General features: G+C 49.2%; 4 protein-coding genes across 9 annotated transcripts in view; 1 reads left to right on the forward strand and 3 right to left on the reverse strand.

Moving 5' to 3' along the window:
• Positions 1–14,662, reverse strand: part of DHX37 (DEAH-box helicase 37) — a 33,532-nt gene extending 18,870 nt beyond the window's left edge. The window contains exons 1-11 of one of the 5 annotated variants that reach the window (XM_032968488.2): positions 14,262–14,662; positions 10,780–10,904; positions 9,347–9,522; positions 8,581–8,690; positions 6,583–7,024; positions 6,246–6,394; positions 5,070–5,159; positions 4,451–4,547; positions 2,628–2,741; positions 2,331–2,432; positions 1–55 (exon numbers count right to left, since the gene is read on the reverse strand). The exon at positions 1–55 is cut by the window's left edge and continues 165 nt beyond it. In XM_032968488.2, the coding sequence (XP_032824379.2) occupies positions 1–55; positions 2,331–2,432; positions 2,628–2,741; positions 4,451–4,547; positions 5,070–5,159; positions 6,246–6,394; positions 6,583–7,024; positions 8,581–8,690; positions 9,347–9,522; positions 10,780–10,885 (1,441 nt within the window). In that variant the 5' untranslated portion in view covers positions 10,886–10,904; positions 14,262–14,662. Of the gene's footprint in view, positions 56–2,330; positions 2,433–2,627; positions 2,742–4,450; positions 4,548–5,069; positions 5,160–6,245; positions 6,395–6,582; positions 7,025–8,580; positions 8,691–9,346; positions 9,523–10,779; positions 10,908–14,257 lie in introns of all 5 variants that reach the window. The other 4 variants (XM_032968487.2, XM_032968489.2, XM_032968486.2 and 1 more) reach the window with 4 other exon arrangements.
• A 265-nt stretch (positions 14,663–14,927) lies between these two features.
• On the forward strand, positions 14,928–46,437 carry SAMD8 (sterile alpha motif domain containing 8). 2 transcript variants are annotated; one of them, XM_076073044.1, is made up of 10 exons: positions 14,928–18,686; positions 19,450–19,662; positions 31,037–31,095; positions 31,874–32,066; positions 36,333–36,497; positions 37,107–37,401; positions 38,657–38,752; positions 39,468–39,585; positions 43,167–43,317; positions 43,942–46,437. In XM_076073044.1, the coding sequence occupies exons 3-10, from the start codon at positions 31,054–31,056 to the stop codon at positions 44,244–44,246; spliced, it is 1,365 nt and encodes a 454-aa protein (XP_075929159.1). In that variant the 5' UTR covers positions 14,928–18,686; positions 19,450–19,662; positions 31,037–31,053; the 3' UTR covers positions 44,247–46,437. The 2 variants fall into 2 exon arrangements, with proteins under 2 accessions (XP_075929159.1, XP_075929160.1); XM_076073045.1 differs by having other exon boundaries at positions 31,040–31,095.
• Positions 46,438–64,471: 18,034 nt separating this feature from the next.
• Positions 64,472–96,769, reverse strand: LOC116950608 (lysine-specific demethylase 6A-like). The gene is made up of 14 exons (XM_032968515.2): positions 96,477–96,769; positions 91,295–92,300; positions 90,533–90,653; positions 87,744–87,849; positions 85,066–85,271; positions 84,286–84,347; positions 83,128–83,205; positions 82,450–82,598; positions 81,156–81,270; positions 76,921–77,108; positions 74,178–74,319; positions 73,415–73,541; positions 71,646–71,816; positions 64,472–70,877 (listed from the first exon to the last, which is right to left on the reverse strand). The coding sequence occupies exons 1-14, from the start codon at positions 96,490–96,492 to the stop codon at positions 70,854–70,856; spliced, it is 2,511 nt and encodes an 836-aa protein (XP_032824406.2). The 5' UTR covers positions 96,493–96,769; the 3' UTR covers positions 64,472–70,853.
• Positions 96,770–101,227: 4,458 nt separating this feature from the next.
• On the reverse strand, positions 101,228–119,289 carry LOC116950756 (arsenite methyltransferase-like). Its single transcript, XM_032968788.2, has 10 exons — positions 119,095–119,289; positions 112,969–113,099; positions 111,497–111,647; positions 111,187–111,323; positions 108,976–109,045; positions 108,310–108,391; positions 107,132–107,263; positions 105,407–105,555; positions 104,473–104,589; positions 101,228–102,846 (listed from the first exon to the last, which is right to left on the reverse strand). Exons 1-10 carry the CDS (start codon positions 119,272–119,274, stop codon positions 102,766–102,768), a joined length of 1,230 nt encoding a protein of 409 aa, XP_032824679.2. The 5' UTR covers positions 119,275–119,289; the 3' UTR covers positions 101,228–102,765.
• Between the last annotated feature and the right edge of the window lie 4,152 nt (positions 119,290–123,441).

The following is a 123,441-nucleotide window of genomic DNA, read 5'->3' on the forward strand; positions in this document are numbered from 1 at the left end:
CCGGCGGCGTGTGCTTGTTGAAGTGCACCGTCACCGGGAACTGCCGAGCGTCCACCTGCGTCGCGCGTGACGGGAGATCGACGGGAACACCAGGTACCAAACTAAAACTAAACTAAAAACGAAACTATTTTTCTTTTAACACCCAGGCTTCAGCGACCGATGTTATTCATAATAAAGGTTTTTGGGTTGGATCGCGTTTATTTATAAATGTGTCGTAACCCTCCACCACCCGACATGGGCAATCGGTAAAAAAACAATTGTCACGTTGACAAAATACAAATAGTTCACTACTTTAGCCCACCGGTGTGTTGAAGAGTGAATCAACAACATTTACAATTTTTGAGTACGACGTTTCTGTGGTAATTACATCCAGCATCATCGGGCGATTTGCCAGAATAGTGAAGCCCTCCACCTGCTCCCGGTTTTAAATAGTGCAGCAGGGTGACGTCATCATTTAACCCAATCAGGTGCAGAGATCAGAGAGTGGGGGAGTAATTATATAATAGATTAGTAATCAGTTAATTGTTATGATCAGTAATTAGTTGTAGATTAGTGATTAGTTGTAATGTGTATTATTTAATAACTGAACCCAATCACTATACCCAATCAGGTGCAGAAATCAGAGGCGGCAGAGGGGGGGGGGGGTTATTGTAATTATATACTACGTTAGTAATCAGTTAATTAGTATGTGTTTCCCCTATAAGGAAAAGTAATAAGTATTATTTAATAATTCGCTTCCAGGCCGCATTAAGCCTGTAGCTATCAGAGCGATTAAAGTTATTTCTATTTCTCTCAATTTCAATGGATTCTCTAATTAGTCTTTGCCAGTAATAATTAGTTTTACACAACATTTCAACGTTATCAAAATCAATTGAGTGGCCTTGTTGGCAAGCATCTTCTGCCACTGCCGACAGTTGTGTTTGAGATAATTTTATATTTCTTTGGTGTTCTTTTAGTTTTACGCTGATGTTACGTCCCGTCTGTCCAATATAGCGTCTGCCACATAAACAATTAATCCGAAATACACCTTCTGTTGATAATTTAGGTAATTCGTCTTTCGTACAAAATACTAGTTATTGAATTTTGTGTACTGTACCAAATCTTACTTTAATGTTTTGCAAAACACGGGCTAATTTGTCAGTTACTCCTGAGATATATGGTATTTTAATTGTTTTAATAATCTGATCATTTTCAGCAGTGTTGCTTTGCGATCGAGTTACATACGTCAGGTAAGGCCCACTGAGGTATGTAACTCGTTTTCAGGAAGCGACCTCGCCACAAAGGATAGCTCAACGAATTGACTTATCACGTGGACATTTACAGCAGCCAAAAATACTCCGTTTCTAAATGTGGAGGGAAAAACCAGAGGACCCGGAGAAAAATCTATACGACCACGGGGCGGTCTGACATGCACACTTCTAATATGCAGCAGGCGTCATGGTCGGGATCAAACCCACGACCTCCTGAATACCAGGCGAGGTAGTTAACATCTCATAGCCACCGTGATGATGATGAGAGAAACGCAGACTCCAAATATACAGCAGGCAGGCATCGTCAGGGGTCGGGATCGAACCCAGGTCCTCGTGCATACCAGGCGAGGTAGTTAACGTCAATGGAACTTGCGTGTGACCCCACTTTCCTAGCCACCGTGGCACCCTTACACACGCTTAAGGGTGAGATGCACAAGTCGCAGACACGCACCTACCCAACTTTTTCTTCCACTGGCGTATCCGAGCCGTGCCAACGCGGGGGGGGGGGGGGCCGTCACGGTACGGTTGATTTTCCCACTGGCTATATTTGGCGAGCCGAGCCGGAAGTGAACCGTTATTACTCTGGCCTCGCAAGGCTCCCACAAGTCTGTTGAGCCCTGCGAGGGACGCGAGCCACCAGGACCACGAGGCTCGTGGCGTGCGACGTCAGCGGTACATCGAAGTTTTTCGCGGCGATATAAACAACCTGGGGCCTCTGGAACCCGCGCTGAGTTGGCTCAGCACGGGTCCTGGCGGCGCTCAATTAGAGGGAGCTCTTGAGGGTCTTTGGCCTACTCGTCCAAACCGACAGGGAGACGGTGCGGATTTTGAACCAAAAAAACTTGCTTTGTTTCAACTGCCACGCAGGGGCGAACGAATCGGACCGGTGACGTCTGTGTTGCAAGTTCAACGTGCTTAGAATTAAGCCACGGCAGCATCACCCATGTAATTAGAAGTCATCTATAATTTGAAGTTGTTAGGAAGACTTAGGCGGTCCATGTTGTAAGTGCAAAATGTGAGAGCCGCCTCAGCACTCGAGTTGGTGCGAGGATTGAAGGGGAGGGGGGGGGAGGAGGTCACCTTAATCACGGGTGGAGGGGAGGGGAAGAGACGCAGGTTTTCCGTGAAGTCCTCAACGCGAAGAGTGGCCGACATGACGACCAGCTTGAGAGGGGAGCCTCGCTGAAACGCAAACCACGCACACGCTGGCTGCTCACACAGCACTGCACGCACGCGTGGCACCACATCACGCACGGCATCACACGCACGCATAAACACAGCGCCATATACACGGCAGCACATGCAGTAGTGCGCCAATTGGTGCAGCACCACCTGAAAAATCCCCCGCCCCCGCCCCGAAGACCGCGCGGCGATCACCTTGTGGCGCAGGGGCACGATGCGCGAGAGCAGCCCGATGAGCACGTCTGTGTGCACGCTGCGCTCGTGGGCCTCGTCGATGATCAGTGCGCTGTAGCGCGACAGCACAAAGTCCTGCCCCCCGCACAGCCCGCACAGCCCGCGTGACGCAAACACAACAAAGACATATACACCCCGCCCCCCCACCCACCGCATAATAACAACAATACTTTCATTTTATATAGCGTCAGTCATGCCAACAGCATCCCACGACGCTGTACATTAATTATACACGAGGACCAATATGCATATATATATACGCGGTTGTCTATGCATGGTGCGAAAGAAGCCCAACGACTGCCAAGCAAAATATATATATATTTTTAAATGGCACCAAAACAAAAAGCGCAAACAACTAAAAAGTTATCAAAACAAATAAATTAGTCCATTAGGTCACGTCCCAGCCATAACACACTTATGGGACAAGTGCTGTTCGCGAGTAGCACCTATGCTTTCGATGTATTTTCATAAACATACCGATATTCCCAGTCTGTTACCGCCAGTTTTACAAACTACCATCGCCATGGTAGTGCGTACCACAAGTTGTTTTTTTAGCTTGCACATTTCACTTTGAACTCCTTACGTTGTTAGCCTGCGCATTTCTAACTTGCCCACCCGGCAGCATAACAAAATGCGGTTTAATCCTCGCTTGCTTATCTACTTCCACCATCTACATCACAAAGCTCCAGTTTCGGCCCAAGTCGTTGCCTCCCAGCGTAGCCTCGGCTTCCCAACTTTACCTCCCAGCCCACACCCCGCCCCCACGCTCACCATGGCGCCCCCCCCCCCCTCTCCATGCCCCGCGACTGAATAAGCCCTCGTCACAGCCATCTCTGAGACACACTGAAGCGTTTGTGCTTTCGCTACGTCGTCCCCACCTGAAGAAGGACGCTTGTGTTGCGCCTGAAACGTCGAGATTTAATTTAGTTTTCATTTTTTTTTTACTTTTTTTACCTACTTGACTTTACCGAAAAAAACAAAGAGTATGAATCCTTGCAGTCACGAAAGCTTCAAATCTAGAATTAGCACCTATGGAGGCCGGCACGGTACACAAAAGGTGGGGGGGCCAACACCACGCCCGACCGCCTTTGTCTCCCCAATGGTGATATTTTTACACACCGCCACCAGGTACTCATTTGGGGCCGAGTCAACCTAGGGGATGCCCAGGACCGGTACAGTTAATCGTCACCGGTGTTAGTCGTGAGAGCGGGAATCAAATTCGGGTCGCTGGGTTTGTAGCGCGGCACGCTGCAATGGCTCGAACCTCGGCACATTTGTAACGTGCGGCGCGTTACAACGCTGACACGGTCAGCGGGCTGGGTGTGACCTTGGATTCTTAAACGAAGGAGAATCGCTGCTTTTGAAATGAAAGCCTTCTGGTAAAATCCCAATTTGTAAAACTGTTTTATGAACAGCGAGGAAAAGCAGAATCAATCCCTAGAAAGAAGAGACACAGAAACAGGACCAAGGCTAGCGAGTCAGGTCAAGTACAGGAAGCCGTGATCATCCGGGTCTGCAACCGGGATGAACGGTGACCGGCTGTGAAGGACGGTGATGGGGGAGAAGCCCAGGCAGGTGCCAGGGGAAGAGGAAAGCCCACGACCACGTGAGATGACGTCATACGGTACACGATGCGGCAAGTCGGGAGATCGCGTCACGCGCAGCAATGTCATCGCGAGGCACGCAAACACACAGAGCTAAGGCCTTGTCGCTTTCAGTATGGGTTGGAAGGGATTGCAGTCACACACACACGTATTTATATATACGCGCATACCCAGACGTACCTTCTGCACTTCCCGTAGTAAGACACCGTCCGTCATGAATTTTATTTTTGTTTCGGGCGTCACGTTCCCATCGTAGCGCACTTGGTAAGACACAATCCTGCACAGACCAAAAAAATACCTCACTTTAGTTTCACGAGCGATCAGGCAGGAAACTGCCTCGAGAGAATATTCATACGTCTGAGGGTGCTGTCGTGACCTACAAAACTCCATCTTCACCACGAGCCACGGTGGTGAGATAACTACCTCGCTTGGTATGCAGGAGGTCGTGGGTTTAATCTTGTCCCTAACACCTGTATATGTGGAATGAATTTTGCGTGTTCTCCACCTTGGTGGTGTGGATATTTCTCTGCGTCCTCCGGTTTTTCCTGCCACATTTAGAAACGTGCGTTTAGAGCATTTGGCTGCTATAAATTTCCACGTAAGCCACTCGGTTGAGCAAGCATTTGTGGCCCCAGCAATATAGCTCAGTGGGCCTTGCCTGGCAATATAAAAAACTAGTTTAGTTTTTAGCTTTAGAGTACAAACTCTTGACTTCTCAAGCCGACGAATGGGTGCGTCGTTACGCGTCTCGCAGACCCAAGTGAGAAACGGATACACGGGGGCGGAGTAAACGTCTCACCTGCTTGGTAGATTCATCTCGTGAGCAACGCGGTGAGAGAGTGAAACAGCGGCGACACGGCGAGGCTCCGTCACACCGATCAGCCCCGTCCTGCCAGCGGCGCACACACAGAGAATAAGAAACTTTAATTCAACTGGAGGAATCCGATGAGCTATGAAGCTTTCTTTATTTTTTTTTACAGAAGTCCAGAGCCACGAGCGTCGCAACTGCCCGGCGAGGTGGAGGCTCAGGGGTCAAAGTGCAGAGCCCGGTAGCCGGGCTTCAGCTGCACCGTGCTTTTATTTTATTCGTGAAAATATTTTCCCCTGGAAAATTCCTTCGGATGGAAGGTCTCGTTTGCGAGGGTGGCCAGGGTGCCCAACGACGTACCGATTGTGAATACGTACTGGCACGTACACACACACGCTCGTCAAGCGAGTACCAGCGAGTTGATGGTCTCAGCCCAGCTGCCAATAACTGTGCATATAAAAACCACCGCATTTGGGGTTTTTCTCTGAATTTGACGAAATCATGGCTGAGAATTAAAACACAAATAAGAATGTCACGCGATGAGCTGATAGAAGAGTTGCTTCCCCTGGGCTGTTGTGTCAAAATAAAAAGGCCACGTGAAAGTCTTCCAAAGAGATTCATCATCTCACTGCGCCAATCAATTCCGATTAGTTGTTGGGCATGCCCAGACATGTAAAATCATTATAAAAAAACGTCAACACACCTGCACGGACTGTTGGGGAAAGTGCTGTTAGTGAGCACCTATGAGTACCTACAGCACACGAGGGGTTTTGGTGGCCAGCACCACTCCCAGCTACCTTTGTTTCCCCAATGCTATTTGCACATCGTAGCAGGTGCTCATTTGAGGCCGAGTTGACCTAGGAGAGGCCCAGGACCAGTTTAAATAATAGTCACCGATGTTAGCCATGAGCGGGAATCGAACTCGGGCCGCCAGGTTTGATTCACAGTGCACTAACCGCTGGCACTACGACTCCCCATCACACTCCACGCAAAGATCCCCTCTATAGCCTTGGCAGACTGTTGGGGCAAGTGCTGTTAGCGAGCACCTATGAAGGCTGGCACAGCACTAGGAACTAATTTGAGGCCGAGTCGACCTAGGGGAGGCTCAGGACCGATTCAGATAATCGTCACCGGTGTTGGCCATGCGCACAGCGCACACGCACTCACCTCGCGTATCCGGCCTCGTACAGGAACTGAGGCAGCTGCGTGCTCTTGCCACTGCCCGTTTCTCCACACACCACAGTCACCGGACTTTCTCCAATTGCCTCCATGATGGCCTGCTCCTCTCCCAGGATCGGCAACGCCAGCCGTGCCTCCTGAAAGTTGGAACAAGATCACGAAGGTAAACCCAAGAGACAGTCGCGCAAGACAGTGATGCAGCATTGGTTGAGGACAAGCAAACTCAGCAGTCATTTGCATGTCGGACACCCTCCGCAACTGGAGGGGCCCTTCCCCAAATCGGTTCAGCTTCAAGCATCTTATTGGGTAACCTTGAACTGCTCACCTGCACCTTGGCCCGGCGGTTCACGTGAACAAACACGGCAGCTTGTTTGGGGAGTCCACGCGGCAGCCCCACTCCCGCACCGCCACTCTCCGCAGCGGCTTTTCCCTCTCCCACCTTCATGAGCTCGGGGGCCTTCTTCCCCGGCTCAATGGAGGTTGCAGGTTCCCCGTCCGCCGTGCCGTCTGCGCGCGGCCCGCCCATCGCCTCGCCCGTCGCCGCGCCCTCCTCCTTAAAACCGTGCCGCTGCGCGACGTCGCCCTCGTTGTCCGACGCGGAGCTCTCGTCCGACTCCTCCGAGGCCGTCGTGTCCGTCTGGGCGACCTCGTCCTCCTCGCTGTCTTCGTCGTCGTCGCCGCCGCACTTTCGCTTCCTCTTGCCGACTCCGCCTTTAATCGCATTTAATTTGGACGCCGGCAAATCCCCATCAGCAGCCTCCTTGTGCCTGGGGGAAGAAAACAAATCGTCCCACGGAGGGTTGTAACCTCTGACTGATACTCATCACCACCACCTTATGAAGAGGAGAAGCGGTGAACGCAGTGGTTAGCCGGTCACAGACGTTACAGCACGGGAGGCGCTGCAGGTGCCGCAACAGGTGTTATATTAGGCCTTGCAAACACTCGGCAGCGAGTGGTAACCATCACCACACAACCTACACCAAGCTGAGGTTTCGCCGAGATATTCCATGCAGCCAAAATCAAATAACTGCACGAGCCTTCAATTTGTTATTGGGGGGCGCTGTACCAGTGCCACCCTGGCGGGCACCCCCCCCCCCCCCCACGAAAGCTGTATTTCAAAAAGAGTTTTATACTTTTTCACCAAATTGATCCCAATTTTGCTATTGGCATCACGTCCAGAGACAAAACATCCACTCGGATCTCTCGGATCGTGGTGTGGCCCTCCGTGTTAAGAGGACGGCCCACGGAAGCAGATATCACAGGGCTACCTCGAAAGACCCCTTCAAGTGACCTTGAGAGGATGGCGATCGTAGATCCTTTTAAGTGACCGCTGTTCCACAAAAAATAGTGGCAGCACTTTCCCACCTCCCCTGCCATTGACATTCATGCTCATCACATGATAATCAAAGCCGGCATTGTAATTATGATTTGATGTTTTCTTTTGCAATCACTGGTGACCAGGCTATACATTTCCACATAACCCACTTGGTTCAGCTATCATTTGTCGCCGGGTGACTTCTGAAAAAGAAGCTCATAGCTTAGTGGAGCTTTTACCTGGTCAAATAAAATTAACATTTAATTTGTTTCCTTTTTCAGTGATTTATTTACCTTTCCTCTACTCTGCACTCCGACCATGTTTTTGTATTGTTTGTTGCTGTTATAACATTATAACATTCTACTGCACACCTGTGAAAAAGAGCTTTATACTGGTAGGAACCTCCTGGTTACACCAGCCCACAGGGATTATTGTGTCCGTCCGTCCTGCATCCAAAAATGGGAGGGGTGGGGCTGGGGGGACAGGGGAGGGTGGGGAGGGGCTGGGTGGGGAGGGAGGGGCTGGGTGGGGAGGGGCTGGGTGGGGAGGGGCTGGGTGGGGAGGGTGGGGAGGGGCTGGGTGGGGAAAGTGGGGAGGGGCTGGGTGGGAGGGGTGGGGCTGGGTGGGGAGGGGCTGGTCACCCCGTGGTGCCCTTATAAAACTCAACGTTTCACCTACTCACGCTGACTTGTGCCCGCCCTCAGTCGGGCATATTTGCGGAATACACCACGTGGTGCCGCCGTTGACCCTGGCCATTGACCGAGCAACCCAACGTTCCTACCAGCTCCCTCCGCAGGAATGTGTTAACTCATCGCATTCCTCCAGTGTAAATAATGTTCTGATTCTGATCAATTCGCTACACTTGAGAACCCGATTTAATCACAGGCGGGGCTCCATGGGTTTGAACCCAGCAACTCAGCATTGCGGGATCAGCACTCTGACTTCTTGACCACAAGGCCACCTTGGGAAAGCTGCATCGTAAATTACCTGACATGCGCACAATCTCACCTGTGCTGGTGTGCAGGGATATGCGATCCAATCTGCGATGTTGACTGCAGCTGCCTCATTACATCCTGCGAGGCCTGGCACTCGGCCAGTCGCTCCAACAGCTCCGACCGCTGGACAGCAAATACACGAACAAGAACACCAGGGACGCTTGTGTGATTCATCGCATCCTTGGCGCAGGCAAAGCAGAGCGAGTATTCTCATCGTCGTCACCTCATCTTCATGCGGTAGATCTGGAGACGCCCTGCGGCGGGGGCACCCCTGTGGCAGCTGTCCCTTTCGCGGTAGAAGGTGAACGCGACACCAGCCAGCAAGCGGACATTACATTTGGGGGGGGGGGTGTTGTTGCGATGCGAATTTCCCAATGAAGAAAAGTGCGAGTAACTGTTAACGTTTTAGCTATGATAGCGGCAAACAACGGCCTTCTCTTTTTTCGAATGATATCACGGGATCTCCATTACCTTCTGTGAAACAGATGGCACAAATTTCATGGTTAATACACCATCAGTATTCACCAGGACTGCCGCTGGGTTCGAACCGGGAACACGCGACCGCTTGGCCACGTCATTCTCGCTGCCCAAGATTAAATATATGTTGGTGCAGTGTCTACTGTGATGTCATGAGTCACCTAATTCCAATCCTCATTGCAAAAAATCAAGCGTGTGTACTGGAGAAGAGAACAACCAAAATTTTTTTAATGAAATCAGATTAAAATCCCGTGACAGATTCGTGTGGCTTGACGAGTCAAAGCCAAGCATGATGGAAGCACCTGAAGTTTCTTCTGCTTCTGCTCGAGAACTTTCTCAAGGAGTTTCCGCTGTTTGCGGCTGAGTGGGCGCTTGGGGCGGTTGCGCGGCAGCTGAGGAGCAGCGCGAGGAACCGCCGGGGTGGATGGGAGAACCAGCGGATTGCTGCTGTCCACCCCCTTCTGGCGCAGGACATCGCCTGCAACACATCGCACACACGTCGCCTGTAACGGATTGCCCATAGCGCATCGCCTGTAAGACATCGCACACACGTCGCCTGTAACGGATCGCTCAAACAAGGCAGCCACTCGCATCAACTCGAAACCAGGTTGCAGCACAGTGAGGCAGCAGGCCTCTTAGGCGGGCGGAGACTCGCGATCAAATACGAGGATAACAACTGAAGGGGTCAACACACTCGGTTCAGAACGAAAACAATCGGAGAAAACAAAACCGCGCAGGCAAATGTATAAAATACAAACCAAAGATAACACACAACGGTTTGTTTATAACTAAAACGGGTCATGCAATGAGCGAGTCATAGACAAAAAAAGATATACAGTGAAACCTTGGATTGCGAGCATAATTCGTTCCGGAAACGTGCTCGTAATCCAAAGCACTCGTATCATGGAAACTAAGATGATTCTTTCCACAACCCAAAAATACTGTTTTCATATAAAAATGATTAATACAAAATACCTTTTTCTATTCTTATTATTTAAATTTAATATAAAGTAATCACATTTATTAATTACATTTAATCGTGGTCGGTGTGAAGGAGAGGAGGGTTATTGTGTAGGACGACTTTCACTTGCAGTACAGTTACTAAAGAACAGTCACTACACTTGGACACAAAATAAAAAAATGCTTTACGCACACACACGTGGTCACAACACTATACTGTAGTAAACTGTATACACGTGGTTACTATACTGTAGTAAACAGTATACGCTCGCACGGATGTTGACTATACGAGTGAGGCACGCCGACTGAGACCGAGCATGGGAGATGATTACCCACAATCCCGCAGCGAGACAGAGAGAAGAACCATTGGCTCAGTTGTGATCACGTGACGCTCGGCAGACAAAGCGTATACTGTACGTACTGCTCATATTGCAAGACATCGCTCGTTTATCAAATAATTATTTATAAATAATTTGCTCGTCTTGCAAAACACTCGCAGACCAAGTTACTCGCAATCCAAGGTTGCGCTGTAAAGGACAAATTTAGTATCAATGTCTCTCATGTGTAAATCCAAGTAAATCTTGTAAGCTTTGTTCCATTTTACTCGTCACTGCCCATGTTTCTCATCCACATCTCGTAGCAAGCAGGTGATTATACACCGATCGAAAACGCAGTCACATCAAAACAAAAAAATCACAAATTTGAAAAAGACAAGCAACTAGAGTAGCTTGCAAGAAGATGTTAAATCAGGGGACACAGAGGAATGGTCATTTACCTTCGAGAATGATCTCCTTGGCTGCCGCCTTCTTGGAGGGCGCGAGGCTCTGCGAGGATGGCTGGAGGCGGCCACGCCAGTTGTGTCTTCGCTTTAACCGGCCCATGCTGCCAACGCTGCTGCTGCTGCTGCGGGGATGCACGTGGGGCACGCGCACGTGGGGCACGCGCACGTACACACGAAGCACATATGCGTTCTTGTCAAACACGAGCTCACGCGAATATACAGAATACATTTATATACACGTATACCCCTGTCTGCGGCCATCTGGAACGCTCTTCCTTCCTGACATTGGGAAGCCACTGGAGCTATGCACTTGAAATCCGAATTGAAAACTACTTTTTTTAGAACTGCTTTTTGTGTTTCGTTTGTTGTCCTTACCCCGCACCTCCAATGAGCGCAGTTGGCTACGCACGGTGCAAAGTCAGTTCGACATACATGCATACTCTTTGGTTTTATTCGGTAAAGTCACGTAGATAAATTAAAACAAAATAAAAGAAAACAATTAAATCACGACGTTTCGGAGGCAACACAAGCTTCCGTCTTCAGGTGGAATAGTCAACGCAGAATATCTGTGTCAGGAGCACAGTGAAGAGACCTCCTCCCCCCGACCCCACACACGCAGCATAACAAAAGGTGGGTTTTTTACCCATTCTCGTGCAGTGCGAAGTGCTTGTTACCCGCAGCAGCCTATCAAAAGGCTGCTTAACCCAGCCCTCCCACCAGGCCACGCCCACTTACTGACTCCTCCCCCCCCCTTAACCTGTATATAATCCCGGTCGTCTCTGAACTGCGCTCCTGACACAGATATTCTGCGTTGACTTTTCCACCTGAAGACGGAAGCTTGTGTTGCCTCCGAACCGTCGTGATTTATTTTTTTCTTTCATTTTGTTTTATTTCATCGACGTGACTTTACCGAATAAAACCAAAGAGTATGAATCCTTGCAGTCACGAAAGCTTCAAATCTAGAATACATGCATACGTTATGACCCTCTTAATTGAATCCAGTGTTAATTTTGTTAAAGGAATTAGTTTCATATTTGTGAACTATGTTTCTTAATTTATTTTAACCATGACTGAGCGGACACAAATCATCAATCCTAAATTTCGATTTAAAGCTTTCGTGACTGCAGGGATCCGTATTCTTGGTTCTTTCGGTAAAGTCACGTAGGTATAAAATAAAATATAGATATCCATACTAACGATCCTCCTCTCCCTGTAACTTTCCTCTCGACCTGTGTGATTGAACACAGCCCTGTGTAAGCAATGGCTCCCAGAGTTTACAAATGGGAGCCTCAAGGGCTGTCGTTGGCATACCGTGTCAACCCACACGGTTTAGCCCGCATTCTTGTGCAGGGAAATTTAGTTTTCAGGTCCATACGGTGTACAGCCGTTTCAATGCGGGCAACAAAAATGTTTGTGTCTATTTGTTTGTGTTTCTCACCCTTGTGATGGGACTTTGTAGGATCAACGTTGATATTTCTAAGGGCGTAGGGTGACCAATAAGGTCTGAATTAGTCTGTAATAAGGTAGGGCACTGATAAGGAGTTGACATGTGTGTAGTAGTGGAGTATATACTGTACTGTGTTGTGTATAGTGCCGTGGAAAGTAGTGTATAGTGTAGTGTATAGAATGAATGTTGAGATTTATAAAGGCACGGGGTGACCAATAGGGTCTGAATTGATCTGTAATAAGGTAGGGCACTGATAAGGGTTTGACAGGTTTGTGACTTTGAGTGGCAGCCAACGATTAGAATGTGTCCGAGAGGACTGTCCGCCGGGGAGATGGAGCGATGGATTCGGCTCGCGTGATCAATGGATTGTTGACAAGGGGTTGACAGGTTGGCGTTGGTGCGCGTATTGATATTTGCAGGAGACGTGTCGAGGCGTGTGGAGGCTTTGCAATATATTTTCCCTGTAATTTTTTTTATATTGTGTTGTTGTTTAACACAAGGTGGTTACCTTGTGTTAAACAGCAACAAAAACAGTGATCCGTGTCTTAAAGAGTCTTCGTGCTGAAACGATTGTTGGGCAGCGCGCTTATCTTAAGTGGTGGCTCTGAGACGGAGGTGGAAATTACATAGTACTATGGCGGGGGGCCTCAGTTCCCATAAAAAAACAAACTAAATAACCACTGTTGCCTCCACGTATAACATGTTATTATTATTAATGTACAGCAGTGTACCGTTTCACTGTGAAATTAATATCGCCACGCAATATGCCAACAGCGCTCGCTGTTGGCATATTGGTCGACTCAGCCCCCATCATCTTTCCCAAAACCACTAAAATTGGAACCACTTTGTGGGACATATTGGTCGACTCAGCCCCCATCATCTTTCCCAAAACCACTAAAATTGGAACCACTTTGTGGGACATATTGGTCGACTCAGCCCCCATCATCTTTCCCAAAACCACTAAAATTGGAACCACTTTGTGGGGCATATTGGTCGACTCAGCCCCCATCATCTTTCCCAAAACCACTAAAATTGGAACCACTTTGTGGGGCATATTGGTCGACTCAGCCCCCATCATCTTTCCCAAAACCACTAAAATTGGAACCACTTTGTGGGAAAGGCAAACAACAGTAGGAGCGGTGTAACGGATGGCTGTAGAGCTGCGTGATTCCATCACTAGGCGAGGATTGCCAACTGCTAGGAGCACCTTCCCATTGGTAATACCACACGAGAACCACTGCAATGTAGAACGTCTTAAGTATATAAAGAGGGGACTACTCCGCGTCGTTACCGTAGTTGCAGCCCCGTGTCGATACACTGCAGGGGTTGTTGTGCTGTGTGGGGTTGTTTTTTTTATTTAACCTCGCTCCGCCACCCTGGTGAGTGCGGGTCGCTTAAATGTTGAGCCGGGGGGTGGGGGTCCAGGTTCGGATATCACTGGCCACTGATGTTAGCCGGCAACTTAACCAAGTCGCTAACCACGGCCGCCACCGCTCCACCCTTGGCGCTGTTATTTCAAATCACGTACTGTAATGTATTCGAGCATTTCTGTACTGAATTAGGTCGGAATTACACAATGACCGCACGATCGTTACAGTACTACATAACCGCTATCATTGCAATTATAATTTCGATGGCGAGTAGTATCTACAAACCTACCAACCCTAATTAACGTGTGGTGAAGTATGGTCAGTAACCCGAGTATCGTAGCAATGCCGTTGTCATCGTCCACTGCGAGTCCACGTCGGGGCACGGGCAGGCGGTTCTGGCCAACGACATCGTCCGCCATTCGCCACTGCTTGACCGGCGCCCGTGCCAGGCTACGTGCACTTCGAGGCCACGTAAACTTCGCGTACTAAAACGAAGGCTCGCCGGCAGGTTAACGGAACAGAGACCCAGGTGCTATGGGTTATCCGAGACGATTGTGCCACCGTGGTTGTTTAAAAGCGCCCACGGCGTTCGAGTCACACGTGGTGGCCACGCGGCGCCGCGCGTGTCCACACCAGCGGCGCACGGAAGACTCACCCACCCGGCACGCCACCCACAGCCACGGAGCACGAGGGATAAATCCGTGGACGTCCTGGAGACACAGGCGCAGTGTGATTCTCACTGAATCGACGCCACCGTCTTCATCATCATCGCCGCCGCGAGGTATAAACTCGAAACTTTAAAGAAGCCCCCCCACCAAACCACGCGCCACCCACGTGCGTGCTTCCACGGGGCCGATTGTTTCCCGTGCCGTCCGGGTTTATTTTTTTTACGTTCCGCCCAGTCGCATTGGCGGAGGTTCCGGAAACAAACCGCCGACTGTCGAATAGCGATGAGCGTACGACATCAGCGGTGTCGGGCGCCGCACGGTGTAACAGCGATTTTCTTAAAGAACGCGCCGTAAGAATGCGGTATCCAGAACGTGTGCTTGTTGCGTGTAGCGAGGGCTTCGGTGATATCCGCGGGGCGATTTAAACTCGGGACCCGGGACCAGAGTGGCCGGGAGGAAGTGACGTGGAATAACGCCGACTTCACCGCTGACGACTTCCGCTTCCACGAAGCAGCAGGAGGCGAACGCTTTCGCGACCAAATGTCAATAAAATTATCCATAATTTATGCAATATACATAATATTAACTATTATCCGTATCATTATATCCAACATTATCCATAATATTATTCATTATTGTCCATAATCAGATTATCCAATATTTCTAGATTTTAAGCTTTCGTGACTGCAAGGATTCACACTTTGTTTCTGTCGGTAAAGTAACGTAGGTGGAAAATAAAATAGATGAAAACAACTAAATTAAATCACGACGTTTCGGAGGCAACACAAGCTTCCGTCTTCAGGTGGAAACCGTCGCAGCAAAATAGCTGTCTCGATCAGCTGTGGCTTCTTGTCTGTTTAAAACTCTATAACAGATCGGTGAAATTCCTCCCCGTTAAGAGGGCATTCATTTGATTTTATTTTATCAATTTATTATTTTATTCTCATTCTACGTGACTTTACCGAAAGAACCAAAGAAGATGAATCCTTGCAGTCACGAAAGCTTTAAATCGAAATCTAGATTTGAAGCTTTGCTGTCACCATATATGAGACTGCTCTAAAGAAAAGCTGTCTCTGGTGTGGACAATGCCACATACATTATCATAGTTTTTTTTGGTTTGTATTTTGACCGCAGGTATTGTGGTTAATGCAAACATGATCCCGTGTAAAAAAAAAGGTGTCAGTTTTGTTTGCCGGAAAAAAGGGTGAAAACCTGTTATTAGTAATTGAGTTTAAAATCTAGATGACGATTTTAAAAGTGCACATCTTCCTGCAGGACTTGTGGGGGGTTGTCTCCGTCTCAAGACGGAAGAAGTCGCCACTTTTATCTTCAATTTAAAGCTTTCGTGACTGCAGGGATCCATCTCCTTGGTTCTTTCGGTAAAGTCACCACGTAGAATGGAAATAAAATAATAAAAATAAAACAATAAAATTCTCACGACGATGTTTTATTTGTATTATTTTATTTCCATTCTACGCGGTGACTTTACCGAAAGAAACAAGAAGATGAATTCCTGCAGTCAAGAAAGCTTTCGATGTAAAGTCACGTAGAAGGGAAATAATAAAATAATAAAAATACAACAAAATAAAATGTTTTATTTTTTATTATTTCTCTTCCTTGATAAAAAGAGCACGAGACGAGAGCTGGTTTGTTCAACCCAGAGGATGAACACGAAATTTAGCAGTCTTCTGAAACACGTGGTCAACCAGGTCGGTGTCTAACTGTGTTTTAATTTTAGATTTGAAGCTTTCGTGACTGCAAGGATCCATACTCTTTGGTTCTATTCGGTAAAGTCACGTAGGTAAAAAATAAAACAACAAAAATCACGACGTTTCGGCCACAACACAAGTGACCTTTGTTGTTGTTGGCCGACCGGCTTTGCACATCGCGTTATTTTTCTTAGGTTCGTTGAGTTTCTCGTCTCTCATCTTCTTGTATTTGCCTCCCTGCAGTTTAACGTTCGCTGCGTGCTACGTGCGTGATGTCCCCCTGTGTTCCCTCGCTATTTGTTTTACACCTGATGATGATCGCTTGCGTTGCGTTCGAAACGTCGTGATTTCTTTTATTTATTTCTACATACACGTGACTTTACCGAAAACAACCAATGAGTATAGCTGAGCTCTTGTTTGACGCCCGATTATGCTGGAGGGTACATCTCCAGCGAAGCGTTCTTCATTTCAAACAAAAGCACGTGTCACAACATTCCTCGGGCGTTTCTGATTTAAAAAATACAAATCAACGGGACGCGGCAACTCGACTTGATTGGCTCTGTCTGGCGGTGGAGGGTTAGCGTTAACAAATCGGCATTTGCTTACACGAGCTAACAACGCTAACACTAAATAAAAACTACGCACGAAATGCCAAAACGCACGTAAGTCCACACGCAAGCCACAATGATCCCTTATCCTAATGTCTTGTTAAGATTAAGTCAGACGGTTGTCAATATAGTTGCTCAAGTGTGGTCACACGCACGAACACAGCTACCGGATTAGAAGACGCATGTCCACCTTAGGTGGCCGTCCATAAATGATGTCACGCGATTTTTGACGATTTTTGACCCCCCCCTCAAATATGACGTCACAAAGCTCTGCCCCCCCCCCCCAAATAAAACATGCTAACAAATCGCTTCAAACTATTGTCATTGTAGTGCGTATTTAATGTGGCGCTGCACTCTGATGTTAACATTTATAAAAAAATATATTTAATTAAATAGAACGTATTGTCTATATTTATTTAAAGTTGCGCATTTTGATGTGACGTCACATTTCTCAAACCCCTCCCCCACCCCTTGTCACACATCGTCACAAATGTCTGACCCCCCACCCCCCCAGGTGCGTGACGTCATTTATGAACGGCCCCTAAAAGTTTCGCTTTAAAAATTACGGGAGAGGAGGAGGAGGGGGGGTACAAAGTGCGTCTTGTAATGCGGGCAGTAAATACCAGGCGAGATGGCCCACGTGGCGATGTAACAAGTGGGGTCACACGCAAGTTCCATTGACGTTAACTACCTCGCCTGGTACACACGAGGTCGTGGGTTCGATCCCGACCCCTGACGATGCCTGCTTGCTGTATATTTGGAGTCTGCGGTGTCTCTCTCATCATCACGGTGGCTATGAGATGTTAACTCCCTCGCCTGGTACACAGGAGGTCGTGGGTTCGATCCTGACCCTGACATCTGCTGCTGCTGTATATTTGGAGTCTGCGGTGTCTCATCATCATCACGGTGGCTATGAGATGTTAACTCCCTCGCCTGGTACACAGGAGGTCGTGGGTGGCTATGAGATGTTAACTCCCTCGCCTGGTACACAGGAGGTCGTGGGTTCGATCCCGACCCTCACACCTGCTGCTGTATATTTGGAGTCTGCGGTGTCTCTCTCATCATCACGGTGGCTATGAGATGTTAACTACCTCGCCTGGTACGCAGGAGATCGTGGGTTCGATCCTGACCCTGACATCTGCTGCTGCTGTATATTTGGAGTCTGCGGTGTCTCATCATCATCACGGTGGCTATGAGATGTTAACTCCCTCGCCTGGTACACAGGAGGTCGTGGGTGGCTATGAGATGTTAACTCCCTCGCCAGGTACACAGGAGGTCGTGGGTTCAATCCCGACCCTCACACCTGCTGCTGTATATTTGGAGTTTGCGGTGTCTCTCTCATCATCATCACGGTGGCTATGAGATGTTAACTACCTCGCCTGGTGTACAGGAGATCGTGGGTTCGATCCTGACCCTGACAACGCCTGCTGCTGCTGTATATTTGGAGTCTGCGGTGTCTCTCTGTGGTCGCGTGGATTTTTCTCCGGGTCCTCCTGGTTTTCCCCCTCCACATCGAGAATCAACATCACGGCGTTTAGAGTATTTTGGCTGCTTTACGTTCCTACGCGACAAGCCGCCAACTTCGTTGAGCTATCATTTGTGACAGCAGCCAGGTCGCTTCTGACAAAAAAAGCAACGTAACTCAGTGGGGCTTAGTATGGTAAAATAAAAATAGTTTAGTTTTATTTGTATATTTTTAAGTGATTTGTTTACATTTATACATTGCACTGCGATCGTCTTTTTTGTATTGTTTGTTGTTCTGACTTGCCCCTTACTGGACATCTGTAAAAAAATAAAGAGCTTTATAGATCATCGGATTCCTCCTGCACTATAAAAAAAAATTCTGATTTAAAAACAAATCGATTCGCCTTGTGGGGTGAATCCCGCGGTAAGTGGCGCAGAATCGATCCGCAGAGATCGCGATGACGTCGTGTTTACTTGCGCGCGGCGCCCGTGACGTCATCGCCTCGGCGCGTGACCACGTGGGCCGGGCCAGCAACAGCTGTTGGTGGTGTGTGGTGGTGGTCCACGTTGCAAGTGACAGCAGCGTGCGTGCTGGAAGAGTGTTGGTGTCGTGTAGAGCTTGTGGGAGCCTACAGGCAAGTCTTTGGGAGTGTACAGAGTCTACAGGGGTGTACAGAGTCTATAGGAATGTACAGAGTCTGTAGGAGTGATCAGAGTCTATAGGAGTGTACAGAGTCTATAGGAGTGTACCGAGTCTATAGGAGTGTACAGAGTCTATAGGAGTGTACAGAGTCTATAGGAGTGTACAGAGTTTGTAGGAGTGTACAGAGTCTATAGGAGTGTACAGAGTCTATAGGAGTGTACAGAGTCTATAGGAGTGTACAGAGTCTATAGGAGTGTACAGAGTCTATAGGAGTGTACAGATTCTACAGGAGTGTACAGAGTCTACAGGAGTGTACAGAGTCTACAGGAGTGTACAGAGTCTACAGGAGTGTACAGAGTCTATAGGCGTGTACAGTCTATAGGAGTGTACAGAGTTTGTAGGAGTGTACAGAGTTTGTAGGAGTGTACAGAGTCTATAGGAGTGTACAGAGTCTATAGGGGTGTACAGAGTCTATAGGAGTGTACAGAGTCCATAGGAGTGTACAGAGTCTATAGGAGTGTACAGAGTATATAGGAGTGTACAGAGTCTATAGGAGTGTACAGAGTCTATAGGAGTGTACAGAGTCTATAGGAGTTTACAGATTCATTAGGAGTTTACAGAGTTTCTAGGAGTGTACAGAGTCTACAGGAGTTTACAGTCTTTTTGAGTGTGCAGAGACGATTGTAATGTATCGTGTCTAGGGGAATGTGTAGTGTTTGTGGGAGTGTTGAGAGTGTATGGTCGTGTCAGTGCAGTGCCTTGCCAAGTCATCCTCAAGTCACTTAACCCACAACAGCGGACGTGGTTTCCTGCCAGCGAGTGCCCACAACACTTCCCGCTGTAGCCTCGAAGCGCACCTAGCCTGGCACAAGCTCCGTGGCATCACTTGGTGAATGGTGGCTGTTGTCAAGAGCCTTCGTGTTCAACGGGAACAAACAGCATGCGCCGGACAACGTTGTGACGATAAGGTACAGCACGTGTGGCTACACAGCACAGCGCACGTACCACTGTGTTACATAGCCTATACCACTGTTACATAGCCTATACCACTGTGTTACATAGCCTATACCACTGTGTTACATAGCCTACACCACTGTGTTACATAGCCTATACCACTGTGTTACATAGCCTATACCACTGTGTTACATAGCCTACACCACTGTGTCACATAGCCTATACCACTGTGTTACATAGCCTACACCACTGTGTTACATAGCCTACACCACTGTGTTACATAGCCTATACCACTGCGTTACATAGCCTATACCACTGTGTTACATAGCCTACACCGCTGTGTTACATAGCCTATACCACTGTGTTACATAGCCTATACCACTTACATAGCATGTCCTATAGTGTGTGTGTTACTTATGAGCTCGCTAACAGCACTTTCCCCAACAGTCTGGTTAATCTATATGGGTATCTTTGTCTTTGTGTTACTTTGAGTACTTTCCAAAGTGTGCGTTGCATAAGCGATATCATCAACCATGATCAATCCACTGCTGGATAAATACAATTCTCCCGCTGTTCAGCGATGTAGTAGATGTGGTCATAACAATCAACCCCACTCCTGCACACACACGACCAGCTGACTTCACCGCTCCATCTCCTCCATGTGCGTGCCGGCAGGCGCGTTCCCATTCTTGCCCGCCACTCTCGCTGTGATTGCTCTGGACATCAGCCATGGTGTGTAGCCTGTGTTGTGATTGCTCTGGCCATCAGCCATGGTGTATAACCTGTGTTGTGATTTCTCTGGCCATCAGCCATGGTGTGTAACCTGTATTGTGATTGCTCTGTCCATCAGCCATGGTGTATAACCTGTGTTGTGATTGCTCTGGCTATCAGCCATGGTGTATAACCTGTATTGTGATTGCTCTGGACATCAGCCATGGTGTGTAACCTGTATTGTGATTGCTCTGGACATCAGCCATGGTGTGTAGCCTGCATTGTGATTGCTCTGGCTATCAGCCATGGTGTATAGCCTGTGTTGTGATTTCTCTGGCCATCAGCCATGGTGTATAACCTGTGTTGTGATTTCTCTGGCCATCAGCCATGGTGTGTAACCTGTATTGTGATTGCTCTGTCCATCAGCCATGGTGTATAACCTGTGTTGTGATTGCTCTGGCTATCAGCCATGGTGTATAACCTGTATTGTGATTGCTCTGGACATCAGCCATGGTGTGTAACCTGTATTGTGATTGCTCTGGCCATCAGCCATGGTGTGTAACCTGTATTGTGATTTCTCTGGCCATCAGCCATGGTGTGTAACCTGTATTGTGATTGCTCTGTCCATCAGCCATGGTGTATAACCTGTGTTGTGATTGCTCTGGCTATCAGCCATGGTGTATAGCCTGTGTTGTGATTGCTCTGGACATCAGCCATGGTGTGTAACCTGTATTGTGATTGCTCTGGCCATCAGCCATGGTGTGTAACCTGTATTGTGATTTCTCTGGCCATCAGCCATGGTGTGTAACCTGTATTGTGATTGCTCTGTCCATCAGCCATGGTGTATAACCTGTGTTGTGATTGCTCTGGCTATCAGCCATGGTGTGTAACCTGTATTGTGATTGCTCTGGCCATCAGCCATCAATCGTCGCTTCAAGCGACCAGAGGAATCCTGCCACAAGCCCACAACTCACGTTTCTGTTCCAGGCGGAATTACAACAGCGCTGTACGCGTCTTTAACCCGCTTACGCTCTCGAATCCACGCCTCCCTCCTCCTGCCTTAGCTCATTATTCGTATTAGTAACCAGGTATTTACTACTGCCCGCCTCGCCGTGCTTCTGCTGGACGTGACTCTTGTTGTTTTAGCCACGTTCAGCGATGTACTGAATTCACAGCTGTCAACCCAAACCCTTTACCCCGTTTTCTTGTACAGGGAAATTGAGTTTTCAGTGTCCATACGGCGTACAGCCGTTTCAATACGGGCACAACAAAACAATCATACGGCCAAATTGAATAAACTCCTTTAATTGTTTTTTTTTTTAAACAACGGTTTTATTAACAACTTCGTTTAACTCACCCTCGAGAAGTGCGTCAATGATGCGGCGCCTGCTCCCAAATCAACGCTTACCTCTAATAATTGGTTATTCTATGAATGAATGTTCAATGTACTACTCGTTCACATGAAGCAGTGGCGTACTGCGACGCGTGGCGCCTGCTTTTTGTGCGAGCCGATTCCACAGCTTATGGACCGCGCCGTTTTTGACCTACACACAAATATATCAATAATAAGCCGTCCATTCTAAAATTGTAATTGCTTGAAAGGAGCCAATTCATTGACGAATTGATGCCGATTTTGATACAGGCATGCGTTGTCACTGGATCTGAGTACGTGTGCAGAATTTCGAATTGATTGGACAACGGGAAGTGGACTAAAATTTGATTACAAGATTTGACCGCGACAAACAGGAGTCAAGTTAAATAAAACCCTTGAAAAAGTGTATTGTTTAACCCTTCGTTATTTTATTGTTGTACATTAACAACACGAGTATGTGCATCCACATATCAAGCAGCAGCATACAAGATCACGTACAGTAGCATGATAAGTAACATCATTGACACCATTCATCATCATTAATAGATAAAAAAATGTTTTTATTCAGCAACATAAGTGGTATCTATTTTTTTGTGTTTCTCCCGTGTTATGGAACTTTGTAGGATGAACGTTGATATTTATAAGGGGCACGGGGTGACCAATAAGTTCTGAATTGCTCTGTAAATGACATTTCAGCTGGAAAAGCACCAGTGCAAACATTGCCCATTGATCAACATCGAGGCAATAAGTGGCACGAGCAAGAGACACGTCGAGGGTCGACTTTGACTGATGGGAGCACAGTTCACACACCCCCTCGGCTCTCTCTGCCTACAGCCTGATAAGTTTATTGATCACTTACTTGGTTGATAAAGACCAGAAGCAGATAGTTCTCAGTGAAACAACAGGGTCGTTTTTTCAATGAAACCGTTTGGGAGTGGGACTGGTAAGAAAAAACATAGTTTAGTTTTATGTGCATATATTTCTTTGCACTCCTATCGTGTTGTTGTTTTATTTGTTATTGTAACGTTCTGACCCCGTGCCACTACTGGACATCTGTGAAAAAGAGCTCCGTAAGCTCACCGGATTCCTCCAGCAGTCTAAATAAATATTCTGAAGATGAATATAAGTAATGCTTCATATTTTACAAGTAATTTTAACAATGTAATACGCATGTGGAAGGATAGTGATTTATCTGCGTTAACACTCACGGTAGAATCAAGTTAAATGAAAACATTCTAACCTTAGGTGGTATGAGAACCACCACTACATGAATACGCTTGTAATGTCAACATCTTTTAAACGAGGTAGGGGTAATCACTTATATCCTAAACACAATATTAAATGTAAAATCATCTTCTTCTTTGGTTCTTTCGGTAAAGTCACGTAGAATGAGAATAAAATAATAAATTGATAAAATAAAATAACACAATAATATTCTCACGACGTTTCGGCCACAACACAAGCGGCCTTCATCAGGTGAAGGGACGAGACTGTCTGGAGGACAGCGCTGTCCTCCAGACACGTCGTGAGAATATTATTGTGTTAATTTATTTTATCAATTTATTATTTTATTCTCATTCTACGTGACTTTACCGAAAGAACCAAAGAAGATGAATCCTTGCAGTCACGAAAGCTTTAAATTTAAATCATCTTCTTTTGTACGGCTGCTCATGTAGATGCAGAGCAACGACTGCAATTTCATACTCAGGTGATCAAGCCAGAGAACCTCATGAGGAGGAGCGGAGTGCATCACTGCGATGGCTCCCTCGTATTTGTGGATCGGGGATTTGCGTCGTTATACGTTGTACGGCCTGTTCTGGGTGACCACAGTCGCACACTACCCTGGAGAGGTTTTTTTTTTATTTTCCATTTGTGCATCAGGTATCCGCATCTGCCATGGTTGTGGTTTAGGGTGGACCATCAGCTTCGTGGAAGATCTCATCATCCTCATCAGCCATGATCAATGCACTGATGAATGAAGGCCACCCCTCAACAGCTGCCACCTCTCACGATCCTGCCATGTAATCCACCCAGCACCTGTGGGCTGATTCCATCGTGCCATCTCCCCGGTGTACGTCCTCTAGGACGCGTTCCATTCCTTGGCTGCTATTCCGTCACTTTTCTTGAGCGTCGGCCAGCATCCCTTTCAGTACCGTGTCCTGCCCAAGTCAGCTGACTTTCCTTCAGAGTTGGATAGCGTCTTTAACCTGCGTATGTTCTCTAAGCCACGTGTTTCTCTTGTGTAATCCACGTGTAATCCACGCGCTCCTGTCAGTGTTATACAGGGTGTTTGAATAAGTTGGACCGATTTTTAAATCGCTATATCTCAGCAACCACGAACCGCCCATGAATGAAACTCTTACCACTTGAAAGGGTGGGGCATAGAGTTTCAAATGATTACTGCTAGATGCCTCTCCCAGCGCACAAACAGCCCCTAGCCTCAGTCATTCGCAAGACAACACTGCCTCAACGTTGGACAGGTCGCACGGGACCCCAAGACCTGGCGCTACACTCTTGGCCCCCAAGATCACCCACAGACATCACCACACCCTGCGACTTGTTCTTGTGGGGATACATCAAAGACCGTGGTGTTTTTGTGCCACCATTAGCGACTAATCTGGATGACCTCAAAAACAGAATCACGGCTGCGGTGACTTCAGTGGAAGAAGACACTTTGAGAGGCGTTTGGGACGAATTCAACTATCGTCTCGATGTTGTCCGTACAGCAGGTGGAGGGCACATAGAGCATTTATAAAATGGTTAGTAAAACTTAATAACTCATGAAAGCGTTGGTAACATTTTGTGTAATTGTAACATGTTGCCATCGTGAAATATACTGCTTTGAAATTGGGTCCATCGTTTTAAAACACCCTGTACCAAGCACACATGCCTCCATGCTTCTTTGCACACTTTTCTCATATCACGTGACTTAATACTAATCCCAAACTAATATTGCTTGACTATAATTCAACGTTATACTGGTAGGAACCTCCTGGTTTCACCAGCCCACAGGGGATTATTGTGTCCGCCCGTCCATCGTGCATTCAAAAATGGGAGGGGTGGGGCTGGGTGGAGAGGGGAGGGGCTGGGTGAGGAGGGAGGGGCTGGGTGGGGAGGGAGGGGCTGAGTGGGGAGGGGCTGGGTGGGGAGGGTGGGGCTGGGTGGGGCTGGGTGGGGAGGGGCTGGTCACCCCGTGGTGCCCTTATAAAACTCAACGTTTCACCTACTCACGCCGGCTTGTGCCCGCCCTCACAGTCGGGCACATTGTGCTGAATGCACCACGTGGTGCCGCCGTTGGCCCTGGCCATTGACCGAGCAACCCAGCAACCCAACGTTCCTACCAGCTCCCTCCGCAGGAATGTGTTTCAGAGTAAACTATTCTTGTTGCCAGTATTCTCTTCAGGGAATACTGAACACAAACTGTAGTGGACAGCGACAGCAGGCAGCAGCGACAGCTGGTAGCAGCCACGAGCGTGCTAAATGACAGCGCTCTCTGCCCTTATGAATCTGTGTCCATTTGAACACGTCTCGCACGATGATAACTCACGCAGAAAATTTCTTCCCTCGCAATATATTACCCCGAGCAGTGTCAATTTGGTTACTTTACTAGAGCTGTGGCAATTAATCAAGTAAGTCGATTTAAATTGTAATCGACCACTTTTTTTGTCGCCATTTACTCGGGCCTACAAGTCGTCTGATGATGACGATTGCCTCTCCAAGCTCCATCCATCACCTCCCGTCCAGCGACACTCGTGGGAAAAAAGGTGAGGCTTTTTTCCCCCCCCCGTGTATTTTGATGTTGTACGATTCGTCTAGTAATCCAATCGATAACCGGTAGGGTGATCGATTACTTAGTCGGATTACAGCCCAGCACTACACTTTAGTGGGCTGCTTATGGAGATACTGTGGGTCTCACTCAACCACACCGGGGAGTGGGGCTCACAGAGTTTATCAACACTGGCTTTCTCTAACCATCACGTGTGTCATCTACCTCTATATTCAGTGTTGTCTGCAAGGTACTTAGAGTTGATTCTCGTACCCACCGTCCGTGGTATGACCTCACATCCCACCGCACTTTGTCGCACAAGATGTGCGTTTCTCGAAATTCCACATCCCTGCTTTGCGTGATTAGTTTGTTGTCCTTCCTCCGCACCTCCGATTAGCACGATTAAACAATCCTTCATATAATGTTTCGGCTTGGGTCTAATTGTCCACGCTCAACTCACGTTGGCTGTAAATCACCACGGTCCCCTTACGTTGTGGCAAGCTTCGGGGCCACTTTCCTGGCGTCGCGGAGTTCTGCCAATACTAGTACGGTATATTTCATTAAAGCGTGTTTTTAAAAAAGTTTTTAAAAATATTACTGATTTGGTGTCGGCCTGAGGTCACCAGTCGCTTATCATGTGTGTTTGTGGGTGGCACCCTTTTGCCAGTACAGTATAACCATGTTGGTGTCATTTGTCCTGTGTCTCTCGACGGGATCTGTTTACCAGGTTCCAGGGTTTCTGGGTAAAACTTGGTGGTCTGGCATGGGCCACCAGCTCAGGCTGACTGGGCTGTTGTTTGCTGCGCTCTGACAATGTCCCTTTGTTAAGAACGACATGCTTTTTAATCAGTCCCCCATTTCTGGCTGTTGATTTAATACATTTTGGAACTTGTTGGCAAGCTTATTAAAATCCCCCGGTCGACAGGTCCCATGCGATGGGGCGCAGTGTGGGTACTTCCACCTCTTCCAAGCGTGGAAGAGTAGGCCAAATTACCCTCGAGAATGATGATCAAGATATCCGCCGAGTTAAGGCCCTTCTGCCAGCAGTGGCTTGAGGAAGTGATTGCAGGGCGGTGCCTTTGTGTTTGTGATATTATTTTTTAGAACTTAGATGATCCAATAGTTACATCTCCTAAGGAGTATGCAGCTTTTGTCGCTTTGCGAGTGCGTAAGAGCCGGTTGGGACACACAGGGTGTGTTTGTTAAGCAAGAAAAAAAGCATTGGACATGAATCATAAGGAGGTGACATAATCGCCCATACCTCTTCCTGCTAAAGTGCTCATGGGCGAGGTCAGGCCACCCACTAACTATAGCCCTGCCAGCTCACCATCTGACCATGCACACGTTTCGACAGCAACAGAAAAAAAACCACGGGATTAAAACTAGTCTCGTAACACTTAACCTAAAAACAAACTGCTTTTCGTGTTTATTTTGTCGTCCTTCCCCGCACCTCCGATTAGCACGGTTGGCTACGTGCGTTGCGAAAAAAGTTAAACATACATACGTAATCCATGTCAGTATGTGTATACATTTGTATTCACTATGTCGGTAAAGGTGCATCCCTGCAATTTACTTGCTTAAGACAATGCTGGCCAGTGTGAAAGTGTAGGCCGAGTTATTTATTTATGTTCCCTTATTTATCGAAGAAAGCCACACTGAGTCGTAAGATTGTATTTATTTCAGGAGGGTCCTGCATTGGGTTTTTTTTATTGTTCAAAGTTTTCAGACAATGAATGCCGAGTTTTTGTACAAGTGCAGGAAACCGGAGGACCCGGAGGAAACCCACGTGTGAAAAGGGAGCAACGCTCTATTCCCGTACAGATGGGAACAGATGGCAGATAGGCCACTTTCTGTACTGCCTTCTGGCAGGGGTCAGGGTTATGACACCTCGACACCCACGGGAAGGGAGTTTCACATCGTGCGTGCGCTCCATCAACCCTCGCTGCCTCCACGGTGCTGGATTACCGGCGAGCGTCATCACCCCTCTAGAGGGGCTCTCTAGGGCTCCTTCTGGTGACAGGATATAAACGTTTCGTGTTTATCAAATCTTATTTTGCCCATGTGCCCAAACAAGACGCGTGGGACCTCGTACACAGTGTTTGTACAGTGTCAGATATGCGCTGGATTATGGCCATAAATTACATCTCTAGCAGTGAAAAATTCGTACAGATTATGTTACTTCATCTCTGCGTTACATTCTTATTTGGCAATGTTGTACCAGGTTCAGATTCTCGTTTAACTTGTCATACGTTTCGCAATTTTATATGTATAGTTCACAGTCGTATAAGGGCGGGTAGCAATGTGATTATCATGGCGCACTGTGAACTCGGCGACCCAAATTCAATTCCCGGCCGTGCCTAACATTACTGACGAGTGATATCCGAGCCAGTCCTGGACTTTCAAGTATGGGCCAAACAACCCATATGGCTGACATGGCAAAAGGGGGGAGGCCTTCATCCAGCAGTGAATTTACAAGAAGCCATGTAAACCAGGACTGTATAAATGTTTTTAACCTACAAGCATTGTGTTGGTCAGTGGCGTAGTAGATATCTGAATAGCAATATATATTGTAGGTGCATAGGAGAGATCTTTACAGCGTTATACATTGTAGGTGCATATTAGGTATCATTACAGCAATATACATTGTAAGTGCCATAAAACCCTAGCCTTAGAAGGCCCGTGTACTCTTATGGTGCTGTGTTGCGTATTTTGTTGCGTACACATTTTTTCAGTGGAGTGTTAAACCGAGAGCTTCCTCTGTGGTTGTGCATTGTGATTTTTATGCATAAATTACTTGTATCTCATTATTATTACTATCACAGCTCGTTTACCCAGGAGAGTCTCGCCGAGTCACAAGAAGCTTTTTCAGGAGAGCCCTGCCTACCGAGTTTTCAGCCGCAGGCAATGTTGCCGTGTCTTGCTACAGTGAAGGGAAAAAAAAGTATTTGATCCCCTGCTGATTTTGTACGTTTGCCCACTGACAAAGAAATGATCAGTCTATAATTTTAATGGTAGGTTTATTTGAACAGTGAGAGACAGAATAACAACATAAAAATCCAGAAAAACTCATGTCAAAAATGTTATAAATTGATTTGCATTATGAGGGAAATAAGTATTTGACCCCTCTGCAAAACATGACTTAGTACTTGGTTGCAAAACCCTTGTTGGCAATCACAGAGGTCAGACGTTTCTTGTAGTTGGCCACCAGGTTTGCACACATCTCAGGAGGGATTTTGTCCCACTCCTCTTTGCAGATCTTCTCCAAGTCATTAAGGTTTCGAGGCTGACGTTTGGCAACTCGAATCTTCAGCTCTCTCCACAGATTTTCTATGGGATTAAGGTCTGGAGACTGGCTAGGCCACTCCAGGACCTTAATGTGCTTCTTCTTGAGCCACTCCTTTGTTGCCTTGGCCGTGTGTTTTGGGTCATTGTCATTCTGCAATACCCATCCACGACCCATTTTCAATGCCCTGGCTGAGGGACGGAGGTTCTCACCCAAGATTTGACGGTACATGGCCCCGTCCATCGTCCCTTTGATGCGGTGAAGTTGTCCTGTCCCCTTAGCAGAAAAACACCCCCAAAGCATAATGTTTCCACCTCCATGTTTGACGCTGGGGATGGTGTTCTTGGGGTCATAGGCAGCATTCCTCCTCCAAACACGGCGAGTTGGGTTGATGCCAAAGAGCTCCATTTTGGTCTCATCTGACCACAATACTTTCACCCAGTTGTCCTCTGAATCATTCAGATGTTCATTGGCAAACTTCAGACGGGCATGTATATGTGCTTTCTTGAGCAGGGGGACCTTGCGGGCGCTGCAGGATTTCAGTCCTTCACGGCGTAGTGTGTTACCAATTGTTTTCTTGGTGACTATGGTCCTGGCTGCCTTGACAAGATCCTCCCGTGTCGTTCTGGGCTGATTCCTCACCATTCTCATGATCATTGCAACTCCACGAGGTGAGATCTTGCATGGAGCCCCAGGCCGAGGGAGATTGACAGTTATTTTGTGTTTCTTCCACTTGCGAATGATCGCACCAACTGTTGTCACCTTCTCACCAAGCTGCTTGGCAATGGTCTTGTAGCCCATTCCAGCCTTGTGTAGGTCTACAATCTTGTCCCTGACATCCTTTGAGAGCTGTTTGGTCTTGGCCATGGTGGAGAGTTTGGAATCTGATTGATTGATTGCTTCTGTGGACAGGTGTGTTTTATACAGGTAACAAGTTGAGATTAGGAGCACTCCCTTTAAGAGTGTGCTCCTAATCTCAGCTCGTTACCTGTTTAAAAGACACCTGGGAGCCAGAAATCTTTCTGATTGAGAGGGGGTCAAATACTTATTTCCCTCATTAAAATGCAAATCACTTTATAACATTTTTGACATGCGTTTTTCAGGATTTTGTTGTTATTCTCTCACTGTTCAAATAAACCTACCATTAAAATTATAGACTGATCATTTCTTTGTCAGTGGGCAAACGTACAAAATCAGCAGGGGTAAAATACTTTTTTTCCCTCACTGTATGTGTCATGCGAGTTGAGTAATTTGCAGATCATTTTTCAGTGTTAGGATGTTTGGCCAATACCAGTTAATCTTGTGTGGTTTTGGTGGGCAAGCGCCATTGATACTGGTAGGAACCTCCTGGTTACACCACCAGCCCACAGGGGATTATTGTGTCCGTCCGTCCGTCATGCATCCAAAAATGGGAGGGGTGGGGCTGGGTGGAGAGGGGAGGGGCTGGGTGGGGAGGGGGGGGGGCTGGGTGGGGGGGGCTGGGTGGGGAGGGGGGGGGGCTGGGTGGGGAGGGGGGGCTGGGTGGGGAGGGGGGGCTGGGTGGAGAGGGAGGGGGCTGGGTGGGGAAGGAGGCTACGGTACACATGAGGGGGTGGGTGGCCACCAACCACGTCAATTCGTGGGTATTGTACTATTTTTTTTGAGGAACAACTTTTTTTTTCTCTCCACCGTCCCAGGTCCCCACTCGGTCCCCACCCTTCACGCCGGCTTGTGCCCGCCCTCACAGTCGGGCATATTTGCGGAATGCAACACGTGGTGCCGCCGTTGATCCTGGCCATTCACCGAGCAACCCAACGTTCCTACCAGCTCCCTCCGCAGGAGAATGTGTTAATAGGTGCTATTGGCTGTGGGACAATGTTTTGGGCAGCTTAGGAGAGTGCAACAAAGAGCCATTCGTGTACTGAGTTTTTATTCTGCACAAATCTCTGCTCCCCCACCTTCATCAAGCTCACACTGACTTGCGTGGTGAGGTATGGTCAGTAACCTCCACGATCCGCACGGCGTGGGCAGACGCTCGTTCAGCAGCGGGTTGCCAAAAGCGCTGCATTTGTGTGGGTGTACACGTTTGTGTGTGCGTGTACACGTTTGTGTGTGCGTGTACAGGTTTGTGTGTGCGTGTACACGTTTGTGTGTGCGTGTACACGTTTGTGTGTGCGTGTACACGTTTGCACCACAAATTGTTCAGGCACTGGGCATCACACGTGTGTTTCCACTGGGTAAACATTAACTGTGTTCTCCGTTTTCACTCCCTCGCAGCAGTGCGGTGAAGCAGGATGGAGGGTCAACAGGACGTGAGCAGCTGGGGCACAAAGGAGGTGGGTGTTTTTATTTTAGTCGACGATGACTGCAGCTGAATGAAAATCATCAAGCGGGACCTTGGCTCCATACTCTTTGGTTCTATTCGGTAAAGTCACGTAGGTAAAAAAATAAGACAACAAAAATCACGACGTTTAAGCCACAGCACAAGCGGCCTTCATCAGGTGAAGGGACCAGGCTGTCTCGAGGACAGCGCTGGAGCTTAAAGGTCGCGGTCTGAGCGTGGCTGTGTTTCACTCCAGCGCTGTCCTCAAGACAGTCTGGTCCCTTCACCTGATGAAGGCCGCTTGTGTTGTGGCCGAAACGTCGTGATTTTTGTTGTTTTATTTTTTACCTACGTGACTTTACCGAATAGAACCAAAGAGTATGGATCCTTGCAGTCACGAAAGCTTTCAATCTGGAAGGGACCTTGGCTACGTATGTATGCATGCATGTTGAGCTTCTTTCGCACCGTACGTAGCCAACTGTGCTAATCCGCAGGTGCTTCGACTACGACTGAACGCCAAAGACCAAAGCGTGACTGACTAACTGCGGCGAGACGAAACGACCAGCAGTGCTAGTAATAAAAACAATACTAGTGGTGATAGTATTAACGAACGGTAGTCACAATAACAATAAGTCCGATCTTCACAGCACGCTCGTTATTCGTGCAGCGAGTCGCCGCGCGAAATCGCCGTGCCGCGAGTGCCGCGTGCGTCCCACGGACTCTTGACGGCACCGCCTGTGACCGCCGCCGCCGCCGCCGCCGCCATCTGCTCCTTCGCGCGCCTCTGCCAGGTGGGGACGTGGCTGCACAAAGAGGGCATGGGCGAGCTCTCGGAGCTGCTGAGCGACGTCCATCGCCTCGACGGGCCGGGGCTGCTGAGCCTCACGCAGGCCGAGCTGCTCGCGCCGCCCATATGCATGAAGGTGTTGGGCGACGCCAAGAGGCTGATTCGAGCCGTCGCATCGCTGCGTGCCGCCACGCGTGGTACGTGCCCCGCGACGTTGCCGCGCATTTGTTTGTCACCGTTAGCTCGTTCGTTGGCGGCGGCGTGGAGGGAGAGCACGGAGACCGCCGTTGAGTCTGGTCGGGGGGGCGAAATCCACGCCGAGCACGTCCGCGGACATGGGTCGTGGTCGCATCGGCCCCAGTCGTAGAGGGATGTCGGCTGAGCGTGGACCCTGGCCGGTTGTAAATCCGTTGCGAGGAGAGCCTGTGACCGCCGTGGAAGACGAACCGTGGAGTCGACAGTGAGAACGTGGTTCTTGATGTCGTCAGCTGTTTAATCCACCTTTCTACATTCACGTTGTACCTAAGGATGAGGATAATGCTGCGTGGTTTTGCCACGTTGAAAAAAAAAATTCGCAACGGTCAGCGGAGTGAAGTGCGATCAAACAACCCCCATGAAGGCCTGCTGAAACTAAACTTGGACTTCATCCAACAGTGGATTGACAGCGGGCTGTGAATTTGGATGTTTATTATTTCTGGAGGGTTATTGTGACATTGCGAAAAAAGTTTTGCTCGCGTGGCGGACATATATTTGTCAAGGTTGTCACTGATGAAACCTCAACACTACAACTATCAACGTGCGTTGGAGTTTCTATTTTTTATTTATTGTAAATGATATGCAAAGACAAGGCAACAAATTTTACGAATACATTTTCACAGCTGCTTTTAATCCCAAGTGTGGATTTCCAGGTGGGGCTGCACTGCTGTCGACATCTTCATAAGTTTAATTAAATTTCAGTGTAAACATTAAGAAACATCCGGGCGTGTACATCATTAGACCTCCTTTGCCAGTTCCAAAATATAATAATAGGGGTTTTCCCCTGTTTTCTGGCAACAAAACTGAAACCTTTTACAAGGAATCATGTGTGCATTAACCACAATACTTGTGGTCAAAATGCAAAGAAAAACCACACTATGATAATATATGATGCATTTTGATTTAAAGCTTTCGTGACTGCAGTGATTCATATTCTTGGTTCTTTCGGTAAAGTCACGTTGAAGGGAAACAATAAAATAATAAATATATATAAACAATAAAATTCTCACGACGTTTGGACTGCAACACAAGCAGTCATCATCAGGTGTGAAAACCAATGGCAAAAACATTTGAAAGAAGTGGCGGTTTGTATTTATTTATTTATTAGCGTTAGGGCCACAGATAGCGATTTGACAGTTTGTTTAGATGGACGAGTCCATCTGTGTTCGGAAAAGAGGAGGGGGGAGACGAAAAATTAATGTATGCTGTCTGAAAGCCACCGTAAGCGTGAACAATCAATTAAGACCCGAAATGGTTTATCAAATCCTTCCAATGATTGCTAAGCCAGAATCCATCTTCTCGGTTGAAATTGTCTCTGTGTTTGTATATGTGCATAGCCTCATGAACGAATCTCTCATGGTAGCCAGATGGCTTGCAAAGAAGTCAATGTCATGTGAGCCTACTGAATTATAACAGTGATCTGCCACGGCCGAGGTGTTGGTCCTACCGTGTTTAAGGTCTGCTTTGTGTTCACCAATGCGGTCCGAGACATGTCGTTTGGTTTCTCCAATGTAACTACTACCACAGAGGCAACTTAGTTTGTAGACACCAGGGTATGTATGTCCAGAATCACATCTTTTACAGACAGAACCAGATCACGGATTTTATGTAATGTGTTGAAACGGACCTGGATCTTGTGTTTATTCAAGATTTTGGAGATCTTTTTTGTCATCCCCGCAATGTAGGGTAAAGTGATGGTTTTGAAAGGCTCCTCAAGAGGGTCCTTCTTCATGGTTTGAGTGATAGCTTTGCAACCCTCAAAAACGCTAAGATGCAGCTCGCAACCTCATCAAAGATGAGCGTTTTGAATTATTTAAATTAAAAAAGAGGGATGACATTGTAATCCTCTCAGTTGATAAGGGCAATGCTACTGTCATCATGGATAAAATAGAATATAACAACAAAATTAAAGAATTATTCGACGATGGCAGCTTTACAAAAATAAAAAGAGATCCCACCAACAGCCTCGTCACACAAACCAACAAAATAATGTCTGATTCAACCGCATTAATTGATCAAACTAAACAGTTTTCGTTGAAACCTTCTGCTGCCAGGCCACCAAGATTATGCTGATTACCAAAAATACATAAAGTAGATACACCCTTTCGTCCCATCGTCTCTACTATCAACTGTCAAATCGCTATCTGTGGCCCTAACGCTAATAAATAAATAAATACAAACCGCCACTTCTTTAAAATTTTCTTGCTGTGGTTTTTTACACCTGATGATGACTGCTTGTGTTGCAGTCGAAACGTCGTGAGAATTTTATTGTTTTATATATATTTTATTGTTTTATTGTTTCCCTTCTACGTGACTTTACCGAAAGAACCAAGAATATGAATCACTGCAGTCACGAAAGCTTTAAATCAAAATGCATCATATATTATCATAGTGTGTTTTTTATTTGCATTTTGACCACAAGTATTGTGGTTAATGCACACGTGATTCCTTGTAAAAGGTTTCAGTTTTGTTGCCAGAAAAAAGGGGGAAAACCCTATTATTATAACCGGGTACGCGGTGTTCCCTTCCTGGTGTACTTTTCTGGGCGCCTTCAGGAGTTGAATTCAACTCCCGAAGATGCTGCCCACAGCAACGCGTGGCGGAGGCTTCAGAGTAAAAATGCTCAACACGCAGCTCAATCCGGAAAAAAAAATTATTTGGAAGGGAACACACATCTCATTGTTCTTGTTGTTTTGTTATTGTTTGTATGTTTTTACATTTGTAGCCCGGTGACGTATTCTACTTCTGTACAGCCAGGAAAACCCTCACGAGCATTTCACTTTGCGCGTGCTGTTACCAGGATGGGTCACGTGTGTTTTGTAGGAACGTCGTAAACAAACCTGGCGGAAGGATCACAAATCAAAATGAAACATCACCAGCTCCGTCAAGGACATTGCACTCGAACAAAACATACGCGGGAGGTCACGAGTGCTGCCTGGCCTTAAGAGCAGGGAGCTGCTGCTTCTGCTGCTGCCACTCTACGTTCCGTTCGTTAATTAAACAAGACAAATTGTATGACAGAATGCCTTGCATGGTCCATTCACGCTGGACCGCTGTATATGCATTTGCCAGAGGTGCTCAGGCACAAACAACACAAAAACCACTGCATTCATCAGTAACATTGCCTTAAAAGTGAAAAATATGTATAGAATGGACGCTGTATTGTGCATTAACCCTTTTTCCCAAGCAGAGAGACAAAGAGGCTAGAGAGTTTGAATAGTGGTTGGAGACTGCTGCGCTATACACCCCCTGCAGTCGCCAACTATTATTCACTTATTTGCCCTGGCCTCTTTATCTCTGTGCTAAGAAGGAGGGCCGTTGTCCAGAGCATCACTTATTGCACAAACATACGTTTTCATTATTGCACCAATGTTATTGGCGAACGTGTTGAGTTATTGTTGGTTGTGCTTGTGCGCCACTGCCAAGGCGGAATGACTTTCAGTTAGTTTAAACTCCAAATTGGTGAGTGATTGGTAGGGTGGTGCTTTTGTGAGGTTTTGAGTGAGAGCCGTTTGAGGGCTTGGTGACACGAATACGCAGCACGCGTGATGGTGCCAGGGGGCCCCTGACCACAGCTCGCGCGGTCCTGACCGTTGCATCCCGAAGTGACTTGCCACTGCATGGAGGCTCCGTTTAGCAATTCGAGCAAGGGTATTGATCGTCCTTGACTTTCCCAGCATTTTCTTCGCCGAGTCTCACGACTCTTCCTTCAGGAGGGTTCTGCCAAGTCCTTTTTTAGCAGTCGGAGACGATTAATTATTGCTGTGAATTCTTCCAAATTGAGTGATTTGCGGGGCGATACATTTTGTTCTTGGCAAATTTCGACAATGACGCCAGCACGCAGTGCCCTCACTCTTATTAATTAACGGCAATTGTGAAGCGGGCGACACGTAGGAATGTTACGGTTAATGCGTCCACAGTATTAACCATGGCGGCCGCTGGAATCGAACCGTGAAGCTCTGCAAGAGGGGGTGAATGCGCAACTGCTAGCACTCAAAATCTATCTACACGCAGGTGTCAACAGCCGACTGGCTGTAGCAGGCAGGCACGCATCGCACACGGTGATGGTGATGTGTCCGTTATGAAATAGAACATGATGTGGATTGCACTTGAACCCTGCATTACAGCTGTGAGCCAGGATAGCACCATTCACTGTAAGCTCAGTTAGTTGCTGTCTAATTGCCATGTGTTTTTGTAATTGTGTACAGGAAGCTATGAGGTGGAAGGCCCGTGCAGCTCGTATGGCCAATGTTGCTGTTTTCACTTCCACGAGCACCAGTTGCTCTCATCAGATCAAGGTTATGGTGCAAGTCCGCAGCAGCAGCATATGCAGCAGGTGGCGGAGAGAGGGAATGATCATCGCTACACCAATGGTTCGTATTTAAAAAAAATCTCGTAAAGTTTTCTTCCGATTGCGCTATTGACGTCATGTCATGAGTATAAGGATCCACTCGGATCTCTAGAGGAGCAGTGGAACCATTCGCATTTGAGAATGGCTCATCGAAGTGGATGTCACAGAACTCGGATCTCTAGAGGAGCAGTGGAACCATTCGCATTTGAGAATGGCTCATCGAAGTGGATGTGACAGAACTACATCTGAGATCCCTTCCAGTAGGGGGCAGCACTTTCCCACCCACCCTTCTGCAGAGAGTAACGTTCGTCGCATGACAAACAAATATTTTTAAAAATCTCAGAGGTCGAATTTACTCAAATTAACACGCAGAACCATATTTAATACGGTGGATTGTTTTGTGTGATGACCTGGCTGAGACCATAAACTCACTACTTTTGAAAATCCATGCAATGTTTGGTCTATAACTTCTACTGCACGAAAATACCTCTCCTTGGATGCATGAAAAGTTCAGACGTCACGTCTCTAAAGGGCAACGTAACTGCCGGGCCTCCGGTGCGAGGTTAAACAGAGCCGGCGTTTGCGCGGCACCGGCGCCGCTCATGAACCCCCGTCGCGGGCTCCTCCGCAGGCGTGCCGTATCGCAGAATCGCGCTCCGCGCGCACCAGGGCGGCAGCGTGCAGTCGAGCCTGCAGAACGCGTCGCCTGCAGCGCCAGCTGGCGGGGCGCGGGGGGGCGGCGGCGGGCAGGGCAGAGGCCACGGCGGCGGCGGGCGGAAGCTCGACCCCGAGTACTGGAAGACGCTCGTCAGCCTGGTGTACGTCGTGCTCGTGTTCGGGGCCACGGCGTTCGTCATGGTGATCGTGCACGACCGCGTGCCCGACATGGAAACCTACCCCCCCCTGCCCGACATCTTCCTGGACAAGTGAGGCAGTGCGGCGGCATGGTGCCGGGTCGGGGTAGCGAAAGCGATGGGCGAGGTGCAGCCCCAGCTGCCCCCTCGCGTGCCGCCGAGTTCCTGTGGCCCCCACCCTGCGTCACCGTTTGTGCTTTGTACCGGGCCTCGTGCTGAGTTACAAGGAAAAACGAAAAGGTGCAGCCCTGCAGTTTCTTGCTCCCGTCACTGCTGGCGGAAGGGTCTCCACTGCGGGGAGCTCTTGAGAGCCCTCTCTAAACGGCATTTGGCCTACTCTTCCACGTAGGCCAGGCGTCTTGGAAGCGGTGGGAGTTCCCATCTTCACCCTTCGCACATGTGGACCTGCCAGTCGACGAACTGTGCTGCACCCATTTATACAGCTGGGTGGACGGAGGTGGAGGGATTTGTGAAACTCTGTTTCAGCTGCCACGCCGGGAGATACAGTCTACCCGGTGACCTGCGCATGGCAATTCCAGTGTGCTAGCCATGACACCGCCGCAGCATTCCTGGGTGGGGGGGGGGGGGGGTGAGGTTATAATTACGTTTCTTTTAAGCAAGGTTTTTTTATTGTTATAGATAACATATCTTGGACATGCAATGTACTTATTTTCATGATTAGCCGCAGATTTTTGTCACGGCAGATGTGTGTCGGAATCTTCTTTCGCACCGTACGTAGTCTCACCGTGCCAGTCGGAGGTGCGGGGGAGGGACAACAAGCTAAACACAAAGAGCAGTTTTATTCTTAGCTCTTTCGGTAAAGTCACGTTGAAGGGAAACAATAAAATAATAAAATATATATAACAATAAAAATTCTCACGTTTCGACCATAACACAACAACGGCAATGATCCTTGCCGTTGTTTTTTTTTCACACCTGATGACGACCGTTTGTGTTATGGTCGAAACGTCGTGAGAATTTTTTTATTGTTTTATATATTTTATTATTTTGTTGTTTTCCTTCAACGTGACTTTACCGAAAGAGCTAAGAATATGCATTACTGCAGTCACGAAAGCTTTAAATCAAAACAAAGAGCAGTTTCAAAGAAATTAGTTTTCAAATTAGATGTCTCAACGCACGATTGTGAAATTCCCACACCCGCAATTAAAGGTTTGCCCCTCTGACCGATGCGAAGTTGGGTCGTGGTGTAATATTTAAACGCGGAATTTGCAACAATTAATTTCGCAATACAGCGACATCATGTACACGTGAGGCCGTTGTTTGCCGCGTTGACGGCAGCGCCGCCGTGTGTGTGTGTGTGTCTCAGCGTTCCACGGATCCCATGGGCCTTTGCCATGACCGAGGTGTGTGGCCTGATCCTCACCGCCATCTGGAGCTCCGTACTCGTCTTTCACAAGCACAGGTAAACGCGTGCCCATGTGCAGCGAATGTTTTCGGGCTAACGCGCCTCCCCAGTATCAGTCTTGGGGAGGATTGTTAATTAAGACTTTAAACGCACGTTACTGCTGTACCGTTTAACCCGAGTCACCGTCATCACGAAGACATCGGTGGAAGGCTGAAGAGATCAAATTAAGAAATAGGAAAACATACAGAAATGGGTTTGGAACATTTCTGTAAAGATTTGAGAGGGCACCAGCAACACGTGCGGTTAACGGAAGAGTCCAAGGGAACGAGTTCTCCCTTTGCATCACTCCACCACGTGGTCCAGCAATAACCTTTTCTAACTCTTTTGTAATTCAAATTTTTGAAAATACACTCGATATTGATTTTGATGAACGAGGCTATGGAGTCTCACCGAGCCAACTCGTTGGCAGCTGTTGAGAATTCTAGGAGAAGGGGGTGGAATGGCGCAGATCTGGCCTTTGTTTTTCAATCGCACGCACGATTTTCTTCGATATAACTCCTGCTACTTATACAGTAAATTAGACTCAGCCTTAAATGAGTGCCTAGTACTGTTTAGACGTCATCACTGGGGAGACAAAGATGGTCGGGCATGGTGCAAACCACACCGACCACTTGTGCTGGATAATAACACTTATCCAGTTTGTTAAAGGCTACACGGGGGAGCTTTGTCTCTGTACGCGTGCGTGTGTGTGTGTGTGTGTGTCTCTGCTCAGGTCCATCCTGCTGCGCCGCATGTTCTCGCTGATAGGCACCGTGTTCCTGCTGCGCTGCGTCACCATGTTTGTGACGTCGCTGTCGGTGCCGGGCGTGCACCTGCAGTGCTCGGGGAAGGTACGTGCAGCGTGCGCTGTTCCCTTGGTGACAGTGAACGCCTGCAAGCCCCCAATGTCGTGCTAGGGGGTTGGCCCCCATCCATAGCTAGACGATGAAAAATCCCTGACCCGGGGCAACTCGCACAAAAGTGGCTCAACTCCATTCAGGTTACTTCTGCTCCATGCTAGCCGATTACCAAAATCGAATCGACCCAAACGCCCCAAACTGCTGTTGCCCTTTGTGTCAAGCAACGCCAGAAGACGTCTCCCTTTTTCTCAGTTGCCCAAAGCGCGGACCAAACATGTAATTGATTGATCTCTGGCGAAACCCTTCCAAAGCGGTGACACAACGCCACCTATAAACAGAAAGTGCGAGGTTAAACAACAACAACAACCAACAGCCACCATGCCGCCACTAGCTGGCGGTGACATCACCACTGTGCAGGAGCCAGACACAGATACAGTCAGCTGGCCAGCGGATTCGTTGATTACTTTACAGGAATGCTTATTGGCACTCATTCGACCGTTTTTTTTCTCAACAAATTGACGCTATTTAACTGTGGTTTGGAAGTACAGGTACGCAGCACCCATTACATGCGTATGCATTCATAAGACATCTCGACTCTTGGCATGACTGCCGATGGCGATAGTCAACGCAGCATGAGGACACCGAGTAATAATAACATTACAAATAATAATTTAACAGCCCTTTGTCAGTCCACTGCTGGATAAGGCCCCCTCCCCATGCCGCCTTGTTCGCGAGGGTTTTTGTACCATACTTCACCACGCCGGTCAGTGCAGATCGGTGAAGTGGTGGGGCAGAATTGGTTCAGGTATCACTCGCCACCGATGATTGTCGTGGCTGGTGACCGAACTCGGGCCGCCGGGTTCGCAGTACGCCAACGCGCCACCACTCCACCTCCCACTGAGCAACAATTTGAGGATCTCCAGTTGTTCAGACGCAGCACCAGGAGGACGAGTCTTTGTCTCGTGATGATGTAATCGGTTGTAAAGTCCAAGCACATATGTTTGAAGCGGAATGAGTATATTCCAGCGGATGACCAAATAGGAAAATGTGGTGCTGCCACCTCCGATTAGCACGGTTGGCCACGTACTGTGCGAAAGAAGTGAAAAGTACATACGTACAACAGGCCATGTATGGGAGTTGGCATTATCGGGGTTCTCCAAGAATGGCAGTGACCCGAGCACAGAGTATGAGATGAAAGTGGTTGATTGTGATGCTGTATTCTGGGTAATGTTTACACAGTACGTTTAATTTCACTTTGATTCTCCCCTCCGTGCTTTTCTCTGTCCCTTCTCTTTCTCTGATCTTTCCCTCTGTCCAACTTCGTCTCATCACCCTCCCTTCAATCTACAATTTTCAGGAAAATCAACAAGTAAGTTACCTGAATTTCTCCGACTTAGTACCTTCACGGCTCAATGGAACTAACGGACCTCATTAACACGGTGTGCGTGTACCTGTCTGCGTTACGCCTCTTGCGGCTCTCACTGCATGTGCTAACCAACGCCAGTCTCCTCCAGAGCTATGGGTTTTTTTGTTTGTTGTTGCGCACATTTGTGTATTGTCGGGGTTCTGTGCGCGACCACACGCCCCACACACCGTGCCGGTCTGTGCCGGAGCGTCTGTGCTCGTACCAGCGGCGGCGGCAGCACCCCCCAGAGGGCTCGCTTGTAAACGGGCGCCAAATCCTCTTAGCCACGGTGGGCCCGGCGCCGGTGGTGATGTCAACCCCTCCTTGGCTTCCGAGATACGAGATGTTCGTGCCGCACGTGCCCGGGTGATTCGGTCGTTGGCTAACCTACATTGGACGATAGAAGCTCACGAAGCCGGACTCCATCGAGCCCGGATTTGATGGGTAAGCTGGCGAGACCACCGATATAAACGTTGTAAACTCAGAGCGGCGCGCTGCTGCGTGCGGTAGGGTGCGGAGTAACCGGCTGTGCTAACCTTGCGGGGAGGAAATTCTCTTAATCGCTTACGAGGAAGCGTAAGGCACCATCCCCAACCATTGTCATCCACTCAAATGCAACGTGTACGAGAAATGCCGAAGCTATCAGCACCACATCCTGTGCCGTTCTGTTTTATAGGTTTGGTGCCGTTGAACGTACTCACTTACATTCCGCTTTGATATCATTTGACAAAAATAAGAATACCGTACACTCTACCGTACAGTTTATTGGGTGTAAGTATCAGCCTTCCCCCCCCACTCTGCCTCTTGGTGATCGTGATTTAAATTAAACAGTGCAGAACACAAGTGATTAAAAATAATATGTTATTAAACTTAAAATATGAAGATTAGAAATACCTACTGATACGTTGTGAATTATTACGTGCTAATTTAATGTTAGGTGTTCAGCGTAAATTAATGGTAATAATTTATTATTTATTTGACATTTGGCAGACATCCCCCATAGCAGGGAAGCCTCTGTCCCACATGAGTCTGGCTTTGGGGGTTTTACTGGATCGCTGTGGATGCAGACCGGCTAAACGTTTCACTTGACCAGCTCTGTAAGTCGGCACACGGGAAGCACCAAGTGGCCACACGCATAAAAGAACTTAAGTGAAAATCGCCCCTTAACTGGCCACTGACTTAAATATAAAAATATATAACAGGTGAAATTGTTGGCAGTGGCCCTTGTGACAGATGGCCGTTGCCCAAAAAGCGTCACCTGTGAAGAAGAACCGTTACCCGAAACGTCCACCTCTTTTATACTTTATCGTGTAAAGGCCACGGCGCTGTTGATGAACATGATTTTTTTTGCCGTTATGCGTGCCTGTGTACCATTGCCAATGCAGCAGCATCGCCACCAAGTAACGTGTTGTCTGAGTTATGTGTGGGGTGAAAGCAATGTTGCACTTAAGTTGTTCCATGCCTCCCCTGGCCCCAGCACGCGGTGGCGTGGTCGCGGGCACGCGAGGTCTCCCTGTGCAAACCGCACGCGGCCCGTTAAGAATTATTGTGGCAGCACAGCCATCTGTGGCTACGCGCTAGCTCCAAACACATTTCTGTGCAACTACCCATAGCTTTCGGACGGGGCTATGCTTATGCGCTGTCGGTGTGCTGCCCATCCGGCCGTGGTCTCGGTGTCTGCATTGTGCATGGCTCAGTGCAGCTCCTGGCAAAACCCATGGCTTCTGGCGGAAGCGGCGCTTTCCATACTTTGTGCAGGTGTCGGCGAGCGGGTGCGTCACGTGCCCACGCACGCATGCGTGCGTGCGTTTGTGCGAACACTCTCATCCGCGTACCTGGTCATACGCTGTGCGCGTGGTCGTGCCTGCGGGCGGGCGTGCGTGCGTGCGTGTTTAACATGGGAACCCTGAGGGTGCCATCTCATGAGTGGCGGTGCATTCTGGGTATTGGTCTTGGCGCAGCTAGTGAAATGGGGCGTCCCCGCCGCCCCCCCCTCCCCCTCCCCGTCCCTTTTCCCGCCACTCCTCGTAGGCCAGCGTCCGAGCCCCTGTGCCTTGCGGGTACCCTGGCACAGTTGCGACCGCCAGCGCGCCCGATGGCTCCGCCGCCGGGTTTGAAATGTGGTCGTTGACGTTGCGACGGGTTTGTGTCTCGCGTTGCGCCCCAGTTGTACAGTGATTTTGGGGCGAAGCTTGAGCGAGCGTTGAAGATTTGGTCGGGGTTCGGGATGACGCTGACAGGCGTGCACACGTGCGGGGACTACATGTTCAGCGGACACACGGTCATCCTCACCATGCTCAACTTCTTCGTCACCGAGTGTAAGCCGCGCTCTGCTTATCAAATGCACCGGACGTAACCTTGAAATGCACTCTTCGCACATTAATTTAGAACGGTAATAATAATTTCAACGTGTTGGGGGCCGGCAGAGTATTCGATCCCTCTCGAATACAGAGAACGATTCGGAGTGGTGAGGAGGAACCGTAGACAAGCGGGAAGGCAGCCAGGCGAATGAGCTGGCACCAAAAAATGCTCAAGCTCTGCAGTCCTCTACATATTAAGGTGTTATCGGCCAATTAATGAGGGATTCAAAATAGATTAAAGTTTTTTTGGGTCAGATCGCGTAAAAAAATTTAGTGTTTACATGTGGGAGGAAACCGGAGCGCTCAGATAAAACCCACGCGTGCGAGGGGGAAACACTCTATCCCATACAGATGGAGCAGGAGGAGTCCACGTTTTTTCTCTAGTGCATTTTGGCGAGCCCCAACACCCGTGCGATCCACCAACTCTCACCTCCACAGTGCTTGATTGCAGGCCACGTGCATCGCCACCATCACCGCCACCATCACCGCCACCGCCCAGGCATTGATAATTTCTGATTGACGATGACGACACCACCACAGTCAGGAAGCCGGGTGGTCTCTGCCTTTGCGTGCGTGCTGCAGACACGCCCATCACCTGGCACTACCTGCACACTCTCTCCTGGGTGCTCAACCTCTTTGGCATCTTCTTCATCCTGGCGGCCCACGAGCACTACACGATCGACGTGGTGGTGGCCTTCTACCTGACGACGCGCCTCTTCCTCTACTACCACACGCTGGCGGCCGCGGGCACGTCCCGCCACTCGCGCCGCGCCCGCGTCTGGTTCCCCATGTTCTACTTCTGCGAGTGCCGCGTCGATGGGCCCGTGCCCAACCAGTACCACTACCCCCAGTTCGTGTCTGCGGTGCGAGCCAAGGTGGGACTCTAGGGTGCGGCACCCGGGCCCGCGTTCCCCCCACCCCTCACCCACCCTGCGCGTAACCGCCACCGGTGGCCCGCACTTGCGATTGGCACGGTTGGCTACGTACGGTGCGAAAGAAGTTCAACTTACACACGTACATTCGCGGCGGTCCTGTGAGCCAAGTTGGGACTGAAGGCCGACGCGATACCCGCTTGCTTGGCCCGTGCTGGGGCCACGCATGTGCCCCGCACTTGCGAGACCGCCACACTACTGCAGTGTCTCACCGCGCACTTGAAGTTCTCTCTCCGCTGTGTTCTCGCGCGGTACGACATTCAAACACACCAGGCGTCTGAACGGATATCTCCCGAGTTCACGAAGATACTCTGCACCTAGTCAGCGTCAACATACATACATCGGGGCCCGATTAACTGTGGTGCCATTGTGACTTTCGTATGGGGCCAACTATACTTGAGGGCCTAACACGATTAATTCATGGGTGGGCACCAATTCTGTACAGGGACCCCCAAACATTATGGTTATGGTTGGTGGGCCTTAAAGTGGCTATTGCTACCACTGCCTTCCCACGGAGAGGTCAATATCGCTCTAGGGGAGCCCCGTAGACTGCACGCCAGGGCCCCTTGGTGACGTGTGAAGCCTGGCACTGGCTACCACTGCAGCAGCAGCAGCAGCAGCACCCACGGTGCCATGGACCGTGACGCACCACTGCTCTACGTAGCGAATGAGAGCGGAGACGCGTGTGGTGTGTACGTCACTGTTCTGATGGTGAAATATATACGCGCACACACACACGTGCGTGTGCGTAAGTGGGCGTGCAATTTTATTTTCCGTAGTTTTGTGTTTACAAAAAGACCCTTTGACAGATTTGTTTGAGGTGGGCAGTGTGCGATTCAAAGTCTAGGATTTAATATAACAAGTTGCTTTGGGGAAGCCTGCCTTCCAGGTGACGTATACGATGCTTAGTTCTTTGTGGTAAAGCAATAAGCAAATAACGGAATGTTTAAGCGTTAAAAAATACACTTTACATTCACAGTGATGACTCTTTTTTTAGATTTAAGTTTTCCCGCAAATTGGTATGGTTTGTTTTATCGGAGACTTTTTAATCACTCGCAGTTGTGATTTCTCATCGCATGTGTTCACATTTAATTCATTGTTATTACATTTCTTTACCTTGTGCCAATGAGTGCACCAGAGTTTGTCGATCGGTAGGTCGCGTGCAATGGAGCAATGTGCGGGTACTACCCACCCCTTTCAAGACATCCGTGTGACCGGCGGGGAAAAGTAGGCCAAAACTACGATCTCTGAAGCCTCCCCTTCATGGTGAACCTTCTGCCAGCAGTGGTGTGAGCGAGGAATTGCAGAGCGACATCCTTAACTTTTATCTTACCCGTGCGTAACTGGGCAGCCGCATGAACAATACCCGTTAAGTTTGCTACATTTTCCACTCGTTGAGTTATGAACATTCTTAAGTTTCTACCTCTTATACTCTGCAACGTTCTCTATTACCTCTCATTATTGTCACACCCTTCTACTTATGTGGCTGACCTGATGTTTTACCTTGTTCGTTATATTGCGGGATGCTGGCCTTGCAACCCTGACGTCACAGTTGGATTCCCTTGGCATTTGAAACGATGGAGCAAGATTTTAAAAAAATGTCCCCCCGCACTTTGGTCCACGCAGCAGTATGATTGCGGACGCCACGGTTAGTCGATCGGCAGGTCGCTGCGGGAGGTACGGCCGCTTCAAAGACCGCTTGCCAGCGTGGAAGAGCCTCTGCAGGGCTTCCTCCAGTGGAGGCCCCCTCCCCCCTAGCAGTGGTGCGAGCAAGCAAATCGCAGGGCTACACCTTTACCTTATTTACATGTATTGTTGTACTTTGATTGTATCTCTTATTCACATTTCAAGTGTGCTCCCCGGCATCACCGATGCACGAGGCCAACAAACGTCCCGGCACGAGTCTCGCAGCGAGCGCTGCGCCGTCACGGCGATGACTGTGGATGGAAGGCGATTCCGTGGCGAAACTATTTCCAGCGTCGTGTGGTGTGCGGTAATGCCGTGTCATTAGCGGGATGATGCCATTTGTATTCAACATTTCTTCAGGCCTCGGTGCTAGGCCATACTGAATTAAGTGGCAAAAAAAATGTGTATATATTTTTTTGTCGTACGTTCGTTGGTGACCGAGTAGAGACTTTCAACTCTCTACGCTTGAGAGCTTGGTTTTATTTTGGGATGTGGGGGGGGATGGTGGGGGAGTGGGTGGGGGGGAGGGGGGAATTGTGAGGGGAGGGAGGCCCCTGACCAGTTTGTGAAGCCAGGATCTCGTCAGTGCTGCTCCTCTGCCACATTTACATGGCAATTAGCCCCATGGGCCATTGGGACTGTGTTTTCTGTAGCATCCCTCTTAGCAAAAGGATATGAGGCAGATAACAAAAAAACCGTAAGTAACGGAGAGATTTAGACTTGATAAAAGGAAGAGGGCAGAGTCCGTTGTGATAATGCTGTGTGGTGGTTAAATATTTGATACCGAATCATACAAACTTACATTTGGTGACCTAAAGAGAATCTGAAAATATTTGAGTTGTGTGAATTCGCACAATCGATATGAGGGGGCCGGGGATGCGGCCGCAGTGTAACGGTGTAACGGTCAGCACACCGGACTTGCAATCCGGAGGTCACCGGTTGAATTCGATCTCCCGGCGCGGAAGTTGAAACAACGGTGCAAAGTTTTTTTTTTAAATCCACCACGCCCCTGTCCACCCAGTAGCATATAAATGAGTGACACCACAGTGAATCGATCGGCGGCTCGTGTGTGGTGTGGTAAATTGTGGGTCGCCCCACCTCTTCCAAGACGTCTGGTCAGTTGTGCAAGGGTCGGTCTATTAGAGCAGGGGTCCCCATCCCCCGGGCCGCGGACCGGTACCGGTCCGTGGCCTGTTAGGAACCGGGCCGCACAGCAGCAGGAGGTGAGAGCGGTGAGTCCGCACGTGGCCCGCCCATTATTTTATTATTTACCACTTCCGTCCGCGCCTCTTTCCCGCACTGCGCACTTGTCTCAGTCACAGTGTTGGTAAGCCCACAAGCTAACCCCTAATAGCCACAATGAGTAAAAAAACAAACGTCGCTGGAGAGCTTCTTTGAAAAGGGGGAAAGACCCAATGGTGAAACCCACCCCCCCCGGTCCATGAAAAAATTGTCTTCCACGAAACCGGTCCCTGGTGCCAAAAAAATTTGGGGACCGCTGTCTTCGAGGGTCTCCCGAGAGCTTTCTCTGGCAGGCCCTTCCACCAGTAGTGGGCTGCATGGCCTCAATCGCACCGCTGTGGCTCGTCTTTAATTCTCCGTTCATGAAGGAGATGTACGCATCGGCCTGCCGGTGGTGTTCTGCTTCGGTGTCTTCGAGGTGGAATGTCAAGAGCCTGGAGGTATGCGATGTTTGGGTCTTGAGCGGAACAACATCGACGTCCAGAATTAAACACCCCATTGGAGTAGTGGCTTTGTCCATCCACACGTTTCCAGAATCTGGGAAACCCGCAGGAGAGTCTGTGGCTCGACCCAAACTGGACTCACAAGCCGTCCCCGATCCTCTCCGAATTCCTCGGACCCGTGGATCGCGCAGAGCAGTGTGGTTCGATGCGGCGTGCAGTGGTGAACCACCGCAGGTCGCCCTGGAGTGCAATGTGAAATAGGTCGCGTGTGAAACTATGCAATCGGTGTACAATGGGTGTTTACTGCAGTGCATGGTGACACAATGTAGCGCGGAGATGTGGTGCTCAGTAGGTTTTTGTATCGGTGAAAAATAATGACACCTGAGGAACAAACGCTCCAATTTTTTATGGGCATGGATTCCAGAAAAATAATTCCCTGTTCTCGGGATTATAAGACATCCCGGAAGGTAAGCCGCAACCCAAACTTTGGAGTCATTTTGGAAAAAAAGTGGATTTTATTAACGGGAGATCACGGTCCTGTGGAGAGCCAACTTCCAGGTGATTTGGAATGCGCCCCTTGAAAATGGGGGATTGGTGTCTCCTAGATGATTAATCTCAACAGCTGATGGTGTCTTCTATTCTCTGGGTGGTAATGTGTTGCTATGGACAACTGTCTTCCGGTAAATTTATATGAACAGCTGTTTTTAAAACCCGACATCCAGAGGACGATGTCTTCTCCGGATTTGTAAAAAAAAACGCCGCCAACCTTTCATTAAAAATACAGGGAGAGGAAAAAAAACCCTTGCATCTTGTCATCGAATAAATATTGTATATTGCTTATCAATAATAATCTCCAGCTGAATAATCGGAACTTTTCGTTTGCCACAATTTTACAAATGAACGTTTGCTACCATGTGACCTGCGGCTGTTTGACAGAGAGCCCTTTCTTTCTTTACCCAGAAAGGCCCCGACAGAGTCTCGATCTCAAGGCGATGCTCAATTACGCGTGAGCCTTTGTATAGAGCACGTGTGTGTGGAGAGCCAGGCATCTGTAATCGGCACGTGCAACTTCCACGACTGGCTAGAGGACGAGCTCGCCAAGCCGAGCGCCGGTCCGTTGCCGACCTGAGCGGGGAGACGTCGCCACTTTGCCACTCTGCCACTTTTGTGACTTTGGGAGGTAAACGCGAAGAGACGACGCGGAAAACCTCCTCGCCCATGACAAATCCGTGCCCAGGGTGCGACGAATGGAAGAGTCTCTCAAAATGTGCATTTCTAAAATCCCTTTGGTGTGGAGTTAGGGTCTGTGCATTGTAAGACCAACACGGTTGAGAAAATCTACACCCGACCCCAGCGACGCTTGAAATGGCCGCACGATGTTTGTGATGTGGTGGGTTTTTTTTTTAATCCATAAGTGAAAGCCTACGGTTAAACTGTTATTTGTATTATGATCGCAGAGGCCCCAAGGCCTACAATGTCAAGGCAACACAGAGAGCACAAGTCAAGGCAATGGGTGTGGAGTGATACGAGGTGCATAAGAGCCGTCCATAAATGACGTCACGCGAGTTTGGACGATTTTTGACCCCCCCCCTCGTCACACAGCGTCACAAAGTCAGACCCCCCCCCTCATATATGACGTCACAAAGCTCTGCCCACCCTCCAAAAAATAAAACACGCTTCAAATCGTTTTAAACTATTGTCATTGTAGTGCGTATTTAATGTGGCGCTGCACTCTGATGTTGTAGGAGAAAACATTTGTTAAAAAGTATATTTAATTAAATAGAACGTGTTGTCTATATTTATTTAAAGTTGCGCATTTTGATGTGACGTCACATTTCTCAACCCCCCCTGTTGTATATATAGGTGTTATGAAAATTGATGAAAATAATGAAAATTAAATGAAATTTGAGATTTGCATAATTTATCCGAAATTATGTTAATCAGTGTAATTATGCGCATAAATTATGCTGATTCGAGAGATAATTGTATTAATTTATGCGAGTGGGCGTGGTTATGATAATGCAGGTCGTTATGGATTATCAGGTCGAGCCTCGGTGACTAGGATTGTGTTATGAATTGGAATGACGCAATTAATCGTATGCAGTGACGCAGGCGTTGTGAGCGTGAATGAGAGAGAGTCGATTCGACTCTGCTCTTTAATTCCGTATTATCGATAAGGATACGATTACTCTCGATTGAACATTACGAATTATGTGTGTTATGGATTATGTGTGGTGATAGTGTGCTTATGATAGGTCCCCAGGATTCAGATCTCATACGCAGAACAATATTATGCAGAATTTCAGGAAGAATCACACACAAACCTTCTGCTTTAATCAATTTTATTTCTAGCTAACTTTAATTTTGGATAATATGAAAACTCAATCTCGGGAGTTTGGAATTTCAACACAGCGTGAACATGATACCATCACGATTACGTTGTTTCACCTCGATAGCGGCACCTGTGGTTAATTCCCGATGCGTAACGCAATCGATCGGTTGTTGAGAGAGAGATTAAAAACATGCGAACTATTCTATCAAAACCTTAACCTTATAATATGCAAACTCGTATTCTTGAATGATTACACAACACGGCACTCGGTCTTTGATTCGTATCCAATCCTTAACACATTCTGATATGCGAAATTATTATGCTTGAAATCGTCAGCACAGTACCACGGCGATGTTCGTTCATTGATTCATCAACGATTATGCAATTAAAGCGTTCGACTGAAATAATTCTGATTGCCTCATCAACGTAACTCAATGGGTGGCGATGTTTTTCGTTATCAGCTAATAGTTGACGCAGTTATCATGAGTCTTGTATGTTTAATGGGAGGGTTGTTGATTTCTTGCGTTGAGCAAACGCCTAGGTTGATTTCCTTGTCAAAAAAAATTGTTTGTTCGTTGTGTAGCGGTGGGGGAGTGAGGAGGGGGGAGAGTGTGGGGGGGCATACGAACAACTGCCAGTTTCTGTCCACCGCTGGCTGGATGAGTCAGCACGACGCTCGCCGTCGTCGCGCCGATGGGTGTTGAGTGCAGGACCGCTGCCCTCTCAGCCCTGGTGACGCGAAGTTGCGCACTGTAGCACGCTGGTGGCACGCTGTTGGCACGCGCTGGTGCTGATGCTGGTGGCACGCTGGTGGCGCGCTGTTGGCACGCGCTGGTGCTGATGCTGATGGCACGCTGGTGGCGCGCTCCCTCTCCTTGAAGATGCGCGAACGCGCCCGTGCTGATTCGCTGATAGCAGTTTCTCTCCACTGCTGGCTGAGCTGCTGCACGCTCTTGCTTGGCGTTGCTGGCCGCGCTCTTTCTCCTTGAAGTTGCACGAACGCGCCCGTGCTGATTCGCTGACAGCAGTTTCCTCCACTGCTGGATGAGCTGCGCCGGCGCGCGCTCTTTCCGCTGCTGTGGTATCTGACGCTGCGCTCGCGGGCGACAGGTCAAGTTTTTCTTCTGCTGAGTGAGCCGAGTGGCACGCGCTCTCTTTGTTGAGGTTGTTGGCGGCTCTCTGACAGCAGGTTTCCTCCACTGCTGTATGACTCAAGTCGCACGCACTTGGCCACTGGTTTGCTGAAGTTGTTGGCGGCTGCCCAAGCTTTTCCGCTGCTGGTTGAGCCACGTTGCACGTGCTTTCTTTGTGGAGATGCTCGAGCGCTCTCAGCGCTGATTCGCTGATAGCAGTTTCTCTCCACTGCTTTATGACTCACTTTCGTTGATACATCGCGACTCAGCGATCCTCGCTACTCAGCGAGGCTCGGAGCCAGCCGCTCCATGCGACTGCTCGTCCTGTGGACGTCTTGACTCGCTGATCTGTCTTGACTCTTGACTTAACTTCACTGACTTTTTGAAAATGCGGCTGACTTATATTCAAAACAATTCTCTCTGCGCAGTGGAAAAGGGGGGGGGGGCGGGGTCTGTGTGTGTGAGTTCGTGTGTGTGTGTACAGATGGCTCCTGCGATAACGATCTGTTTGCCCTGGCGTGAAATTCCTCTCTCGCGCTCTTCGGGAGAGACAAAGGTGGTCGGGGTTGCTTGGGATATTGTTTAAACTCTTTCGTAAGTTTGCCCGTTCGTCTCATTCCTTCTCGATAACCTTTGATGTGACTCGGTATTCCTGCTCCAAGCTTTGTTTTAACAGTAAAAGTATTAAAGGTGAAAATCATTTGATAGCGAATTAATTATTGGATAATAATTCACTGATGTATCTGGTGGCCTGGTCTTAATTGGAGTGAGCGCGAGGACCGCTAACTTTAGCTTATTCTTGTTATTGCATTTTAATTTTGAACCGTTGTTTTAATGACAGAGGAAAATATATATATGGTTTAACCCGTGGGCGTCCTCGTTTCTGGCTTGCGATGGGCTTCCCTCTGCGTGACCTCCCTTAGGGCACATCAACTCTTGTTCATCTGGAGATCTTCGCAGATAGCTGCTAACATCCTCGCCTCGAGAGTTTTATTATTTCTTTATTTTTTAATGGTCTGTTTATGACCGACATCTGGTTTTTCGTGTTTCTGGCTTACGGGTTTTATTCATTATTAAAAAAATATATATTGTTTGTCACGAAAGAAAGGAAAAAGAAATCTATGTGTATGCATCCGTAAATATTCTTATGGATATTAATTGTGGAAAAAGGGCCGTATACAACACCCCCCCTCGTCACACATCGTCACAAATGGCTGACCCCCCCCCCCCCCCAGGTGCGTGACGTCATTTATGCAGAGCCCCTTATGACCAAATCACCTCGTGTTACCTGGTCTCCTTAGATCTCGGAAGCCAAGCAGGTTTGAGCCTGGATAGGACTCAGGATTGTTGTCCACGTGTAGTTGTCCTTCCCCCGCACCTTCCGATTAGCGCGGTTGGCTACGCACGGTGCAAAAGAAGTTCAAGCAGGTGTAATTGGCTCCTGTTTGGCAGTGCATACACATACATTGTTGTACTCCACTTCTGTGCTCCCCTACCTTTACCAACCTGCACTGCCTAGCACGGTGAGATCTGGTGGAATAACCCCCATGACTTGCATAGCTGTGTGTGAATGCCCTGATCCAGCAGATTGACAACAGCAGGCCTGTAGCACGTGCCACACTACACACGTGTAGTGTGGCACGTGTGTAACACGTACTACACACGTACTACACACGTGCCACAGTACACGCGTGTGTAGCACGCGTTTTTTTTGGTGGTGCTGCTGCATTGGCTGCGGTTCACAAAGCACAGCTAGCAAGCCAGAACACTGAACACATTTCGTAAATAAGGCCGCGTGGCCTTCAAGCGATAAATACAGAAGGGGGCGACGTTTTGGGCTGTGGCCCTTCTCCGCAGAGCGGAACAATGTGCAATGATGGGGCAATTGCCCGAAACGTCGCCTATTTCTGTATTTACCACCCCACTCAAGGCCGCGGTGTCATTGACGATTGTGTTGACTTTGTCGCTGAAGTAAGAAGAAGAGGAGAAGGGTTTTCTGAACGCCGAGCGGTGCTACGGAAGGAGGAAGACGCCACGTGCTGCGGTGAAGGCGGCTGCGTGAAGTGCGGACGAGATTTTAATTACTGCGATTATCACTCTGGTTATTTTTATTGATACTTTTTAACCCCCTTGCTGAGTGTTCACAGTAGAGAGGGGGGAGAAGAATAAGGTGGGGGGGGGGAGGGGCGGGTGCAACGATGGGTGCCCGTTTCCCGATGAAATAATTTTCGAGTGATCGTCGTCTGTTGTGTAACCGCGTGAAGGCTTTGCGGGGTGAGGGCGGCACGCATTGCCGCAGTCTTTGACGTCCACTGGGAGGCTGACGGCGCCCGTGTTCGTGGTTAAGTTGTTGGTTATGTTGTGGTCATGTTGTCATGACGTTGTGGTTATCACAGCTGTCTTACCCACACGGTTTCATCCCGTCTTCTTGCACGTGGAAATTTAGTTTTCCGGTCCAGACGGCGTACAGCCGTTTCAATACGGGGGAAATGCTTTTGTCTTATTTGTTTGTGTTTCTCCCTTGGGATGGGACTTTGTAGGATGAACGTTGAGCTTTATAAGGGGCACGGGGTGACCACTAATGTCTGAATTGGTCTGTAATAAGACAGGGCACTGATAAGGGGTTAACAAGTATGAAAAACACAAAGATCCCCCGTATAGCCTGGACAGACTGTTGGGGCAAATGCTGTGAAGGCCGGCACGGCACACGAGGGGTTGGGTGGCCAGCACCACACGTTTGTATTTACGCGATCCAACCCCCCCCAAAAAACTGTATCATGGATGATTTTGTTCGCGAAAGTCTACGTGTGAAACAGGGATGAGATATATTTTGATTTAAAGCTTTCGCGACTGCAGGGATTCATATTCTTGGTTCTTTCGGTAAAGTCACGTAGAAGGGAAGCAATAAAATAATAAAAAAAATATAAAACAATAAAATTCTCATCACGTTTCGACTGCAACACAAGCAATCATCATCAGGTGTGAAAACCATACCAAGAAAATTAGAAAAAAGTGGCGTTTTTTTAACGTTAGCAGCACGGAGAGCGATTTGGCAGTTATTCAGATGGACGAGTCCATCTCTGTTCGGAAAAGAGGAGGGGGGAGACAAAAATAGTGGATGCGGTCTGAAAGCCACCATAAGCTGAGAACAATCAATTAAGACCCGAAATGGTTTATCAAATCCTTCCAATGATTTCTAAGCCAGAATCCATCTTCTCGGTTGAAATTGTCTCTGTGTTTGTATATGTGGATAGCCTCATGAACGAATCTCTCATGGTAGCCAGATGGCTTGCAAGGAACCTCCGTCTTGGAGAAGTCAATGTCATGTGAGCCTACTGAATTGTAACAGTGATCTGCCACGGCCGAGGTGTTGGTCCTACGGTGTTTTAGGTCTGCTTTGTGTTCACGAATGCGGTCCGAGACATGTCGTTGTAACTACTACCACAGAGGCAACTTAGTTTGTAGACGCCAGGGTACTGTATGTCCGGAATCACATCTTTTACAGACGGAACCAGATCACGGATTTTATGTAATGTGTTGAATCGGACCTCTATCTTGTGTTTATTCAAGATTTTGAAGATATTTTTTGTGATCCCCGCAGTGTAGGGTAAAGTGATGGTTTTGAAAAGCTCCTCAAGAGGGTCCTTCTTCATGGGTGGAGTGATAGCTTTGCGGATTGTGTAGTCGGAGTAACCATTCGCCTTAAGAGCTTGGTGTACGTGCTTGAGTTTACTGGCTGTGTGTTCTTGGTCAGATATGCATTGGGCTCTATGGTGCAGAGTCTTGATGAGGGAATTCTTCTGGGATGGATGGTGGTGGGAATCCGGTTTCAGGTAAGCATCCGTATGGGTAGCTTTCCTGTAGACAGAGTGGCTCATTGAACCATCAGGTCTCTTTTTTATTAGGACATCCAAAAAAGGTAGGTTGCCATCTTTTTCGACTTCCAAGACACTCTATAAATCACACTTATCATTGACGGCAACAATGTCCAAATCGGATTGGGAACATGTAGACAATATGACTGCCTCTTCAGCTGCCACTATGTCGACCAAATGTAAGGACAACCTGATGTCCAAATTTAACCTCCTCTCCAACAAAAGACTGGACCATACTCTTTGGTTCTATTGGGTAAAGTCACGTAGGTAAAAAATAAAATAACAAAAATCACGACGTTTCGGCCACAACACAAGCGGCCTTCATCAGGTGAAGGGACGAGACTGTCTGGAGGACAGCGCTGGAGTGAAAAAAGCCACGCTCAGATCACGACCTTTAAGCTGTGTGAGAAGAAACAAAGCGCCTTGACAAAGGAATTGGCATATAATTTAGCATTGAAATGGCTCATTGAAATAGCTAAGTTAAAGTATACACATCCGCAGAGGCACCCCTTGACAAAGTAATTAGCATAGAATTTAGCATTGAAATAGCTGAGTGATTAGCTTGTAACTGGTCACAGAAATAGCTATGTTAAAGTCAGAGCATATACATTCACCGAGGCACCTAGTACAAATCAAACAGGATAATTTAGCGAAACACAACCATGCTCAGACCGCGGACCTTTAAACTGTGCGAGCAAACAAGGTGTCCTGACAAAGAAATTAGCATAAAAAATAGCATTTGATTGGCCGATTTTAGAAAAGAGGTGGTGTACGTGCCGGTGGACTTGGCGTTTGGCGCGGGGGGGGGGGAGGGGGAGTTTACCTATTGATGGTGTGAAAAGGGAATTTATAAGAGCTGCGAAAGTTTGGGGTACCACTACTTGAAAAATATACTGTACCATTGAAATTAGTTTAATGTTTAGTTCGATTTAGAACATCTTTCCAATGGTTGCTTAATTTGAAACCATCTTCTCGGTTGATATTGTGTCTGTGTTTGTAGATCTGAATTGCCTCGTGAACAAATCTCTGATAAAAACCCGTGGGTTTGCAGATAACCTTGGTATCGGAGAAAATTATATCGTGATCACCCACAGCGTTGTAACAGTGATCAGCCACGGCAGAAGAATTCGTTACAAGCTAATCACTCAGCTATTTCAATGCTAAATTCTATGCTAATTCCTTTGTCAAGGGGTGCCTCTGCGGATGTGTATACTTTAACTTAGCTATTTCAATGAGCCATTTCAATGCTAAATTATATGCTAATTCCTTTGTCAAGGCGCTTTGTTTCTTCTCACACAGCTTAAAGGTCGTGATCTGAGCATGGCTTTTTTCACTCCAGCGCTGTCCTCCAGACAGTCTCGTCCCTTCACCTGATGAAGGCCGCTTGTGTTGTGGCCGAAACGTCGTGATTTTTGTTATTTTATTTTTTACCTACGTGACTTTACCCAATAGAACCAAAGAGTATGGATCCTAGCAGTCACGAAAGCTTTAAATTTAGAAAAGACTGGACCCACACACCAAAGAGCTAGACGTTAACAAAGTCGTAATTAATCGCAGAAACAGTTCTATTTCCGATGGTCTGAAATCCGTTTTAGCTAAAGAGCTAAACTTTGCAGTCATACCTAAACACATACCAGTTAATGATATAATTGTCCAAGTAGACGTGGCTCTCAAGGGAATGGGTCACATTGCTGCAGACGTAGATCTGAAATCGCTGCAACTCTCAAACACGCTAAGATGCCAGCTAGCAACCTCAGCAAAGATGAGCGATTTGAATTATATAAATTAAAAAAGAGGGATGACATTTTCATCCTCTCAGCCGACAGGGGCAATGCCACTGTCATGGATAAAATAGAATATAACAAAATTCAAGAATTACTCAACGATGGCAGCTTTACAAAAATTAAAAGAGATCCCACCAACAGCCTCTTCATACAAACCTACAAAATCATTTCTGATTCAACCGCATTAATTGATCAAACCAAACAGTTACCGTTGAAACCTTCTGCTGCCAGGCCACCAAGATTATATGTCTTACCAAAAATACATAAAGTAGATAGACCCCTTCGTCCCATCGTCTCTACTATCAACTCCCCCACCTACAAACTGGCTCGTTTTCTGTCTGAAATCCTGCGGCCTTTCACTGGAAAAACCACCTCTGGGGTACAAAATTCTACTCACCTGGTATCGACAATCACGGGTATTTCCCTGTCCCCAGACGACCTGCTTGTCAGTTTTTATGTAGTTTCCTTATTCACCAAAGTTCCTGTACCTGACACTATCGCAATCATTGAAGACTTGGTTCATCAAGGACTAAACACTGAGGTACCCCCCCTGGTGAGACACTGCTTAACCAATACATACTTCACTTGGATTGGAACTTTCTAGAAACAAACTGAGGGCACCCCAATGGGCTCCCCCCTATCTCCGGTTGTAGCCAACATTTTCATGGAGAAATTTGAGACTGACGCCATCCAGACTGCCACTCTGTGCCCAACCTTATGGAAGAGGTACGTGGATGACACTTTTGTCATCTGGCCACATGGCTGGCCTGCTCTAGACCAATTCTTCGACCACATCAATTCCAAAACACCCAGCCATTAGATTTACCATGGAAGTCGAAAAAGATGGCAAGCTACCTTTTTTGGATGTCCTAATAAAAAAGAGACCTGATGGTTCAATGAGTCACTCTGTCTACAGGAAATCTACCCATACGAATGCTTACCTGAAACCGGATTCCCACCACCATCCATCCCAGAAGAATTCCCTCATCAAGACTCTGCACCATAGAGCCCAATGCATATCCGATCAGGAACACATAGCCAGTGAACTCAAGCACGTACACCAAGCTTTTAGGCTAATGGTTACTTCGACTACACAATCCGCAAAGCTATCACTCCAACCATAAAGAAGGACCCTCTTGAGCCTTTCAAAACCATCACTTTACCCTACATTACGGGGATCACAAAAAAGATCTCCAAAATCTTGAATAAACACAAGATCCAGGTCCGATTCAACACATTACATGAAATCCGTGATCTGGTTCCGTCTGTAAAAGATGTGATTCCGGACATACAGTACCCTGGCGTCTACAAACTAAGTTGCCTCTGTGGTAGTAGTTACATTGGAGAAACCAAACGCCATGTCTCGGACCGCATTCGTGAACTCAAAGCAGACCTTAAACACGGTAGGACCAACACCTTGGCCGTGGCAGATCACTGTTACAATTCACTTCTCCAAGACGGAGGTTCCTTGCAAGCCATCTGGCTACCATGAGAGATTCGTTCATGAGGCTATCCACATATACAAACACAGAGACAATTTCAACCGAGAAGATGGATTATGGCTTAGCCATCGTTGGAAGGATTTGATAAATCATTTCGGGTCTTAATTGATTGTTCACGCTTACGGTGGCTCTCAGACCGCATCCATTATTTTTGTCTCTTCTTTTCCGAACATAGATGGACTCGTCCATCTGCATAACTGCCAAATCGCTCTCCGTGGTGCTAACGTAAAAAAAAACGCCACTTTTTTCAAATTTTCTTGCTGTGGTTTTCACACCTGATGATGATTGCTTGTGTTGCAGTCGAAACGTCGTGAGAATTTTATTGTTTTATATTTTAATTTTATTGTTTCCCTTCTACGTGACTTTACCGAAAGAACCAAGAATATGAATCCCTGCAGTCACGAAAGCTTTAAATCAAAACGTTCTACTTAATGAAATAGACTTTTTAATAAATGTTTTCTCCTACAACATCAGAGTGCAGCGCCACATTAAATACGCACTACAATGACAATAGTTTAAAGCGATTTGAAGCATGTTTTATTTTCAAAACGGAAATATGGTTTTGGTGGGGGAGGGGGGGGGCAGAGCTTTGTGACGTCGTATTTGAGGGGGGGGGGGGTCTGACCTTTTGTGACGCCGTGTGACGAGGGGGAGGGGGTCAAAAATCGTCCATAATTGCGTGACGTCATTTATGGATGGCCCCTTTTGAGATCTTCCGACTCTCGACGGGAGCGGTGGCAGGAATGATGTCGTCTCGCGCGGCAGACCCCACAAACAGTGGAGTCGAGGTCAGTCGGGGGTAGTGAGCGAGTCGGTGAGAGCGAGGTCACGGGCGCTCGGTGGGTGTCTCTCGGTGTCCGGTTCCATTGTTCGCCTCGCAGCGGCGCTTCATTCAAACTTGGCGGCCTCCGCTACGGAGGTTGCTTTGCCGTCGTCGGCGGAGGCGGCTGAAGATGCCGTCTGAAATCTTTGGCTTCCCGGAACGCGTGCGCGTCGATTTGGGGTATCGCTCTGGGCGGGTTCCACCTGCCCCCGGGTTATCGTTTTTTGTTTTTGTTTTACGCTCATCTATCTGTTCCTTGTCGAGAAAGAAAAAGTTCAATAAAAAAAGAGACCACACGGACTTTTTTTGATCGATCTCGGGTTGTCGTTTTCCACTCGCCCCTTTCGTGTCTTTGCAACTGCAATGCCGAGCATCTCCGGGGGATATGAACCAAGCCACATGTTTCGTGTCAACGGCATTTGGAAAAGCAAAGACAAAGATCCCCCGTGTAGCCTTAGGCTGTTGGGGGCAAGTGCTGTTAGCGAGTAGCACCTACGAAGGCCGGAACGGCTACACGAGGGGGTGGTTGGCCATCACCACGCCTGGCCGCCTTTGTCTCCCCAGTGGCGATGTTTACACACCTCTACACCAGGTACTCATTTACGGCTGAGTCGACCAGGACCGGTTCAGATAATCGTCACTGGTGTTGGCCGCCGTGAGCGAGAATCGAACTCGGGCCGCCGGGTTCGTAGCGCAGCGACGCTAACCGCTCCACCACCGCTCCCCACCAACAGCCCCATTGTGGGGCGTGAAGGCGGCCTCTCGTTGACACCAAGCCCTGCCACCCCGAGACGTGGAGGCAGTTGTCTGGTAGCTCGCCGACATTTGTGACAATGCTCCACGCTGCTGGACTGCGGACGTGACCAGGAGGTGGACTGCAAATAGTTGATGGAATTAAATTGAATAATACATTAATTTGTTTTCTTTTCGTTGGGTTTCCATGCGCGTGTTGATCAGGCGCATTCTTGTCCACAGGCCATGCACACTCTAGGCAGGCGTTGATGCTCGGGTGGGGATTTCACGCAAACACACAAATCTGGTGAGCGAGCATTGGGGTGGTGAGCGGTGGTGATTCCTGCACCTATCAGACGTTTTATAAAATATCCAAATGTAAGCGTTTACCTAAAAATATATTTATTTTTAAAGGTGAGGTCAATTTCATCCCGTTTGCGAGTATGGTAAGCCTCGTAAAAGGCAGTGTATATATTTAATCTATCTTGATTTTCCAAAGAACTTTTACTATGATTAGTAGCATATATATAAAAGCCTCAATGTTGTACATTCCAGTACCACAAAATATTCGTGTGTTATTTAAAAAAATAAAGAATAATACGTCATTATCTCATGGTGTTCACGGTGGCATTTTAATATTCCAAAAGTCAACGCGTGCCCACTTGAGCCTGTGCGCTCGGTCCATCTCCTCTGCGCATGACCCGTGACCAGGGAATTCAAATGAGAAGTTCTTACTACTGTACACGTTATTTGTTTTGAGATACACGTTATTTGTTTTTAGATTTATAATTCTTATTTTAATACATTTAAAAATAATAAAATATATATAAAACAATAAAATTCTCACGACGTTTCGACTGCAACACAAGCAGTCATCATCAGGTGTGAAAACCAACGGCAAGAACATTTGAAAGAAGTGGCGGTTTGTATTTATTTATTTTTAAACGTTAGTACAGTGGTTCTTAACCTTGTTGGAGGTACCGAACCCCACCAGTTTCATATGCGCATTCACCGAACCCCTCTTTAGTGAAAAATAAAATGTGATTTTTTTCAAATTCAAGACGTAGATGTTTTTTACTGGTACACAAAATGAGCCGTGCATGAACATTACCTTGTTCAAAGAATAAAACCAACACAATGCATAAACTCACAACAAATTACATACCTGGAAATCAATGTGACTTCTGCTGTTGCCTTTGAGAGATCAGTTCAGATATGCGTGGCTTCACCTTGGCAAGTGCCACTCTCATGTCATTTTCACAGCAAAGTCTGTTCCTTTTCTTCGTTTTTATGTCCAGTATCCTCGAAAAGGATTGCTCACAAAGATATGTTGTAACAAATGGTATAAAAAAAATCCAGGGCTTTCTTAGCAATAACTGGATACTTGTTCATTTGTCGACACCAAAACGTTGAGAGCGTTGTTGTTCTGAAGAGTTGCTGTTGAACCTGGCTCTGCTGAATTTCAATGATTTCGTCGAGGAATTCATCATTGACATCTGCTGTTTCAACAGCAAACGTGAACGGCTGTCTCACCCATGCTGGATATGACTCTCTTGTAGGGAAATATCCGTCGAGAGACTTTGCAAGCTCATCTAAGTGCGTGGCAATTGTTTGCTTCAGTTCCGTGGATACAGAAATATCTCCGATTCCAGACACATCTTCGATCTTACTTGCACAGTCGTCCAGAAGCGGGAAGTTTGCGAAGTTATTGTTCTCTGTTCGTCGTTTCCATAACGGTAGCTTTTTTTGAAAAGCCTTCAGGTGTTCTTCCGCTTCCATGATATTGACTCCACCACCCTGCATCTGCTGATTGAGATGATTGAGAGCTACGAATATATCAGCCATGTACGCTAAAATGAGAATGAACTCAGGATTTTTGAAGCAATCTGCATGGCAGTGTTGGTGCTCTTGCAAAAACAGGGCTAATTCCACACGCATGGCAAAAACACGATTCAGCACCTGTCCCCGGGATAACCACCGAATATTAGAATGGAGCAGAAGTACCTCAAATTCAGAGCCCATTTCTTTACACAGCTCACTGAAGATGCGGTGCCTCAGAGCACTTTTTCGCACATAGTTCACACATTCCACCACAGTTTTTAATACTTCTGCCATTTTTGGAGGTAAGGTTTTTGTTGCCAACGCATGCCTGTGTAGAATACAATGCGTCACAATGATGTGTGGTGCATCGGCCTTTACTAGCGCACCAAAACCAGACTTTCTTCCCAGCATGACTGGAGCTCCGTCCGTACAAACTGCAGAAACCATATCCCATGAAAGATTGTTGTCTCTGAAGAAGTCATCCACAAGCTTCTTCACATCGGCTGCCTTCGTTGTTGTTGTAAGAGGCTTACAAAATAAAAACTATTCTTTTATCATGTCGTCTTTCACATAGCGTACAAAAACAGCAAGCTGGCTTAGATCAGAAACGTCTGTGGTTTCGTCGAGTTGAAGGCTGAATTTTGCCGGGCTTGAAATCAGATCCGCGACTACTTGAGCCAAGATGTCTTTACTCATGTCTTCTATTCTGTCACTGACGGTGTTATTTGAAAGGGGAATTTGGGATAATTTACCTTCGGCCGCTGTTCCGAGTATCAGATTCGCCATCTTTAATGCAGCTGGTTTCACAAGTGTTTCACCAATGGTGTGTGGCTTGCCCTGCTTTGCGATCAGGTAAGCAACTTCGTACGATGCTGTCAGGATCGGTTTGTTAACAGGTACAAATCCAAGAGCAGGCAGAGTGGCCCTTTCATCGAATCTGGCTCTCTTCACCCTGAATTCAGCAAGTGTTGTGTTCTTGTATTCCCCGTCTCCATGCAGCTTCAAGAAGTGTTCCTTTAGTTTTGCCGGTGCAAGACTAGAGTTGCTCAACTTGGCGTTGCAAATCATGCAGATAGGACGCTCACTCCCATCACGTTCCGTGATACATGAGAATCCATGTTGTACATATTCGTTCGACCACTTTCTTCTTTTGCCCGACATAGTTAGTATGGATAAAATATTAAAGAAATCACACGACGTACGACAACAACAGTCACACGTTGACTACTGAGTACGCACTAAATTCCCCGCAGCGCTGATTGGCCAAGCAGTGTAGCATGATCATCTGCAGCCAGTGATGGCCAAACGGGCCGTGTGTGTCATCACAAATTTACACAATAATTCAAGTGTGTCCGGACCTCCGTGGCGGGGGCTCTGCCGAACCCCTGAGATCGACTCACCGAACCCCTGGGGTTCGATCGAACCCAGGTTAAGAACCACTGCGTTAGTACCACGGAAAGCGCTAACGTTTAAAAATAAATAAATACAAACCGCCACTTCTTTCAAATGTTCTTGCCGCTGGTTTTCACACCTGATGATGACTGCTTGTGTTGCAGTCGAAACGTCGTGAGAATTTCATTGTTTTATACATATTTTTATTATTTTATTGTTTCCCTTCAACGTGACTTTACCGAAAAAAACAAGAATATGAATCACTGCAGTCACGAAAGCTTTAAATAAAAATTTAATAAATTTTGTTTAGACATCTTCGTTAAAAACATTTTTTTGGCAAGAATCGAATTGCTTTAAAATGCGCGTACACACATTAAATGATGATTTTGACTTGATGTCTACAATTCGGTTCTAAATTGTTAACATTGGACGCGTGAAGAGATGTCCATTGAATTCCATTCACTATCAACCCACCAATGGATCAAAGCTTCCCCACACCACACTTCACCACGGTGTGGGTTGGTGAAATGTGATTGGTGGATGCGTTAGCAGGACCGGTTCTGATAAAACCCGCCACTGACCTGAGCCATGGCTGGGAATCAAAACTCGGGTGGACGGGAGTATCATAGCGCAGCACGCTAACCACTTCCACTGCTCCACCCCATACTTTCATCTTGGCTCACTTACTGGAATCAACAGCAAGAAAAATGGTAAAGAGAGCTGCGCGCCTCACTAACTTACCCACCCAGCCAGCCACTGTCCACACCGCAGGCCACAACACCTTACAGGTCACTTCTCTCTCACTTCCATTATCACACTGCTCCGACTTTGGACTCCCCCCCCCCCCGTCGTTTCTCGTGCCATGCTCGAGTGGACCACGGCCCCCTTACAAGGGAACTGTGGGCACCGTTGCCCCCGCAGTGCCCGCAGTGCTCACTCGGGCAGAGTTGACGGGCAGCTGCCTCCCAGTGACCAAACTATCCCCGAATTGCCCCCCCCCCCCCAAAAAAAAACCCACAACTGCAGCAGGATCTCGGAAGCGAAGCTGGGGTTGAGCCTGGACATGTTTCTTGCAGGATGGGACGCCTGGACATCTTGCACATCACGCTGCGTTATCGGCCCCCCCCCCTGCCCGGCGCAAGGCGGTGGTGGTGGTGGCGAGCATCAGAGATAGATAGGGGGCAGTGCAATGGAATCCATTGGGCTGTACTTTAAACTGCTCGACTCCCAACCCACACCGATTTTATGAAGTGTGGTTTAACAACCACCCCCCCCCCCCCGGGAGGCCCTCGTTCAGCAGTGGATAGAGACTAACAGGGGGCTGAGTAGTAACGTGTGTATGTCCATTTCCTCCACACGCGCTCACAACAGGGTGGCCGACCACATTGGGCCATGCCACACCGCGCTAGACGATGTATTTCAACTGCGGTTTTTATTGCTTACAAAACGGCGGATTAAAACACTGACGGTGACCCCCACACACACACGCCACCCCCCCTTCGGCAAACACCACACACGTCATTTATGAATACAATCTCAGTGTTAAATAATACACGGCTGCTTGTGTAAAATACTAAAAACTGTAAAGTAATTATTTTTTATACAAATCGTATTTGTGTAGGTGTTACTTTTATCCAAAATGGGTTTGCATAATTAGGTTTTTGAAACACTTTGTTTGCGTGGAACCCAGAGAGCGAAACTGCCGATCGCTAAAGAACATTTACCAATTGTCTCACGCCTCTCCACTGTGAGGCTGCTGACCGTGTCGTCACGTGACGGTGAATGTCACCCACCACCCCCCGGGGGGGGGTCTCAAGCACCCCTCGAGGGGGGGGGGGGAGAGTGGCCTCAACCACCCCACGAAGGGGGGGGGGGCGCAACCACCCCTCGGGGGGGGGAGGGGCCTCAACCACCCCACGGGGGGGAGGGGCCTCAACCACCCCACGGGGGGGGAGGGGCCTCAACCACCCCTGGGGGGGAGGGCTTAACCACCCCACGGAGGGGGAGGGGCCTCAACCACCCCACGGGGGGGGGGAGGGGCCTCAACCACCCCTGGGGGGGGGCTCAACCACCCCACGGGGGGGGGCTCAACCACTCCACGGAGGGGCCTCAACCACCCCACGGGGGGGGGGAGGGGCCTCAACCATCCCACGGGGGGGGGGAGGGGCCTCAACCACCCCTCGGGGGGGGGCTCAACCACCCCACGGGGGGGGGAGGGGCCTCAACCACCCCTCGGGGGAGGGGCCTCAACCACCCCACGGGGGGGGAGGGGCCTCAACCACGCCCCGGGGGGAGGGGCTAGTGGGTGCTGGAGCGAGTCTTGCTGTCACCACCAAGTTCGCTGCCTCGTTCGCGGTGTAACCCAGCGACCTCCCCCTCCTTGATCGGGGTCTGGATGTATACTGGAGGAATCCGATGAGCTGTAAAGCTCTTTTTTTTTCTCAACAAATGTCCAGATCCGAGAGGGGCCCGCGGCCTGCTACCACTCCCGAGCTGCGATTAAAAACGATCCAGCGACCCATTCGTAAATGGTGAACAAAACAGTCTCAAGTGTGTTGTGTGTTAATGTGCATTGTGTTTAATGTGTAGTAGTGTGTTGTGTTAATGTGTAGTGTGTTAATGTTAACGTGTTAACGTGTGTTGTGTTAATGTATAGTGTGTTAATGTGTTAACGTGTTTTGTGTTAAAGTGTATTAGTGTGTTGTGTTAATGGCTGTTATTGTGTTGTGTTAATGTGTAGTGTGTTAATGTTAACGTGTTAACGTGTGTTGTGTTAATGTGTAGTGTGTTAATGTGTTAACGTGTTTTGTGTTAATGTGTATTAGTGTGTTGTGTTAATGGCTGTTATTGTGTTGTGTTAATGTGTTGTTAATGTGTTGTGTGTTAACGTGCGTTGTGTTAATGTGCATTAGTTTGTTGTGTTAATGTGGTGTGTGTTAATGTGTAGTATTGTGTTAATGTGTACTATGTTCATGTGTATTAGTGTTGTGTTAACGTGTTGTGTTAATGTGTAGTAGTGTGTTGTGTTAATATGTAGTGTGTTAATGTGTTAACGTGTGTTGTGTTAATGTGTATTAGTGTGTTGTGTTAACGTGTTGTGTTAATGTGTATTAGTGTGTTGTGTTAACGTGTGTTGTGTTAATGTGTATTAGTGTGTTGTGTTAATGTGTGTTAATGCTGGTTTACTAGTGTAGGGAGCGGTGGTGTAGCGGTCAGCGCGACGCTTCGCCACGAACCTGGCGACCCGAGTTCGATTCCCGCTCACCACCAACCCCGGTGACGATTCTCTGAACCGGTCCTGGGCCTCCCCTAGGTCGACTCGGCCTCAATTGAGTACCTGGTGCGGTGTGTAAACATCGCCACTGGGGAGACAAAGGCGGACGGGCGTGGTGTTGGCCACCCACGTCCTCGTGTGCCGTGCCGGCCTTCACAGGTGCTCACTAACAGCACTTGCCCCAACAGTCTGTTAAGGCTACACGGGGGATCTGTGTCACTACAATACTGTGTGTACTTTTCACGCACAATGAAATATACAATTGCTAAGTCTAAAATAAAAAAAAATGCTATGCTTAGTGAATTCATTAAAAACCAGAAGTAATCTGCCGACTTTTCATCACGTTGAAAAGTGCTTTTCCGCATCATTAAAAATGACCAGTATTTAAATAAAAAAACAAACCCTCACTTGCATCAGCAGAGTTAGATGCGCAGAGTTGGATGCACGGAGCAGTAATTAGCGTAGCGGGGAGGCCGTGCCACTGGGGCGCCGTTCAACTTGCGTAGCCGTGAACGCTGCTGGGGGAGGCGATTGGTGAATATCCTCGTCAGCTAATCCGCGAGTAAATATTTTTTTCCCAAATTTGGAACGCCCGGCAGGAAAATGGCCCTGCACCCTCCTTCGTTTGACGCCACGGGGCCTCTGCCCTCCACCGAGACGCAAACGGCGTGAACGCCAACGGTCGGCAACGCCCCGGCGGTAATAACCAGGGCGGCCTGGCCGCATTCGAACCGCGAGCCTCTGAGAACGACCGCCGGGGTTATCGCGCCGCACTTTTGGCTACCGGGAGAATCCTAAAAAAAGAGGCCAAACAAATCGTCCACACGGCACGGCAGGCACGGGCTTTGCCGGACAGCGAAGGTACGAGGGAGTGCGGTTTGCGACTCGCGTGTTGTCAGAGCGACATGTAAATAATAATAATAACAACCACGAGAGAGACGAAGAACTTTTTTTTTTTTACCCATGGCACACCAGTGGGTACGGGAGTAAAGGTCAAGGATAAAATGACTGGGAATATTGAACGGGAATGGGGGGGAAAAGAGACAGCATGGGGGAAATAAGAGAAAGGGAGGGAAAAGGAATGGAAACATGGGGACCAAAGGGTCAGGAGCGATGAGGATACGGAGAAAAATGCTCCGCGCAAGGGCCTCAACGCTGCACGGGGCAGCGTCTGTTTTCACAGTGGGCGGGGCAGAGAGCGGGGGGATCACACAGAAGTCGCGTGATTTGCGGGAGGCTTGAGGTGATGCAGAGAGATGCGTGCCTTAGCATGCCGGAGTGACCCTCTGCCCGGCTGGCAAGGGCCTCCCACACCCCTCCACCAACATGGGAATGGCGCCCCATGGCTTTTCCTGGCGACTGTTAAGTTTAGCACCCGTCGAGAGACCAGCAGTTAACGCCCGACTTCGCCTAAATAAATCCTCTATGTGGCTAATCGCGTCGTTACGAACGAGACACAAACTCGAGGTACACAAACTCGAGATACACAAACCATCCGCTTGTGTTAATAGCTGCGCATTGTTAACGAGCCACCCGGTACCAAGCGATCGGGGGAGTTTTGGGGGGGGGGGGGGGGGTGGAGAAAAAAATGGCACATTCGGGGGACGCGATCGGTTGGGTTCATCAGCCACGACGACGCGGTGGCGAGAATTCCCCTTCGTGCGCGGTGGCGTTGGTGCGCAGGGCGCGCGAGGACGGCCCCGTTGTGTGAAAGCCTCAACGGCCAACGTTCGATTGGGACGAGCTGCACGGAACACGTTTTAACGGCAACTCGCGTACGCAAAAGCTGCTGCGTAGACTCAAGTTCCCGAGGCACCCCTTTTGAACGGAATAAATTAGTGTGCGCGGTTTGGCACCCTCGGCCGTGTTCACAGGGGTCACCGTTTGGTAACGCATGGAGCCACGCTCCGCGCGTGCATCTCCTGCCGTGATGTAATCGAACCATCCCGCTAGGAACCCAACACCGATGCCTCTACCCCAGACAAGCCAAACGTTTAGGCTAAATCTAAATAAATTAATGCGAACCATGCGACCGGTTCAAACACGTGTGGTGCAAGAGGCACATTAACGGCACCCACGTTTGTTTTTTTCTTATAAAAAAGGGGCAACATTTCCGACACTTTGCAGATAGGTCTGAAGTTGGCATAAATAACCTTAATTGACACGAGGGCATTAATTGTGACCAGGTGTTCCTTCCCATTCTCTAGTGTCACCGGTCACAACCAACCATTTTGTTGCCACGACAACCGTATCCAACGCGTGGGTCCGTTGGGCACGGTCCGCTCCCTAAACACCTCCGTCTCTTTAAACATCGCTCGCTGTGACTCGTCTTTACATTCCCGTTGTGCCGCGCGCTGCACGGTACGCGTCACACGACGAGGACGCGCCCGTTGAGAGCTCCCCGCGCAAGCGACGTCGCCGCGCCGTGCCGAGCGGCTCCGTGGAATCCGACGTCGCGGAAGCGCTCGTCAATTCTCTTCCAAAGGCAGATGACGACGGCGGTGGCGGCAGAGCGTCTCATTCGCTCCGGAGAGTGTCCGTCGCATGGCAGTTGAAGCCGAATGGTTGGCCTTCACGGATGGAATACGCCGATTTAAGCGACGACAGTCCCATACAGTCATCAACATAACACTGCCCCGGTCATTGGTGACCAGGCCGAAACCATCAACTGGCTACGTTTGAGAACCCGGTTCCATCATGGGAGGCTGAAACCCAGATTAAATTCCAAGATCTCAGCAGTGCTGGCTGTGTCTGACATGATAGGAGCTCTATGAGCAATGCAGCCAACTTTTAACCACCGCCGGGTGCGGGGAGGATGGACGAGTGGGGTTGGGGGTGAGGGTGTGGACAGAGAAAGTGTCACAGCGATCACTCAGAACCTGCATCGGTTCCAAACGGTGTCTGCCTTCGATTGAAGCGCGCTCAGAACTACGTCCGTTAATTTAAATTAGTCACACGTTGCTTGCGTATCTATCAACTGGCCATTCAGCTCTCCAACGCGCGTTTTGTTTCAGTGTGCTAAACACACTGGTTCAACATCACATGGAGCGAGACGTCGGACATCGTGCTGAAACAAGATGGAGCGGTACAACACAAAGGGCACAACGGAGAGTCCACGCAGCACCACCGCCACCTCACAACCACCACGGAAACCTTCGCAAATACGTTAACAAGCTGCCAAGTGTAAACACAGCTACCAAAATCCACAATAAACTCATCCAACGACAGCAGACGACTTGCTCCAATTGAGAGTTCGTGTATCTGAAATCTATGGCAGCCGTGCAATTTACCCGAGATTCTGTTAAATATACCCTTTTTTGTCTCACTGTGCAATGGAGCTGTGCTGGGACCGGTCCGGGCCAGCTCGTCGCGACTCAGGAGGTGGCAGGTTTTTTTTTTACATTACCGCGGAAACACAAACCGTGGCGTTGACATCGCGCGGGACGGACGAGTCGGGGTCGCACGGATTCCGAGGAAATAACTCCCGTCCCTGGCCCTGCCTGGCTCCGAGCCGGATTCAGATGTCTTCATGAGGGCCGGCCGAGTTTCAGAGTTTGGTGCTCGCTCATCTTATGTTCACCGAAAGCACTCCCCCCCTCCCTCTGTTTGGCCGCACCTCCGACACATGCCGTCCCGTTGCTGCCCGTTCCTCTCGACGTAATCGCTTTGACGTTCTTGTTCTGTACCGATGCAGTACGCATATCCCATTGCAAGCTCGCTGGCAGCAACGGCCGAAATGGGATTTTCCGTGTAACAAATAAACATCGAAGCTGAGAGCCGGTGGGAAAACCACCCACACCGCCACGAGGGCCCTGTCTTGGACTGGCTTAGAAATGTCAGTGGAAAAAGTTCTGAAAGTTAACGGAGCCAAAATATATATTCGTACATGAACTTCATTTGCATTTCTTCCATATACTTGTGAGTGCAGCCTTTTGTAAAAATTCTCTTTTTGTTATATCCGTCACCAGATAATGTCCCGGCGGTGTAACAGTGTGTGTGCGAATTGCATAGGTAGCTTTAGCTCATTGCTTTACGTGAGCAACAAGCAAAACATTTGGTAAAACTTGAGCAGTAAATATTAATGTCATTGTTTTTATATGATCATTCAAGTTTCTTTTTTTATATATACCAGGGTACTAGAGAGGTAAACTGTGGATGGAATTATTCCGACTCGGTGAAACGAATTCTTCTTAACTCACCTTCGCGTATTTACACGAGATAATTTGTGGCATATACAGGTCTGTACAGGCTGGTGTTGTTCGAAGTGTAAGTATTGCAACCAGTGCACTGGGGGTGGGGGGATGGGTGGGTTAGCGGGCATGGGCACGTGAACACGTGCATTGTACGCGTGTACACGTGCATTGTACGCGTGTGCACGTGCATTGTAGGTGTGTGCACGTGCATTTCACGTGCGTACACGTGCATTGTACAAGTGTGTAGCACCAGTGAGTGAGGTCCACATACGCACACTCAGGTATACACGCACGTGAGCGTACACGCACTGCCGGCCGCGTGTATGGGGATCAGCTCGCTGCGTTGGCAGGAAACTGCAATGAAACAAGGCAGATGGGGTTAGAGGTCAGGAAAATGAAAGATACATATAAAACATTACAGGCAATGTGTTTTATTAGCAGATAATAATTTGATGCTGCTGCTGCTGCTGCATTGACAGTGGTGCAGAAACAAATGAAACAAAAATATTTTCAAAAATGGTTCATAATTCTGCGGCTTCTGCCATAGAGGTCAGGTGACTTGGGGCAACTTTGGCCTACGTGCTGCGAAGGAGACGGGCCATTGTCCCCGAAATATCGCCTCTTGTTTATTCTTTCTTTGACGTGGAACGTGTTTTTTATGTCTGTGGTGGGCACGTGGTAACAATGCGTGTAAAGAATGCGCGCAGCGTTTATGGTTAATGTTCACGTGCATTGTGTTATATTTTCATGGTTTTCAAATTTAATTTGTTCAACCAGGTGAACACTCGAGAGAGCAGGATAACTGTCATTTACATCGAGACTCGGATTTGCAAAATTACAAAAACCAAAGAGTAACATAAATACAACTAAGTAGCACCACACTGAAGCAAATAGAAACGTGAGCAACTCAATTTCCAGGAGCCAAAGTTGTGAAAAAAATAACTTTTAAAAAATAACTTTAAAAACCATTCATAGTAAAATCACAACTGCTGTTAGCCGCGGCTGGGATTTCAACTCGCCGGAAAGTGCAGCGCAGTGCGCTAACCATCGCACCACCGCTCATGGGTGGGGACTAGGGGGTGGGATTTGTGTCGTCGGTGCCTGGCGAACGTCGTCACTCACCAGTGTAAAGTGGTCGAACATTGTCCTGAGTTCGTGAGAGCTGTGCTGCTGAATGACGGTGAACGGCTTGAGCTGTGGGCTCACGCGCATGGCGCACGCGCGGCAGTACACGCGGTAGGCACGCGCGCCCGGCACGGAACGCACCGCAAACAGCAGGCTGAACACCTCGATCTGTATAGGCACACAGACATCCCAATGCATCCAGCATCGCTGAAATGATATCCACTGTCGTCAGAAGTCAAACGATGGCTGTGGCGAAAGTGACAAAATAAATGTACTTTTTGTGCGATCCCTTGAGCTATTTAGAAGGGTAATCTATATATTTATTAATGTATTCTTTCGCGCAAAGTTTTTACCAGCAGTCGGGGGCGATGTTGATGCTATGTAATCGCGAATGAGTGATTATTTGGAGCATAATTTTTCATGATTGGGATGTTTTTGGCAAACACTCCCGAGCGGGGAGGGGCGACACCCAACAATGAGAACTCCCGAGCGGGGAGGGGCGACACTCAACAATGAGAACTCCTGAGGAGGGAGGGGCGACACCCAACAATGAGAACTCCCGAGCGGGGAGGGGCGGCACCCAACAATGAGAACTCCTGAGCGGGAGGGGCGACACCCCACAATGAGAACTCCCGAGCTAGGAGGGGCGGCACCCAACAATGAGAACTCCTGAGCGGGAGGGGCGACACCCCACAATGAGAACTCCCGAGCTAGGAGGGGCGACACTCAACAATGAGAACTCCTGAGCTAGGAGGGGCGACACTCAACAATGAGAACTCCCGAGCGGGGAGGGGCGACACCCAACAATGAGAACTCCCGAGGAGGGAGGGGCGACACTCAACAATGAGAACTCCCCAGCGGGGAGGGGCGACACCCAACAATGAGAACACCCGAGCAGGGAGGGGCGACACCCAACAATGAGAACTCCCGAGCGGGGAGGGGCGACACCCAACAATGAGAACTCCCGAGCTAGGAGGGGCGACACCAAACAATGAGAACTCCCGAGGAGGGAGGGGCGACACCCAACAATGAGAACTCCCCAGCGAGGAGGGGCGACACCCAACAATGAGAACTCCTGAGCTAGGAGGGGCAGCACTCAACAATGAGAACTCCCGAGGAGGGAGGGGCGACACTCAACAATGAGAACTCCCGAGCGGGGAGGGTCAGCACTCAACAATGAGAACTCCTGAGCGGGGAGGGGCGACACCCAACAATGAGAACTCCCAAGCAGGGAGGGGCGACACCCCACAATGAGAACTCCCGAGCGGGGAGGGGCGACACTCAACAATGAGAACTCCCGAGCGGGGAGGGGCGACACTCAACAATGAGAACTCCTGAGGAGGGAGGGGCGACACTCAACAATGAGAACTCCTGAGGAGGGAGGGGCGACACTCAACAATGAGAACTCCCGAGCGGGGAGGGGCGACACCCAACAATGAGAACTCCCCAGCGGGGAGGGGCGGTACCCAACAATGAGAACTCCCGAGCGGGGAGGGGCGACACTCAACAATGAGAACTCCCCAGCGGGGAGGGGCGACACCCAACAATGAGAACTCCCGAGGAGGGAGGGGCGACACCCAACAATGAGAACTCCCGAGCGGGGAGGGGCGACACCCCACAATGATAACGCCCGAGCGGGGAGGGGCGACACCCCACAATGATAACGCCCGAGCGGGGAGGGGCGACACCCCACAATGAGAACTCCCGAGCTAGGAGGGGCGACACCCAACAATGAGAACTCCCGAGCGGGGAGGGGCAGCACTCGCCTCGCAGTCGTGGCAGTAGTAGACGCTCTCCCCGGGGGCGCGCGGCTGCACGATTGTCCTCTTGCCCAGCTGCTCCAGGATGTTGAGCGTGCAGAACCACTCGCACAGGCTCTGCTGCAGGCAGTACCTACCCACAAAGGCAAAGGTCCCGCGTGTAGCCTTAACGAGACGGTGGGGGCAAGTGCTGTTTGTTGGCGAGGAGCAGCACCTATGAAGGCCGCCAACATGGCGGACGGGGCATGGGTGGCGTGGAAATGCACCACGCCCGGCCACCTTTGTCTCCCCATTGCCCATGTTTATACACAGCACCGGGTGTCTCATTTAAGGCTGAGTCGACCTAAGGGAGTACACCGGATTTTTTCAGATGGCCATGAGCGGGAAGCGAACTCGGGTCGCCGCATTGGCAGCAGAGTGCGCAAATTACTGCGCCACCACTCCCCACACACGTGTCAGGGAAGGGCTGTGTGTGTGTGTGTGCGGTCTACTTGCTGCACCGCCTCATTAATCCACCTTTTTGCCCCGCGGATGAGTGTCTCAGGCCCATGATTTCTCCACGACGTTGCGGTCCACCGACCCCCCCCCCACCCGAGTGTTGCTGGATCACAGGCGCATCGTTGACTGGTCACATCCCTATCCCGTGACGAACCCCGCGCAGCCTGTCCTTCCCCCACACCTCTGATCAGCACGTACAGTGCAAAAGAAGTGCAACATACGCACGTGTGCACCTTTTCTCGCCGTGCGTTAACCTGCGTGCGGGCCCCACCTCATATGCGAGTAGAGCTGAGCGTCCTTCACCCGAATGTTCTGCGCCAGGTTCCAGGAGAGGTGCACCATGGGTACGATGGACTGCACGCGACTCCGCCGGTTCCACTCGTAGCGCTCCACCGCCAGCTGGTACTGGTGGGCTGTGACGCGCGTACAAGCGTCACGCAGGGTCAATTGGATCATTTGGCGGGACCCCGGGGTCCCGCAAAAATCAGGTCAATAATAATAATTATTATTTTTCAGTCCGCCCCACTTGTGATCCCGACATCAACGCGCCACCCGCCCAGACTCGCGCCAACAGCAGCAGCAGCAGGCGGCGATCACCACGATGGGCGCCACCCCACCGGCCAATCGCGAGCCCCGGGGGGCGTCCGCCGCAGTCGCGCGCGGCGACGAGGCCCTCCGGTCAGCCGTCGATCCTCAGCTTCTTTGCCAAGGCGAGCCCGCCCCCCCAGGCGGTGAATTTAACGTGCTTATGTAATTTTTCAACTTTTTACGAAACTTAGTGCCCCGAGTAGCTCTTGACGAGGCCAATCGATTGGCACTAGTTTTGTTGTCGGTAAGGCAACAAGACTCGTGTCGCTACGCGGTTTTTCCCACCCCAGGGCAGTGATGGGGTCCCGGGGTCCCGCCAATTGCTTAAATTGCCGATTGCGCCGCCCAGCAGCGTAGCTATCGAGTGCGCAGGCGGTGCAACCGCGCCAGGGACCAAGGGCCGGGGGGTGGGGGGGGCCTCGGAGCAAGGGGGAAGTTGAACAGGTGGCTCCGTCTCATTTCTTGCACCAGGGTCAAGCTGCATTGGCTTCAGGTTGCCAAACGAATACGTTGCAATCGTTACGCACAAAGTGCCTGCCACAAATGAGCCACAATACGCCCCATCTACGCCTCTATATAAGGAACGAAACGGTAAGACTTCTCCACAAATCTGGCTGTCGCCTGATGAAGCTAGTTGTAATTACTGGCGAAACGTCGTACTCAGTTTGTAAATGTTGTGGCTTGGCTCTCCAATACACCGGTGTGCTGTACTAGTGACGAATTGGCACGTTCTGTTTACGTGACAACCCTGACTAGTTGGGCTGTGTCGGGTGGTGGCGGGTTTTAACGACACATTTATATAGTTACGCGATCTAACCCAAAAACCTCTACTATGGAGCCACAATACCTCGCTGATATCGTCAAGGAGCATAAAGCATCATCACACGAACTCCGGTGGTCATCCTCGCAGCGGCTTTTGGCTAACCGTCGAAAAAATACGGTCACCGCATTGTGTACAGACAGTCCCCGGGTTCGGGACGGGTAAGGTTCCCCAGATCGAACCGTAACCCAAGTTTTCCGTACGTCGGAAACTGAACAATTTTACCCCCAAAAATCAACGATAAATTCCATTTACCTGAATCTTAGTTTGGCTCGAGCGAGGAGGCGTAAGGCAGCTGCCCCCCTTACGCCTCCTCGCTCCACGGTTTTCATCCGCAACCTCATCGCGCTGTACTACTTGCGCCTGCGTAACTAACGCAAAAAAAATTCCGCGTATTGAATTTTTTCTTTACACGATTTATGGGAGCATCTCCGTAAGGTCGGATTACCGTAAGTCTGGTCTTCAGCAACCCGGGGAGACTGTCTGTACTTTCAGTTGCACTTCTACAGCTGTCTGCAACGCTCTTCCTTCCGATATTAGGAAGCCACTGGAGCTGTGTACATTCAAATCTAGGTTAAAAACTAATTTCTTTAGAAACGCCTTTTTTTGTAAAATTTGTTGTCCTTCCCCCGTACCTCCAATTAGCACGGTTGGATACGTACTGTGGGAACGAAGTTCAACATACATACTCATGTATTACAACCACGCCACTGTTGGATGAAGGCTCTCCCAAGCCGTGCGCACCATGGGGGTTTTGTTTGGCCATCTACGCCGTACCGGTCAGTGCCGGTTGGTGAAGGGAAGGACCCAGGACCGGTGCAGACATCACCTTCCCACTGATGCAAGCCGTGGGTGGGAATAAACTACGGCCGCTGGGTTCACAGTGCAGTGCTCCGTACCTCAGTACTGCTGCACTGTGCAGTAACTTTAGTACCCAGTACAGTAATGTGCACGGATGCCCAATTTATTAAGGGGCGATTTTAGCACATAAAATAAAGGTTGATCGAGTATTACAGAGCAGCGGTCCCCAACCTTTTTGGCACCAGGGACCGGTTTCGTGGAAGACATTTTTTTCACGGACCGGGGGGGGGGGGTGGGGTTCATCATTGGGTCTTTCCCCCTTCTCAAAGAAGCTCTCCAGCGACGTTTGTTTGTTACTCATTGTGGCTACTAGGGGTTAGCTTGTGGGCTTGCCAACACTGTGACTGAGACAAGTGCACAGTGCGGGAAAGAGGCGCGGACGGAAGTGGTAAATAATAAAATAATGGGTGGGCCACGTGCGGACTCACCGCTCTCACCTCCTGCTGTGTGGCCCGGTTCCTAACAGGCCACGGACCGGTACCGGTCCGCAGCTCGGGGGTTGGGGACCCCTGCTAGAGTACAGTATCGACTGAGCTATACAGTGGAGTACTAAGCTGGGATTGCCCGGTGTATGATGCTTCTGTGCCCACCCCCACCCACCCACCCACCCTCGCTCCCTCCCCCCCACACAACATCTTAGCTTGTCGGAGTTTATATCGCGCCTTGACCAAGGTGCTAACCAAGGCGCAACCACATCACGTTCGTTCCCCCGCCCCCCCCCCCGCTCATGCCCCCCCCCCCGTACCGGTGAGTGGCCCCACGTTCCACGCGATGTTGTTGCACCAGCCCAGCGCTTGCACCCAGTGCACGGTGCCCGGGTTGATCCACACGAGGTCACCCGGGCGCTGCACGAAGCGGTACAGGGGCACCTGCTCGGCCTCCAGGTGCGCCAGCACCGGCCACCACGAGCCCGTGAGGTAGTTCACTCCTTCCCTGGGGCACCAACGACGCACGCACACACGGTCACACACACGCACGGTCACACGCACGCACGGTCACACGCACGCACGGTCACACGCACGCACGGTCACACACACGCACGGTCACACACACGCACGGTCACACACACGCACGGTCACACACACGCACGGTCACACACACGCACGGTCACACACACGCACGGTCACACACACGCACGGTCACACGCACGCACGGTCACACGCACGCACGGTCACACGCACGCACGGTCACACGCACGCACGGTCACACACACGCACGCACGGTTCCCACACTTCACCACACCGGTCGGTGCGGCGTGGTGGTGAGTACAGACGCGGGGAGCGTGGAAAGGTTACGCAACCGTCTACGCGGATAGTTTACATGGAGAGACGGCTGAATGCGGAATTGTCGCCGCACAGTGTGTATGCTGAACTTCTTTCGCACAGTACGTAGCCAACCGTGCTAATTGGATGTGTGGGGGGGGCGGGGGAAGGACAACAAACTAAGCACAAAAAGTAGTTCTAAAGAAATCAGTTTTCAATCTAGACTTTTCAAGTGTGCCATATATACTACAATGGTGCTCACCATGAACCTGCAACAGTCGGCATGATTTTTACATCAAGCACAAATATTTGACTTAAGTTGGAATCCTGTTGTCGTACCCGTGGCACAGCGCCCAGTTCCTACCCTCAATGCACTGGGACAGAATCAACGAAAACAGTCGGGGTGACTGATGAACCAGCACTCACCGGTTCACTCGTCTTTCGCTCACCAGCAGTTATAGTCGCCTCCTCATCGCTCTCCTATCGCTATTGCTACTTTACTACGACCACGGTTACTACTCCCCTTCACCTCACTCATTGATTGGTCCACCCATGTTGAGGACTCACCGCTCTGTCTCCTCCATCACGCTGTGCTCAAGCACCAGACCGCAGGTCACAACCACACACACACTCACAACAACACACACACACACACAACCACACACACACACACAACCACACACACACTCACAACAACACACTCACTCACAACCACACACACACACACAACCACACACACACTCACAACCACACACACACTCTCACAACCACACACACACACTCTCACAACCACTCACAACCACACACACACACTCACAACCACACACACACTCACAACCACACACACACTCACAACCACACACATACACACACACTCACAACCACTCACATACACACACACTCACAACCACTCACATACACACACACTCACAACCACTCACATACACACACACTCACAACCACTCACACACTCACAACCACTCACACACTCACAACCACTCACATACACACTGACAACCACTCACACACTCACGCTCACAACCACTCACCCACTCACTCCACTCCCTCACCCACCACACTAGACGTCTCAACCACACTCACTCTCACAACCACACACACACACTCTCACAACCACACACACACTCACCCACTTACTTCACTCCCTTACCCACTATACTGCAGGTCACAACAACACTCACAACCAAACACACACAACCACTCAAACACTTGCAACCACATACTCACAACAACACACACACTCTCACAACCACACACTCCCTCACTCACCCACTTCACTCCCTCACTCACTACACTGCAGGTCACAACAACACTCACTCTCACAACCACACACTCACCCACTTCACTCACTCACCCACTACACTGCAGGTCACAACAACACTCACTCTCACAACCGCACTCCCTCACTCACCCACTTGACTCCCTCACCCACTACACTGCAGGTCACAACAACACTCACTCTCACAACCACACACAGACTCACTTCACTCTCTCACTCACTACACTGCAGGTCACAACAACACTCACTCTCACAACCACACTCTCACCCACTTCACTCTCTCACTCACTACACTGCAGGTCACAACAACACTCACTCTCACAACCACACACACACCCACTTCACTCTCTCACTCACTACACTGCAGGTCACAACAACACTCACTCTCACAACCACACACCCACCCACTTCACTCACTCACCCACTACACTGCAGGTCACAACAACACTCACTCTCACAACCGCACTCCCTCACTCACCCACTTGACTCCCTCACCCACTACACTGCAGGTCACAACAACACTCACTCTCACAACCACACACACACACCCACTTCACTCCCTCACTCACTACACTGCAGGTCACAACAACACTCACTCTCACAACCACACACCCACCCACTTGACTCCCTCACCCACTACACTGCAGGTCACAACAACACTCACTCTCACAACCACACACCCACCCACTTCACTCCCTCACTCACTACACTGCAGGTCACAACAACACTCACAACCACACACACACACCCACTTCACTCCCTCACCCACTACACTGCAGGTCACAACAACAGTCACTCTCACAACCACACTCCCTCACTCACCCACCCACTGCACTCCCTCACCCACTACACTGCAGGTCACAACAACACTCACTCTCACAACCACACACACACCCACCCACTTCACTCCCTCACTCACCCACCCACTTCACTCTCTCGCCCACTACACTAAAGGGTCACACCTCACATATCTCTCTGCTTCTTCCAGTGCACGACTTCACCTTGCAATTCCCTGCCATCGTCATTCCCCACCCCCTCCGCCACACGTTCTTATAGTAGTAACCTTGCTCAATTCAAGAAACGTGTTAACTCTTTATCAATCACGCCTTCAACTGTGCTGTTCGTTGGAGTCAGTTGGGCAAATTCTGGCCTTTGGTTCCTGTGCTCAGCAACCGTGATGCTAGAATGCGAGTAGAGTAGGAAGGTCCGTGTGGGTAAGTCTCGTAGTGAGTGAGTAGGAAAGTCCGTGTGGGTAAGTCTCGTAGTGAGTGAGTAGGAAGGTCCGTGTGGGTAAGTCTCACACAGCGAGCGAGTGAGTCAGCCCCCAGTGATTAGAGAGTGAGAGTGGAGTAGGAAGGTCCGTCTGGGTAAGTCTCACACAGCGAGCGAGTGAGTCACCCCCCAGTGATTAGAGAGTGAGAGTAGAGTAGGAAGGTCCGTGTGGGTAAGTCTCGTGGTGAGTAGGAAGGTTCGTGTGGGTAAGTCTCACACAGCGAGCGAGTGAGTCACCCCCCAGTGATTAGAGAGTGAGAGTAGAGTAGGAAGGTCCGTGTGGGTAAGTCTCGTAGTGAGTGAGTCACCCCCCTGTGATGTTAGAGTGAGAGTAGAGTAGGAAGATCCATGTGGGTAAGACTCGCACAGCGAGTGAGTGAGTAGGAAGGTCCGTGTGGGTACCTCTCGCACAGCGAGTGAATCACCCCCCAGTGATGCTACAGTGACAGTAGAGTAGGAAAGTCCGTGTGGGTAAGTCTCGTAGTGAGTGAGTAGGAAGGTCCGTGTGGGTAAGTCTCACACAGCGAGCGAGTGAGTCACCCCCCAGTGATTAGAGAGTGAGAGTGGAGTAGGAAGGTCCGTCTGGGTAAGTCTCGCACAGCGAGTGAGTCACCCCCCAGTGATTAGAGAGTGAGAGTGGAGTAGCAAGGTCCGTCTGGGTAAGACCTCGTAGTGAGTGAGTAGGAAGGTCCGTGTGGGTACCTCTCGCACAGCGAATGAATCACCCCCCAGTGATGCTACAGTGAGAGTCGAGTAGGAAAGTCCGTGTGGGTAAGTCTCGTAGTGAGTGAGTGAGTAGGAAGGTCCGTGTGGGTAAGTCTCACACAGCGAGCGAGTGAGTCAGCCTCCAGTGATTAGAGAGTGAGAGTGGAGTAGGAAGGTCCGTCTGGGTAAGTCTCGCACAGCGAGTGAGTGAATGTTATAGTAAGAGTAGAGTAGGAAGGTCCGTGTGGGTAAGTCTCGTAGTGAGTGAGTCACCCCCCTGTGATGTTAGAGTGAGAGTAGAATAGGAAGGTCCGTGTGGGTACCTCTCGCACAGCGAGTGAGTGAGTAGGAAGGTCCGTGTGGGTAAGTCTCACACAGCGAGCGAGTGAGTCAGCCCCCAGTGATTAGAGAGTGAGAGTGGAGTAGGAAGGTCCGTGTGGGTACCTCTCGCACAGCGAGTGAATCACCCCCCAGTGCTCTTCGGGGACACAAAACCACTCGCACTCGCCGGGGCCAATGTTTATGTTGACCGAGCAGAAGTTGTTGTTCTCCTGGTGGCCTGGGGAAAAGCAGGCATGCAACACGCATGGACACACGCCGCAGGACACACGTCTCGGACAAGAAGACAAAGATGCCCCCCGTGTAGCCTCGACAGACTTTTGTGGAAAGTGCTGTTAGCGAGCAGCACACCTATGAAGACCCGCACAGCACACGATTGGGTGGGTGGCCAGCACCACGCCCGGCTGCCAATGTCTCACGAGTGGCGATGTTTACTACACACCGCACCCAGGTACTCATTTGAGGCCCGAGTCGACCGAGGGGAGGCCCGGGACCGGTTCAGATAATCGTCACCGGTGTTGATGGCCGTGAGCGGGAATTGAATACATACACAGACACTCGAGAACCCATGGTGAATTCACCCACAGGATCACGATGGAAATGAATGCAAGAATGAAAGCACGGCATTGCTCATCACCTGCGTTTTGGTCATGAATAATAAAAAATGTGTTAACACTATATGGGACTATCTTTTTTATTAGAAAAAGAACGGATATTACATGATAACAAATGTATGTTAACAGCTTCAAAAAGTCAAAGCGTCTCCACTTGCTCGCAATCATTGTCAACAAGATATGCCTGGGATCTACTCCAGGTGGTCTCCAGAGCCCCGGAGGAACATTTCTCGTTTGTATTGTTGCAAATTCTCACAAGTGTTAACATTTTTTTTTAGCCCAGCAAGTGAGAAATGTGCAAGTCAAAAACACAACAACAGCAATCGGGAAAACAACGTTGATGGACCTTGCCAAGGAATAAAACAACTGTAAAGCGTACAGATTTCAAACTAAGGTTGGAAAGGTTAATCCGTTATCTCTGTCCACCCGTCCAAAACAGGGCCAACTCGATAACACGCAGAGATGAGCCGGAAGTGGGCGGGGCTACTGGAGCAGTGGGTGTGGCCTATCAGAGATAGGCTGGGCCTAATTCCATCCGCTGTGGGCGGAGCAGCTGATTGAATGGGGCGTGGCTATGTAAATCTGGGCGGGGCTGACGGCGCTCACCGTGTGACCTGGTTGAGCCGCCCAGAAAAGACGGTGGCTTTGTTTTACTTGGCGTCAAATGACGCAGCAGAAACTCGCTTAATGGACTGGTTTACAAGTGGGGGCGGTGGGGGTTTATCGGGCTCCAGACGCTGCCACGCGGCTAACGGACAGAGCAGAGTGAGAGCACCAGCGGTTACCTGGCGTGCGGCTTCCCGGCACCTTCATGTAGAGCTGCAGCGTGTTCATGCCCTCGATCTTGTGGCCCACGTGGCTCAGCATGTTCCCCACTGAGTGGAGACGCATGAACGGAGGCAGCTTGCACACCTCGGCCAGCTGAGCGCTCCACCTGTTCAACGGCAGTCGAACGCGCCGTCGGTAAGTGTGGGCGGTCAAGGCGCGGGGGCTCTGCGAAATCTTGCCGGCATGGCCTCGGTTTTAAGGGGGCTGCTGGCGGAAGCTCGAGGGAGCACCTGTGGGGAGAATTTAGGCCTCTTCCTAACCATTGGCCAGGTGTTTTGGAAGATGTGAGAGTCTCCCAACAATTCTAGATTTAAAGCTTTCGTGACTGCAAGGATCCATACTCTTTGGTTCTATTCGGTAAAGTCAAAGAGTAAGTCTCCCAACACTTCACCCCACCACACATGAGCTGTCACACGTAAATTTGGCAGGCCGTGTGTGAAAGTACGGGCGCACGTAGCCACCACCGCCTGGCTCATAATTCTTCTATGAAGCACTCAATATTGTGACTCAAACGCAGCAGCAAAACGTAAACCTTAGCCTGCGCGAGAGGCGAGGGGCTGCTGGTGGGTTGGTGAACCTCTGGGCACCCCCCCCTTCTACGCGCACACGCCCAACGCACGCGCAAAGCAACTCACGTTTTCTCATCCGACAGGTCAATGTTGGTGCCGAACTTGAGGGTCCTGAATGGGGCCATGCACTCCAAGCCGTCCAGCCTACGTGGAACACGGGGACAACGTTACACGGCCCGCCACTGCCCTCGCCGTCACGTCGCGTAAGGACCGTCAAAGAGAGAAACGAGAGAGGATCCTTCGCCTCTTAACGTGTGGCAGTTCACCTGCACCGGTTCGTGCAAGCGCCACTCTGCTGAGGCACTCAATGGCCATAAGCCGGTCCAGAGTTGAATCAACGCTGCTGAAATTGTGCACTCCCCAGAAGGCCGCGGGGGCCGAGGCGTCGTGTAATACATACTCTTATTTCTGACGTCCAGAGATTTGCGAAGGAGGCGAATTGGCTATTTATGTTGTTCACTTATCTTATTCACAAACAAAGCCAATGATTATGTTGCGTTTAGAACCGTAAATACCACACCGGCCTCACGAAGGAATGCGTAGTGACACAGAGTCCACTTGCAGGGATCCTGCGACCCCGCGGGGAACCTTCCCCCCCACCGCTAATGGAACGATCCCTCTCATCCCCTTACATTTTGCCACTCCGTCTCTTCCCCCCTATGCTCCCAGTCTCGCTGCAAGACGTAAGGCGGATCAATACAACTTTGAGGAAAATCACTTGCAACATTTGTCCTTTCCTGAAGAGAGTTAGTTTCTTCTCTTGACCTTGTGGAAGATTTCCACGCCCGTAGGCAACGTATCTTCCTCTTCCCCGAGAAGGCACGGAACCTCAGCGAACCGGTTCGCCCTCTTCCAAGAGACGTGCTTTAGGGGACTGTTCATCAGTCTTTTGACAAAGTGGTAATTTATTTAGCAGTACCCAGCTTGCAAGTCTGTTGTCTTTCTTTCAAAGCTAATAGATGATCGGTCACTGCGGAGTTATCTATATATATACACACACACGGTGCAGTGTGTGTTACACTTGGTGTAGTTGTAAACAAGACCCAATTGAACATCACTAAATATTCTAGAGGTCCAACACAAGCATAGACAACAACCTCGCCACCCCCAGTGGCAACGCCTCAACAAGCTACAATCTGCTGATGAGAGCTACAAAAGTTAAAAGTGGTCCAATTTACACGCCGATGCTAAGTGTGTCTACTGTGCAAAGGCTGGCGTCCTTACCTTTGACTTGTATCAAAGATTCTTGTTTGTACGCCATTCATCCGATTACATATGTTATGCTCCTGCACAAAACAAAGGGTATATCAAATTTTAAGTGCCGAGAATCGGTAGAAGACGGGCGAGACCAGCCTCGTCTCAAACGGTGTTAGGCTCAAAAGAAAGCCGTCCCTGGTGTGGACCAATCAGTTTCAAGGACAATGCATCAAATATATTATCAGAGTATGTTTTGTTTCTGCAGCATTCTGACCACAAGTATTGTGGTTAATGCAGACATGATTCCTTGTAAAAGGTTTCAGTTTGGTGTTTTAACATCTTAACACAGCTGTTTTGTTGCCAGAAAAAAAGGGGAAAAACTATTCTCATATGTTGGTACTGGCAAAGAAGATCCCATGATGCCTTTGTCTACCTCGTGGCGATGTTTACACATCGCACCAGGCACTCATTTGAGGCATAGTCGACCTAAGGGAGGCCCAGGACCGGTTCAGATAATCGTCACTGGTGTTGGCCGTGAGCGGGAAACGAACACGGGTCGCCGGGTTCGTAGAGCAGCGTAGCGCTAACCGCTACACTACTGCCCCGAATGCCGCGGGAGCACACACACACACGCACGCACGCACACACACACACACACGCGCACACACGCAAAGATCCCCCGTGTAGCCTTTACAGACTGTCGGGTGCAAGTGCCGTTAGCGAGCAGCACCCACGGGGGCCGGCACGGCGCACGAGGGGGACGGGTGGCCAGCAGCCACGCCCGGCCGCGAGGGCGCATCGGCGTACCGCGAGGGCGCTGTGGAAGGTCTGCGCCTGGTAGTACGCGTAGCGCGCCAGCGTGGTCTGCGTCTTGTGGCTCAGGCAGAGCCAGCTGTGGCGTGTGCGCGCCGGGTCCAGGTTGCCGTCGCGAGGCTGCAGCGCCTGCGAGCGAACCTCCACCTCCTGCTCGGGAGCGACGCGCACCAGCGACTTGGTGCTGAACACGCCGAGGTCTGCGGGAGGGGAGATCCCCGCCGAATCCCCGTTTCAAATCATAATCGCGGGCGCGCTCGCCGCTCGTGACAATCTTGCACCGCGGCGGGGCGCCGGTCTGTTCTTGCGACGACGGCGGCAACGATGCGGTTCAGGAGCTAAAATGGCAACGTTAGAGGTCTGCTAGCCACGAGGGGGCTTCGGGAGAGCGTCCGTGTAGTTGCTGCTGTTCCTCCTCCATTGCAGTACAGCGCAGATGTCAGCTGTTGACTATGCAGTCCATAGTTTGGGTTGCATGGCCACAATCGCACTACTGTGACTTTCATTTTGCATTCATGAAGGAGGTGTGTGCATTGGCCTGTTGATGTTCTGTTGCGATTGATGGGTCCACCAGCGTCTTTGAGAAATGTCAAAGCCGGGAGGTAAAATGTTTGATTGTGCTCTGTTTCGCAGACACAGACTGCAGTAGTTTAGCAGTTATTATCACGACGCTTTGTTTAAGAAGCCCGTTGTTTCAACCGCCGTGTCAGGATGTCGAACCGATTGCTTTTATTTAGGAAGACTGAACCCAATCTTGCAACGATGCGCTTCCACGAACACCACGGCGGCACCCCACCGTGGCGCCCCTGAATAGGAGATGTTAACTGCCTCGCCTGGTATACAGGAGGTCGTGGGTTTGATGCCAATGCCTGTATATTTGGAGCTTGCATCTCTCTCTCCCTGTGGTGGTGTGGATTTTTCTCCGGGTCGTCCTCCGGGTTTTTTCCTCCACATTTAGAATCAACATCACGGCATTTCGAGTATTTGGCTGCAATAAATTTCCACACGATGATAATGATGATAAGCCATTTCGTTGAGCTATCATCTGTGGCCAGGTCGCTTGAGTGGACCTTACCTAGTAAAATAAAAAAATACTTTTAGTTGTATAAAATAAAAAATAGTGCTGTTGCGAAACGGTACAGTTTGCGGGCCCACACGCCTCAAACTAGAGGGCGCTCTGGAGAGCCCCTCTAGAGAGGGTATTTGGCCTAATCTTCCACACTGGCCAGACGCCTTGGAAGAGCTTGACGTACCCACACTTTACCCCACCACACGTGGCCTGCCGATTTAACTGCTCGGTGAACCGAGGAAGCGGGGGAGGGGGGAGTCCCATCCAGTACCTCTGCATAGCCAGCGCTGCATGCCAACCATTACAACCGCACGGTTAAAAAAATACCAACAATGTGTGAATCGGAAACAAAACAGCACAACTACATTAAAATCCAGTCCTGGGAGAGCCCCACCGAGTGTCATAACTATCCAAGGAAGGTCGCGTTCGGGATGTCTGCCAAGTTTAAATATATACACGTGCTATTTATGTGTTCCGGGAAAGCCTCATCTTCGCATGTACGAGTTACAGATTTGCATGTATGAGACAAATGGAGTGCCCCAGAGGAAACAGGCCCAAAAACTACAATAACAATCCAATAACTCAGTTTTACACGTAGGCTTTCACAAACAAATTCATCCATAACCTCTGTGTTAATCATCTGCTGGATAAAGCCCTCCCTACGCAGTGCCGATCATGGGGGTTGTTTGACCGTACTTTACCATGCTGGTCAGTGAGGGTTGGCGAGGTGAGGTGGTGGGGGGGGCGGCCTGGCGGGAGTCTCGGAAATCAGTGACCATTGATGTTACCCGTAGGTAGGAAATGCACTTATGTTTTTAGGTTGGCAGCGCAGTGTGCTAACCACTCTCCTGCAGCTCTAGTCATCACAGTTAAACAGCTGTACGGGGAACACTAAAACCCCGTTCGATGGACAAGATGCCATGAAAATGTAATTCACAATGTATGTATATTAAAATGGCCTATGACCAAATCAACCGGGATGCATCAGATCTCACAAGCTAAGCAGGGCTGAGTGTCGAAGAGTGCCTGCACGCGCATACACAACAGGGTTACAGGTCGTGGGGCTATGTTGTGGGCAACAGAAGACAGTGCAGCAAAATCCAATGTTGTACTTTGCTTCTATGAGCTCACATCCACGCTCACCACCTTGGCTAACCAGCAATGTCCAGCGTGGAGACGTAGCGTTCAAATAAACTCCCGACGAGCACAGCGCGTGGGGACGCCTTTATCTAGCAGCGGGCTGACAACACGGCCATACGTGTACACATTCAAAATTAAGAACTCAACACCTTCGTCAATAACACTGTGGCCCTAAAAGAAAAGAAAAACATTGGCGACGTTTTGGGGAATGGCCCTTTTTCATAGCACATAAAACGTGCAACGAGGCATCGTTATCGACGAACATGTTGAGGTTATTTTGGTTACTTGCGCTTGTGCTCTTCCGCCAACACAGCAGTTGCAGCATTGTTGCCGAGGTCGTGTAATGCATGACGGCAATCGCACACGCAGGTGGCACGCGGTGGCACGTGGTGGCACGTGGTGGCACGCGGTGGCACGCGGTGGCACGCGGTGGCACGCGGTGGCACGCGGTGGCACTGGTTACCTATGCCCAGCACTCCGGCCATGCCGCGGACGATGGTGACCGGGTTTGCCGGGTTTGTGCAGAACTGGTGCAGAGCAGGGCTGAAGGCATCGCAGCGCGTCTCCAGCTGCACACGCCAACACGGCACAGGGTTCAGACGACACGGGGCACCGCACCAAGCACTTCAACACAAAGACAACCCCGCCCCCCACCGCTGTGTAGCCTTAACAGACTGTTTGGGGCAAGTGCTGTTAGTGAGTAGCACCTATGAAGGTGGGTGGTCAGCACCACACCCGGCCACTTTTGTCTCCCCAGTGCTGATGTTTACAACACAGGAATTCAATTAATAATTAGTCGACCTTGGGTGCAGTCCAGGCCCGGTTCAGATATTCGTCACCGATGTCGTACCGTGAGCTTGGGTCACCAGGTTTGTTACGCAGTGCGCTAAGCACGGGACTACCGCTCCCTAAACCCAGAACTTTTCACACACACCACAGGCTCAAACCAGACATTAATTTGTCCTGACCGCCCCGGTGAGCATGTTTGACGGTTGGCAGCATCCCAAAGGTTCAAAAAGGTCAGGAACCATTGTACTAGAGCAGTGGTTCCCACCCAGTGGTCCGTGGACCACTGGTGGTTTCACAAGGCCATTGGGTGGTGGCCTGTGGAACTATTGCAGGTACGGTGATTTACAAGAATTGGGTAATGGCCTTTCTCCATCGACTATCATATATTTTTACTCATAAGGCCACAGTGTTATTGACAAATGTGGATTTAAAATATATATTATTTACCCAAACAGACCAATGCAGATAATAATTTCAGCGGATAACAGGGATTTCTACACTGGCTAGCGCCGAACACAAATGACACAATAAAGCGGTCTCGGCTACAAGATATTGCTCGCATTTGTAACCATTTGTGCCACTGCAAGTGAGCGGGCAATGACGAATGCTTGTGGTCGTTTAAACTTGTTTTACTGGACTCCAGAGGTCCGATAATGTATTTGTGTGCGATATTTCTTTACGAGTTGAACCGGGTTCCAGAATTTACACAGAGAACTCTTGCCAATAACATTTGGTAATCCGGCAGCATTTGTTTAACGAGTCTAACGCTGATGGTATTTTTTTATGCATTCCATCAGCCACATTGACTTGTTTGGAGTGAATAACTTCAGCAAAATTGATTCAATACTACAAGGTAAGGTGTTTACCTTTAGTGTTTCATCAGCAGAGCTCCAAATATCTGGGAGTTCACCACAACATTGGTTTAAGTAATCGTGACTGCTGACGAGATCCAGAAGGTCAAAACTGGTGGAAAGTTTACTTTGCTTAAAACATGTTCGGCTTAATAATATCGGCCTGGAAACACAATAGGTTGATGGCGAACATCTGTAAAAAAAGAGCTTCATAGCTCATCAGATTTCTGTAGGATAAATCAAGATTCTGATGCTGTTTATTTATATGCGGAGTCAGAGAATGGCATTCTGATTTTATTTGCTTTAACCCAATACCACCAAGCTAACCTGACTTTAAAGAGAGGCTCAGTATAAGAGATGGGTCGTGGTAAGTTTCTGTGATGTCTACATTTCCCTCGTGTCCCATCACGAAGATATGGGGGATTGGTGGATCACTAAGAGACGGGAGCCGTACAAAGCACAAGGCCCCAGCTCGTGGGACGAGGCGGTGCCTCTCGGTGGGAGGGCAGTAAGTAGGGCTGTATGCTATGAGACCTCCTTTGCCAGTAGCAAGATATAGTAATAGGTTTTTACCCTTTTATCTGGCACAAAAACTGACACCTTTATACAAGGGATCATGTTTGCAATAACCACAACACAAGCAGTCAAAATGCAAACAAAAAGAGACAACTCTGATAATGATATGCACTGTCCTTGAAATTGATTGGTCCACACCCGAGACGGCTTTTCTTAGAGCCTAGTCTCCACTGGTGTTTGGCCAGAAGTTGTACTCCTTTTGGCGTCACTGGTCCAACACCAGTGGAGACTAGGCTCTAAGAAAAGCCATCTCGGGTGTGGACCAATCAATTTCAAGGACGGTGCATATTATTATCAGAGTTGTCTCTTTTTGTTTGCATTTTGACTGCTTGTGTTGTGGTTATTGCAAACATGATCCCTTGTATAAAGGTGTCAGTTTTTGTGCCAGATAAAAGGGTAAAAACCTATTACTAGGGCTGTATGCATCTGGCATCAGAGCTTTACAGCAGCACTAAAAGGACAATGCACAGCTTTAGCAGGGGAATATCTCAATAACCAGGGCAAGTGTTGTTGTTGTTGTTTGACTCGCATCCCAATGGAATTTTTTGCACGCAGCGTTGGTGTACGGTGCTTTTTTCAGGAATATTTTTTGCTGTTTTTCTTTCATGGATTTTCTGTTTGCACAGTCACAGTCACATAGTCACTTCAAGATGTTTTTCTGTTCGTGTTTTAGTTTAGTTTGTTTGTTGTGGTTACACCCGATTCAAGAGCCGAATGGCTCACAGGGCTATACCAAAAAAAAAGCTGAAACTGAAAAGTGTCATATTCACTTCCATCTACTTCCATATTTTATGGAACTGAAAGTGCAGCTAAAGCGTGTACCACCCTCTAAGCTAAATGCAACACAGGGGCTTTCGGAACAAACATTTTCATTCACTACTTATTTTTGGGTTTAGATTGCGTGAGTAAAACACCAATGCGTGTCGCACATCCTCCTCCATCCGACACGGTTGGGGGGGTGGGGGGGGAAGAGGGGGGAGAGAAAGCGATGGGGGCGGCACGTGCGCCGCGTGGGTACGCGCGCAACGTGACGTACGTAGATGCTGGCGGTGTTTGGGTGGAGGGCCTCATGCGGCAGTTCCAGGGAAGGGTTGCTTGGCGGTCGCACGTTCCCACTCCGGCAGATGTGCCACACCTTGCCGCACTTTCTCGTTCTCCTGTGCGCACAGGAATGTGATGGCACGCGAGATCAGCGCATAACGTAGGCGGAACGGCGCGGTGACGCGGCAAGGCTCGTGTGTAAAAATATAAAATAAAAAGATGCCTAAAACAAATAAAAACACATTCAGCGCTCGTCCACAACCGTTTGAAGCGATGACGTGGGAAATTTTACCGCAAATCTGAAGTAAAAACTTCGTACATTCCGACTTTGTAATGCTTTCTAACGTGTGTTTGTCCTTGCAAGCATTGATTAGAAGTGCGGAAGCTGATGGGTAGCCGCCTGGGCAGACATCATTTGCATATTCGCAAATTATTTTTTTTTATCTCCAAGCTTTTGGGCAACGCCATGACCAACTTGACCAGTTTTCTCTCTGGCAAGACTCTAACGGCAACAACCACTGTGTACGACAGTTTGGTCCAAACCGGATCAACTTCACGAGAGTTATGTTGCCCGACTCGCTTCCCGTCATGAACATACGGACAGCAATAGAGACAAAGATAATGTAACGACCTTCAGTCTTAAGAGATGGAAAAATGTAAGTTTTTTACCGCTGCCATGCCAGCACGTGTCCAGATAGAGTCTATGTTCGTGTGAATGACGCACAATGTGAAAGCAAAAGGCCGCTCTCCCGTGTACCTGGCAATACGAGCCAATTCCACAGAGTCGCACGTTCCCAGCCGGTCGTTCAGCTTCGCTTCCGGAGGCAGGTCTTCACGGTCCCCTTTCAATTCTTCCCCTGCCTTATTTGATTGTCCCTTACTTCTATCAGCATCGCCGCCACCGCCGCCACCACCACCACCGCCGCTGTCACCGCTATCGGCACCACTATCACCATCACCGCCACCATTACCACCTTCCCCAGTGTCATCATCACCACCGTTACCACCGCCGTTACCACCACCACCGCCGTCACCGCCGTCGCCGCCGCCGCCGTCGCCGCCGCCGCCGCCGTCGCTATCCTCCTTGGCGTCATCGCCAGCCGAGTCGCACGACGGCTCGCTGTTGAAGTCGCACGACGGGTCGCACGACGAGTGCGTGGGGAGGTCGCACGACAGCTCCGTGCACACCGAGCTGGCGCGCTCGGGGCTGCACTGGAACACGGCGGCGCCGTTAGCGGGGCGCCCGGCGCCCGCCGAGCAGCCGGACTGGCTCCCCGACGTGGGGGGGTCCCACTGCCCCCCCGAGCCGCCGCCGCCGTCACCGTCGGCCCGGTCGCCCTCCGAGGCGGCCGCGGCGGCGGCGGCGCCGGGCGACGTCGCCGCGGGCGGCGCGTTGAGGAGCAGCGTGACGCCGGGCCGCGCTTGTTCCACCGTGGCCGTCGAGGCGTCCGGCGCGAGTCGCCCGCCGGAGGCGGCCTCCGGAGTCGACGTCGCGGCGTCGGGCGGCGGGGCGAGCGGAGTGGTCCTCGCGTCCGGAGGGTTGATCGTCACCATCTGCTCCAGCGAGAGAATCGGCTCGGCCTCCGCCTCCTCCTGCCGCTTGGGCCAATCGCAGCGCTCGCCCCCCGACGCGGCATCGTCGTCATCGTCTTCGTCGTTGTCGTCGTCGTTGTCGTCGTCGCACACGATGATGTAGTGCGAGGTCAGGGGGCACGACTGGATCTGCCACCGCCGAGATGCTGCGGAATCGTGGCAGAATCGTCCTGTGTAACACAGAGAGAAGAGATACAATGCTTAGACATATAGAATATAAAGGGATGAACACGGAGATAATAATTTCCGTAACAGTCTCACACTTATTAATAGACTTACATTAAAGGAAACCGTTATATTAACACTTGTGTAATCATCGACCGCATCAGAACATCACCAGGCCGATGTGCAAATCTCCTTCATGAATGGAAAATTAAAGACACAATCCGCAGCAGTGCAACTGTGGCCACGCAACCCAAACTATGGACCGCACAGTGAACCACTGTAGTCTGAGCTGCTTTAACGGAGAAAGAGCAGCAACGCTCCACGAACTATCTCCTGAAGCCCTCTCGTGACTAGCAGGCCTCGACATTGGTTGGTATTTCAGCTCCTGAACATATTGCCATACGCAGGAAAAGATAAAATAGCGTGATTATAACGTGATAATAGCGTGATAATAACGTGATAATAGCGCGATAATAACGTGATAATAGCGTGATAATAACGTGACAATAGCGTGATAATAACGTGACAATAACGTGATAATAACGTGATAATAGCGTGATACTAACGTGATAATAGCGTGATAATAACGTGACAACAGCGTGATTATAACGTGATAATAGCGTGATAATAACGTGATAATAACGTGATAATAGCGTGATGATAGCGTGATAATAACGTGATGATAGCGTGATAATAACGTGATAATAACGTGACAATAGCGTGATTATAACGTGATAATAGCGTGATTATAACGTGATAATAGCGTGATAATAGCGTGATAATAACGTAACAATAGCGTGATGATAGCGTGATAATAACGTGATAATAACGTGATAATAACGTGACGATAACGTGACAATAACGTGACAATAACGTGACAATAACGTGACAATAACGTGATAAAAACGTGATAATAACGTGACAATAACGTGACAATAACGTGATAAAAACGTGATAATAACGTGACAATAACGTGATAATAACGTGACAATAACGTGATAATAACGTGACAATAGCGTGCGATCTAAGCGAGTTGAGAACTGAGCTAGAATGGCTGCAAAGTGGGGCTACGTAACTTTTGGAGCTACGCACTTTTAAATCGTCTAGATGGAAAACTGACAATTGAACCTCATGGCGGGACCCTGGGGTTCCCATAAGCCCCCGGCTCTCGCATAAACTGCGTTGCGACGTCATTTTATGTCTGTTGGAAGGCGAACGGTGCGGCTATCTATTCCTCTCGACGAGCTCTACACGATGCGCTAATCAAAGTTTCAATTTTTTGTTCCTTCTGCGCATTTGTCCTCGTTGCGCTTGAACGACACGACAACAGAATGATCCGTGCCAGGTGGGTCGCGGCGTTTACGTGCGTGGTGGGACGGAGTCACCAAAAGTAAATTAACTCATTACGATTTTGACCTCCGTTTATTCGGGGCCCCGGGGTCCCGCCATAAGGTCCAATGACTGAAGGCGGACCGGGATCAGTGATGGCTATTGTGGCGAGTCAGGGGAAAAGATGAAAGTGATTTTAAAAACAAATAATAATTTAATTGAACCGCGACAAACCACAACACACAAAAAAACACATTTTAATGAGCGTAATGTTTCCATGGGAACTTTTTTTCCAGTATGAACAGTACGAAAAAAATAAAAATAAGTGTTGCATGCTTTGCCACGAGTACGTGTGGTTAATGCAGACTTGATGCCTTGGTATGAAAAATAAGAATAGATTTTACCCATTCTGGCAATTAAACAGGAGGTGTTACGATGTTCAAACACCAAATAAATCCATTTAGAGTCTGTACATTTTAACACCTCCTGTTCTATTGGCAGAAAGTGTTGAAACTCATTCTTATTTTTTCCACAGTCTATTATTACCCGCTATTGAATGTGAATGCAAAACTTGGGCACTGACAAGAGAGAGAGAGATAATATCGAAAGAAAAGCGTGAAGGGCGGCCTGTTAATAAACAAGTAGGAAGGTGCACGTTTGGACTTGGAGCGAGACAGGAAGCGGATCACGCGGATGAAAGAGCAATTGAAAGTTAAATATTGATTGAGTGGGGCCGCACAGGACGACGCATCACCAGTGGCGATGATGGCTCGTGCATGGACGATGTAGAACTTCTGTCGCAGGCCGAGACGAACGACAGAGTGGGCAGCCAAAGGAGTGGAAACACCTCGGAGGTGGCTGCTGCTGCTGCTCTAAATGTCCACGTGATGATGAGCCACTTTGTCGAGATATCATTTGTAGCCAGCTAGCTTCTGAAAGTCCAGTGGGCATTCATTACCTGGTCAAATATTTTTTTTTTAGATGGAGCAATGAAATCAGCTCCGATGTCAGGTTATGGCATCACGAGACCTTCAGTGGACCGTGAGTGACGGTGACGACTATGGGATGGGTTTTCATCTTTGCGGCGGATAGACCCCTGGCTTAGTGGCCGTCCATATATGACGTCACGCGATTTTTGACGATTTTTGACCCACACCCCTCGTCACACGGCGTTACAAAAAGTCAGAACCCCCCCCCTCAAATATGACGTCACAAAGCTCTGCCACCCCCCCAAAAAATAAAACATGCTTCAAATCGCTTTAAACTATTGTCATTGTAGTGCGTATTTAATGTGGCGCTGCACTCTGATGTTGTAGGAGAAAACATTTATTTAAAAGTCTATTTAATTAAGTATTTAAAGTTGCGCAATTTGATGTGACGTAGTGATGTCACATTTCTCAAACCCCCCCCCTCGTCACACATCGTTACAAATGTCTGACTAACCCCCCCCCCCCCCCAAAGGTGCGTGACGTCATTTATGGACGGCCCTTATGACTGACGACAATAGGACAACTGTGCTAACACGAGCACCTTGAGGCCACGTGAACTGTCGAAGGCTCGCCGGAAGGTCACGGGACAGACCCAGACGCCAGGAGTTGACTGAGATGAGTGACAGACGCACCCGTGACCACCACCACCACCCACCACCACCCACCACCACCACCCACCACCACCCACCACCACCACCCACGTGTACCCTCTCATCGGCTCCAAACACCACGTGGAGAGAAAACAAAACTCGATCACCGCGGGCCCGCGAGTCAAAGCGACGACCAAGTCCTTCACTCATGGTTGGCGATGATGACATCCCTGTCAACCCCTTAACTTATTACAGACCAATTCAGAACGTATTGGTCACCCCGTGCCACCTTATAAATCTCAACGTTCACCCTACAAAGTCCCATCACAAGGGAGAAACACAAAGACTAAAACATTTTTTTGCCCGTATTGAAACGTCTGTACGCCGTATGGCCCTAAAAACTCAATATCCCTGTACAAGAATACGGGGTAAACCGTATGGGTTGACAAGTATGCTACTATACACTGCTATACTACAACTATACTACAACTATACACAAACAAACAGACACAAATATAAATGCCCCCAAAAAAATAGACAAACATTTTTTTTGCCCGTACTGAAACGGCTGTTCGCCGTATGGACCTGAAAATTACATTTCCCCTGCACAAGGATACGAGCTGATGATGGAGATGACAACTCCGATACGAACTCGGCATGGCGACACTGAATCACAGCGACCACTTTGGGGGGCGGATGAGAGAGGGGGGTGGATGGGGGCCCCCATGCCCGTCATCGAGCAAGTGAACCGACCAAGTCCGAATAAATAAATCGATTAATCGAATGCGGCAACCGATTAATCGATGGGGGAAGGGGGGGGGGCCGCACAACGTCGAGCCGCCGAACCCCGAGCGCCAAGGGGAGGAGGAGGCGCGGGGCGAGTGACTTTCACCGCGGCCACAGCGGCCACAGCGGCTACCGTAATGCCCCCACAGTTGCGCACTCGACCTCCCCCACGCCAGCGAACGGCGGCGGCCCGCGAGCTGCGCGTCTACTCGGAGCAGTGCGGCTCGCGGCGTTAACAAAGAACCGGGGCCGCCTCGGCGTCTTCGTCTCGGTCGTCCCACCGCTCCCTGCGCTCGATCGAACCCCGCGGTCGCCGGGCAGCGTTCGTGGCGCTGTCTCTCCGCGGTTGTTGTTGTTGTTGGTCAAGCCCCCCCCCCCAACCACTACCACCACCACCGGCACCACCACCTCCGTGTCGCGTCGTGTTGGTAGTGGCAGCACTTTGTTGTAACGCTGTTGTTGATTGGTGAACGAGGTCGCGTCTCACCTGGTATCCCAGCCATGTTGCCTCTCTTCTCCGCCGCGTCCTCCTTCGCGCTGCGAGTTGCGCCTCGAGCGGGTGCGAGCGACTCCTCTCTCTCCGCTCCCTCCGTGTGCGTCCGTCAGCCGCCGACGACGCCGCCTCCGACGCTCGTCTCACCGCGTGTCTCCTACTCGCCCGCGTGACGTCACGAGGGCGATGGCGTCGATGACGTCACGCGTCCGGCGCGAGCCCCCAGCAGAAACGCGCGGGCGAGCGGTGACGTCCACGCGGTGTGGGGGGGGTGTGGGGGTGCGTGACGTAGTCGCGCACCCTGAAGGGGTTACCGACGTCATCACGCGGGCGAGGCGCGAATGACGTCATCCCGCGTGGGAGAACCCGAGGGATCGTTGCAGGTGACGTCACGAGGGGACTGGTTCTGGGAGGAAAATCGTTGACAATGTCACTGGGTCGCCAGGGCGAGCGTCATTTGTTTCCAGCTCCAGCTGGAGCGAGCGTCAATTGTTTCCAGCCCCAGCTGCATACCAACAACAACCGCCATTCGCCACTAAGTGGCGGTGACGTCACCACGACGCTTGTGCCAGGCCATGTGCACCTTGAGGCCACCACGTGAAGTGTCGAACGCCCGCTGGCAGGAGGTCACGGGGCAGACCCAGCAGGTGCCACGGGTCGACTGACTGAGATGACTGGCTGATGCACCACCTGTGCCCCCTACTGTGCCAACCTGCTGTGCTTTAGCCACCCGGCGCTCCGCTCGTTGTTGTGAGCGTCGCTCCTCCGCCCTCCGTTGTTGTTGGAGAGCGACTGCCTCCAACTGCCCAGTAGCAGCGTCCTTCACGAGCCTCCTCCACAGAGGCCGATCTTGACACCGCTGGTACCAGTCATCGGCCAGTCCACCCAGCTCCACGTCCTCCTGTACCACATCACTCCATCTCTTCTCTAGCCCGTGCCGCGCCCGCTTAGCCCCCTCGATCCGCCCGAACAAAAGCTGTTTAGGCACGCGGTGCATACCACGACCGCAAAGACGACCCCTCTGTGTCGCCTTACAACAGATTGTTAAGGCAGAATCGGGATGTATCTATACTGGAGAAATCCGATGAGCTATGAAGCTCTTCACAGTGGTGTTGGCGAGCACCTATGAAGGTCAGCTACACGCTCGACCGCCTTTGTATCTCCAATTACAATGTATACACCAGATACTCGTTTGAGGCTGAGTCGACCTAGAGGAGGCCCAGGACCGGTTCTGATGATCGCCACTGGCGTTGGCCGTGAGCGGGAATTGAACTCGGGTGGCCAGGTTCGTAGCAGTAGCGCGCTAACCGCTGCGCCACCGCTCCTCACGGCTACACATGCACAGGAAAGGGAGAACCTATTGACGGCCAGGAGTTGTTAGGGGCCGTCCATAAATGACGTCACGCACCTAGGGGGGGGGGTCAGACATTTGTGACGATGTGTGACGGGGGGGGGGGGGGTTTGAGAAATGTGACGTCACATCAAAATGCGCAACTTTAAATACATCTAGAATTGTTCTAACACTAATTGTTATAACAACACTCCTACAACATCAGAGTGCAGCGCCACATTAAATACGCACTACAATGACAATAGTTTAAAGCGATTTGAAGCATGTTTTATTTTCAAAATGGGAAATATGTGTTTTGGGGGGGAGGGCAGAGCTTTGTGACGTCATATTTGAGGGGGGTTGGGTCTGACTTTTTGTGACTGCCTGTGACGAGGAGGGGGGGGTCAAAAATCGTCCAAAATTGCGTGACGTCATTTATGAACGGCCCCTTAGACGTCGCCGGTTCGATTCTATCTCCCGGCGTGGCAGTGGAAAACAATGGTTGCAAGTGTCTTCAATCCCTTGAAAGCGCCTCTGTCCAACCCAGCAGTGTGAACGGGTAACCACGACAGTCGGTCCGCGGCAGGACGTGTGTGTGTGTGTGCTTGTGGGGTAAAGAGTGAGCACTCCAAAGACATCAAGTTTTATAGCAGGGCTGCGTATTATAATGTTCATATTTTACACGGCATGGGAATGTGGAATTTCCATCTCGGACTCGTCAGGGCCCTCGATGTTCATTGGAGCAGGGAGTCTGTGACTTCTAAGCTGGGCATTCTCATGAGAAGAGACGGATGGGTCGATATTTCGGCCAAACTCATTATTTGGCAGTGGTGCATAAGCACAATCAACATAAAATAAACTCAACACATTCGTCAATAACACAGTGACCTTAATATAGCAAAAATAATAAAAGGCGACGTTCAAGCAATGGATCTTCTCTTCATTGCAAAAAAAAATAATAAAGGCCATTCCCCGAAACTTCGCCTGTTTTATATTTTTCCTTTTTAAGGGCATCATCGTGTTCTTGACAAACGTGTTTAATATTTATCTCATTTAATCTGCGGCACCAAAAAATCTGTTTACAGACTTCGGAAAGGTCACCCGAGGCTTTCGACTTTCTGCGCCCAGCATCGCAACGCCTCTAGAGAGAGAGACGCGTGGCACTGCGGGCGTGGCACGCACGTGTGTGGGGGAATTTCTTGGTGTCATGCCGAGTAAAAAAAAACCGCAGCTCACATTTGTGGCAAGAGGGCAAAAAAGAAAAGTCGTAAACACGTAAACACGTGTTCTTGTACGTTTTAGGGGAATTAATGTGGCGAGCCACCCACCTTCACCGTGAGTCATTCTCTCTACGCAACTTAAGAAAATGGTAAACCTTACTCCGAGTAAAAAAAAATACTATGGCCGTAATTAGTTGTACAGTTCTAGATTTAAAGCTTTCGTGACTGTAAGGATCCATACTCTTTGGTTCTATTCGGTAAAGTCATGTAGGTAAAAAATAAAACAACAAAAATCACGACGTTGCGGCCACAACACAAGCGGCCTTCATCAGGTGAAGGGACCAGGCTGTCTCGAAGACAGCGCTGGAGTGAAACACAGCTAAGTCGGCCAATCAAATGCTAATTTTTATTCTAATTCCTTTGTCAAGGCACCTTGTTTCCTCGCACACAGCTTAAAGGTCGCGGTCTGAGCGTGGCTGTTTCACTCCAGCGCTGTCCTCGAGACAGCCTGATCCCTTCACCTGATGAAGGCCGCTTGTGTTGTGGCCGAAACGTCGTGATTTTTGTTGTTTTATTTTTTACCTACGTGACTTTACCGAATATAACCAAAGAGTATAGTTGTACAGTATTTACGTTATTGATGAACTTGACGCGTGGACGCATTGGTGGTTTGGTGGGCCCTGTGGGGAGCGGTGGCACTGAGAGGTTAGCGCTGCTGTCTGAACTTGGTGACCCGATTTCGATTCCCAGCGACGATTATCTGAACCAATCCTGGGCCTCTCCTAAGTCTACTCAGCCTCAAATGAGTAACTCGTGCGGTGTGTAAACATCGCCACTCGGGTGACAAAGGCGGCCGGGCGTGGTGCTGACCACTCACTCCTCGTGTACCATGCCAGCCTTCATAGGTGCTACTGGCTAACAGCACTTGCCTCAACAGTCTGTTAAGGCTACACGGGGGATCTTTGTCTCGGTGGGCCCCAAGCAGAGTAAATGTTGGCTCATATTGAGGTGACAGAAGAGAGTACTGTATACTATACGTGAGACTAGCTTCACTACCCGGCTTCGCCCGGGACTTGGATTCACCACGCCCGGCCGCCTTTGTCTCCCCAGTGACGATGTTCACACACCACACCAGTTACTCGTTTCAGGCTGAGTCGACCTAGGGGAGGCCCAGGACCGGTTGAAATAATCGTCACCGGTGGTGGCCGTGAGCGGGAATCGAACTCGGGTCGCCGGGTTCGTAGCGCGGCGCGCTAACCGCTACACTACAATGCGTTACGCTTCCACGTGCGCGGGTCACGTGACAGATTTGACGTCACAGCTCGCCGTGCAAAAAATATGCATTATTGAGCTCCCCCCCCCCTCAAAAAAACAAGTGTATTTTCATAATGTTTGCATGGTGTACAGACTGGAAAGTACCCACATGGCAAATTTCTAGTTTGTTGCATGTCGGGAAGTACGCTAAACATTTTGAACAGACACACATAATCACAATTTTTCATTTTATATACGTATATAGATAAATATAAAAATAGAAATGTAGAGTGACATAGAGATGCAGTGAGATTATAGAGATCCAGAAAAGATAGTCATTGCGTATTTATTAGGATTTGAATTCGAGCTGACATTGGACCGCACTCAATTTTATTTTTAATGAATCCTGTGCCACTTGAGCCTCTTGGGGCCCTAAGCCTTTGCTTGGTTTGTTTACGCCTCGCGCCGGATTGGGCAGTGTGGGTGTAGAAGACGTCAGCTGTTTGGGGGAACCGATTGTCGAGTTTTGTAACCTTGTGCGTAGAGGAAATTTTGTTCTAGAGAAAGGCCACTGGCTGAAGCTGGCCGTGGTTCCAGGAAGACGTGGTCACACGCACGGAAACCGACACTTTACCACCACTGACGTTCTCGGTTGAGGAAATTACTAATTTAAACAAACTAGCAAGCGACCATAAAAATGCCCCTAATCAACATTCGCTCAGTGGAAAGTTGCTTGTTCTCCTCGAATGGGTTGTGAATTATTATAATTATTATTATCATCATACAGTACTTTGTGTAGCTGATCAGACCTAACAAGTAACAGTTAACAGAGCTTCCTTGAGTGTGCTTTCAGACACAGATGAGTTTCTACATTCATCCAATTATCTGTGATATCACAGTTAAGAGGGATATATCGCACAGATTAAAAAAAACATGAAAACCACTCTTAATATAGGTTTATTTGGGTTACATCGCATACATATTTGGGTTATCATCATACAGTACTGTGTGTAGCTGATCAGACCTAACAAATAACAGTTAACAGAGCTTCCTTGAGTATGCTTTCAGACACAGATGAGTTTCTACATTCATCCAATTATCTGTGATATCACAGTTAAGAGGGATATTTCGCACAGATTAAAAAAATAACATGAAAACCACTCTTAATATAGGTTTATTTGGGTTACATCGCATACATATTTCGGTTAGATTGTGTAAATATTTACGCGATCTAAAAAAAGCCTATATTATGGATAATATTGGTCGCGAAAGCCTACGTGTTAAAAAAAAATCTTAACCGCAGAATTTCTTGTCTGTAGCTTCTCCCAAAATAGAGTGTCTATGGAGCAAGATTTCTTTGTTAAAATACAACCTCGTACAATCAGCATGTTCCGCTGCGTTCATTGCATAAGGTGGTACAACCGTTGAGCGACAAACATCACCTGACGTTGAAAAGAAGTTGGATGTTGCAACTCGTGGGTTTTTACTTGTCAGTAAGACTGGAGGAACACATAGCAACTGAAATATGAAAATCGTCACAACCGCATTATGTAATTGAAAAAACGTAAGATTATTAACCAAAGCAATCAAGGCTGTCCTTAATAACCGAATAAGGTATTGTGGTGATTATTGTATTCGACAGATTAGTAGGGTCACTTAAGTGGCTCCCCCACCAAAAAAAACACATGCAACGTTGAGTCAACATTGAGCATGTGGTTGGCACCGTTGGACCAGCGTTTCATATTTACTGGCTCAGGGAATCAATACAATGCTGGAAAACTAAGCTAGCACCACCGAGATCCCCGGTTCGAATTTAGCCAGCCATGCAGCTTTTCATCCCCCGTGACAACAGCCAGCGGGTATCACGTGTCCTCTGAAACAGCTGTTATCTGCCCGAGCCAATTTGCACTACAGGGAATTACGTTTGTGCAATATTTTCAATTTCTCATGTGATAACAGTTGTTTTTGGTGTGACCCAGGGTCACTTTTGCAAATGAGATGTATTCTGGTCTCTTAGGGTCCCACGGTGGCGAGATGTTAACTATTTCGCCTGGTATACAGGAGGCCTGTGGGTTCGATCCCGACTGACGCCTGCTGCTGCATATTTGGAATTTGCGTGTTCTTCCCGTGGTTGCGTGGATTTCTCTCCGGGTCCTCCGGTTTTCCCCTCCACATTTAGAATCAACGTCACGGCGTTTAGAGTATTTGGCTGCAATAAATCTCCGCATTAATGAGCCACTTTGTCGAGCTATGATTTGTGGCCAGGTGGCTTCTGAAAAAGAGCTGTATAGCTCAGTGGGCCTTACCTGGTGAAATACAAATAGTAGCTTCGTTTAAGTTCCCACCTGGTTAAACAAATTGAACTTGACTTTGTAATCATAGCCCCCCCCCTCACTAAAACTTCCATCACAAGTCTGGTTTTGTCATCGAGCAATGTTACGCAACAGGACTCGAACGACTTCCACTTGAACCGATTTGTTCAGTTGCTCTTGGGTTTGCGTTTGCTCACACACGACCCGAGCTGCGCAGCCAGAGAGAAGGGGTCCATGCAGGAGTCATCCTGCAACACACAAGCATGAACACACACATCCCACTATGTCGCTGACTCAGGCTGCTGGGCCATGTGATATCTGGCAAGCACCTATGATGACTGGTACGGCACATTTTTTTTTTTTGGGCTAGCCATCGAACAAAGACGGTTACCGCATCGCGCAATTTCAGATGTGCTTCTGCGGCCGTCTGGAACACTCTTCCGATATTAGGCCACCGGAGCCACGCACTTTTAAATCTAGATTGAAAACTCATTTCTTTAGAACTGCTTTTTGTGTTTAGTTGCCTTTCCCCACACCTCCGATTTGCACGGTTGGCTATGTACATATATACCGGTACATATATACCGGTACATTTATTCCGGTATATTTGACAGGGGTGACGTGTCCAGCACCACGCCCAGCCTCCTTTGTCTCCCCAATGCTGATGTTTACACAACGGGCCAAGTACTAATTTTACGTTTTAAGGCTGAGTTGACCTAGGGGAGGCCCAGGACCGATTCAGATATTTGCCACTGATGTTAGCCGTGGCTGAGAATCAAGCTTGGGGCACTTGGTGCGTAGCGCAGTGTGAGCACTTATGCAGGCCAGCATGGCGTGCGAACGTGTGTGCTGCAACTAGCACCATGCAAAAGTGCAGCGGTGAGCGCACTACGCTACGAACCCGGCGGCTCGAGTTCGATTCCCGTTAACGACCAATAACAGTGCCGAATATATGAACCGGTTCTGGGCCTCCTCTATGTCAACTCAGCCTTAAAGGAGTACCTAAGGTGGTGTGGCAACATTGGCACTGGGGAAACAAAGGCATCCAGGCGTGGTGCTGGCCACCCACCCTCTCGTGTGCCATGCTGTCCTTCATAGGTGCTCCTCGCTAACAGCACTTGCTCCAACAATCTGTTAACGCTATACGGAGGATCTTTGTCTTTGCATGTGTAGTGGCCTTATTGACGTCGGTGACTGTTCATTAGAGGCAACACGTATTTATTACAGACGCTTCAATTACAGTGGCGAATCTGATACTTGAAGAGGTAACGGCCTCTTCACCCGTACTCTACAGAGGGAACGTTCCCCGAGCTTTAGCCCACACAAGCTCCCTGGTTCCCCCTATCCTGGTCCTCTCTCAGGAGGCTGTCTGACCTGGCCCAGCTTCGGCGCAGGTCCCGACCACCAGCCCCACGAGTCCGGCCCTCAGAAGGACATCGGGCCTCGTGGCTCTGGTGTCGCACCCTGGCTTGCTTTGCCCGGCCCTCAAAAGGACAGCGAGCCAAAGGAGTTCCAGGGTCTAGCTAGTTGATCTTCTCTCTTCACTGGCTCTTCATCTTGCTTGAGTCGAACTCCCTCTCAGCTCTCCGGGTCCCACCTTTTATACTGTCCCTCTCTGACGGGTGGGGCTGGGAGGGATCACAGCATCCCCCATGGCCCCCCAGGGTGGTGGACCGTAGCGCACGTGTTTGTGGCCACCGCCCTACAACCACGTGTCGCCCTCCCGTAACACCTCTCTACACGTGTGTGAGAGAGAGGGAGACTTCGTGCGTGCGTGTGTGCGTGCGTGTGTTACATGCACACTGCGTGAATCCCTTCGGCTAATTCCGCTGCTGCGTGTGCTGTTGTTCGCAGTGTTTAACGCCGCTTCTCACCGCAGTTCCTGTGCCGGACTCTGCTCCCTCACCGAGCTCCACAGAGAAGTGCGGGGCGAGGCGCGAGGTGCGGATGACGGTCGCCAACTCCGCGTCCACCGCCACGGGCTCTCCGCGCTAGAGACGCAGTTACAAAGCCGTGCCGAGGGCACGATCTACCAGACCGACCGGCTCTTCCGTCTCATCCACACGACAATTATTTATAAATTCCAATTCCTAACGCTGTGCAGCCGCCGCCGTTGCCCGGTGTTTGGCTCCCTCTCAAAGAGGCTCGGCTAAAATTGAACTTTTTATTTCACCAGGTAAGGCCCACTGAGCTGTGTAGCTTTTTTTTTTTTTGACAAAAAGCCACCAGGCCACAAATGATAGCCCCACGGCAGAGCAGCTCAGAGCCGCGAGCAGCAACCAAAGACGAGCGGCAGAGGCAGAGGCAGTGAGCCGGTGCCAAATTTCACCCCCACCCTCCCAAAGCTCTGCGGTCCTCTGGTGTTGTCGGCGAAATATTTCTTTATTTTAACTACCACGTAAAGCCCACTGAGTTATTAGCTCAAAACACACATTTATTAAAAAAAAACCTGGTGAGAAATCCACACGACTACGGAGAGAGAGAGAGTGGACACGCGAACTCCAAATACACAACAGGCATCGTTGGGGGTCGGGATCGAATGCACATCCTCCTGCGTACTCGGAGGCGATAACACCTTGCCACCGCGGTGTGTTTACATGCGGGAGGAAACCGGAGTACCTGGAAAAAAAACTCTCACGCGCGTGAGGTGGCACACACTCACCTGGTTAAACAAAATCAAATTGAAATGGCGCATCGTATATATCGTATCGTGAAAACGTGTATCGCGGCAACCCTGGTGAAAGTAATTTGTGATGCCGTATCTCGATGTGTAACGCCGCGCAAGCACGGTTGGCGAGCAGCACGTACCGGGAAGGTGTGCTGGTGGTCGAACGCCAACGTGTCGCCACAGTTTGGGGCCGAACCCAGGTAAGTCACTCGAGAGCCAGGTCCAGGCGGAGTCCCCTCCGATGGCAGCTTGAACATGCGGTACGTGCCCGAGGCGTAGCGCAGGGGACCTGGAGACATTTTGCGGCCCAAACGAGAATGGAACTCACTTGGTCGACTGTAAGGCTGGGCTATGCAATTATTTAAGCGGTTGTTATTCCACCTCACTCGGTGCATTAGACGGGAGTTAAGCGCCCTCCCAATGACTCTGGGCCCCCTTGGGCAGTTGCTTTAGGCTTCGAAAAATTGGTTCTGTGCCAAATTGAGCAAAATTCCATCCTTGAGAATTTACATCATGAGTTCGACTGTTACGCGATTAATATTACTCTCATATGCAGAGTGGATGGGAAACAGCTGTCCTCTACATTCTCGACCAGAGATCACTTAAAGGGATCGCCGAGGCAGCTCTGTGATATCCAATTCCACGAGGCCTCTTAACACGAAGGGCTGCACTGCTCTGCGAGAGATCCGAGTAGTTACGTTGTCACATGACATGCATATTGGGATACCTTTGGGAAGAAATGACAAGATGATTACGTAATTTTTAAAATCCATAATGAATATGATCAATTGTCAAGATATGTGTATTCGATAGTCTGCTGTTCTAATGAAGCAAGTACAGGTTTAAATAGATCTTGTGTTAACTGTACACAGAGTTAGACAATGATCCACTGTGTAACCTACACAGGATGTTGGGGCAAGCGCTGTTAGCGAGCACCTATGAAGGCTGGTACATCACACGATGGGGTGGTGTGGCCAGCAAAATTCTCGGCCACCTTTGTCTTCCTGGTGCTGATATGTACACACCACGCCAGGTACGCATGTAAGGCTAAGTCAACCTAGGGAACGCACAGGACCGGTTCAGATATTCATCACCGTTGTTGGCCGAAAGCGGAAATCTAACCCGGGAGGTCGGGTTTGTTGTGCGGTGCACTAACCACGACACAACCGCTCCCCAGAGTTAGATCCACACTAACACACGATTCAAAACCAAGGTTGTTCATCAGCACCATTTCTCCACTTGTCCACTGGCCACACTGCTTATTTCCATCCCATCAGTGTTCCCAGCAAATACGGTACGTTGGGCCAACAGTTACAACTGCGTGCCAACGTGTATTTGAACGGATCGGCCGTACACTGGTGCGCAATATTTAAAAAAAAAAGCTCATTTGTGACAATTATTTATTTTCCCACGATTCGGTCCCAAAATCTTGTGGGGTGCACCAAAATCGGTTCTCGTGATGTCGAAGCGGTCGGGAGACGAATGTTATGAGCGGCTGAACACGAAGCTTCGCAGTCTGTTGCCGTACAGCGGCACTCGGCCCAGTGACGATTGGCTGGCTCCGTGTTCCAAAGGCAGATTTGACTCCTCGTGCCCAAGACTTGGTCGGACGGTTTCCTCGATTCATTTCCGGAATCATTTCTTGGCGGACGGTGGCATCAAAATATTACGACTCATGTTGCCACACATTCGAATGGGAAAACAGCTGCTGAATCTAAGTGCAACGTCTGATGGAGAGTCTACAGCTCACTCAAGGGCAACAGCGACATCGTAAGACTGTTTTATGAGGACCGGTGTGTGTTATGCTGCACCGGCGTACCGCCAATACGTCCTGCTGGGTTAACACCACTCCTTAATTGACGCACCGAGTTTCTTGCAGGTGTCGGCGTTGGTGATGGTGATGTGGCTGGCCGTCACCAAGTAGGGGCGGCTGAACCCCAGGGCCCGAGAGACGCCGATCAGCTCCTTCCAGAACATGGCCCCACCCATGCCTTCCCCTGCAGAGAAACACAATGATGCCATGTGCGCGTGTGTACGTGGCGAGATGTTAACTGCCTCGCCTGGTATGCAAGAGGTCGTGAGTTCGATCGAAAACCTGACGGCTGTATATTTGGAGTTTGCGTGTTCTCCCTGTTGATTTTTCTCCATGTCCGGTTTTCCCCTCCACATTTGGAAAAATGCGTTTAAGAGTATTTGGCTGCTATAAATTTCCACACGATAAGCCACTTCGTCGAGATATCAGTTGTGATGGCCAGGTCGCTTCTAAAAAATAGCTATGTAGCACAGTGAGCCTTGCCTGATAAAATAAAGATAGTAAAAATAGTGGTAGTAATCCACTGCTGGATGAGGGCCTCCCCACACTGTGCAGGTCACGGGGGTTATTTGACCATACTTGGGGCGGTGGTGGCTAGCCACGTGGCCTGTAATCAAGCACTGTGGAGTCAGCGAGGGTTGATGGATCACACAGATGTTGCGAAACTCCCTTCCCGTCGGCATCGAGGTGCCATGCCCTGGCTGATCAGGAGAAGACGCTACAGCAAAGTGTGGAACTATTCTCCATCTGCTCCATCTGTATGGGATAGTGTGTTGCCCCCTCGCACGGAAGCGTGCGTTTCATCCGGGTGCTCCGGTTTCCTCCAACGTGTGTAAACGTATTGATTGGCTGAAACCTACTCAGTGATAACATGCACCTCAGTGTGTCGTGGATTGCACAGCGTTGTTAGAAGCAGCTCGCAACAATGATGCTTCTATATAAAAACGCTCGTTTATTATCATTGTTATTGTACTTCACCACGCTGGTTCAGTGTGAGTTGGCGAAGCCAGAGGTTTTGGGAGCATGGGACTACATGTTGCTGTACTGCCCTCTACTGACACCTCCACGAACAGATGCTGGGTAGCAAATTGTTAAATAGTTCAAATACATACATCGATCGATGTTAAGGTACAAGACTTACTGGTTTGGTCTACAGTGGAAAAGGTGGCGGCCGTAAGCCCGTACTATTTGTGCGTGCACATAAACACACACACGCACGCGCGTACGTACCCCAGAGGCATGGACTTGACTTGATATCGCTGGGCACGACAGCATTGGCGTACATATCGCTGTAGTACATCTCTCCACCTGTCTGCAAGCAATGCACGCGTGAAACACACGTGTGACACACGCGTGACACACGCACACAGACACGCGCGCGCATGCCAACACATCAAGGCCGTAGTCATGGAGTCAACATTGGGGAGAACCAAACCTTCCAGGGGGTCCACCCCCCCCCCCCCCCCCCAGAAAAAAATCTAAATTTGAAAACGAATTTTCTGCCATTTCCTGCCTAAAATATTTAAAAATTCACTAACACACGGGATGGACTTTTTATTTACAATAATGTATAATAGTGTTATTGCATTACATTGCTTGTTTCATTGTATGTAATGGCAGAGATTAGGGATTTATTAAGTACAACCATAACCACAATCATATGAACATAAATATATTTTATAGCAATATTGGGGGGGGGGGATATTTTGAGCATATTTGAATATTAAAGGGGATGTGTGTCCCCCCCCCCCCCCCCAATATATATTATTATTACGGCCTTGCAACACATTAAGGGCGGCAACTCGGAGATCTTCGTACTCCGTCAGCGGCCGTAAAGCGTAACCTCGCGCGCGTGCGTCTCGCGCGTCTCGTGCGCGTGCGTCTCGTGCCGTCCACCTTAAGAACTTTGTATGCTTCCTTGAGAACCAGCTTCTTATCCGGACACAAGCAAATGACGCAGTTGGACCTGGCACGCAGACAAGAAAACATCGCAGATGCAGAGTCAGCACCGTCGAGTATTCCCTTTCCACTGGTGGGATGACAACCAGCGGTGGAATTCTACACCGAGACCGCAGTCCACATTTTTATATACGTTTGGCGACGAATCTCCCAACAAATTTCAAGGCCCTCTGTCAATCCACCGCCTGATGAAGGCTTCCCCGCACCCTCCGATTAGCACGGTTGACTACGTACGGTGTGAAAGAAGTTCAACATACGTACATACACGGGGAGGTCGTTTTACTCTACTTCACCACACTGGTCAGTGCCGGTTGGTGAAAGGGGTTCCGAGGCCCGGTTAAGATATCTGCGCACTAAGGTCAGAATTAGAATATTTATTTACTAGCCTTTTGCCCGTGCTAGGACGGAAGCTGTAATATTTAGGGAAAAAATTGAGCAGAGTAATAATTGCATAGCTTGTGTAAATTTAATGGAAGTTAATCTTGCAACGAAAGAATGTCATCAAACACTTAACTAAATTTCACTGTAGTACTGTATTAATTCGAGTGAATCTTGCACAAAACGATGTCATCAAACACTTCAACGAATTTCACTGTAGTCGTTTTCTTGTGATTGTAATTTTTTTTTAGGAATTGTTGCACGTACATTTTTCTTAACTTAAAACATGAAACCTTGGTATACGATATTTTGCGTGAAATCTCTTGTGCTGTATTCATGGCAGTGATTCTTGCGCGAAACTATGCCATAAAACACCTCACTTCATGTGACTGTAGCACTGAATTTAACTGACCTTCAATTCGTTAAAAAAATCACTGCGCTATTACTTTACTTTCTTCTGTTTTCGCTCGCTGGAGTTGTAATCAATTTTAATTCGATACAATGTCTGGAAAATCACGGGAGAAATGTGTATATAATTTTTTATCATAATTTAGATGCGTGACGCTGCCGCATGCGGGTGACATCACAGATGTGACGTCACCGCTCACTTCCCGTGCAAAATATATCCATTATTGCGCCCCCCCCCCCCCCCCCCAAAATTTTTGTACTTTTTGCATTGTGTACAGTCTGGAAGCTGCATGTCGGGAAGTATGCTAAACATTTTGAACAGACACGCATATTTACAAATGTCCCTTTTATATTTATAGATGACGGGGGTGTGCGGCATGTGGAGTGACGTCACGCACGTGACACATTTCTGGGCTATTATCGAAGTAATACTGGAGGAATCCGATGAGCTATAACACTTTTTTAAATTCCCTGTAGTGGGGGGGGGGGTTAACAAGTGACAACAACAACAAACAATAAAAAACGATAGTGCAAAGTATAGGAAATGAAAACCAATCACAAAAATATATCTATGAAGCTAAACATGATATTTTACCAGTTAAAGCCCACTAAGCTATTAGCTTATTTCTGCAGAAGCGACCTGGCCACAAATGATCAGGTCAACGAAGGTGGCTTATCATGTGGAAATTTACAGCAGCAGCCAAATAATCTAAACACGTGTTTCTAAATGTGGAGGGAAAAACCGGAGGACCTGGATAAAAAAAAAAAATCCGTGCAACCACGAGGAGAGAGACAAGCAAAATCCAAATATACAGCAGGCGTCAGGTTCGGGATTGAACCCCCGACCTCCTGCATACCAGGCAAGGAAGATAACATCTCCTAAACCTCCCCTGGAGCACTCCGCGTGGTCCACTCTCAGCGATGACGCCGTGCGAGCTACCGCGCGCCTCCTGTGACGCCGTGACGGTTCTCGACCGGTTGGGAGTGCCGGGCGGTGATGCGGCCCAGCGGTAGGACGTTTGCCGCTTGTTGCGAAGGTTTGTGGTTCCAATGCATTGGCTGCCCTGATTAATACTGCGGTGTCACCGCAGTGTTAACGACACGCTTGCGTCATTCGCAAGGGTAGGCCATTGTGCGCCGCCGGTGTCACGGTCCAAATTTCAAAGAAATAAAATTACACAAATGACTCAATTGGAATCTACAGTACGTAGCAATCATCCCCCCCCCATCCCCCCCTCTTCGGCGAAAACTTATCAGGACACTCCTGAAAAAGAGTCGTGAGACTTGGTGAGACTTTCCTAGTTAAACAAGCATAGCAATAAGTAGTAATAACGATGAGCGAGTCCGCGTCTCCTTACGCACACGATGATGTCAAAGGTGTTATCTCCAAGCCCAGCCTCTCCCAGCTTCTCCAGGTAACCGGCGACGAAATTCACGTTGGACTTGGCGTAGCCAAACCGCTCGCGATGGTATTCCACGTGCGCATTCCCCGTCTCAATCTGCGGCACGGGGATTACAGGACATTTTTCGTTGTGAAAATATGGAGTAGTTAATGCTTCCAACAAATATGGGGGGGGGGGGGGGGTGAGCGTGCGTGTTGGGTGGGGGGTGCGGGTGCATGGTTGAGGGGAGGGATTTGGGAGCGTGTGGGGGTGGGGGGTCACTGTGGCACCATTTCCATCGTCATGTCGATGCCGGTGACACTGCCCTGGGCTCCGACGAGCTTGCCGAGCAGGAAGCAGTCACGGCCAGAGCCACTGCCCAGGTCCAGCACGGAGCAGCCATCCAGGCACTCGGGCACCACCAGGCCACAGCCAAAGTACCTGGGGCATTACGCACGCAGACAACGAAGGCGAAGACAAAGATCCACCCGCGTAGCCGATGAAGGCCCGCGCTGCTTCCCCCCAATGTTCCGTTTGGAATTGATAAAAGCTACCATACTGCCTCTACTTGACTACTGTGACATCGTGTATAAATCAGCCCCAAGTACTGTACTGAAGAAGCTTGATTCCATCTATCACTCGGCCTTAAGATTTGCATTGAACTGCCCATATAGGACTCACCACTGTGATCTCTACATTGGGTCAAACTTAACATCTCTTAATGTTCGACGGCTTGTGCACCAGATCTTATTTATTCACGATGTACTTACAAAAAAATCCGCAGACTACCTACTGGATCTCCTCTCTGTTTCAAAGAACAAATTTGACCTCAGGTCTTCGCTCATTTACCAGCTTCACATTCCCTATTGCCGTACAAAAACTGGAGGAAGGGCCTTTGCTATTGATGCCCCCAGGGTCTGGAATGCTATTGCCAATAAACTGCAACTTGAATCACTACCTATGAGATCTTCACTCAAAACTGCTCTAGAGGAGTTGTACAACCCTAGCTGCCACTGCTATTCAGTGGCCTAAAATATGGCTCTAGATTTTGGTGTTATAATTTATTAATGTAGTTTATTGTAAAAAATTCGGTCACAGTCCCTATGATCACTGTTACATTGGATTTATGGCTTTTATTTTGGTGATTTCGAAAACGTTTTTTTTGTTTTGGCCATGTTTTTGTTTATTGTAGTACGGAGTTAGACTGATGGCCTTAATCTTAGTTGTCTTGTGGTTGTTGTTGTTGTTGTTATTTGACTTGCATCCCACTGGGATTTTTGCACACAGCGTTGGTGTACGGTGCTATTTCAGGAATATTTTCATATTTTTTTCCTGTATTTTCTGTTTGCACAGTCACATAATCACTTTAAGATGTTTTCTTGTTCATGTTTTTTGTTTGTTGCGGTTGCACCCGATTCAAGAGCCAAATGGCTCACAGGGCTATATCAAATAAATGAACTATGAACGGCACACGAGGGCGTGGGTGACCAGCACCGCACTCCAGTCACCTGTGTTTGATTCTCGCTCGTGACCAATTTCAGCAGCGAATATCTGAACCGGTCCCTGGGTCTTCCCTCGGTTGGCTCAGCCTTCAATAAATACACACCTGCTGCAGTGTGTGAACTGGGCATGGCTTGGCCCCTACAGTCTGGTAAAGTCTCACACTTAAGACTTGGTGAGGCCCGTTGGGCGAAGTAGCTTTTTACAAGGACGACCAACCTACGCTGGAGATCTCCGTGTGTTATCTCTGCATGTGATTGACCTGCTCATGATGGCGGGGTGTATGAGAGCCATCGCGTCCTGTATCATCTTGCTGGGTTTCTTGGCAGGCAGGGTGCACGCCACATCAGTCTGCAGGTCCTCGGAGGTCTGAAGCTTCTTGCCATAGTAGTCCTATTTACGTGCACAGAGGTCGACACGCGTTAAATCCGTGAGCGCATGGACGCTGCGAAGCGTGTACGGGCACAGGGAGTCACCAGAAGGCATCGTCAATCGGTTAAAATTATTATCCCGAGATATCAATGTGAGCGGGGGGTCAATAAGCCTACCGTGCAACGTCACGTATCCGACCGTCACATATCTGCGCAGACCGATTAACCACCCACAGCCAGGGCAGAGTAAATGTGTAAGGGATGTCATGGGAAGGATTCCAGCCAAAGGTATCCCAATATGCATGCCATGTGACAACGTAACTACTCGGATCTCTCGCAGAGCATTGCAGCCCTTCGTGAGCAGGAACAGTGGAAGGTTGGACGAGCAGGCGAGGAGATATAAGAGAGAGAACTGTTGGGAAAGGGGGAAGAACGAGTAGGAAACGGACGGAGAAGGCTGGGGACGAGTGTGGACTGGGGGGGGGGATAAATAAAGGACGTTACCCCCTGCAACCACGTGTCGAGTTGTGACTGCCGTTCTCCATCGGCGCCAACTAAATCCGATCGTTTTTACGCGCGGCCACGTCTTTCTTGATGGCGCGCGCGTGTTCGCTCACTTGCAAGGCACAGTCAAAGCATGTCCCCGTGTTTAAAGCAGCTTGCGTTGTATTTTTGTCCAGTGACTGAATATTTGTCATACGGTGGTGTCGCTGTCACTTTGACCAGATGTTCACATATCCGCCCAGATGTTCACATATCCGCCCAGATGTTCACATATCCGCCCAGATGTTCACATATCCGCCCAGATGTTCACATATCCGCCCAGATGTTCACATATCCGCCCATATGTTCACATATCCGCCCATATGTTCACATATCCGCCCAGATGTTCACATATCCGCCCAGATGTTCACATATCCGCCCATATGTTCACATATCCGCCCAGATGTTCACATATCCGCCCATATGTTCACATATCCGCCCAGATGTTCACATATCCGCCCAGATGTTCACATATCCGCCCAGATGTTCACATATCCGCCCAGATGTTCACATATCCGCCCAGATGTTCACATATCCGCCCAGATGTTCACATATCCGCCCAGATGTTCACATATCCGCCCATTCGCTTACCAGCGAGTCGGATACGACGCGTTGTACTTTACAATCCTGTACACTCTAGGGCAGCGTGCTTCAGTCATTTTCAGAGGAGGGCCCACTTTGGCCGATAAGACATCATCAGCGTGAGGGCCGCTACACAATGGTGATGATGGGGGGGGGGGGGGGGGTGACTTCACGCTTAGCTTGGAAGTGTAAATGTTTTGCTTGTGTGAGCTTATTCCTTGTAAATGAGACGTGCGGAATCTGTATCGCACATCCACGAAGGGCCTACCACTTAATAAGGGCACGCAAAGGGATACTTGTCCATTACTAAACTGCATTGGCAGTGATGTGGAAACAACAAAACACTCAACACATTCGTTAATAACACTGTCTTCACAGGAACACTGTCACACACACTGACCCGACTATAAACATTAACATAAACACTGAACCCGGCCATCACACCTCCCATCAACATTGACACACACTGACCCCACCATCACACCTCCCATCAACACTGACACACACCGACCCCACCATCACACCTCCCATCAACACTGACACACACTGAACCCGGCCATCACACCTCCCATCAACACTGACACACACCGACCCCACCATCACACCTCCCATCAACACTGACACACACTGAACCCGGCCATCACACCTCCCATCAACACTGACACACACTGACCCCACCATCACACCTCCCATCAACACTGACACACACCGACCCCACCATCACACCTCCCATCAACACTGACACACACTGAACCCGGCCATCACACCTCCCATCAACACTGACACACACCGACCCCACCATCACACCTCCCATCAACACTGACACACACTGACCCCGCCATCACACCTCCCATCAACACTGACACACACTGACCCCACCATCACACCTCCCATCAACACTGACACACACTGACCCGGCCATCACACCTCCCATCAACACTGACACACACTGACCCCACCATCACACCTCCCATCAACACTGACACACACCGACCCCACCATCACACCTCCCATCAACACTGACACACACTGAACCCGGCTCTCACACCTCCCATCAACACTGACACACACTGACCCGGCCATCACACCTCCCATCAACACTGACACACACTGACCCCACCATCACACCTCCCATCAACACTGACACACACTGACCCCACCATCACACCTCCCATCAACACTGACACACACTGACCCCACCATCACACCTCCCATCAACACTGACACACACTGACCCCACCATCACACCTCCCATCAACACTGACACACACTGACCCCACCATCACACCTCCCATCAACACTGACACACACTGACCCCACCATCACACCTCCCATCAACACTGACATACACTGACCCCACCATCACACCTCCCATCAACACTGACACACACTGACCCCACCATCACACCTCCCATCAACACTGACACACACCGACCCCACCATCACACCTCCCATCAACACTGACACACACCGACCCCACCATCACACCTCCCATCAACACTGGCACACACTGACCCCACCATCACACCTCCCATCAACACTGACACACACCGACCCCACCATCACACCTCCCATCAACACTGACACACACTGACCCCACCATCACACTTCCCATGAACACTGACACACACCGACCCAGCCATCACAACTCCCATCAACACTGACACACACTGACCCCACCATCGCACCTCCCATCAACACTGACACACACTGACCCCACCATCACACCTCCCATCAACACTGACACACACCGACCCCACCATCACACCTCCCATCAACACTGACACACACCGACCCCACCATCACACCTTCCATCAACACTGACACACACTGACCCCACCATCACACCTCCCATCAACACTGACACACACTGACCCCACCATCACACCTCCCATCAACACTGACACACACTGACCCCACCATCACACCTCCCATCAACACTGACACACACTAACCCCACCATCACACCTCCCATCAACACTGACACACACTGACCCCACCATCACACCTCCCATCAACACTGACACACACCGACCCCACCATCACACCTCCCATCAACACTGACACACACTGACCCCACCATCACACTTCCCATGAACACTGACACACACCGACCCAGCCATCACAACTCCCATCAACACTGACACACACTGACCCCACCATCACACCTCCCATCAACACTGACACACACTGACCCCACCATCACACTTCCCATCAACACTGACACACACTGACCCCACCATCACACCTCCCATCAACACTGACACACACCGACCCCACCATCACACCTCCCATCAACACTGACACACACTGAACCCGGCCATCACACCTCCCATCAACACTGACACACACCGACCCCACCATCACACCTCCCATCAACACTGACACACACTGACCCCACCATCACACCTCCCATCAACACTGACACACACTGACCCCACCATCACACCTCCCATCAACACTGACACACACTGACCCGGCCATCACACCTCCCATCAACACTGACACACACTGACCCCACCATCACACCTCCCATCAACACTGACACACACCGACCCCACCATCACACCTCCCATCAACACTGACACACACTGAACCCGGCCCTCACACCTCCCATCAACACTGACACACACTGACCCGGCCATCACACCTCCCATCAACACTGACACACACTGACCCCACCATCACACCTCCCATCAACACTGACACACACTGACCCCACCATCACACCTCCCATCAACACTGACACACACTGACCCCACCATCACACCTCCCATCAACACTGACACACACTGACCCCACCATCACACCTCCCATCAACACTGACACACACTGACCCCACCATCACACCTCCCATCAACACTGACACACACTGACCCCACCATCACACCTCCCATCAACACTGACACACACCGACCCCACCATCACACCTTCCATCAACACTGACACACACTGACCCCACCATCACACCTCCCATCAACACTGACACACACTGACCCCACCATCACACCTCCCATCAACACTGACACACACTGACCCCACCATCACACCTCCCATCAACACTGACACACACTGACCCCACCATCACACCTCCCATCAACACTGACACACACTGACCCCACCATCACACCTCCCATCAACACTGGCACACACTGACCCCACCATCACACCTCCCATCAACACTGACACACACCGACCCCACCATCACACCTCCCATCAACACTGACACACACTGACCCCACCATCACACTTCCCATGAACACTGACACACACCGACCCAGCCATCACAACTCCCATCAACACTGACACACACTGACCCCACCATCACACCTCCCATCAACACTGACACACACTGACCCCACCATCACACCTCCCATCAACACTGACACACACCGACCCCACCATCACACCTTCCATCAACACTGACACACACTGACCCCACCATCACACCTCCCATCAACACTGACACACACTGACCCCACCATCACACCTCCCATCAACACTGACACACACTGACCCCACCATGACACCTCCCATCAACACTGACACACACTGACCCCACCATCACACCTCCCATCAACACTGACACACACTGACCCCACCATCACACCTCCCATCAACACTGACACACACCGACCCCACCATCACACCTCCCATCAACACTGACACACACTGACCCCACCATCACACTTCCCATGAACACTGACACACACCGACCCAGCCATCACAACTCCCATCAACACTGACACACACTGACCCCACCATCACACCTCCCATCAACACTGACACACACTGACCCCACCATCACACTTCCCATCAACACTGACACACCCTGACCCCACCATCACACCTCCCATCAACACTGACACACACCGACCCGACCATCACACCTCCCATCAACACTGACACACACTGACCCGACCATCACACCTCCCATCAACACTGACACACACCGACCCCACCATCACACCTCCCATCAACACTGACACACACTGACCCCACCATCACACTTCCCATGAACACTGACACACACCGACCCAGCCATCACAACTCCCATCAACACTGACACACACTGACCCCACCATCACACCTCCCATCAACACTGACACACACTGACCCCACCATCACACTTCCCATCAACACTGACACACACTGACCCCACCATCACACCTCCCATCAACACTGACACACACCGACCCGACCATCACACCTCCCATCAACACTGACACACACTGACCCCACCATCACACCTCCCATCAACACTGACACACACTGACCCCACCATCACACCTCCCATCAACACTGACACACACTGACCCCACCATCACACCTCCCATCAACACTGACACACACTGACCCCACCATCACACCTCCCATCAACACTGACACACACTGACCCCACCATCACACTTCCCATGAACACTGACACACACCGACCCCACCATCACACCTCCCATCAACACTGACACACACCGACCCGACCATCACACCTCCCATAACAAAGATCCCCCATATAGTCTCCCGAGTGGCGATGTTCACACATCGCACCGGGTACTCATTTGAGGCTGAGTCGACCTAGGAGAGACCCACGACTGGCTCAGATAATCGTCACTGGGTGTTGGCCGTGAGCGGGACTCGAACTCGTGTGGCCGGGTTCGTGTGCCACGCGCTGCTGAGTGAGCAGTGCGCCACGGGCGTGCAGGCCACGGAGTTCCCTCTATCCGTGGGCTGCACGCTGCTTCCACGCATCCCACCTTCACCAACCCCACACTGCTGCAGACGGGGTGAAGTATGGTCAAACAAACACCGCCCCCCCCCCACCACCACCACTACCACCGTCACGGCGTAGCGAGGCCTTCATCCAGCAGTGGATCGATCGTGCATGCGTGTACCTTCACGCTGTCGTGGATTTGCTGTCCGTCCATTACACGCGAAGCTGCGGCCAAGCTGCTGTGCTCAAGTTCATCGGGCGAACTTTGAACGTTGCGATGGTGCCCGGGGGTTTGGCTTGAGCGAGAACGCAGCGGAGGAGAGAGGCATTGCAGGAAGGAGGCATTGCAGGAGAGAGGCATTGCAGGAGGGAGGCATTGCAGGAAGGAGGCATTGCAGGAGAGAGGCATTGCAGGGGAGAGGCATTGCAGGAGGGAGGCATTGCAGGAGAGAGGCATTGCAGGAGAGAGGCAATGCAGGAGGGAGGCATTGCAGGAGAGAGGCAATGCAGGAGGGAGGCATTGCAGGAGAGAGGCATTGCAGGAGAGAGGCATTGCAGGAAGGAGGCAATGCAGGAGAGAGGCAATGCAGGAGGGAGGCATTGCAGGAGGGAGGCATTGCAGGAGAGAGGCATTGCAGGAGAGAGGCATTGCAGGAGAGAGGCATTGCAGGAGAGAGGCAATGCAGGAGGGAGGCATTGCAGGAGAGAGGCAATGCAGGAGGGAGGCATTGCAGGAGAGAGGCATTGCAGGAGAGAGGCATTGCAGGAAGGAGGCAATGCAGGAGAGAGGCAATGCAGGAGGGAGGCATTGCAGGAGGGAGGCATTGCAGGAGAGAGGCATTGCAGGAGAGAGGCATTGCAGGAGAGAGGCAATGCAGGAGGGAGGCATTGCAGGAGAGAGGCATTGCAGGAGGGAGGCATTGCAGGAGAGAGGCATTGCAGGAGAGAGGCAATGCAGGAGGGAGGGATTGCAGGAGAGAGGCATTGCAGGAGGGAGGCATTGCAGGAGAGAGGCATTGCAGGAGGGAGGCATTGCAGGAGGGAGGCATTGCAGGAGAGAGGCATTGCAGGAGGGAGGCATTGCAGGAGAGAGGCATTGCAGGAGGGAGGCATTGCAGGAGAGAGGCATTGCAGGAGGGAGGCATTGCAGGAGAGAGGCATTGCAGGAGGGAGGCATTGCAGGAGAGATGCATTGCAGGAGAGATGCATTGCAGGAGAGAGGCATTGCAGGAGGGAGGCAATGCAGGAGGGAGGCAATGCATCCAGATTTGGCGACAGCCCCGCTCAAGTTTCATTCTGTACGTCGTCGCTACGCGGGTCGATGAGGCCTGCAAAAGGGGGTCTGTGGTGGCGAGATTACAACGCAACAGTGAATGCAACGCGTGTGTGTGTGTTTTATAATCTCTCTCTGTCTCCTTCAAACTAACCGGGAAAAAATGACGTGCAGGTCGCGTTGCTCACAAAGTGCCGTGGTTATAAAAAGGCTCACGGGGTCGTTCCCGAACTCGGGAATTGTCTCGATCCCCCGCCTCGTGAACGTCTCAGCCGCCTAACAGGCGTGATACCAACACCATACCGCGTCAACCCAAACACTACTATACACTGCACTATACACTACACTACTATACACTACTATATACTACTATACACTACACTACTATACACTACTATACACTACGTTACTATACACTACAGTACTATACACTGCACTATACACTACACTACTATACACTACACTATACACTACACTACTATACACTACACTACTATACACTACACTACTATACACTACTATACACTACACTACTATACACTGCACTATACACTACACTACTATACACTACACTATACACTACTATACACTACTATACACTACACTGCACTATACACTACACTACTATACACTACACTATACACTACTATACACTGCACTATACACTACTATACACTACTATACACTGCACTATACACTACTATACACTACTATACACTACACTACTATACACTACTATACACTACATTACTATACACTACTATACACTGCACTATACACTACACTACTATACACTGCACTATACACTACACTACTACACACTACACTACTATACACTACACTACTATACACTACTATACACTACGTTACTATACACTACAGTACTATACACTGCACTATACACTACACTACTATACACTACACTATACACTACACTACTATACACTACTATACACTACACTACTATACACTACTATACACTACACTACTATACACTGTACTATACACTACACTACTATACACTACACTATACACTACTATACACTACTATACACTACACTGCACTATACACTACACTACTATACACTACACTATACACTACTATACACTGCACTATACACTACTATACACTACTATACACTGCACTATACACTACTATACACTACTATACACTACACTACTATACACTACTATACACTACATTACTATACACTACTATACACTGCACTATACACTACACTACTATACACTGCACTATACACTACACTACTACACACTACACTACTATACACTACACTACTATACACTACTATACACTACGTTACTATACACTACAGTACTATACACTGCACTATACACTACACTACTATACACTACACTATACACTACACTACTATACACTACTATACACTACACTACTATACACTACTATACACTACACTACTATACACTGTACTATACACTACACTACTATACACTACACTATACACTACTATACACTACTATACACTACACTGCACTATACACTACACTACTATACACTACACTATACACTACTATACACTGCACTATACACTACTATACACTACTATACACTGCACTATACACTACTATACACTACTACACACTACACTACTATACACTACTATACACTACATTACTATACACTACTATACACTGCACTATACACTACACTACTATACACTGCACTACTACACACTACACTACTATACACTACACTACTATACACTACACTACTATACACTACACTACTATACACTACACTACTATACACTACTATACACTACACTACTATACACTACTATACACTACATTACTATACACTACACTACTATACACTGCACTATACACTACACTACTATACACTACACTACTATACACTGCACTATACACTGCACTACTATACAATACACTACTATACACTACATTACTATACACTACACTACTATACACTGCACTACTATAAACTACTATACACTGCACTATACACTACACTACTATACACTACACTACTATACACTGCACTATACACTACACTACTATACACTACACTATATACTACTATACACTGCACTATACACTACACTACTATACACTGCACTATACACTACACTACTATACACTACACTATACACTGCACTATAAACTACACTACTATACACTACACTATACACTACTATACACTGCATTATCAACTACACTACTATACACTACACTATACACTACTATACACTACACTACTATCCACTGCACTATACACTACACTACTATACACTGCACTATACACTACACTACTATACACTACACTATACACTACACTACTATACACTACACTACTATACACTACACTACTATACACTGCACTATACACTATACTATACACTACTATACACTGCACTATATACTACACTACTATACTCTACACTATACACTATGCTACTATACACTGCACTATACACTACTATACACTACACTACTATACACTGCACTATACACTACACTACTATACACTGCACTATACACTACACTACTATACACTATACTATCCACTACTATACACTGCACTATACACTACACTACTATACACTGCACTATACACTACACTACTATACACTACACTACTATACACTGCACTATACACTACACTACTATACACTACACTACTATACACTACACTACCATACACTACACTGCACTTTCCACTACACTACTATACACTACACTATACACTACACTGCACTACTATACACTACACTGCACTTTCCACTACACTACTATACACTACACTATACACTACACTGCACTTTCCACTACACTACTATACACTACACTACTATACACTGCACTATACACTACACTACTACTATACACTGCACTATATACTACACTACTACAATACACTGCACTATACACTACACTACTATACACTACACTATACACTACACTATTATACACTACACTACTATACTATACACTACTATACACTACACTGCACTTTCCACTACACTTCTATACACTACACTATAAACTACACTACACTGCACTTTCCACTACACTACTATACACTACACTACTATACACTGCACTCTACACTACACTACTACTATACACTGCACTATACACTACACTACTATACACTACACTACTATACACTGCAATACACACTACACTATTATACACTACACTACTATACACTGCACTATGCACTACACTACTATACACTGAACTATACAC

This window comes from Petromyzon marinus, chromosome 40 (genome assembly GCF_048934315.1).
Source record: "Petromyzon marinus isolate PM22_M1 ecotype Great Lakes invasive population chromosome 40, UKy_Petmar_22M1.pri1.0, whole genome shotgun sequence".
Classification (NCBI taxonomy): Eukaryota; Metazoa; Chordata; class Hyperoartia; order Petromyzontiformes; family Petromyzontidae; genus Petromyzon; species Petromyzon marinus.

Excerpts from the sequence above, each read along its gene's own strand:
- SAMD8 (XM_076073044.1), top strand. The coding sequence starts at position 31,054 with ATGGAGGGTCAACAGGACGTGAGCAGCTGGGGCACAAAGGAG. Across the intron at positions 31,096-31,873 it reads GCAGCTGGGGCACAAAGGAG|GTGGGGACGTGGCTGCACAA; the intron begins GTGGGTGTTTTT and ends CGCCTCTGCCAG. Across the intron at positions 39,586-43,166 it reads ACCTGCAGTGCTCGGGGAAG|TTGTACAGTGATTTTGGGGC; the intron begins GTACGTGCAGCG and ends GTTGCGCCCCAG.
- LOC116950608 (XM_032968515.2), bottom strand. Across the intron at positions 81,271-82,449 it reads GCCGGGAAGCCGCACGCCAG|GCCACCAGGAGAACAACAAC; the intron begins GTAACCGCTGGT and ends GCTTTTCCCCAG. Across the intron at positions 71,817-73,414 it reads ACTACTGCCACGACTGCGAG|ATCGAGGTGTTCAGCCTGCT; the intron begins GCGAGTGCTGCC and ends GTGCCTATACAG.
- LOC116950756 (XM_032968788.2), bottom strand. The coding sequence starts at position 119,274 with ATGCCTCTCTCCTGCAATGCCTCCTTCCTGCAATGCCTCTCTCCTCCG. Across the intron at positions 111,324-111,496 it reads TCGACATGACGATGGAAATG|ATTGAGACGGGGAATGCGCA; the intron begins GTGCCACAGTGA and ends CCCGTGCCGCAG. Across the intron at positions 105,556-107,131 it reads CGACACCTGCAAGAAACTCG|GTCCCCTGCGCTACGCCTCG; the intron begins GTGCGTCAATTA and ends AAATGTCTCCAG.